This window comes from Gambusia affinis, linkage group LG19, assembly GCF_019740435.1.
Source record: "Gambusia affinis linkage group LG19, SWU_Gaff_1.0, whole genome shotgun sequence".
Taxonomy (NCBI): domain Eukaryota; kingdom Metazoa; phylum Chordata; class Actinopteri; order Cyprinodontiformes; family Poeciliidae; genus Gambusia; species Gambusia affinis.
In genome coordinates this window covers 1,180,474-1,305,644 of record NC_057886.1, presented here as the reverse complement: position 1 = coordinate 1,305,644, position 125,171 = coordinate 1,180,474, and the positions used below count along the sequence as shown (strand labels likewise).

Sequence of the window (125,171 nt, the reverse complement as noted above, 5' to 3'; positions counted from 1 at the left end):
GGGTCCCCACAATGTAGTATGTGTCAGGAAAATGGTCCCCACACACACACACACATGCACATAGTATGTCTTTTTATCTTCACCAGAACTTTGTAGTGACTCCATTTATTTTCCATTCATTTCTACAACCTAATCCTGACCCTAAACCTGACCACTAACCACTAACCCAAAAACTGCTCCTTATGGGGCCCGGGCTTTGGTTCCCACAATGTGCAGTGTGTTAGGAAATTGTTCCTTACAATGTATCAAATAGAAGGCTACACACACACAAACACACACACACACACACACCCACCCACCCACGCACACACACACACAAACACACATTTTCCCCAACATGATGATTAGCAGATTAGCAGGAGTAGAGAGATGTAGAGGATAGAGAGAGACTCATCCAAATAAAAGCGACGATCCAAGTATCAATCAAAAATGAGCAAAAGACAGACAGGAGCTGCACAAACAAGCACACACACACACACACACACGCACACACACACACACACACACACACACACACATCCACACACTCTGTCTCTGTCTTTTTCTGTCATGCACCCATGCAGACATATAATCACTCCCACCACCATCTTATACACAAAACACACATACACTGCCTTCTTCAACTCTCCTTTCTTTCTCACTCTCTTTCACCAGCACACACACTCTCTCTCTCTCTCTCACACACACACGCACACACACATACTCAGAGGCAGCCCGTGTGATTATGAGTGATGGTTGCAGCTTGTGTCTATCCATTACGGCGGTCTGGCTCAGACAGGTGAACAGGCTGATACATGAGCAGGGCTTTATCTGCACTCACCGACTCCCCGCACCGTTTCATTCAGCCGCTCACAACGTTAACTGCCCCAGCCCCCACCATGAGCGCCACACACACACACCCGCGCACACGCACACACGCCAACGCCTACAGACACACACAAACTGCCTCCATCACACCTTCGCTGCCACAAAGAAGGAGATTTTAAAGCCCAGCTACCATTTAAATATAATTTCTTTATCAGGATTTCATACTAATGGCAGAGTAGGGAGAAACATGAGGTGGCTGTTATCAGGGCTGCACAGAGGCCTCATTAGTCACACTTTCCTTTAATTGGTAATCAAACATTCAGGTGGAATGTTTCTTTTTCAAAATATATTTGTGTTTGCATGTTGAGGATAATTAATAAAAAATGTATTGATTATTTAAAAATCCTGATTCAAATTGAAGCTCCATTTGCTTTCTGGCGTAAAGAGAGAGATTAATGCATCATTCTAGGTGGACAGGATCATATTTAACGTGAATGAAAGACACTATACCTGGATTTAAAATGTCACAGGGAGATGCATGTTTTCACATTTATATGTCAGTCATCACAGGAGAATTATGGGTCTTTATGTCATAAGCTCTCATACAACTATAGACATTTTATCTGAAGTGTTTTTCTGGGCAGATAAAATGCTGTCAATTTGTCTTGTAGCCAAACAGCTGCAATCTTTGTCTCTCAAAGTTTGCATTGTACTGCTGTAAGACTGATTCTCTCTTAGTTTTGCACCTGAACAAATTCAGAGTGATGACTTTTTGTCTGTTATGCAAACTTATATCACCCACCAAACCATCAAATCTGTCAGGAGTCTGTTTAATTGACAAACAATCCAATGGAGAAAATGTGACAGAAAAATGTCTGAGCTAATGTGAATAAAGTTTTCTAAGTCAGCAGCAGAAAGGCCAAGGGAGGGACAGAGAGAGAAGTTAATACACCAAGCCAAACGGGGGAGCAAACTGAAACAGTCTGTGCAGCATCTCATTCTAGCACTCTCACTGGTGTTGCAGTGTAATGGATCGTCTTGTCACACAGAACATTGTGCAGCTTCACTTCAGCTACAGCCACTGTTTCTATCATTTGGAGCTTTAAAACTTCTAAACACCTGTGTGTTACGTGTGTGTTAGGCCTTGTTTTTGATACAGTGTAAGGACCATCTTTCCAACAAATGCTATGTCATGAGGACTGGTTTGACCTTCTGGTGTCCAAAGCCCGGGCCCTATGACAAATGCTGCTTTTGGGTTGGGCGACAGACTGACTGATTGCCAGTCTGTCGCAGTCACAATATTTTATTGAAATTTATAAAAATCTAAATAGCCTACAGTATTACTGCATTGTCTTTATATCAAAAATAAATATTTCTCAAGTAAAGTCTATAGTTACAATTAATCATGGATCCCTTTAAGAACCCCCTGGCCCCCCAAAAGACTTGCAACTTGCCCTGTCATCTTCTAAACAGCCCCCAGAGGGCGATACCTCTCCCACTGAGAAACCTTGATCTTCTTTCTTTTTCACCACCAAACCACATATATTACAAATATGTAGTGTTTTACAAAGTATGAACAACAAAACACAAACTCAAATGTGTAAAGATAAAACGTGATTTGTTTGTTTAAAATACTTAGACTGGGTTAAAAACTATGGACAGTCCTAATGGCAGGCGAACGAGATTTCGTAAAAAACGTTTTTTTCCCAGTTCAAACACACATTCACACAAGGGTCCTAAAGTAACACAGACAACCCCCTTGTTTCAAGCCAGATGCCTGCATGTCTTTCTGCTCCAACAACCGCTCTCCTGACTCCTGGGAACTGACCTCTCAAAGGGTCAGAGGTCAGCCTCCAGCCTATTGCTGTTGATGAATGGCATCCTGAAAAGTGTCTGTGAGTGCATATGTGAAACAGAATGAGCATTTATCTGAGTCTGTGTGTATGTGTCTCACAGTGGTTGACACTGCGTAGCTTTAAGAGCAACGAACACAAATAGAAACCCTTTTGTCTGTGTGTGTGTATGTGTGTGTGATTTACCATTGTCTATAATCTGAGATAGACTTTTAATAATTTGATTAGAAAAATGGAAATTAGATTACAGCACAGCAGCAGGTCCTGTGTGTTAATGGGCCACACACAGAGCCAGGACATTGAGAGAACCCACACACACACACACACACATACACCCCCGCACGCGCGGCTCAAAACACACACTTGTTTGGAGTGTCTATATCTGCCTCTCTTTGCAGAGATTTGTTTCAAGCAGAAAGTATGAAATCACTAAGGAGGTCAGAGGTCATGAGGGTTACTTAAAACAGAAGCACAAACATAAGAAAAGTGATAACCTTTAGGAGAAAAACAACAACTCAACTTTACACTAATTCAAACTTACATGATAAGCTCTAAACATGCAGTGTCCCATTTGGCGCAGTAAGAACTTTTGGGATCCGTCCTGTAACCACGGTGAGAAGAGCTGGATGGGCTTCAACAACAGGAGCCTCGGCTCCAGATCTGATTTCAACATCAGACAAGTTCTGCTAGTGAAGGTTACATGGAGAAGCACAGCTTGACTTCCTTTATTAGAAAAAAACACTGGAGCATGAAGAAAGTTTAATAACTCAATGTTATTTATCTTGATATTCAGGTTACAGATTGTATTTTAAACCACAAGCAGTGCTTTTGAACACTGTAGAAAGATAAAGCTTTACTCATTTTGATCCATGATGTGATGTTATTTTATTAAATTCTCTGTATTATTGGACTGACTGTTTTAGTGCCAATTCACAACAAACATCACCAACAAAACAACCGTCACCAGCTTGATGCTCATTGTTGCCATAATTCTGCTTATTGGTTTCACTTCAACTTTAAAGGCATTCCAGTTACAATAATCCTTGAGCACACATAGTTATTGCTACATTATCTCTTGCTGATAAAAATCGACACTACCAACTTTAAACAACTATTTGTTGTATTCTACTACCCTTAACATGTTTCAAAAATAAATGTTTACATTACGCTAAAAATGACTGTGGGAGCAGGAAGGTGATGTTGGTAATCTGTGTGTGCTTGTGCGCGCGCACACCCACACGCACACACACACACACACACACACACACACACACACACACACACACACACACCCACACCCACACGCACACACACACACACACACACACACACACACACACACACACACACACACACACACACACTGCATGTGCAATGAAAAGAAGGTGTAGAAAACAGGATTTGCCACAGCAGACATATCATGTTTTTTTTTCACCAAGAAAATAGATATCATTAGTTAGCTGCTACATGCAAACATCCAATAGATATCATTAGCTAACTGTTTAGTATTCATAGCCATCCACTCGACCACTTCTGCACTCACACACAGAGCCAGAAATTAGCCAGCAGCACCTGACACTCCATCATGATGTCACAGCAGGGTTTGGGTGTGTGGATGTCCGTCTGTGTGTGTTTGCATTCTTTTGAGTGTGTGTCAACGTGGTGCATGTTTTTAGGCATAACACATTAGAGACTGGGAGGAACAAGAGGCCTCCAGCCATTAGCTACCTAACACACCCAATGCTTCCTGAAGAGACAGACACAGCAAGAAAGAAGGATGAAAAACAGGATGAACGGACGTTTATATCACAGCAACGAGACAAAACGACCTGCAGTGATGAACAAAGTCCTGACAATACTCCTGTTTTCAAACTGATATTTTTCCTCTGTTTAAAAGTAAACCTTTTCGGATAAGAAGTTTTATAACATATCATAGCAAAAATGATTTTGGTCATTCATACATATCAGAGCTTTTTCTTTCCAGTAATGAAGTTGTGTGTGGCAGAAAGTTACAAATACTGGAAAATCTAAATGTTGCATGTTGTGAGTGAACAGTATTCAAGACAACTTATCTGAACAAAAACAAACTGTGCAAAGTGTCTTGAATTGAATCATATTCAGTATTATATTAGATTTAGTAAAAATCTTTTAATTATTATTATTATTTTTAATATTTTAAGTCACAATTTGGTTATCTGTAGTATTTAAGTTTTAGTAATTTTGCTGTAGAGTCAATTGTTTAGTCAATAAAAATAAGAAGTTAAAGTTTCTCAGGCCCTCTTATCAGAGGTCAGATAGTTGTGATATGAAAACTGTTTAATTAGACCTTAGTAACAATATTTAACTCATGATGGAATTGAGATAATCTTTTTGAAAAACACAGATACACAGATTAACATTTGTTACTTGAAATATCAAATTTAGATTGTTTTTTTAAAATTAAGTTGAGAATCCCCTAAAACACATTGTTATATGATAAAACATCATTGCAGCATCATATCAGTCTTTTAGTTTGTAGCTTTGCAAAAACAATAAGTCTAATCTACAATCATCTGTTGGAGAAACAGCATCGGAGGTCGTGACCCACAAAAGCTCAACAATCTGGTGAAGAAGGCTGGTTCTGTTCTGGACACTGTTCTGGGTCTTCATAAAACGATTAACATGAGAATGTTAAACAGCAACAGTGTCTTCAGTCAGAGGGTTCTTCACATTTGCTGTAATACAGACTACTATAGGAGAGCTCTCCTCCTCACAACTTGCAAAAATTAATATTTCAAACTAAGCCAGTCTCAAGTCATTCCTGTTGAGAGTACTGATGTTACAATCAGGAGTAATCTAATTCTTTTGAACGGTTCTGTCAAGTCCACATTTTCCCTCTATTTTTCATATTGTTCCGTTATCATGTTTCTACATTACAACACCCTAGAATGGCATTAATACACAGAACATAACAGAATACCCATGTTGTACTACAAAGTACAACATGGGTATTTGATATTTATATTTTTAAATGTTATGTTTAACACTGAGTATCTGATCTGGTTTCCAGAGTGCCGGCATTTCAATTCCCATATCTTCTTCAGTTTATATTTGTATTTTTATTTTCATGTGTTTGACATCATTAGAAAGATTAAAATCCATACTTTCAGAATCTGTAAAAAACCAACAGAACCTCCATGAGAAGATTTGTTCTTGGTTTCATCGTAGCCAGCTACATACAGCATTTTAATAACTTCACACGTGCTTCATACATCATATAGAAGCTTTCACAATTAATATGTATTCATATGTATGGAAACACTTCATGATGCGTAGATACAACCTGAAGGAAAATGTGTATTTAAAATTGGCTCAGCTGCTGATGGGATGGGGGTTTGACAATGTACTGCCTCAGGGTAAAGAGTCTGCTGTGTATCTGGGCGGATTTTCAATGGCTAACGTTGTACTGTGCTTATCTACATCTATACATGTGTCTGTGGGAGTCGGCGTGTGTGTGTGCGTGGGTGGGTGTGTGTGTGTGTGTAAGGGGGGGTCTCGACCCCCATCAGTCTCACTCAGGACTCACTTAGCTGAACCATAGGGGTTCTCCAGCAACATTTGCTCAAAGGATCTGTTTGTGTGGACTAGTGTGTCTTTGTACCCAGATGTTGCCAAGTAAAGAATGAACAGAAGGCAGTTCTAGTTTTATGCCACCTTTCTCTTATTTGTGGTACTGATTATTTTTTATCCAGTTGAGAATGACCAGTACTGGTTCTGTCTGTGATTTCTTCCTGTTCAAAGGGAGATTGTCCTCTCCATTTCTGTTACCTTATCACTGAGAATTGGCATTGAATTGGACTGGGCCTAACTGGAACAGGATATGACTATCCAACCACACTGCACCGGAAAATGTGATTGGAATTGAATCAACTTTATGACTAAACTGGATTTAATGTCACTAAGGGCAGGTTACATTTTTGGTTCTAACTTGAGGTCACAGTTAACTCCTAAATGATTGACACCTTTGGATGAGGCAAGATTCAAAATCATTTTCTGGACCAGCTTGGGTTCAGTCTGTGCCTGGCACTGATGGGCTGATGGGCTGCTGCAGAAGGGTGGACAGTCTGGTTGTCTCCACCCCATGATGACAGGACCACCTCCTGGGTCTGGGGGCTGTTTGACCCTTTGGGTTAATGCTACCTGGACCAGAGTGTATAAAGTGTGTATGAGTGTCTTTCCATTGGATGTGTGGGTGTAAATGTCTGTGTGTGAGGCTGTGAAGTGTCAGGTTGGGCCCTGGGCTCTTCCCTCTGCTGGATCATCACAGGGCCCCCACCAAATGTGAAGAAACTTAGAAGTATGATCATCTGAGAGAAAAGTTGAAAGTGACAAACACTGAACTGCAGCTTCTATGTCTGTGTTCTATCTTCCACCCACAAACATCAAAAAATGATGCAAAAAACATGTCACCTAACTTCAACTATTAGTTTAATGATTAAGGCTTAAGCCTTCAGCTCATTTTCTTTTGTTTAAGCATGAAAAATAATAGGGAATCAAGTTTAAGGGAAGAATTCCACATTGCCAATGTTGCCTACACCACAGAGCAGACAGACAGCTCAGTCTGAGGGAAATCATCTGTGAATAAATAAAAATGCTGAACAGAGCATTGTAAAATTACATCAGGATGAGATAGACTCTCTTTAATTTTGTAATGTGAAAATAGGATTTTTCTGGCCAACAAAATAAAAAAGTGATCTGCACTTCTATGTCTATGTTGAATGTGCTCATGCACAACACAGCCCACTTATGTAAAGCTATAGAACATCACACAGCTCAGGCTATACAAGTTAAATAAGAATATACCTTCAGAAACAAATAATTTAGTAAGAGAGAGAGAGAGAGAGAGAGAGAGAGAGCACCATCTTTCAAGTGTCTATTTCAGACACTTGAAGGTTGTGTGTTTCCTCTGCATATATGCTTTAATGGAAAGAAGTGTGTATAAGACGCACTATGGCTCCTCAAACCCCCCAAGCCCCTCCTCTTCCTTGCATGTCTCCTGATCTGTATCTCAGTAAAATGAGCACCATGTGAAAAACGTGTAGCTCCCTGCATGCATCTTTATACATGCAGGTATAATCTACATGTACACATGCAGGCTGATTGATAATTGATAATTAGTAGTTAGTCACATTGCATAACAGTAGGGACATTAAAGTTTTTCTTTGCTAATATTATTTAGTTATTTAGAAGCCTCAAAATTAATAGATTCATATATTTATATAACACAATTTACAACTGAACCTTTGCTTCATTAACATTCATGAATCCATGAACATGCAGATTATTTCCAACATTTTTTTTACCACCTGATTCACAGCTTTTGAACAACACATTAACCTTAAAACAATTCATGCCACTGAGTTGCATTCAGAAACTCAACCATCTGAAGTAGGAAGAAAAATCATGTATGGTTGCCTAAAATGTCAAAATATCAGTTTCAAACAGCAGATGATTCTTTTTAGCTTGTTAGCAAACAGCAGTTCACTCCATCCTGAAAACTAACTGCTGATTTAGCTTCATAATGTTTTTTGAGCTGACTTGATAACTTGTGACATCTACTGAGAACAAAGATGAGAGCAGGCTGAGGTCATCTGCTATGAAACAGCAACAAACATAGATAATGAGTGTGTGGCTTTTTAGTTTACTGCTATTATATGCAAGTATAGACAGTTTTATAAACTGAAACACTAAAGAAGATTTACTGTTGTTGAATATGTTCAAAAACAAAACTCTTTCATTCGCATTCATTTTCTTTCTCTCCACATCATTTCTTTGTCTTTGTGCATCACTGGGCAATCAAACTCCACCTTCCTACTCTAATCATTGGGTCCTATCTTTGATTGGTGGATCCAGACCTTTTCTGGGTCTGGATTGGTTATGTGAATATCTCTGAACAAGCAAAAAACAAAAGACACAGGGAGAGATAGAGATCAGGAGTAGCCTCTCTCTCTCTCTCTCTCTCTCTCTCTCTCTCTCTCTCTCTCTCTCCACCTTTCTCGCTTTACCCTCCCCTCTCACCACACACCCTGCCTCCACATATATTTCTATCCAATCATTATTACGGCTATCAATCAGCTCTGACATAAGGTTAAACCCTTATGAAAAGACATCCGCATGAGAGAGAGGTACAGAGACAGACAGAGAGAGAGAGAGAGAGAAAAGGAGAGAGAGAATATGATAAAGAAAGAGAGAGGCTGCTCATGATCTCTATCTCTCCTGTGTGTTTTGCTTTTTGCCAGTTCAGAGGAAGGCTGAACAAAACACAGGGTGAGCATTATTCAAACTTACTCCTTGGAACAGCCTAACACCCACACACACATGCACACCACACAGACCCGTGGTACACAAGTAATCAGGTCTTCTTCTCCATGTAGAGCTGACCACCGTGGCACACACACCATGGACAGCTGCTCCCTCGTCCTGCTCCTCGGAGCTCAGCTGGGGGTTGGAGCAGAGTCAATTCCCTTTAGAAGAGGGGCAGCTGGCAGAGGTCTCTCTGTGTGTGTGTGTGTCTGTGTGTGTCAAGGGACAAGGACCCACCGGAATCTAGTCTGGCTATGTACCACCTGACACACTCACACACATGCACACGCACACACACACAGAAGTAATTGTGACACTAATAGGACACATGGAGCTGATCCACAGTGGGGTTGGGTTTGGTATAATTCAGTATGGAGTGGGTCTGTCTGTGTGCATACGCATATGGGTGTGCGTGTGTGTGTGTGTGTGCGTGTGTGTGTGTGTGTGTGTGTGTTTGGGTTAAGGGGCTCAAAGAGACAAAAGAGAATAAGTAAAAATTGTTTGTTTGTTTTATTGTTTATTCGAATGAGGACAACAAGTACTGACCACTGTAACACCTATAGCCTCAATAGTCCCCAAGATGAGCCTTTAACAACCAAAATTTCTTTCTTTTTTTTTTTCTTAAAGAAAATAGTCAATTACCAACTTCAAATAAAACCAACCAGTATATCCATCTTATCTTCAAATCTGAATCAACCAATCAAAATGATTTCATATTAAAGCAATAAGGATTTGGTGACAACTCTTATGTGTGTAATTTCAGCTGTTTCTTTCTGGGGCCTGGAGGTTTTCAGAGTAGGTCCTGTTGGACTCAAAATTAAAAAATAGATTTCAGGAATTTTTAAAGTAAAAATAATCAAGGGTGCTTTTCTAAAGTTGTAAAAGTGTCTGAACTCAGTGTCTTCTTTACCAGGACTGTAATTGTATTAGAAAGAATCAGAACTTCTTCTGTGTTTTCACTGGGTGTTAGGGCTGCACAGTACTAGGAAAACATGTAATATGTATTAATGTTGGAGAATGCGGCAATGATGTTATGATTTGGGATAAATAAATTAAATGCACATTACTTTGTGAATGAAAGGATAGTTTGTGTTCCGATAGATGGGGAAGGAGTGGGAGGGAGCATCTAGGATGTTCTGTTAAAACACAGTAAGGGGCTGACCTTTAGACATGGATGTACTACAACTGTTTGTAATGTGTGACATATTTAAAGAGCATGTCATTATCATAACCATAAATAACAGAGGTAGAGCTCAGCGAGGCCAGGTGGAACAGCTGGCAGAACTGGCAGAACAGCCAGAAGATACTGGCTGAAACTCCAGGCTGGAGTCTTTCTGGATTCTGTTTGAATTTTCTCTCCATGGCTGGATGAGTTTTCTATGATACTCCAGTTTCCTCTGACAGCCCAGAAGCATGCATGTTAACTGTGTTCTCTAAATTGCCCTTAGGAGAGTGTGGGTGTGTGTGTGTGTGTGTGTGTGTGCATTGTTGTGAGTCCTGTGTGCACACAAGGTGCTCTGTCCAAGTTGTATCCTGCCTCTTGGCACCAGCATGACTGTGACCTGCATGAAGAAAAAGGTATAGACAACAGAAGGATGATCCGAACCTCAGGTAAGGTAATTCTATTTATTGAGCACATTTTCAGCAAAAAGGCATTTCAAGCAACAAGGTGAAGGAAAACCTAAGCTTAAGTTTTCCTTCCTTCATGGCTTAGGTAAGAAAAAAACATCTATTTGTATATTTTTTGTAAACCTTTATTTTTTTGTTGTTGCTAAATTCCTTTGTGACAAATGCAACATAGTTTCTATTTGCTGATGTGCATGATCATCATACCTGAAAATGTTATTCACATAAAGCATTTCTTTCTAATGCCTTTAAATCAGGCAGACACTCAACAGTGGGATGAGATACAAGATATAAGATTTACAAACGGTTCTTTTCAAACATGTTCATTTTCAAAATACACTGAAATGATTTAGATGATAACTTTGCTGAATAACACTGAATGGATTCAAACTGGGTTAGAGTGGGGCAGAACTGTCAGCTGATGACCACTTGGCACTGAGTTTGATGTGGGGCAAGCTGAGAGACGTAGCTGTTAAACCTGGAGCAGAGAGGGTCCAATAGAAACCTCTGACCGAAGACAGGAAGGATAGACTGTGAATGCAGATTCCCAGAGCTGTGAGCAGATGGTCATCAGTGCCCAGGAGGATGGCAAATTGGGGACCTGATTGTGGACGCTGATAGTGACCAAAGTGATGAACATGTAGTAAGACAACTTTGAGAGGTGCCTGATGGATTTTCATAGGACTGATCTTCATAAACCTGTAGATTTATGCTTGAGTTATAAGGTAAACCATACTTATCCCCAGCTCCTCTTTCAGAGTTGATCAGTGAGAGAAGCAGTGAACGTGTGAATGAAGCCTCTGGGAAAAGAGACTGTTAACTCAGAGGAAGAGGATCTAGTCTGTCAGCCCCATCTGCAAGAGCTGCCCAGGCATGGAACTTACAGCCAGATAAAAACAGACAGTTAACACATAATGCTTTCATTTAAACATTTGAAAAAAAGAAAAGAAAAAAAAAGACTTGTTGAGTCCTGCACCTGTCAACAATATCTGTTGTGCTGTATTATTTATTCATGTTGTATTGTCTCTGTTTTCTTAGCAGTAATGTTTCATTGCCCTTTTAGTGCTTCAGATTTTGCTTAGTTTAATCACATGTCCTTACTGTGTGTCTTTCTTATATTATTGTCTTGCTTTGACAAGATTATGGCCTCAAACACTCACAGATACAGAGGGTGTAAAGTCATTTATCCATGTACACTGCCACCTACATCCTGACTGTACATCTGCACCACACACAGAGACGACATGTCGCCAGTTTAATTAGAAGTTAATTGTCAAACTGCAGCCGGTTTTGGAAGCATCCTCCCAGGAAGCAGATTTTTCCCTATTTCCTCTGCAGAGTGTTTGGTCTGCATCTGGCTGATTCAGTGCAAGCAAAGATAATTTTTCACTTATTGTCCAAGATGTATTATACCTGAAGCAGCTGGGGCATTTGTATCATATCAGTTGCTTATTAACTTGAGGGCTCTTGTCAGTTTTCACATGTCAAAGTGAAAACTAATTTCTACAGATATTAGTTTTCACTTTGAAATTTCAACAAAATCTTAAATATAGATCAAAAACAAGCCAATGCATGAATATTGACCTCCTTTAAAGTGACTAGTCTATTTTAGCAAAAGTCCCTCCAATTTGTTCTGGTCGTCTCACAATGAGTGGAATGAAAATCACCTGAGTGCAGCAACTGTTTAAGTAGCATAAAGACGTCTGTTTTCTGGAAGATCCAGTCACTGGTTAATCTGCAGCCCTGGCTAGCATTACAGCATGAAGACAAAGGAACGCACCAAGCTAATCAGGTCAAAATTAAAGTGAACATCTCCTGGAAGGAATACGGCCAATATGTAAACATGTTTTTCCACATGCTAAATGGCTCACCCACCTATAGACACACACAGCCCCTCCACACACTGTCTTTCTACTGTCACTAGGACTTTGCATTGACTTCCACTTATTTTTGAGTCATTTCTGCAGACCAGCCCTAACATAAACTCAATTCTCACCTTAATCCTAAACTTGATCCATAACCCCAAGACAGCGTTCTGCTTTTGGGGCCCAGGTTTTCATCCCCTTCAGCACCAGTCGGTCCTCATTATGTGTTAGGAAATGGTCTTCCGATGTATCAAATACAAGACCACACACACACACAAATGTAAACTACTAAGGCATAAACCATGCAGAAATTATCATACACACACATTTACACTGAGTGTCAACAGAAATAGCAGTGACATTGATGGATTGGTGTGGAGCCTATGTCAGTCAGTGGAATGACCTCAGAGCCAATCAAAGACAAGCTGGGTGACCTTTGGACCAATCACAGCACTTCCAGGTCAAATGTGACTGGAGGGTGAGTCAAGAGACAATCTGTCCATCTGGGACTGAATAGAAGGAGGAGACAATAGAGAGGGAGAAACTGAAGAACAGTAAAAGGCTCCTCCTGCTACAGATCAGTAAAAAAAGAATTTGTCAAGTTTACTAGTTTTTCACAATAATATACTTTTTTACATATTGTTTGTGCACAGACAGAGACAACAGAACATGCAGAAACAGGTGAAGGCCTCCAGTAAACAGAATCTTGACATTTTGAGTTGAACTGCTTTGATTATTCATCTTAGAGAAGCATATGTTTAGTCGAGAGAAGAAAGGTCTTCAAAGAGTTGAAATTTTCAAGCCTCAATCTGCAGCTACATGTTAGTATCTAATAAGTTCCCTTTTTGAAGTTTGCAAAAAGTGAGCTAACATAACTGGTAGTATGTTAGCTTATCTTGATGTCATTTAGCCGCGGTCCGTTTCAGCGTGAAGGATAGATTTATACTATATTTTACTCACAAACTTTGCCTGTTGCATAAAAGCGTTTCCCCTCAAGGCCTGCCCTGAGTCTTTGTTGACCGGGAGTGACCATCAGATCAGTTCCCACACTTCAGCTTTGTGAGTATCTATATTGGTCACTTATGGCCAATCACTTTATACTTGACTATACTGTATTTGAATTTGCCTTATATGTAAGGACATTAACTGAAAACTCAAACTACAACTCTTCAATCAATCAGTTACAGTGATTTTTTTTTGTAATCATATATTTTTATTGACAGGAGCTTTGGGATTTTGACCTTTCAATAAGATTTTGAATTAGAAAAAAATCTCTTGGTAAATCTATACAGACTTGATGGTGATAAGCTGCAATAATATTTCAGTTAACAGTTAACTTTTTGTTGATGAGTCTTGTAAAATATGTAACAGAGAAGAGCTGCTTTGGAATTCAGTCATTATAAAATAAAGTTGAATTGAAAAAAGACAGTAGAGAATAAATCAGAAGCTAGGTTGCTATATATATATATATATATATATATATATATATATATATATATATATATATATATATATATATATAAAAATTTTTTTCACAAATTATGATAAATCAACTGTTAAAGTGGGGTTGTGGATTTAGTTCAAAGTATTAAAGTAGCAAACATAAATCAGTTTATTTTAACATGGTTAAGCTGAACTTAGAGTTCTTGTTGACCATCAACTGACGAATCTTGATGGGCCACCTGGACCAAAACTGCCTGGGCCAAAATGTTTGTCCCTGAAAGGTCTACTCAGTCCAGTCCTGCTGGTCAGCAATGGAAAAACCCTTGAAACTCAGTAATATATGACCAGGAGACAGAAGAACTGGCATATGTTGGGAGCAGCAGGGAAAGTTGACACTCGTAATGCGTCTGAGCAATGGTCCTCAACTTTCATACATTGCAATTAAAATTGATTTGTTGTCAATCAACTTAAATGTAAAACTGAGGATTTTGTCCAATAAAACTTGTGTGTGAGCTTGTGTATAGGAAGAAAAATGAATTTCACTGCCTTAGCCATGTGTAAGAGATTACAACCAATCACAGGGGTTAAACCACAAACCTGCACAGAGAGTGGGCAGGCAAATCAAGGCATGTGCACTGCAGCAGAGACACAGTGATGGATAGATGCCGAAGCTACTTTCCTGCTTGGTGTTCCGTACCAGCCAAAAGGAAATCACAGTCACACAAACACACACACACTTCTGTTTATTTACAGCCAATGTCAAGAGTCTGAGATTGATTATAAATGAACACAAGGTAATCATTACCCTAAACATGATGTGTGAATGTGTGTGTGCGCATGTGTGTGTGTGTGTACTTTGGTATTACACTAAAGAGTTCAGAGTTCTCTAACAAGTGTCTCCAATTAGTTTTTGTATGGTCCTGATATAGGCAAGTACATTTGTGAGGCAACACACACACACCCACGCACCCATACACAGCCTGGTCTGACTTGTTCTAGTCCTGAGATGGTCATGAAAGATGAAGAGGATCCACAAAGGATCTCCAAGTGGAGAATATTGCTGGGGCTGAATAGGTCAAAGCCACACCCAAAGAGAAAGGTTTTAATATGTTTGGAACTGTTCCGTCTTGGGCATCAGGTGGCATAGTTTAAGTTTGAGTTTGGTACAGATTGAGTTCATAATTACGCATCACAGCATTTTGTCTGGGACATTAAGACAGGGACAAAGCAATGAACTTCTTCCACTCGAGATTATCATTATCTCCCACATGTGAACTGAAGTCTCCCAATGGCACACCAGTGTTCCCAAACGGCACCACTTCTTTGACATGATTCAGAAACTCCACGAATGTCGAGCATTCAGAACTGATGTTCAGTGCAGACGTGGCAGTTGAGACAGCAGATAGAATGTAGTTTTGTTTTGGTTGTTTTTGGGAGGGGAGTAGGTATACATTTGTTATTCTGCAAAATCAGCGCTCCTCTCCACAGGACACTTCAAAATCTACCTAGAAGCATTGCAGCTCACACACATCCAACCCAGCTGCAACTAAATGTCAGTCAAACCCTTTCCTTAAGCAACCAAAGAGGCTCACCACCTCCCCTTTGGTTGTCTCAGACAAGCAGAACGGACAACTACTCAGAGGGCTTGATGTGTGTTTGCATGTGTGTGTGGATATGCCTTTTGAAAGCCATTGGGAAAATCACTATGAAAAACTGGCTAGAAGTGTTTGTTTGACACATTTTCATTGAAGCAGAACAAGGCACCATCACTCCCTAAATTATGCATAACATCACAGAAAAACCTCAGCATTTTTTCCTCTACATCTTACCTAAAAAGCTTCTTTCCACTTAAATTTAAATTATTGAATTAATTTCAAATTAAACATTGCAGAAGGCCAAGACGTGGTTGTGTTTTCTGTGACTATTTCATCTCTGCTGTCTAGAATAAACTCTGAGGATTTTTTTTTTTGCAGTCATATTTATATCACTTCTGATTAGATTAATTTCTAAAAGTCTTTAATTATAAATGAAGATCTATTTCACTACAGGTTTCCTCAAGCCTGCAGTGTCAGAAGTTCAACATCTTTCAATAAATCAGCAGCAGGAGTTAGTTAGGCCTGAAAAACACACAGTCACATCCATCCATTCATCCATCCATCCATCCATCCATCCATCCATCCATCCATCCATCCATCCATCCATCCATCCATCCATCCATCCATCCATCCATCCATCCATCCATCCATCCATCCAAACAAAGGTGGAATAGAACCTGCACCATTATAAGGCAACACACACGCAGAACAAGCAACCATGCTACACACCTTAGGGCAATGGTAGCCAGTTAAATGTATTATTACTGGTCTGAAGTGTGTGTCAGGAACTGATCTTGGCTTTTGGCACCATCTTGTGGGCCAAATTTGTTGACCATGAAAAACATACTCTGACAATACATGCAATGTAAATAAATTATTTTACAAAGAACAATATGTTTTCAACAAAGATGAAATAATATTAATTTCAGTAAGTCATAGGTGACACACTAAATGTTCAAATCTGATTATTTTAGGAGCAATCTACAACGTTTGAGTCAAAGGAGTGAAAGAGGAATTTAAAATGCAACCAAATGCATGTCTTAAGTAGAAGAAAAGAAGAAAAATTAAACATTTATAGGAAGACAAATAAGTTAACCAAGAACACTCTTATTGTTTTCAGCCTCGCCAGCCTCTCTGTATCCAGCTTCTTTTCTATTTATCACCAGGCTGTCTCTGCTTGTTTACCCTCACACTGGAATAAATGGCTTCTCTGCTGCTAATTGCTTCTGTATGCTTTTCTTTTGGCTGGTTTTGTGTTTTTCCAATCAGAGCGCTGAGATCCTGCATGGAACCAGTTTGTTTTTTCAAGTGCAGAGGCATCATTTATAAAGTGTGTGTGTGTGTGTGTGTGTGTGTGTGTGTGTTAGCATTTCTTCATAATCTTGTAAGGTCCATTTTTCCAACAAATACTACGTTGTGAAGACCCACTGCAGCTCAGTCATATACTAGTAATGGTTAGGTTAGGCTGTGGAAATTAATTAAAAATGAAGGGAAGTCAATGTAAAGTCCTCAAAGTACATGAAAGTTTGTGTGTGTTCAACACACACACAAACACAAGTTTCCTCGATGACTGTTTGTTAGAAGCATTATGTAAGGATAAGGTATAATTACATTTAAATTAAGCAAAGTGAAACAGAATGTCTTTAGAAAACACAAACACTGGTGCCATGTTGAGTCCAATAGACTAAGTATGAAGCTGAGGATCCCAAGAATTATATTATACATCTATTACATGACAATATGTGCTTGAGCCTTTGTTATTTGCTTTGGAACAGAAATGAACTTCAGCCAGATGTTGGCATGAGCAGCTCCTCGGTTTGCTTCGACCAAGACCTGCAATATGTTCCTTCAGTCGGTGTTTGTTTAGAAAGGAGCCACACAGTCCAGCCCTACAGAGGCCATGCTGGGAATGAAGACTGATTGGAGCCGGGGTCTGGGTGGAGCTCCCTGATGGAGCTCGGCGGGTTTAGTTTCTACAGTCAGGGTTCTAGCTGTGTGTGGTGCTGAACTCTGACTGCTGGTCTGAAAGGCTGGTGAAAATCCAGCCTTTCAGACACACGTTCTGTTGTCCCATCCTGAAACATTTTTGCCATTTCTATAAATTCTTGATTTTCCTGCTTACATTAAAAGGTTTCACTGAGTGTCTTAATGTTGTTTCTTTTCTTTTCTTTATTTGACTGTTATCAGACAACAAAGAGGGTTGTGTGAGAGAGAAGACAGGCAGCAAATGTCATCGGACTCAAACTCACGCTGAGGACTAAGCGCTCTAACCCTTCAACACTGCAGCACCCTGTACTTGAACACTTTTGAAGCTGTTAATGTAAAGTATTTTAGGCTGAGCTGTACTTTTAATAATCTCACCACAAAGCAGAACATCAAATATTAATTACAAGAAAACATAGCAGTTCTCCTTCTATCAAAAGACAAGACAATATGCTTACACTCTTTTAGAAGGTTTTCTTTCTGAATAAAGCTTCTGATTCCAGTCAAGAAATAATCCTACTGAAAATTCAGGAAAGTTAATATCAATCTTGAGGGTTCTGGAAACTTCTGGGGGTTCTGTGATGTTCTGGGAGGTTCTGGAGAGTTCTGATTTTTTGGGGGGTTCTGGAGGCTGCAGTGGTCTCCTGGTTTTGGCAGCGACTCTGGTGCCGTCACTGGACTCCTCGTGTTGTCAGGGACTTGGCACATTGAAGATGCTAATTAATTTTTACAGGCAGGATTCCAGCTGGAGCCCGCTGTACAAGAACAATATAATTACATTTCCACATGAAATTAAAGGTGAGACTTTGCAGGCAGATCGTTTGGCTGAGCAAAGAGGAGCTTAATGAAAAGCTGAAACGTCTCTGTGAGGTTACTGTATTGCTTTTGGAAAGAAGTTTATATTACAGCGGTGAAGGCAGGACAATCATTCAAAACAGAGTTTACAAAGCATTTAATCAGCCTTGACACTGTGTTTGCATTGTTAAATAGTGTCTGATGTTATCCTGGGTTGGTTTGGCAGAAAGTTCTGCCAGAACAAGGACAGCAAATTGAGAGTAAGAGGTTAGTTCAATGAAGGGGAGAAATTATTCTAAATAACAGAATCAGACGTTTCATGTTACGAAAAAGATACAAACATGTCTGAACCTGATCCTCTGCACAGTTTTAGTTTATAAAAAGCAAACAACCAAAAAACAGTATGGAACATGGCTAAGTGTAGACTTGAAGGACAACCCATGATAGATACATGAGAGAGAAAGAGAGAGTGAAAGAGAGGGAGAGAGAGAGTTGGCTCCACCCAGTCACTTCTGTTTCCTCTCTCTCCTGTGTGTGTGTAAGGTCTCTTTATCTTTTTTTATCCCTCCTACTTGTTCTGACTCAGTATTCTGCATGAACACACACTGACCGTCTCTTTCTCCTACTGCCAGCCCACAGCAGGTGACATCACAGGGAAATAAACCAATCACTAGTACACCCATCCATCACTGTCACCACACTAGCCAATCAGCTGCTGCATTAAAATCGAGCCAGCGGCCAATGGAACTGAGCCTGACTGCAGCACATATCACAGCAGGGGGCGTGATTGTGACTGTTTGATGAAACCAGAGGACTTCCTGTCCAACTGAATGAAGTGGATGATGGTTGACTGGGAGCTGCTGGGCTCCTCCCTCTGAAGCTTCTGAAAATATTGGTTTGTTTCTGTATATTTATTGCAGCATTAAAAATATTCAGGCATATAGTGCTATTTTACAGCATAATCAAGTAACTATGACTTCAGTTGTTATAAAAACGCTACATATATCAAATATGATTTCAAACTAATTTTACTTGTTTGTTATTTTAGATAGAGTTGTAGATAGAGATGGCTGTTGACAGGACAGAGGAGTTGAATCCTGAAGGCGGTGCTAATTCCACCCAGGCATTTTGAACAGCTGAATGGTTACCATGGAGATTAAGGGATTTCTCAAACATGCCTGAATCAAGGGAACACTCCAGGTTTGTTTTTGATGAGAGAACAACATGACAGGAAGAAGTGCAGCCAGATCCAGATCTGGTGACAACTGGATGATGAAGATGATGCGATGAAGATGAAAGGATGATGAAGATGATGGGAATGACGAACATTTTACCATGGAGTCAACAAAGTATTCTTCTTCAACTTTCAGCTTCATTCTCTGAAGTTTTTCATCTTCATTAGCAGCTCCTAGTGGTATAGCAGAATCACTGACAATTCTTAAACTGGCTCTTTTATGGTCATGATACACAGATCATGACTGGAAGAACAGAATCCCATATTGTGTGGCTGAGAGGAGTATTCTGTAGTGTAGCTGTACAAGTTAGACCTGCCATCTGGGAGGACTTCAGCAGAGAACAGCTGCTTCACTGCATTAGAACGATTCAAGGTTTTCCAGGCACTTCCCTTAGAGAGGAGACCCATACAGATAACAGGTATCACTGTGGACCCAAAAACTCTTGAAATGTTTGGGTTTCCCTTTTGAACCTGTTGTCTCTGAAACCTTACCTTGGAAAAAAAAGATAGATGGAAGGACGGATGGGCCGACGGACGGACGGACGGATGGATGGAAATGTATTGTAAGAGTGAAGAAAAATATGTTTAATCTAAAAATGGTGGTTGTTGTGTTTTAACATGTTCTGAGTTACTTTTTTGTCAGCAAAATAATTGAGTTTTGATGTTGATCTATGGTAAAAAGGCCTTTGCTACCAAGGAAATGTGACTATTTCAAACTATTTTAGTTACTTTAGCGGTTTGGAGGACACAGGTGTGTGTTAGCATATGATCTGTCCAAGAGAAACCAACATTAATCATGAATAATTAACTGGGGTTAAGCACATTTGTTTGGGACAACTCATTCTATTTCACAGTCCTGATTTCAGCCAGATCTTTAGAACAGAGAAATCACACAGAACCTACAGAACCTACAGAACCTGCGACTCCAGGGAGCCATAGTTAGAGCTTGGTGAAGCCTCCTGGGAGGGTAGGGGTAGACTCAGAGACTCTTCCAGGAGGTCACCAAAGAAAAACAGACAAACATTTTCAGCACTGCAGGCCTCACGGGCAATTGTTGGATCTAAATTCTTCAATAATGCCAGCCGGCTCTGTTGGGGCCAGTCTGTTGCCTGTTGCCTATGTATGTTGGGTATGTTGTTGCTAGGGGTACAAAAATCAGTTATTAGGCTTATGGGAAATTACATTTTCATATAAAGCCAGATTTGGAAAGCTTTTTTTTTCTTGAAGCTGCAGTATGCAACTTTTACAAAAATGTTTTGTTTTTACATATTTGTTCACACTGACCATGTGACAGCATAATATGAGACAGATCATCTGTGAAAGCTGAGAGCTTGATAGCAGGTCAGAGAGAAAACCGACTTTGTTCTCCCTGAGCTGCTATCACCAACTCATACCCTGGATTGTCAACAAAGCAAAACAAAACAAAGTGACTTAAACAATTCCAGTCCTTGATAGACAGTGTCTTAGAACTTTTAACTGTGTCCAAAATAAGCTGTCTGAATAATGTTAGTCAGGTTCTCCAGTGTCCTGCATATTGCACTGATTTGATCCCGGTGTGTTAGAGCAGGGACTGGTCCACAGGTCACAGCAGAGCAGCTCTAGGACTGGAGTCTTATTAAACATGTTTAAATAGTAACCTTGATCATTTTCTGATGTTTTTATTGTTTTATGTTTCATCCAGGACTTGGTTATCTTTATTAATTGAAAATACTCAAACTGAGTTTCCAGTCAGCTCTAAAATAGCCATTCTTTAAAGTTCTGAAACCTAATAATAAAATAGGAATTAAAAGAGTATATGATGCAGTGACATGGGTTTGTTGAGGCTAAGCCTGACACTGAGAATATACATATTTCATAGAAGAAAAGCACAACAGTGTAAGCTTATAAAATCTTAAGTTTAAAGGAATGTATAACTTTCTTATGTCTTTAAGGGCTGTTTGTTATTTTATCAGTGTTATTCTTTCCTATTGATGGTATGCTAACACCGTGAAGCTTAAAGTTAAAAGTTTGTCCATGATTATTTTAACTCGGATTTGACTGCTTTTTGATCTTTTTTCTTTGTCATTTTTGTACGACAAAAATTTTTGATCTATAGATCAATAGATACCTACACAAAACCTTTGCCCATGTTTCATCCCATATGTATGATTGGCACTAATGGGAGTACCGACTGTCATTTCTTCTATTTAAGGCAGTGATTGTGACCAGTAAAGCCTGATAGATTAAGGTTGCAATAGATTTGATCTTAGATCAAAGACAGGGCAGTTCTGATTCTGAACAGAATAAACTACTTTGAAACAATGTTATTTACCCTGTTATGTTTTGATCTGTACAAGGTTTTTCTTCCAGTTAACAAGGAATTAATGGTCTGATTATTTCTGCTTGTGGGATCATTTTTGGGAGGGAGACACATCCAGCCAATCAGATCGCTGCGAAGTGGAAGCATGATTATTGGCTAGAGGACCCCTGTCACGTGCTGACTGGCATTACATGACTTTAGCCAATGACATTCATGACCAAACCCCCTGATTTTAATTGGTCCTTACTGCTCATAACTATTCATTTAGTTTCTTAAGATTTGGACTTTGATTGGCTGAGAGGTGTCACATGTTCTGCTCTTGAGTTTGCTTTTTCCAGATTTCCTGAAGTTTCCCCAAACTGTCCTAAAAAAGGCCATAATAATGGGTAATAATCAAAAGAGAAAGTGAGGAGATTAAAACCAGTATAATCATGTTTATTAGCATCACCAACTGCAGATGAAAGCAGTTTTTCAGTAACATCCTGCCCAAAACAATTGTGACATTTTTCCCACTTCCAGCTATGAAAATATTTAGTATCTATGAACATCTTGACTTCTCACTGTAAAGGTAAAACAGACATTCTTTGTAACACTTTGTACACATTTTAGATTTACCTTCTTTATTTACTTCTTGACATCAAAAATCTATTTAAACACCAATAAAAAAAAAGAGACATTTCAGTTTTGCATCTTTTATTCAGTGCATCTGTTGAGTGTCGACTCCCAAACAGCCTATCAGCAGACTTTGTGTTATTAAGTGTTATAGTAGAGAATCCTTCATAAACTGTGTTTTGTGTTTTTATGAAAAGTCACTCCTGTTGAAAGAGGCGACTGGAGCAATGTTCACTACAGTCCAACCTCATCTGGGACAGTTCAGTGTTTTAGTTTTAAACACGTTCAAACAAAACAACGTTGAAGGACAATTCAGAATGTGTGTGTTGCCATTGTGTTTATTAATCCCCAGTATTTTTGTTTATCCATAGAAAGACAAATATACTGACTCTAAAATGATTTACAGCGGACATGCTTATGTGACAGTGGGTAAAACAAACTAAACAGAAACCCTCACTGCATATGTAATATTCTTTAGTTTGTAACTGAAAATTCTCATTAATATTTTGTCTTTCCTGTTTGGAACCCTTATGCTGAACTGCTGGTTCTGTTCCTGCTTGTCCCTTTATAACAAACAGCACCATTTGGCTTGCTACAAATCATGCGCATGTCTACATTACTACCATCACTTGTAAACAGAATACAATAAAGTAAAGCCTTAAATACACTTCACACAAAAAGTAACAAACTGCCATCATACAGAAAGACCAGAAGGAATGCTTTTCTGGCTCCTGATAGGTCAGCTGATGGCCTGTCCAAATAGACCTACAAAAATAGCTTAGAGACAGAAAATATTTACTTTTTTTTTTTTAACCGATCAGTCTTTTTTTTTTTTTTACTGATCAATCATTTTGTCTTTTGTTTGTCTTTTTTTCTTCCCAGGTCATTTTAGTATGGACCATTTTATCTGCTCCTTAGCTGACTGCAAAACCTAAAAAGAAGAACAGAGAGGGAGATGATTAAAATGAGACTGAGTGATGCAGTACCACAACCCCACCATAAGAGGTCAGGCAAACTGTTTGGGACTTCTGTGGTGTCGTGCCTTCATATCAGTACAAACAGGAAGAGGTATTGGATTTAGAGGACAATCATTTCTGGTATTTCTGCTTAACACTTTTCCCCATCTTCAGCTGAGCGGAGGCATTCTGAGGCAGAGACGTGACTAGAGGAGGAAGTCAGCAAGATCCAAAACACCAAACATCCAATTACACTCTGGCACGGGCTGCTGACTAAATAACTGCAAAACTCATTCTTCCATTTAACTGCAGTAAATATTTAAACAATGTTGTTCTATGCTGTTCCAGCAGGGGGCGCAAAATGTTAACACAAAAAGGCAGCAAGCAGTGAAACACAGTCAGACCTGTGTGTTCACCTGTGAGACTGCTGCACGTTGAGACAGAAGAAATGATTGAAAACGTCTTTTTTGCCTTCATTTCCAAAATAACGGATCTCAGGTGGAAAGATCAAAAGTCTTTTCAGCATTTCATTTAAAAGGTTTACTCCTCACCTCCAAGATTATTGTCCTCGAAGGAGATTTCTAATCTCTGCGTAGATTAAGAGGTAAGGAGTGTGTGAGTAGCAGACCAGTGGCCTGCCTGTTGGCTCATGGTCCAAGTCCCTTGGCTTTCATGGCCACCAGGGTCCTCAGAGTCCCCATGACCCTCTGGTTTACCATGGCCCCCAGGGTCCCCAAGACCCTCTAACTCTGGGCCACTACAGTAATTTAACAACTTCACTGTTGCTGCAGTTAGTAAAAGATGCAGAACTACAATGATATTAAACATTACTTGTTACCATGACAAAGAATAATCAATGAGATACCAAAGACTTATTTGCCTTTACATGATAACTACAAATATTTTATGATTAATTTCAATTTGACTCAGTACAGTGGCTGTCAGAAGTGTTTAACCTCGTTAAAGTATCAGGGAATGTGCTGTAAAATAATCCCCTTTACTAATTACTTCTAAACTTTCCACACCCAATCTGCCATGCTGCACACTTCAACAGAATTCAACAGAACTCTATATTCTTCTGCTTTTGGGTCATTTAGACAGAGTTGGAATATTGGTCAAAGTTCCAAATATCAGTCAGTTTTGGCCCAAGACCTTCAGCCGTCTGTTCAACAGCTTAAGATAAAAGGATCTTTTTTCCAGCAGCACAATCAATGATAAATCTCAATCAACAAAAGATTCACTGCCCAGGAGAAAAGCCAGTTTTGGACCTTGCAGAATTAAATTCAACAGAAGGTCTACAGAGTGACCTGCAGAAAGCTGTGCAGATTTCCTCAGCATCAAGTAGAACAGGAGAACCTTTACAGGGCAGAGGAGGAAATACTGTCAAGGAGACTGGATGCTGAAATGAAATCACAAAGGGCTAATATAAAGAGTATTCCCATTTTTTGTTCCTCTAACAGATTGATTTACTTTTCTACTAAACTGCACAGAAATAACACAACATTAGGTTCTGACATGGTTTATTGTGTGTATGTGTGTGTGGGTGTGTGCGTGAGTTATTAAATCACAGAGTGGCATTTTAACAAGGTGTAAGCTTTTTAGAGCCACGGTATTATATGAAACCACTTAAAAAAACCGAAGAGCGTCCAAGCCTGGAGCTCTGACTGAAACAGGACAGTGACAGGAAACACTGGGCTGGTGTAAAGACATCACACTTACGTTAGTGGTCAGTGCCAGCTTCTCTGTTAGGTGCTGTTAAAGTTAAAGCAGGAAATAGAAACTTAGAAAGCAAGTACACACACATTGTACAAATACACAGATCATCACAAGTAAAAACAAACATCATGCTAAAGTGAATTTAAACATAAGAAATCAGGAGAGAATATTAGTTTTTCTGAGAGCTGCAGTTATTAAGCAAGAACAGAAAATATTTTTCTATATCATGCATTCACAGTGAAGCCTGCTTGTGCTGTTAAAGAGTTAGCATGATGCTATGGTAATGTGTCGTCTGTTGGAGCAAGAAATGCAAAGACACAGATTGTGAGTGTAATCCATGACTGATGAATATGGTTGTGTTTCATGCTGCTGATGGCATCAAAGAAAAAGATTTTATAAGGGCAGCATTTCTCTGACTAGAGGTGAGGTTGTTAGTCTGTGTACATGTTGAAACATCAAGGAAGAGTTTAATGGTAACCTAAATATAGAACTTGTTCATAAATACAGTAAATATTATACTAGGGAGTAATTAATCTTCTTAGGGTTACAATAGGTAACTTTTAGAAAAATGTGTTTTTTGCATATTTGTTTAAACTGTCATTATGTCCTGACAGTGTAAAATGATGTTATGTTATGATAGTTTGGTGATATTCAGGTATTCAAAGATTATTGGTACATTTCTGGAATCTATTCCTAAATTGTCATCAGTGTATGATGACATAACCCTCCTCATCATTTCCTTTGAAGCTGACATGGACTGTAAGTGGGCGGGATCTTGTATTTTTCCTATAATAATTTATTTGACTAAAGACATTTAACTCGGAGGCAGAATCGTCTCAGTTTCTTTATTCTATCAGTAAACAAAGTGGACTTTCTGTCCTCAAGTCACTGATTGAAATTTCCTCAAAATAAACAGAATGACAAATCCTTCAAACCTCTGGTCTGTTTTAGAGTTTAACCAAAGACAGTTAGTGACACTCATGGGAAGGAAAGAGACTCCAGTGAGATGATATAAAAAACAAAAAGACTTTCAAATATTTAGATAAGAATTTTAAAGGAGAAACGCTTAACATGATCAAGGTGCTTTAACATAAAACAGAGCAGCAGCAACAATCCTTAATGCTAAAACATCATAACTTATTTATAGATAATTGAAGTTCTAACTGTTCTCCATACCATACCACTTATTATTTTGGTATGGACTTCAGCAAAAGTTTAATAAACATTCCTATATTTAGTAGAGATTTTCAAATAAAATGTATTTTTTTAGAATATTTGCCATTTTTGCTGCTTTCCTCTGCATAGAATAATTCTGGGAGTCAAGCTGACAAAAGCTGCTCTGTCTGTCTGTCTGTCTGTCTGTCTGTCTGTCTGTCTGTCTGTCTGTCTGTCTGTCTGTCTGTCTGTCTGTCTGTCTGTCTGTCTGTCTGTCTGTCTGTCTGTCTGTCTGTCTGTCTGTCCACTGCTTAGCAGGTGTCGCATTAAATTGTAGCTTAAACTGATCTTTCATTATGAGTGTGTGTGGAAGGTTATTAATCCTGTGTGTCTCTAAGAAGTAGTGGACCTGTTCATGATGTTACCCAAACTCTCACCTAATGGCTGCTGGGGATGGGCACAGTTACATTGACACCTACTGCATATGTGATACAATAACAACGTGAAACAATTTCAGATATTATATTCTCCTTTATATTGTCTGATCTGAGGTGGAGCTGCAGTAATGCTGCCTGACGGTCGGTGTGAGTTACCTGAGCCACACTTTGTTCACTTAGTGGGTTGTCATCAGCCTGGAAAAGAAAACATTCACATGTCAATGAAGGAAAGTGCAGAAGCAACTCTTCAGGCACACAGCGCCGACACAAATCAGCACAGGCACCATTCCATGTGCAGCTGCGTTTCCATTACAAGTGTGTGCAAATGTTTGTCTCTTCTGCTAATATTGAAAAACCACAATTTCACAATTGCAGCATTTCCATTAAATAAGAAATTAAATTAAAATAACCCCAATAAGCTTGTTCATGGGATAAGTCATTAAAGACTTTGGTAGCAGCTGATGTCAACAGTTACATGAGACATATTTAGAATGGAGCCATTGTGCTAACACTCGTCATCTATCAGCCAAATAGAGTAGAGGTCTGCACTTTATTCAGGTGTTGGAGCAACAGGCCTGCTTGGTAGTGGCTACATATGCAGCGTTTATGGGAATTGTAGTCTACGATTTTACATAGTGGTTATGGATTCAACCCGTTGGGATGACACACAGCTTTTTATGAACTGTGATGCTGAGGAGCTCTGGTGGAGCCAGCTGCACTATGTCCAAAATACAAACACCACTTCCTGTTGTCTTCTTTGTCGTTTCTCCAGTAGTAACATTTGGCTGTTGATCATATGACTTGTGTGATGTGAATAAAGTGTTTCCATTGCAGTTTGGCAAAATACGTCTATTTTGATACAACTGAAAAACCACCTTATGGCAGAGCAACAACTTTTTAAAGGAAAAATGTGAGTCTTTTCAAAATAAATGTATTTTTTGTCATTTCAATTTGCACAATTTTATGGTTAATGGAAACACAACTAGTAACAGCAGTTTCCAATACTGGAAACCAATAACATTTTAGTCTAGTTTTTAGCATGTTAATGATTTGCCTGTGGGGTAAGAAAACTCTCTCTCCCATTCAGTCAGTCAGTCCAGAAGCATCATTATTAGATGGATGGTTGACTGTGCCAGTTATTAATTAACAAAACTTAAAAACTTTGACCAAGGTCAATCAGAGGGTCACTCTGCATGCTCTCAACATGCATTCACAGAATCTTGTTATTGCTAAAGCCCTTCCATCCCCAAACTGTCTTCCTCTCACTCTCAGTCCGTCAGTCTCTCTCACCCCGGGTCTGTCTGTCTGTCTACAGCAGCTGGCTCCTGTCTGTCTGTGCCTCTAGGTTACCGGTGATGTAATCAAACAGGACGAAGCCATAGGCTGGCTCAGACATAAGCTGACACCAATCACAACAGGAGAGACAGGGAGAAGGAGAGACACAAAGGTAAACAAGATGCCACCAAAAACAATGTAGCAAACTTCAGCTAATCATAGAAAAGTTCTTTGAAACAAGCTAAACAGCTGCTGGGATTTTAGACGGTTGATGTGCTTCCTGTTCCATTTGATCACCTAATAGTGAAAAACATTGAAATTAATATGATATTAAATTACAATGACTTATAGCCTTCCTACCCTGTAGTTGACCTTCTGTAAGACCTGTTGAGAATCACTCTCCAAAATCACCCTGGCAACAGAAGATAAACAACCAATCAGGAGAGGGTTTGAGCCAAACAGAATGACTGTTCATCATTCAACAGAGTAAAGCTAATAGGAATACAGAGTTTTGAGAAACAACATCTACCTACTATTAAGACTTTCTCAAAAGCTAAAGTGACGATTGAGTGAACGTTTCCTTACCCCCCATCAATGATCTCGTCCACAACGAGGAAGACTCCCTCCATGTTGTCCAGTAAACACCTCCGCTCCACGTTCTTTCTGCAGCACAGAAGCAACTGTTAGAACTTGATGCTTGCTAGTTTGTAATGAAGACCACCAAAACAGAGACGGAGTCAACACTAAGACCACAGAAGAGACGACCAAGACATGAATACTGTTCAAGAATATTACATTTTATAAATTCTATTGTCTGAGCTATAACTATTTAGTCTAATTGTACAACTCTGGTGCCTTAAAATGGCCCCTCGGGAACAGATAAAGTTATATGAATTGAATAATCCTAACATTGCTGTTGCTGCAAAAGTCTGTTCATGTAGGTCATGCAGGCCTCGTCAGGTTTTAATGCATAGTACACATAGGACTCAGCAGTAAATACATAAAACAAATAATAAATAATAATACATGTTATTTGAAAGCACCTTTCAAGTCACTCAAGGTCACTGAACAAGTGAAAGAGGAACAATAAAAGAGCAGAAATCGATAAACTCCATTACAAATAACAACTGTTCTTCTGGGTCATTTTAGGACACTTTCTACACTCACTGCTAGCTTTTCATCTACGAAAGATTTGTTCCTGCTGACAGACATCATTTATATACTAAAACTGTCCTCATTTTCAAAAAGAATTTGAGAAAGATTTAAAAAAAAATCACCTCAGAATGTGGCTGACGGAGTCAAACAGACAGTTCAACACGGACATCAGCATCAGCTACCAACAGAAAAGGGAAATATTAAATAACATACCAGTCATTGATTTTTCACACAAAACTGTTTTCTTTTAAAAGCCCAAAGGCTAAAATGTAGCAAGAGAAAATTCCAAAACTCATCGTCTCATCTTGTGATGAGATGGTATTCTGACAGTTCTGCTCATCATGGTACTTTTTTATGCCTTTTGGTGATTTATTTGAATTGTTACCTTTCTAGAAAGAAATAATAAAACAATAAATATAATTTTTTTCAAAGAAGAAAAAAACTGCAAATATTAATGGGCAATGACTACAATTATACCCGCTCAGCAAGTTCAGAAATGTTCATACAGTTCAGTGTCCTTCTGCCAGACCTTGGCAGAGTGACGACTCGTCCAAACAGCTAAATAAATAACCTACGTTTGATTGTTTGAAACAAAGATTTTAGTTTCTACAGAAATGAAGAAATATTTTCACAATACTTAAAGCTTGAGTATCTACAGTTCTCAGATCTTCACAGAGTTCTTTGGTTTTTCCTGTAGTTCTGTGTATTGGTCCATCTAATCAGTGATCTCAAACATATCTTTTACATTTTGGTGAAGAAAAAATATCACCTCCCTTTTCTTAAGGTCTCTAACCAGGTGTTAACAAATATTTTAAAGATTAAAGATGCTGTAGATTTTATTACTTAGGGAAGATGACCTAAGATTTTGGTGAATTTCTGAATATATCTGAGCATGTAGGTAAAATATTGACACTTATACTCATTAGAAATCATTGATGTTGTATTTTGTCCAATCATTCCACCCAGGAAAAAAAAAGGATTTAAAAAACAGTTATATAGCATGTTCTTATAAAAGCTAAAATCACTGTACCTCATTTTCCTGAGCACTTCCCACCACGTAGAAAAAAAGATCTATACTGCTCTTATACACGATGGTCATCCCCTCCAGGAACGCTATCTCATCTACAAATACACAGAAAGGGATGAGTCGGCGTGATTCATGACTTATTCTTTAAATCAAAACTTTGATACAAGGAAGGAGACGTGATAGGAGAATGAAATGAAAGCAGGAGAGAAACTAGGAGAAAAGGGATGAATGGATGGGTGGAGCTACCGGAAGGAGGAGAGAGCAGGAGGTAAAGGTGAAAACGGGCCTGCAGAAAGGAGGACAGGAGGAGTTTGGAACAACGGGTGGCATGCTGGGTGGGGGACAGGGGAGCGAGTGGAGATCAGGTAACAACGCTGTGAATTCTCTAAAACCTACTGCAGAGGGAGATCCGGTTTCTCTGAACATCTACTCAACCTGCTTACACACTCCCAAAGCCAAACAGCTTCACTTCCTTAGTGCCATTCAACAGCTCAGAGTCACAAACACGACCCAGCTGGCAGGTACCAGCAAACTGCTTCAGGCTACCAGCAGCAGAACACTCGACAGCCGACACTGGAGATGTGTGTGAATCCTCTGTACAGCAGGACTGAAGGCTACGAAGGTGTGAGGTGTAAAGTTACAACAGAAGATGCAAAAATAAAGAAACATACTGTCTGCTTTGTGTGTTTTGCTGAAGACGTTGTTCTCAAAGTTCTTCTGCTCCTTCATGGTGGGGTAAAGCTCGGGGTCGTAGTACTACAACAGAGAGACACACATCACAGGATAAAACGGTGCTGGCACCAAATCAATCAGTTCTTAGCTTTTCAATAAATCTATTTTGACAATAAAATGTATTAGTGATTTACAATGAGAGATCTCCATCAAAGTTCTAACTATTCAGTATGAATCAGAGCTCAGTGGAGTCTTTTTTTATTTCACTGCAGGTGGGGAACATGGCAACCATGTTGTTGATCGATTATTGGCTGTACAGCTCTTCAACAGCAGAACTTGTTTGGGTCAAAAAGGTTTCTTCTGTTGTCTCAATTTTTCTTCTTTTTAAATCAACCACTTAAGGTTCGGATTTCTATCAAAAGTTTACAATTTTTCCCACTTCATTTTTACAATTCATTTATAATTATGATAATCAAAAGCATGTTGGTGCCGTTTTATGAAATCTCAGTTTTATAACATAATAGATGTATTTTCTATAGTAATGAAAGCGAAATTTGGGTTGAACATGAGGACTATTTAAAGTGCATTAAATAATATTGGAAACACCAAATATGAAAATGTATTAATCTAAAATTGTCAAAAATCTCATGGTGCTGCAAAATGAATTAAGCACTGGGTTACAACTTCTCATTAGAGGAACAATAACTACTCGACAGCAGTTTTTCAAACACTGACACACATTCACCCGGTCCTGATTCCATCTGCAGGTTTTGGGTTTGTTCTGCGTTCAAACTCTGATAGGTCAGAAAATCAGCTCAGTGTTCATCCACACCCCATTATCAGACACAAACAACTTTATCAATCAGCTCAAAGTGATCTTTTTTTTATCTTTTGGAGGTAGAATGGTTGTGAATGGATAAACTAACAATATTTTTTACTAAATAATGTAAAATTTAATGCAATATTTGAACCCTTACCTTGGACAGAAGTCTGTTGCCATCATTATCAAGAATAAAAACAGCTTTCACTGTATAAAGAGAGGGTTCCTGCAACGACATACAAGAAAAGGTTTGACTTAGAGGTGCTCATTTTTTCTGATGCTACATTATATTATTATATTTTTCAGTTTTTCTGATGCTACATTATATTATTATATTTTTCAGTTTTTCTGATGCTACATTATATTATTATATTATTATATTTTTCAGTTTTTCTGATGCTACATTATATTAGCTCTCTAGCTAAGTTCATTTCACACCTGGTCATGTTGTGAATTAGACCTTTCCTAACCAGGTAACGCTTGTCTTTTTCATTAGAGATGAAACTATTTTTATTTGTTAGCTGGTTCTACAACCACCAGCCTCCTCTGAGGTCTCAGGTTCTGCCTCTGTTATCCATCTGGAGGAAGTTAATACTCGGCTCTGAATGGTCTGTTATTCATCTACAGGCTAACGCTACTGACAGACATCTGTCATCTCATTTAGGCTCTTGATGCAGTCGGATCCATTCCAGCTTGAGCTTCTAACTCAGTTTTTTTTATTCGTTTCTGGTCGAGGAAAAGTAACATTCCATAATAAATCATTTAGAGGGCTGTCCTACTGAAGAGTCTTCAGGAACGGGACAAAGTTCTGTTATGCACTGACTAGCAGAGATTCACAGTCAGAGTGTATCACAGAACTTAGACCAGAAACTCAACCACAGTGTCAAAGCAGCAGAGAGAGATGACGGATCCGTTGAGCCTCAACTCCATCATATTCAGGGGCTCACATTAGAAAAGCACTAAATATGACGTACATTAGTAAAAGATGTTGAGTGAACCAAAATGAAGTTATATTTACAACTTGGAGCAGGTGGGATGTTCTGACATTGATAATAAAGCAAGAGTGAAATTATGGCAAGAAAGAGGAATTATTTCTTTCCCTAAAAGTCACAGGAAATGCTAAAAAAAGAAAAGAAAAATGCATGATTATCAAAAGAGCAGTTTTATGGCATTTACAGATGAGTGCAAGAACAAAGTCTGACCTGCAGACAGAGCAGAAAGAATCACGCAGACAGGATTTTACAAGGTGTAGACATTGTGAAAGTGCCTCTCTTCCAGTCGTACTGAACGGTGAGCAGCATTATCAGCTAAACGCCACATCACTGCACTCAGCTCAAACACTGAAGTGTTCAAATGCTGCTGTGCTTCTTACATCCAAACTGCACAGCAGAGAACAGCCACACTGGGTGACTCTCCACCCAAAGTGACTCGAGTTCAGAAGGACAGCACTTCCTCTGAAGGCCATGGTCACAGTGTTCAACTGGAATACTCATTTACAATTTCCTTTTTCTGTCTTGAATCATGAACTCGAGCATTAACTGAAGCAAGTGAGGTGTGCAGAGCATAGATGTTGTTCTGGTTTGCTGTCCAACCTGCTGGTTGAATCGTTGATGGCTTCTTGGAGTTACTCCGTTTGGCCAGACTGTCTGGAAGGTTCATCACTGCTGCATGTTTTCTCCCATTGTGAATAACGGCTCTAAAATGGTTCTCCAAAATAGAAATGACTTTGGAATACTCTCTATACTAAGAGATGTCACTGACTTGTTTCCCTACTTTTGCCTTTAGACAGGTTCTACTTCAAATGATCCATCAGTGAGGTAGTAATAGAACCTGGGGATTTGGAAATGAGCCTGGCTTTCTCAAAAATGGAGTTTAATCACAGTAAGTGAGGGTTTTCTTTGTCACAAAGGGTCAGGTTGGCTTGCACAGCTATTTTCCGTTAATGAATGAAATCATGACTGAAAACTGCTTTTTGAATTTACTCTGGTTGTTTTTATCCAAAATAAAATCAGTTTGAAGATGTTCAAGTGTGACAGAAAAGCAAAAAAAGAAGAAAATTGTGACCATGCTAACAAGCAACAACAACCCACTCTTTAATCCAAGATCCAGCAAGCAACATGCAGCACTCTGCGTGTCCTCACTCAGTCAGCTGGCTTCATCCTCAGCAGCTGAAGGAGCAGTTTCTTCTTTACGTTGAGAAGGCTGTTATCTTCCATAAAACACTGAAGCTTTTCTTTACCTTCAAAATGCTTCTGATTTGTAGCAGCAAGGAGTCAAAAGTAAATCTTTTCTGTTGCTTACATCGGCCTCCAGAGCAGATTTATTTCATAACAAGTACTCTAAAGAGATGTTTGACAAAATAGAGTGACATATGAACACTAATTTTCAACATACTGCCAACATTAATATAGTATGACTAATATGACCTGGACTTTTTCCTTTAACAATCAGGCCTGGCAATAAAATCCATTCTGCTGAAGTTTCCAACCACTTAGCCAATGTTTTAATTTCTTTTTGGTAATTAAAACATTATTTAATTTTAAAATTCTGTGTCAGTAGTCTGATGCCAGGCTGTAGTAGTGAGTTTTACGCTAAAACAAAGAGTTCAGGCTAAAGTGATGGAACCAGACCTGGGAGAGGGCAGAAGATAGATGACTTCCAGCAGCACCTGTTTGAGCTTTACTCAAATCAGTGGTGACCACAAACAAATCACAGACCAACAGCGGCACAGTAAGAAGAGCACACTGGGATATCGCAGTTGGGACATCAGTATATCAGAGACAGTGTTCTAAGGAAACACAATCTGACACTTTGTGTGGAAACAGAGTGGAATGTTGGGAGAATAACGTATAGCGCACAACAGAACCTGAAAGAACAGATGTGATTCATAAAACTAACTGATGAGCCCAAGCTCCATCACAACTGGCCCAAATGAACAAGCGTCCACACACTGGAGCAGATTCAATCCAGGGAGCTGAAATAGGGACACACCCAGCAAAAATGGGATCATTCCTTTCCACTGTCTCCACGTGCTTGTTCAGGATGAGGGACTGCCGCCAAGTCAGTGACTCGATACAGTCGCCACCGCTTTATTTGAGTCTGTGTGTGTGTGAATGCAAGAATAAGATTCATTCATTCCAGGAAATGAATACGGTGAACACGTATGCATTAATTAAAGGAACATTATTATGTGTTTTTCAGCCACATAGTGGCATTTTGTCACACAATCTAGTAAGTATGTAACCTTCTGTTATAAACAGAACATGACTTGACTTCACTATTTAACGCATTGAAACTGGGTCCCCGTCTCCTTGATGTGATGATGTGCTGAAGGCACAGTTAACACCATAAATTATTTTTGAATTTGAATTGAATTTCCAAAGCATTTTATACTGTTGGACAGTCTGGTTATTTTTGGTTATTATTACTGTAAGGAAATACATTTATGTTTTAGGTTGCAGAGTTGAGCATGTGAGATGAAAACCTTGCTAAATTCTCTCTGCTGATCATTTCCGGTGGAGACAGTGTGAGGTGGCACACCACCCGTCCTCACTAGAAAAACACGGCTGGAGGAAGTTTTCATGTTGAGATACGATTCTGAAACCTCTCTTTACTTGTACAGATCAAACTATCCCCTAAATACTGATATGCAAATTTATTTGTAGATAAGCGTAAGTGGACTACCAAAATAAAAGCTGGAATTTGCAAACGAACACGTTTCTCATGACCACTTCATCAGTGTTCCTTATAACATCACTTCATCAGTGTTCCTTCTCCTCTCGACATGTACAACAGTTCAGTTTAAGCAGGACGAGGCCTTTTAAAGGCCATGAAGATGCTACAATAGATTTACAGCAACAACGCCAGCTCACCATCATGACTTTATATAGAGATTACCCAGCTTTTATTTTGACAGTGTATTTCCGGTTATCGGCAGGTGAATTTGCAATGTATATTTCGCCCTGAGCTAAATATTAAGTTTTGAATCGAATATTTAGCTTCAACATAAATATTTAAAACTAAATATCTAGTTATATGATTAAATATTCAGTTTGAAACTGTTACATTCATTTTATTTGGTGGAATATTAATAACTTATTTTCTCTTATGACAGACTAGATAACCAAATTGTTGCTGTTAATTTTTGACTAACTCTACAAACGGTGCCACATATCTAGCAAGCACCGCAAATAAATAATTGACCAAACATAATTTTATTAAATGAACAGTACTTATGCGTATAGTTTGCAGCTCAAAGGCAAAAATGTAAATATACACAAATTTCTTTTTACAGCGTTGTCATTTCGTTGAAGAAATGTAGGTAAATCCGGATTAAAAAACAATAAAATTACATCTACAGGTTTTTTTTATTTTTTGTTTTTTTTATTTATTTGTTTTATATACTATTAGTATAGGTTTAACCCGAAGTTGTGAGAAGCCACTGGAAAGCCTGACGAGCCACATTGGGGCAGAAATCTGACTTAATGTACGTTTTCTATCATATTAAGCGGTTTGCGATTTAAGGTCTTTTTCTCTGATTAGCGTTAAATGGGAAACGTTATGTGAGGAATGAAAATTCGATTTCCTAGAATCTTTCCTGGCGTTGAACTTTTCTTACCAACTGTTCCACATAATGCAGCTCTGCACTCTGAAGGACGGAGCGTTTGGACAGTAAATGAAGACATGAGCTCCAGAAACCTGGGTGAAGCTGAAGAAATGGTGCGCGAGGCAGAACGGTGGACGTGGCACCTACCCTGGAATACACGTCACTACATTCACGCTCCACACACGCACTGAAACACGCAGAGCCGCTGGAAATACAGTTGCCAGATTAAATGCACAGCGCTGTGTGTGTGCGTGTGTCTGGAGCCACTGTTTTCTAAAAGTGCTCCGTGGAGACATCGACCCATGACTTCCACTGCCTGTCCTGTTGCGCTCAGATAAAACAAAACAGCTGTGGATCAACTAGTCCATTCTAATGGTGTTAACACCCGGAGAAGTTCTCAACCAGCAAGGGATACTATTTTTAGACCAATATAGGATTAAAAATAAATCGAACGACACTGCGGTTTTATGGAGAAAGCCCTGATTAAATCGGCCTTGGTGAATAGCGTGAGATCCCGTCAGAACTGAGGAAGAAATAAAATCTTATGGACAATATGCAACCAAGCTTCGTCCACTCCCCCGCTTGGCTTATTCAAGACTGTCTTCTGTAATGTCCACCACCGACAGCCAGCAGATTAATACAACACATGCCCGGGACACTGACTGCAGCCTGCAGTGCTGCTGTCCGTGTCCACTAACGCAGATGATTTAACAGCGAAGAAGCTCACCAGGGACGAGGAGTCCATCTCTGTCGCCGCCGCTGCGCTCACTCTGTGTTGACGTGGACTGCCCTGAGCTGTCACACGGCGCGCGCTCCCGACCTGGAGCCACGAGCACACAACCACCAGTGGAACAGAGAAAAGCTCCAGGGCCACGCCTCTTCCGCCTCTCTTCCGGCCTTTCATAATAAAAGAATCTCCTGATTCTTTTTGCTCTTGAGTTGGAAGGCCTAAATGAATATATTTTCATTCATTAGTGTATATCCGCTTTTAAAAAATATTTTTATGTTTATTCAATTATTGTATTTAAAGAATTCATTTCAGATTAATTAGAATTTCTGTATTTAATGCCAATTCTATTCTGCAGTTGTTGACACTGTTGCCTCACAGAATGGAGGTTCTGGGTTTGAATCCCAGCCTGGGGTCTTCCTGCATGGGATTTGCTTGCTCTGGATTCTTTCCAGCTACTCCGACTTCCTCTCCATAGTCCAAAAACATAATGGTAAATTTTCCCTTAGGTTGGGGTGCTGCGGTGGCGCAGGGTTAAGCACAACCCACACATAGAGCGGAATTGAACCTGTGACGATTCCCGGCCTGGTGACCTTTGTCTTCCCTCTTCTCTCATTATCCCTTTCCTGTCAATTCACTATCAAAAGATAAAGGGCATTAGAGCCAATAAAAGCTTTTTTTTGTTGTACTTTCCCTTAGGAGTGAATGTGTGCTGGACCATGACCTGTGTGGGTTCAACCCTGAACAAAAACAAAAACAAACAACAACAACAAAAACAGTTCATGCAGCTTTAATTTTCATGCAATTTTCAAGAACTATTTTCTGTCTTTGAGAAAGTGATGACAATGAATTTCATATATCAAGAGATTTTTCTAAAAACTTTCATCAGATTTGATCATGTGCATCAGAAACTCTGCTAAATAAAGCGAAATCATATTTCTCCAATCTGGTTTCTCTTACTTAACTCCCTGTTAGATCCATCCATCCATTTTGTCCCTTGGTGGGGTCAAGAGGGGTGCTGGTGTCTATCTCAAGCTAACGTTCCAGGCAAGAGGCAGGTTACACCCTGGACAGGTCACCAGTCTGTTGCCTGTTAGATCTAGAGTAGAATTTTAGATGCACACATTTCCACTTACAGATTGGAATGAGTGAGCCTCACTTTATCTAAACCCTAACAGAATTCTACCAGAATATTTATCCTTTTAAAAGAAAAAGCTAACTAAGGTAAATAAAATAACTTTACGGGTAAACACAAATAAATAGACTAATGATAAAAAAAAAACATTGAATACATCAGAAGAACATTACGATATTGAGTTGTTTCTCCCCACTTTCTCCCTGTGCTTGCTCGAAGTCGAGTTTGCGGTTTCCTATTTGTTCAGTGTTATTTGTGTTGGATTGATTCTATATTATCTGATTGAACAGAGCTAATGAGTGAAGCATAAGGTTGTGTTAGAATGAATTAGGTTGAGCTAACTGAATATGGACTGACGATAAACTGCAGTTATTGTTAACGCTTGCTGCATATTAGCGTGATAAAAACAAACAAATGAACCGAGTTGGTAGCTGATAAGCGTGTTAAAAAGCCCTTAGTTCTCCAACATGAGCTTCTTTTTATTTTTTGATATATTTTTGCTTTCCTTTAGCCTCGTTGTTTTTGATGCTGTGAGTCTAATCAAGCAGACATGATGAAACGTCAGGAAAAAGCTCACTTCCGTTACACGGAGACGCGCCTCTCCGCCTCTCCTTTTCACCGCGCTGTATTCTGGGAAACCCAGTTTATTCCTGGTTTGGGAACGATGGCAGGCGTGCAGCCGCCTCCCCTCCGCAGCCTGGATGATTTTCTGCTGAGCTCGGCTCGTTTTGCGGTGCCAGATGTGCGGGACCTGGACCGCTGGAACAACCGCATGATCAACAACCTTTTGTATTATCAAAGCAATTACTTTCTGTCCGCGCTGAGCTTCCTGCTCCTTGTGGGGTAAGTTTCATTATCCTGACGTCCTCCCTGAGATCATTCCTTTCTCTCCTTCTCACAATTTTTACTTTACTGAACTCTGTAATATTCTCGGTGCAAATGGACATTTCATTTGGGATTCTCCGCTCGCGCTGAGCAGCCAGTGTTTCATGCAGCTGCTTTGGTTGATTAGTTCCCCCACATTGGCTAACAGCTGTAGAAGATGCAGGGGGTTCGGACCAGGTCTCACCCTGCTCGGCTCTGCTCCGTCTTTGTCCAGGAAAGGGCGCTGTTCGTGGACTGGAACCTTTCTTTGATGAAGTCAAAAATGACAGTCAGTTATATACTGCTGTCACCGTCAGGTGTAAAATGTCCACGTTTACATACAGGGCTGCATCCTTTTCCTCTTGCCACTCACATGATTTAAACTGAGTCTCTAAAATGTTTAAATAGTAAAATTGCTTTTTGAAATAAGAATTCTGAATAGAATTGTGATACTAAATATCGGAATCGAATCCAATTACTAGACACTGAAAGGTTCACATCTCTAGTTAGCTGTAGAGGTGGAGGTTGACTTGAGGTGGAGTAGAAAAAGCTAAAGCTGTAAACTGTGAGAGGCTCAATAACTGGACATATTTCAGAATGAAAAGTCCTTCCTTGTCAAACTCGAGTCCCAGGGGCCAAATCTGGCCCGCCATAGCTTTTTATGTGGATCTTTAGACTCCAAATTACATCAGTTAATCCCTCCAGTTTTACACAAATCTGCAAGATTCATACGGAATCCACAGATCCCCACAATTCTTCTGATGTGTACTGCAACTTTTTTCTTAAAATTGTCCAAAAACATTGAGTTTAAGTTACTGCTGCCTCAGCCTGACTTGATATCAAGTGACTATAGTATAGATTCTTTTATTTTTTTAATACATTTTATATCGATGTGGCAAATAATAAAAAGTTATGTTTAACATTGTACATTAGCGCAAATATCATAAGAATTCCTTACAAATATTTATAAATTAACACCACAAAAACTGTGATTTTGACTGCAAAAAAACAAACAAAAAACATATGGCTCAAAAATATTCACAAAACCGTGGATGGACTGACCAGTGTGAAAAGATGTTCAATATTATTTAATTTTAAGAAAAGCTTATTGAATAGTGAAACAAACAGCTATTTATTGATATTTTAACAGTTTGGTGGGTTTTATCAATACCTACAACTGACCCTTTAAGAACATTCCGATTTTTAATATGGCCCACAATGAAAATGAGTTCGATGCCTCTGATTCTAATGAGTGGCAGATGAAAACTAAAACCTGACTTGAGGAGAACAAAGGGGCCTTTGTTCTAAAACAGGCCTGCACCGATAAATCAACAGGGAGTTCCTTAATTTTGTGAGATCGGTGATCGGCCCATGCTTACATGTGAAGCTGATCTTTTCGTCCTCAGCTAAGGTCTAAAAATCAGCCGCTGTCCTCTGTAGCTCTGTTGGCGCCGCCCACAAGGTCATGTCTGCATGTTTACAGTTAATAATAGTGACCCCACTGTTACCAACTCAGTGACTTTCTTGCTACATTTAGCAACTTGGAGGAAAACAAATGTGTAGGCAAGTATTAAAATGGGCAGGTGAGGTTTTTCAAAGCTGGGTGATCGGTGCAGCCTGTCTCTGAATCTTTGTGACGTTATTTTCAGGCTCAGCCTCTGGATGTGAAGTGAGGATGTTTGTCTTCCCTCAGGTATTTCCAGCCCATCCAGATGTTTGTTGGGATGATGGTGGTCACCGCGTTGTTCCTGGGTTTCGTCTGGGCTGCGGAGAACAAAGCTCCCATCCGGCGTTTCCGTAGAAACCACCCATTATTGGCTGTGCTCGCCATTCTCTTGGCCAGTTACCTCTTCATATTGGTGTTGGGAGGAGTGGTCGTGTTCCTGTTTGGAATAGCAAGCCCAGTACTGAGTAAGACTGTGGACACACACACTGCTCTGTATTCATCGGTTCAGATCTTCACTTTGTTTTCTGCCTGGTAGTTTGACGTTTTTCTTTCAACAACTGAACATGTTTTGAGTTCTTTACATAGATGCATCCCAGCAAATAAGAATATCATCTATGTGAGTAATTCATTTTGAAAAGTTAATCCTATATATTATAAAATAATAATAAAGAAAGGGGCATGTTTGTCATTTATGATGATTATAAAAAGTGAATAAAAAGCCAAAATATTTTTTCTCAGAACATGTGAATCATTAGAATAGTGAAATGATTTTCAGTCCAAGGTAGCATTGAGCGACCAGCCTGTAGTTCAGGCAGAGGTCGCGTTGATGGAATATTATCCATATTTGACCGGTTATTTTTTTTAAATGACCGAACAATTTGAAGCCTGTCGATCAGATTATAATTAACACCTCTGATTGGTGCACATGGGCAGACATTATAGACTTTAAGCAAAGATTTAATCGCAGAGGCAACTAAAATCAATCAATAAAAAATCCTTTCTGAATATCAGATCATGGACTCTGAACTAAATGCGTCTTTCTGACCGGGAACTGGCAACGTGTTGGAAGAGTTATGGACCGGACGCTTTGGAGCATCTGGTTAGGAAGCTCATTCCAAACCTTTGGTAGAAATGACGCATTTAATTCCAGTCTCCATTACATACAGAACAGAGAAAACTAAAGAGAATGCAATGTTGCGTTGACCATTTATAGTCTAAACAGAGGAGCCAGGAGTTTATCTTGAGGAAATAAATAAAGGTGCAGAAATTAATTAGACCGTAACATGCACAGTACGCTTCACAACCAATGCAGACGAGGCTGTGCCACTGTGAAGAACGTAACTTAACTGATTCTGCGGTTTTAACAAAGGGAGCTGGAAGACATTACCCTCCGACAGAAAGAGAGCGGCAGACATAACATCTGTCTGTTTCGGGGAGGCGAAACCACGCAAAAAAATCCTCATAAAAGCGCACGGCTGGAGCGCAGAGAGTAAAAAAAAAAGTTCAATTGATCGGTTTGGATCAGACAGATCCAACTGACCGATGAAGCACAGATTTCTCTGCAGATGCGACCAGGAGGAATTTGTGAGGCTGTGTGTTCAGACCGCATTAGGTGAAGGGCTGGTAATTTAAGTGGAGTCATTTAATTTAATTTAATTTAATTTATTGTAAGTTATTGGGGCCACAGTCAGTGGTTTTTGTCACGGAGAAAAAGTTACTGTAGACGTGTTCATCTGCTTTATGTGTGATCTGGATTCACGGTTCAACTAGGTGAATATTAACTAAACCGCACAAAAATGCAGCTAAATTGCTGATGTTAATATGATTGTAATTTGACGGATAAAAATAGCACATGACAGATTTTTTTAATGCTGTCTGTCAAAAACGTCTAGCGCGACCTCTGAGTTCAGAGTCATCTCATCTTCTTTTTGACAATCCTCCAGAGATTCTCCAGTGTTTGCTGGTCAATCCAGGACCGTAATCTCCAGGTCATTAAAGAAGGTGCTGATGCTCCTGTGGTGTGCTCAGAACGCAAGTCCTGCTGGGAAATGACCTCACCATGTCAGGGACTGCTAACGCTTTCATCTGGTCTGATGTCATTTTGATTTGGGATGTTGATTAAATTTAAGTTGACAGAAATAAACACTTTAGAAATACAAATATACATAATGAATCAAGTGCAAAGGTGCTTCATTATCTGAAATTAATTACTAAAAAGAAATGTTTTATTTATTTATTGAAATGTGCCTGTACATGTGTTTACTGCCCCATATCCATTGAGATGAGTGAAAATCCTTCCTGTTTTGATAAAGAATCTGATCATCTGTTTTTTGGATTTATATATTGTCTAATAGCAGAAGTCGGCTCAGGATATTTTCCCCATAATGGTTGTAAAATAAGAAAAAGAACGAAAAACAGAAGCTTTTATTCTTTACTTTGTACATTAAAGGTTGATTAGCTGGTCCCTGTGTGTTTCCAGTGGTTCTGGTCCATTCGTCGATGAGGCTGCGGAACCTAAAGAACAAGCTGGAGAACAAACTGGAGAGCATCGGCCTGAAGCGGACCCCCATGGGGCTCCTGCTGGAGGCCCTGGGGCAGGAGCAGGAGGCCGGCTCCTAAACCCCCAGCAGGGGTACAGGTTCACCTCTTCTTTATTTTCTGATCAGAAACCAGAAGAAAATTGACCAAATTGGACAAGTTTTATAGTTTGACAATTTTTGCACATGTGGTTATGGTTATGGAGTAAAGGACTGAAGGTGTTTCCCTTTTTATTGTGGAACCATTTGTAGTTTCATCTGTCATTCTACCCAGCTGGTCTAAACCGCCTTATGTTAATGTTTACAGGATTTACCATTGGAACAAAAAATCATTTTACATGAATACATCATGTTGTAACGATGAAGGAGCAAACAGGATAGACAAGTGATTTCCAACCTGGAACTTGAACTAGACCTCCAAACACCCTGAGTGTTTACAGCCGTTTCACAGCTGTTGCACCACACACACATGCGCACACAACAGCTAAGAACACTATGTGGAGCAGTGGCTGGCTGCTTATTAATGTAGTTTTAGATAATGAAGAAGATTCCAGATCAGCCAGTATGATCACCGATCAATGATCAATGACCTTCTTAATCACTGATCATTTTTTTTGACAAAGACATTTTCTCCTCCCATCTGTGATACTCTGTGATGGAAGCAGGAAATGGTGATCCTCTGATAAACCCTCAGCTTGTTGAAGGTTATTGCAAATAGATTAGTCAAGATAGACTAAGGACTGTTTCCTCTGCAGAGCAAATGATTTTAACTTGACATTTTCTTACCCAGTTCTGACGGGTTTAAATGTACAGTTTATGTGATCAGTTGAGGTGTTGCACTTTAATTGAAATTTTCAACATTTTCCTTCAGTTCCACAACAACTGGCCGGAAGCTGCTCTGTGTGTAGCCGCAGTGTTTGGTGCCTTTAATCTTATAATTCAGTAAGTTTTAATTAATTTCCTTGAAAACATATTTTTCACACACTGCAGCACAATAGTGCCCTCCTTTGGGTGATGGAGCAGCAGGCTGGGGGTCACTGTCCCCCACCCCCTTTAGCCTCCATGGATTAGCTGGCTGTGTGATGCAATAAAGGGGCGGGGCCAAGTGTCATAAAAGGAGCCTTTTATGACACTAAAACACATCAGTTGATGATTTTGTTGCATTACGTGTTTGTACATTGTAGTATTCAACTTTTAAAGGGCCAGTAATTATGCATTATCCAGGCACATAGAACCTTTTAATAGTTTAATTAAACAACTATGTCACCTTTACTAGCTATAAAATGCAATAAAAGTGAAATATGACTTAAAAGAAATTTAACCTTGTAATTTAATGAATTGAAGTTGGGGCTTTGTCTCTTTAAATTCTCCTTTTTTTCTGAAAAAGCCATAACATTGCTTCTCTATTAATTGTTTAAGAACATTTTTACCAGCTTTTCACTGAAAAATCATTTGTAAGGAGCTCAGCAGTTGCACAGTTCCACCAGATGTTTGCTAATTGCTGCTGGCTAGTCTGAAGGAGCTGAATGGGAAAGTTGTGGGGGAAAGCAGCTCTGTGAGGCAGAAACTTGGAAACTACAGATCTGAGGATGAGCTTCATCTCAAAGGTGGGGCTAGCTCCACCCATGGGTGAATGGTTGCCATGGGGATTAAAGGATTTCTCAAACATCCATAAAAAATTGAGACAACCCTCCAGGTATGCTTTTGATGAGGTAATAACATTATAACATGATGTACAGCTCTAAAAGTTGATTTTATGTGATACTGTCCCTTTAAAGAAGTAAAACCATAACCAGTGAAAAGGCCACCAGATCATTATCGAGTCTGTTGTTAAGGACAGGGAACCAGGAGAACAGGTAAAAGTAACCAAGTAGTTACTGAGGTTTACAAAATAGGAAATGTTTTTTTTGATGAAAGTTTCATTTATCATACACTTTTCTTCAGGTTCGGGGGTCTGATAGATATTTTTTCTTCTTCTTTTAAATGATAAAGTATAACATTATTAGGTGACTACCATTGTTTGCCATAATGCTTTTAAATATCCATGGTTGTGTTTGGATGAGAAGGATTGTCTGGGAGTCCTTGTTGTCGGGTAAACCAGGTGTTTCTGAAACTGATATTTATTTACAAAGTTACTGTTTTCCAGATTATGATAGTTTTTAAATTGATTACATAGGAACATGCTGATTATCAGTTGCATTATTTTCAATACAGATAATGTATAAAATCAGTTCTATATGGCTGCAGATGAAGAATCTGTTTCTTGATCTGATACTTGAGAAACGCATTAAAGATTTTTGCTAAATGTCTAAATTTATTGTAAAGCTTCTGGAGAAGAAAATCTACAGAATCCACAAACGGATCAGTCTGATCCAACTCAATGGGCATGCTTCATTTGATTGGTGGATCTCTGAGTGATCTGATTTTCCTCCATCTGTGCTGAAAGGTGCAGAGCGGCGTCTGCTGCGTGGAAACATTTAACCCGGGAGCTGAGCACTCAGCAGTGTTTGGGTTTTTACTGGAAGCACACTCTCCCGTATTTAGCTGAAATCTTGATTAGAAACAAAACAACTTACCGACTCAGGAAAACAGGTTCTACTGAAGTTTCAGTAATACACAAGGTTTTGGTTTTGCTCTTTTTAATTCAGTTATAGCATTTGATTTGCTTTTTGCTCACAGGTCCGATTTGTCAAGTTCCCACTCAGAAAACTACTCGTGATATTCACTCTGTCTTTTTGGGAAACGTCCTGATTGGGAAGTTTAAGTTCAAACCTTTTATGAAGAAGCTGAAAGTGTTTAATGTTCTTATAGTGAAAATGAGGATAAATATTAAGTTATGGTAGTTTATTGGATCAGAGTGAGTCACCTGTGGCTCTGAAGCTGCAAATGGCTTTTTGGACCGTCAATTATGGATTTTAATAACTTTAGCAAAAAATAAATAAATACAAAACCAACTAAAATTTTAAAATATGGACATAACATGACATAAAGGTATCATGTTATGATACCTTTAAATATATATATATATATATATATATATATATATATATATATATATATATATATATATATATATATATATATATATATATATATATATTTTAATGAAGAGAACGGATTGAATTTCCACAACAGAAGGGCATTAAGTACAAGTAACATTTTTTACTCTAAACATTTTTTCTTGTCATTAAGTTGAAACTTTAATGACTTTTCCCAAGACGAAAATGTATCTATTTTCTTTTTGCAAATGTTTGATCTTCATTTTAAAACCTAGAAGTCAAAATAAAATTTTAAGCTGACAAATCAAATTTCCTTTAGCTCAGACATTTTCTAGGTTGTCTGTTTTTCTTCTGTAGCATCAGGGGCTCTAAATGAGTTGATGTAGTTGGACGAAACGGCTCTTTGAGACGTAAAGGTTGCAGACTCCTGGTCTGAATATTACAATGTGTGTGCATTTGATTTTCTCAGTTTGGCATTCCAATGTGTTGGTGTGTATTCATTCTTTAATATGACTGTATTACCTTGAGCTGCCAGAACAATACTTTTATTATGAGAAAGATCCAAGCTGGTTTATCTACAAGTAAATGAAGTTGTTAAAGATTTGTATTTGTATGTAAACAGTGGCTAACATTTCCAGCTCAAAGTGCCCTTTAATATTTTACATGTGTATGTTTCTGGTTTTTGTTGTTGTTTTTTTTTTCTTTGTATAGTTATACTGTTTCTCTGTTTTATTAAATGTCTTTGCCTAACTGTCCCAGTATGGATTATGTATATTTGTCTTAATAAAAACGATGCTTTTTTTCCTGGAATGTGTCGTCTAATTTGGGGGTGGGCTGTCTTTGGGCTGCAAACCTGTAGAAGTGTAAACAGTTTGTGTCCAGGATGTGTGGGTTCTGCAGAGATATCAGTTGCCCTTTTCCCAACCCTAGACCTGGTTTAAAACTGAAAATGTACCTTTTCTACATGTTTTTAACATATTTGTTAAAACTGTCACCGTGTTGTGACTGAACGGTATGAGACAGATAATTTGTGAAAAGATTGAGCTTGTCTCCCTTCTACTTGAAACACTAGAAACAACCAATCAGAACCTGGAGGTGGGTCTTAGCGCTGTCAATCACCCTCTGTGTGGTGCTCCTCATCCCACCTCTCCCTACCTGCCCTTGTTCTCTGCTGCGGTGCAAAGTCTGTCATGAATGCTAGCACTAGTTAGCGTTTCCACTGATGACAGATAAATGGTTTTTCTGGAATGATGAGGTGTTTCTCTGCCATTAGTACATTTAGCAGCAAATACACGAGTATGATTGATGGCACTAAGCTCCTCCTCTTGACTCCAATTGGTTGTTTTTGGTCAGTGCATTTATTCAGACAACTACAGAGAAGTGATCGATCTTTTCACAAGTTATGTCTCATACCAAACTGTCATGACATGGTGACAGTTTTAACAAATTTGTAATAACTAAATTTTTTATTAAAGGTTCTGCAGCTATTAGGGCCCCATGGAGACTATGTCTCAGCTCCTCTCACTGTCCTCTGCAGGTCCCTCCTGTCTCCTGAGTTGCAGAATGTGAACGTGAGGAGAAGCTGTAGAATCACTGTTCACTACTGATTATGAAGATGGATTTTAAGGAATAAAAAAACTTTCTGGGAAGACGTGAATGGGCCAAACTGTCAGCCACATTTAGACAACTCTCCTCACATGTGTGTTTCCTCCGCTGTTCTCAACGCTCAGCAGGAACTCAGACTCGGTGGATCTGCCTGTGTTTGGAGGACGAAACACTGAAATGTGCATCCATGTTATTTCTTAACACTGTTGAGTTCCCAACACAAAGAAAACCCTGAAACCAGACAGCAGGCAGGAGGATGATGCAAGTTTACGCTGTTAACGGCAGAGCTGCCACACACCAGCAGAGCAACATACACCAACAGAGTGACACCCTCCTCTGGTAACGGTGTGAGTCACCAGGAGGAGGAGCCTAGCTCTGGCCAGCTGCTTTAAAAAGACTCGGCTTCTAACTTTGTCAGAACAGAAAGAGAACGGTGGAAGTGAGTGAGGGCGACTGGATCTGAGCTGCTGACCAGTGAACTGTCTGCCCGGTAAGAAACACTTCAACTAGATCCAGATTTCTACTGACTGTCAGTTTATCTCTGCTGTGAGCTGATACTGATCTCACACTTCATCAGAAAGTTGTGTCATATAATCACAAGCTGCTTGTTTTCTTAGCTGTTTTGGACCTCGGAGTGACTTCTCTGATTAACTAGATTATTTTGTAGGGATTTGTTTATGATGGCTGGAAACATTGTGTAACATGTTGTACTGACAGACTGTTAGGGAGCATCATGTAACAATGAACTTTGACTTCTCCACATCCTCCCTAATCTTACAAATTTAGGATTCACTGCAAAAATCTATGTTTTCCAATCATTTTAAACTCCTCAGTGGTTAGGTCAAATGAAGAGTTCTTTATTGAATTAAGCTGTGAAATGTTACAGTGTACAAGTTCAAAATATAGATTTTTTTTTTTTATGATTATTTTGCCTAAAGGATGTAGCTTATTTTTCAGACATTTTTTTAACAGGACAAATTAGTAACCATATAAGGAATGATGACATAATGTGTCAATAATTAACAGTGAATAAAGTACTAAATACCTTTATCTGAGCTTCATATCTGAAGTCAAAAGGCAGAAGAGCCTGAAGCAATACAGAGATTAAAAGGGATTTAACCACAAAGACGTGTGACTTTGTCTGGAACAAATATTGGCTTATTAAGTTTAAAGCAAGGGATCTTTTTAACAACAAGTCAATACGTCTTATGAAGAATGTAAAACTAAATATATGATATAGATTAAACAACAGGCTGTTTCAGACGGCATATTTTTTCCCTCCATAATAAAACCCATCCAATCAGAAAAATCTTCTGTTTTTTTTTAGATAAATTATTTTGTTTTTCACTTTCCATGTTTCAATCAGCTTCAGCCATTATAACCAGGACATTTAACATTTTAAATTTTGACCTTTATATATCTTCCATGCTGTTTTTGTCATAGCAACCCAGAGGATGGGGTTCATAAGGTATCAACAGACTGTGTTGCTCCGGTATGGAAAATGAAACCAGGAGGAAGTGTGTTTATTAAGCAAGGCAAATATGGCTGGTTACATCATGTGGCAACAGTGGAGAGGAAAAACTCCCCCTTAGAGGAAGAAACCTCCAGCAGAACCAGAACCAGAACCAGAACCAGAACCTGCCTCAGTTCGAGTGACAAGACAAACAGGCAAAAACAAACAGATGAACTGATGACTTTCTCTGGCTATGAAAAACAAAAAGTTAATAACAGAAGAGGGAGATGTCCAAAAGAATACATTGTGGATGCACTGTACATGACATACCTACAAAAGAGCAACAAATCATTAAAGTTTATCCAGAAAGATGAGCATTAATTCCAAGAGAAGGTTTATTTATTTCATTAGTTTGTGTGTTTGTCAGAGAAAATAATGAGTGTTTCCCTTTCCTGTTTTTTTTTCCTTTGCGGTTTGAAGACACACCTCTACTCTGAAGAAGACCCACCCTGATCACCGGCCAGAAACTCATCATAGATCTTTCTCTTGTTAGAGTGAAGCAGCATGGCATCTTAGCTATCTGCAGTAATCTATGAAAACAATGAAGCCAAAATATAATTTAACAATTTAACATAAAATCCAAACTACAGTTACACACGTCCTCCCACAGAGACCCATGTTATAGCAGTACTTGTTCTGGACGGATCTTCCAGGAAGAGAAACAGCACAAACCAAAGGACCATGTTACACATAAAGGAATACTTCACAGAGGGACTGATTCAGATGGCCATCCTGTTGAGTCTCTGTGGAGTCAGGGTGGATGTGGGACCGGAGGCGTTCATGCCTCCATCCTGGTCTGAGCTGATTCTGGGTCCGACCTCTGCGCTGACACACACACAGATCCTGAACCTCCGCAACCGGCAGAGCCTGCACCCCAAGACGGTGGATCTGGATCAGTTCTTCACAGCACGCAGGCTGTTGGGCTGGGTCCGCTCTCTGGACCGGATACAGGTAAGGAAACACACCCTCATAAGGACCAGCTTTTCTTCAGCCACTCACACCATGAGCCTGTATATACAAAAAATTGACCAAAAATGTCAAAGTGTGCTCCCAAATTTGTTTGTTGTATCATCACTTCCTTCTGAACAGGAATATTTAATCACCTCCTTTAGAAAAAGCATTTAGAATTTAATTTAAAGAATTAAACTGAATAAATCATCTATAAGGCATTTATGTTGCAAAGATTTCATACAATATGAACAATGAAGAACCAAAGCAGTCAAATAACAAGAACAAGTTCCCTTTGAACTGGGGAAAACCACCTAAATGAGACTGAAAATTAAAAGAGGATCATCATAAAAGGAGGAAGCATTATCTACTTTATTACTACAACAATCTGTTTCCAATTAAACGTTCACATAGCCTATGTTTGTAAAAAGTCTTTTTCTGACGCTTTTCTTCACAGGTTCCTCAGGCAGAGCTGGAGACATGGCTGGTCCAGCAGGAAGCAGGTCCTCTCTCTGGACGATTTCCTGACCAGAACTTTCTGATGGACAGAACACCGGGTCAGGTAGAGAGAGTCCAAAGTGAGCCAACTATGGAACAAGAAGTTCTGGATAGTCTGGAGGACGAAGAGCAGGTATGCCAGATGATCACACATCATGATGGGCAGCATGATGCATCTCTGTTGTATTATTTACTCAGAAAATTATCCTCCCGCTTCCCAGGATTTGTGTATTATGTAGGGTTTAATGTAGCTTAAGGTCCGACTCTGAACAACTCTGCTCTAGTCTCCTCTAACCGTCCAATAAATGTTGGACTAACATTCAGTTAAAACTATCCAACTTTGATCTCAATAGAAATCCAACATGTTTGGCTAAAGAAATAACCCAGTAGTATTTTGAGTGTGAACCAGTGGTCTCACACTACATTGCTTGAGAGCCAGAGTCCTGTACCGTTTCACTGTGTCTCCTCACCAGCATGCAGCCCAGCTGAACAGAGAGACTTCTAAAAGCTGCTGGAGACCAGCAGACCAGTTACAGACACCTAGATTATATACTGGGTCCTTCTAAGTATTTTTCTAATAACTTGATGTAAACATATTGCTTTCACTCAATGAGAGGTGAGATTGAATGTAGAACCAACCAGCTGTAGAACTAATGTTCTAGAGTGGCTCTCCACACTAATGGCTGCAACCGGAGATTCAAGGATTCCTCAAACATGCATGAAAGAATCAAAGCAATGTCCCATGTATGTTTTCCATGAGGTAATAACATTATAACATAATGTTACAATAACATCAAAAATGTACATTTTAAATAATACCATCACTTTAAGAAAACAAGATATCTGTGTTCTGTTGAACAGTGGAAGGTCAGAGATATTTTGCTGTGTAAAATGAAACAATTTGGTTTACTGTGACTTCTTTTGAAAATATGAAACCATTTATCTGTAATGAGTAATAATAATAGATAATATTCATAGTGTTATTTTTTTAAAAAAAGACTCTTCTGGAACCAACATTATTTAGTTCTTAACTTTAGTTCAAGATAAACTTTAGTAGTGACCCTCTGAAAACACAACTGTTGTTGCCGGGTTACCAATAACTCTCCATAACCCGGGGTGTGAACCAATGTGGTGGCTTTGTTTTGGGAAAAGATAAAAGCTGAGCTTGGTGGCATGTGAGACACTGAGTCAGAAACTGATGAGTCATCAGCAAACCTGATGTCACCAGAAAAATGAAGCAATGAACTCAGTTATGCTGCAACTCCTTGTAAATGGGACATTTCTGCTTCTGTTGCTGTGCCACACACTCTGACTTCATTCCACAAAGTAAAGTGAAAATCAAAGATGTTTGTTTGGCTACACTGACATGTTCTGCTCCCATTCAGAGGTGTGAGGATATGAAGCGGCCTGTTTTTTTCTGAGCATATCTCCAAGCTTTTCTGTGTGGCTGGGCCGGCTCTGAATGTTTCTGTTTGAACTTTGTAATGTTTTCCTGCCACATCATGCTCAGTTGTCTGTTTTGTAAAAATGCTAAAAAGACACGAGTCCTCTAGAGTTACTTCCAAGAGAAAACAGTACTTAGGCTGCATCCTCTGAGTTTCATCTACAGTGTTTACAACAAACACTGTAGTAAAACTGACTAAACAGCCATGCTTATAAATGATAAATGAAGGCCACGATCAACGTTATCTATACAGTTCAACCAACACACATTCCTTTAAAAATAAGGAATCCTTAAAAAAGAGTCCGTCCTTTTAGAGCTTTGGGTTCAATCTGCAGCTCCGAAAGTCTCTCTGGAGAGACTGACTGTTTCTGTAGCTGCATGTTTCAGCCAGAAAATCTATTAATGTGGCCTTGACCGCTGACCTCTGGCTTCATATTTCTGCTTCGCATGGCCTTCCTAACCTAGAAATCCTTCAGACATGTTCATCCACGAAGCACTGCAGCATTCTGGTCCTCGGTTCCAACCTCAGCCTGGCTTCTTTCTGCTTCAGGTGTGGATTCTCTCTAGGAACATAGAGACAGATAAATGTCTAAAAGCAAATTATTATTGTGCAAACAAATGAACAATCTGCCAAAACAATAGACTTTTAACTCAGAAAGATTTGGTAAACATACTGGGACAAATAGGGCAGTAAGAAGGTAGATACAGTTCACATCACTAAAAGCTGCTCTGCTGTTCAGGGCAACTCCTGATCATCCAAACTGTGGAAAGCAAACAGGACTTCAAACTTCAGATCGTCAATGTTAGAACACAAAAACCAAGACCAGTGATGGAGAGCCAGGAACATCCTAGAAGGCAACAACCTCTTCTGATGGACAAAACATCAGAAGAGGTTCTGATGGGATTAAAAGCTGCAGCTGACTCTCAGTGTCAGATTACTTTGTGAAAGTCAGCTGCAGCACACAGATCTATGAGTGTGCTGCTCCTTTAAATGAAAGTGTGTACAGCAGTGTTTTGAAATCCCCCTCCTGTATTAAATATCAGGCGCTGTACAGTCAACCTCGTGACTGTCTGTCTTGTTTTGAAACCTGATCATCTCATCCTGACTTCTACTTATATGTCCCAGTTTTGCAATCCGCCTTGTTTATTGCTCCCACACATGATCACAAACAAACAGCCAACCGAACAGGACGACCTCCGTCACATTCCACCGTAATCTACCAGAACTGTTCATCAGAAAAATAGTTTTTAAACTTCAATCATTTTTTTCAGACTGGATATGTGAAATAAAAAAATCTTTATTATTGAATCTTTAATATTTTAGCTTGAAAATTAGTTTAAACTTGAACTGTTTGCCTTTTATTTGTTTCTGTTTTTTTTATTTTAAACGTGTTCTGTCTGGCAGTGTGTCACAGTGAGGCCCAACACATTTACTTTCACAAGTAGAGGATTAAGGCCTTTAATGCATATATATAAATAAAGTGTTACTACATTACTTTGGTAACACTTTGTTGAAAGGGTGTGCATGACTGACATGACATCGTTATAAACATGACATGAAACCTGTCATGAACATGAAGGAACCTTCATAAATATTTATGACTATTGTCATGAAGAGTTATTTGGTTAAAAACAACACTTTTAACACAAAGTTGACACTTTCAATGGACGTTTCATGCAAGTTTTAATGGAACTTTGCATTAAAAGAGTCATTATTTACTAAATAATGCCAAGTTGACAATTTTAATGGACTTTAATGAAACGTTTAGTACAACTTTGCATTATTTGCAGAATTTCACTTCATGATAATAGTTATAAACATTTATAAAGACTCCTTCGTGTTCATAACAGGTGTTATATCATGTTTATGACAGTGTTATGTCAGAGGTGTCCGCTGCCCCCGTCCTCCTCTAGCCCCACCCCTGATGTCTGGACACTCATCACTCCTCTGCTGTTCTTTAGAGAACTGATGTTGACAGAAGTGATGAATCCTCCAACATGCTCCCTGAAAATCAGCCACTTGGCCTCGACCTGGAACTCCAGTGGCAGGATCTAATGGACATCCTGGAGCCTGAGGTAACAAACAGAGTTAGAAGGGATGCAAATACATGTGATGTACAACAAAAGAGAGATTCAAATATACAGGGCATGAAACCTCTGAAAAGATCACAGATACAGATGAAATAAGATGAAACTGTATTCTTTTATCTGCAGAACACAGATGTTGAAATGATGACCTGTTCAAACTGCAGCCCTGACTCAAGAACACCTGCAACTGCATCAGGTGATGAGTCTGAAGCTCCGCCCCCATGTTCCAGCACCCGTCCTGGGACAGAGCCTCTCACAGGGACCTTCTGGCAGCAGGGTGAGCTACACAGGGCAAAAGAAAACTCAACCTTGGATTGAGCTTTGATTGTTTTAGATGAAAGTGGACCAAATTGTTCATTAGCTGAAAACTAAGAAATACAAAAGGAACAGAGATTTAGAATATATCATGAATTCAAAGAGAGCCTTTTATTATTATTCAAAGATAACTTTTTTCTCCCCCAATACTTCCTGTTTGTTTTTAGATCTGTTTGGGACTGCTAACCAGCTGGAGCAGGAGCCAGTTCTGCTTCCGCTGACTCCCACTGATGAGCTGGACGAGGACGGTTCAGTGATCAACACAGGCTTCACTTTGGAGAACTCCAGGTTGGACCCCTGGACAATTCCTTCAAACTACACTGACCTGCTGGACAAAAATCCTACAGAAGACACTGACGAAGGAATGAATGGCGGAGATAACTTGGCAGCCTTCAGCCTGAACCTGCTGACTCAAGACATTTCTCCATTCAGCCCAGACTCTCCTTCATACGACCTGAAAACTCCTAGTGTCAACCAAGCGTCCGGAGGGAATGATCTGGACCAGGACTTTGGACGAACATCATCCAGTTCCTTTGTGTTGGCTGAGGAAGATGCAGACGGTTTTCCCGGCCACATCAGTGACCTGTTGGAGGATTTGAACATCTTGGAAGACATTCAGTTGTTGGCTGGAGAACTGGAGGAGGGATTCAGTCCTGAGCTGGAAGAGCAGCTACACAGTGATGGAGTCCATCAGGGTGCTGACAGAAGAGGCAACTGGATGGAAAACCAGGAGCAGCGCAGCAGACTGGGAGGTATTCCACTATAGAGAGTCCACTGGCTAAAGCAGCAGAATTATTAATAAATCATTTAAAATAATAATGTCACATTTGTTTTTTTGCCATCCAGCTAAAAATAAATAATTCTGTCAGAGGGAAAAGTGCAATAACCAAAGACATCAAGGACACCAATACTTTTTTCTAGCAACTGATTCTTTAATTGAGCAATATTTGCCTTTTTTACTTCGCAAAAGTTCCTAACATGTATCAGATTGTGAGAAACTTTCTTCTCCATGTGACCCCACAGATCACATGTCAGCTTTACTTTTACTAGGCCATTCCAAACACTTATATTTTATCATGATGTGAATGTTTTTTCCTGATTTGGATGAACACTTGGCTCAATCAAGCTAAAACCTCACTAAACCTCACCTAAAGGTCATTATTCAAACCTTTCAGATTTCACCTGGACTAAAACCTCAACTTCCTGCCGTTGGCTGTCTCCCTGATCATTTTCTGTTGTTTTTACATTTCCACATAGTTACATAAATTTTAGAGACACACCCAGTTACATGTAAAGTAGAGTAAACTTTTACTTTGACTAACCCCTTAGCCCCACGCTGAGGCTGTTTGTCGTGAACGTGGCTCCTCTACCAGACACCTGGGAGTTTGAGCCCAGGTGTCTCAAAACTCAAAAAGACTAAGTTCCCCCCCAGATGAATCAAAAAGGTGTGTCAAAACAAACTAATGTTGTTTTGAAATGCTGCTGGGTTATTGCAGCATTTATTCATTTATTAATGCTCTGAGCAGGTTGATTTGGCAGGACAACACATGTAGTATTTAGAGGAAAAAGGGTTTTAATGGCTTCTAATGTGCAAATTTTCTTTTAAAGCTGACTTTAGATCTGGGTGGGTAGACTCTAAAGATCTGCTCTAGATTATTTTTTAACAACTTTCATAAAATCAGAGGCAACGTCACAAATATTCAGACTTTGAAGAAACAAGCTGTGAAGCTGTTTTGATCTTTCCTGTTGCGTCCTCCCAGGTGTCCGGGCGGAGGCGGAGGTGGAGACGGACTCAGACTCTGGCCTGTCTCTGGACTTCATCCACAGCCCTTCTTCCTCCTCTTCTTCTATTGTTTCTGAAGGCTCAGCGGACGATTCTTCTTCATTCTGTGCGTCGGCTGTGGGGAACGTGTTTTTTGACAAGGTGGACAGCAGCGATGAGGACAGTTCAGCTGGATCTCATTTAGAAGTGGAGGTGACTATTAAGCAGGAGGAGGTGGAGGAGGACATAGGAGCGGTCGGAGGACATGGCGTGCCACGGTTCCCTGCTAACCATGAAGATTCCAAACTGTTTCCAGGCTTTTCCTGGCTGGATCACATCAGACATGATCACACCTACAACAACCCGCCCCTCTCCTCGCTGTCCTCTCCAGCTCCTGGGACGACGTCCCCCATCCAGAGTGAATCATCAGTGAGGGCCGGCAGAGCCAGGCCGTGGCGCCGCTCCTCCTCCAGCCTGGCTAAAGAAACTAAAACATGGAGCCGAGATGAGGAGCGAGCCCGGGCCCTCAGGATCCCGTTCTCCTACCAGCTGATTATTAACCTGCCAGTAGAGGAGTTTAACCACCTGCTGAGTAGCAGCCAGCTCAGCCAGCAGCAGGTGACCCTCATCAGGGACATCCGGCGGCGTGGGAAGAACAAGATAGCTGCTCAGAACTGCAGGAAGAGGAAACTAGACGTTCTGCTAGTTTTGGAGGAAGACTTGAAGGCCCTGAGACTCCAGCGCTCAGAGCTGCTGCGGGAGAAGCGGAACAGCCTCAGGCGCCTGCAGGACATGAAGAGCAGATTTGGGAAGTTGTACCAGGAAATCTTCTCCCAGCTGGCGGATGACAACGGCAGGCCGCTGGACGCCACAGAGTACACGCTTCAATTTGGACCTGATGGTACAGTAACTGTGGCGTCGGTCAGAGGCAGTCAAAGCAGCAAAAAACACAGAGGTGTGAAGAAGAGGAGGAGCTGAATAAGAACTGATCAGGTTGGAACCAGCAGGATGATCTTCCAACAAGGACCCGGCAAAGCCTGAAACACTGACCCTCCTGACCTCTAGATGACCTCAACTGGAAGGTTCTGTACACAACAGATGTAAATCAGGGCTGCTAAAATTTGCTTTTCCAGACTCAGTTTCTTGTATTTTTTGTTGTTGTTTTTAACAACTTTGTAGAAACTTGAGGGTAAAACATGTCGGTTTTCTCCTCCTGAAGGAACGGAGCTAAATCTTCTGCTCATTAAGAAGTCTTTTAACTGTTTTTGGTATCTGGACAATCTAAGATCAATTCAAATCTGTGGTACTTAGAAAATCTGTGAACTGGATTATGCTTGAATAGACACAAATCTGATACATCAGTTTGTAGCAAATGATATCTCAATGACTTGGGGTTAAAACTAAATTATTCAGACTGAAGAATGATGATTCGGATGTTCTGCATGTGCATCTTCGCTTCTAAGTGTAACAATTTCATACTCAAGAAGAAGACATGCTGCCTTACGGAGAACAGAGAATCCCAGTCCAGCACCGGTCATCTTCTGTTGAACAGAAGGGGGCGCTGGTCAGCAGGCAGGTGGACATTACAGCGAAACAAAGAGAAGCTTTTCACCGGCACCATCTTGTAGAGACACTAAAGGTGTAAAGTTCCCGGCGCAGCCTGGCGCCGCCCTGCTGCCTCACCTTCAGCACTAAGACTGAAACTATTGAAGATGGAAAAGGACTTGAAATTTTGTAACTTTTGTTGTAATATACTTTTATCCAGGATGTTGATTTTACCTGTATTAGTTTTATGTAAAGAACAATAATGCATTAATGTATTCAGAAGTAATGGTTGGGTCTTTTCTGCAGTGATCTGCAAGAAAATCCTGACAAGAAAAGAAATGTGTTCAAAGTCTGAAGTCATTTGTGGTAAACAGAAAATCCAAATATACTTTATTATGTATGATGCTCCAGTTTGACTGTCTGTTCCTTTAACCTGGGCTTGTAGATGCAGACTCTAAATTCTGATTAGAATACTATAGTATAATATTTTACCAGAACAAATGAATATCCAGATGACCAGAATTAGAAAAATTAGTCATAAAATATAACTTTGCACTGATATACTTCACTCTCCTGTTAAATTTCCCTCAGAGCTCCTTGTTGGATCAGCTGCTCTCAGGTGTCTTGAAGTCTCCCCCACAAGAGAACGTCTCGAAGTTATTAGTGACATAAAAACTTCAAACTTCAGCAGTTTCTCTTAATGTGGGATATTTGTGATGCAAACCAGTAATGTCTGGTTGTTATCGGGGCAAGGGTTGCTTCTTACACTGATCTCAAGCCCATCTCCCTCTTTCATAGCAGCCAGTGTTCATTTGTACAGTGAATGATCCCATTATCATCAATGAACCAAGTGGCAGATGCAGAAAACAGGTAAGGACTCAAACAGCAGCCTGCAGAAAACTCAGTTCTACAGTCATTCCACTGAGGGAAGAGACTTCAAGATGCTGTTTATAAATCACTGAACAGTTTAGCGCCACAATACATTCTGCTGTTGTCATAGCAACCTTCCAGACCTCTGGAAGGTCTGTTCTGCATCCAGAACATGGAGACATGAGGAAGCAGCACTCAGCCTCTATGCACCACAAATTTGGATAAAATTTCCAGAAAACTGCAAAACAGCCGAAACACAGAATTCCTTTAAATCTAGACTAAAACCTAAATCTGTTTAGTTCCACCAGAATAAATATTCCAGAAATGAAGCAAAGGGAATCAAATACAGAACCGGTCAAAGACACAGCAATACTTGAACTGACCTCAAATGGAAATGACTGAAGGCCAGTCCAATCATTTTGATGATTCATTTTTCAACTCTACTCATCTACTTAACATTTGTGTTTAGTCATCAAGTAACCAGAGGTCACAGACATGTTACATTCACTTAGTGCAACAGCTATTAATGTCACCAATGGTTGGTCAGATTTATGTGGTCCATGTTTCATTATAAAACTAAAGAATTAAAAAAAAAAATCATGGGTCCCAAATCATTTATTGTTTAAATCAGCATTTAAAAGTAGATCAACAGACATGCAACAGATCAACAAGCAAATCCACTAGGAACAAAAAAAATAAAATAAAAAAATACATAGCACAGATGAATAGAGGTTTGTTACATCAGCAGAGAGAGCATTTGGTTAAAATGTAGGAAATTATATTTAAATGCTGATTGATGTGGTGCAGAAATATAACTAAATCACCAACAACTGAACAAGTAAAATTTGTGAAATGCTTTAAAACAGTTTTCAGTTGAGCCAGGATGGATAGCTGTTGTATAGCAAATCTTTAAAATGGAAGAAGGTGCAATACATGCGTCACTATTTCATGTATTAAAACGGCATGGCTCCTAACAAATGACAAGCAGGAAGAAACCAGATGAAACAAAATGAAAAAAAGAAAGAAAGAAATCAATCCAATACAAATGTGCCAATAAAGAAACCTACAACACTATTACAGTTTACATAGAAATGCACAGCTGGGCTACAGTTAACACATAATTGGAAAGCTTTGACAGAAAACAACAAAGAAATGAGGCGGTTTTTTCCTCTCTGTATGCTCAGCGTCTTAAAAAAAACCCGCCTGGCAACTGAGAACAGATGAAGAATAGTTGAGTTGCCCAGCAGAGCATGCTAAGATTTTATAACCTAGTAAACAGATGTGAGACGCAGTACAAGTGAACATGAACCATTTTCTAAAGGAAGAGTTTTCAGCATAGTGCGAGCCATACCCTAATTCTAGTGAAGTCCACTTTGTTACAGAGCACTTTACCTAAGACAGGAAAACATAAGGCAAAAAAAGAAAAAAAAAAAAAAAAGATTTCACTGAAACTGTTCACTTTAGAGTAGAATATTGGTGGGATCAGATCAGCAATGTTTCTGAATGAATCACAGAAAGGGAAAAATTGCTTTCTGTCTATGTTGGAAAATTCACTGCTTTCCTATTGTTTAAAAGAAGTTCCCACCCATCTCAGATTCTTTCTGCTGCGGCTGCAGCGCCATCAGCTCAACACTTTGGGGAGAGAGGAACTTCATCCGAAACCAAACACTGACCTTAATGTTTAACCAGGTTTGTTTTTCTTTCCCATCGGATACTCGGCGGTCTGGAAGAATACTTGTTGAAGGCACAACACATTCATGGTAAGGGGACAGAACAGAACGCAGACGTCAAACACACCTGCTGGAAACGAACCGCTGCAACCGCTAACGGGTGGGAACATCTTTTCAGGACTCGAATCCTTACAGGGCAGGAAAACAGATTTTCTGTCACTTCCACTGACAGCTGCTGATCCTCACACTGTAGGATGTCAGAGACACTGAAAGTTAACAGTCAACTGGTGGGGAGCTGATTTCCTGCCCTGCATCGCCACACTTCCTCTTCACCCCGTTTGTACCTCCTCTCATCCACTAGTCCTTTTTTTCCTCCTCCTTCTTTTCTTCTTCTTCTGTGGGGTAAGAGTGCCATGTGAGGCGTTCCTCGTAAAAAGAGATCACTACCTGCGGACATTTGACGTTGGCTTCTTTGGCCGGTACGAGGTCCGCCTCGTCAGAGTTCTTCCTGTTCAGTTTGAGAAGAAGAAAAATTGTCAGGTTCTGGGGGAAAGAGACTGTGAAACACTGATACTTTCTTTCAGGTGAACTTGAATGGATGCAGCTGTTGAATAGAAGAGACATCATGACCAGAGCTCCAGAATACAAAAAAAACCTCCAAACAAACAAAAAGCACATTAAAGAGTTCTATAAAATATTTCACATCTGAACTTTTAAATCTGGATGACAGTCTAGCTTTTATTATTATTAATTGGTAATATTGTTAACATTGTTAACACTGCTTTTCCATTTGTTTTTGTATACAAATATTCCCTATTCATCAGCAGACAGGGACAAAGATTGTTTTTGGTGAAATTCAAATAAAAGCTTGCAGGTTCAGGCTACAGTGGTGATATTGGGAGAGTTGAGTGTTTCAGTGAGTGGAAGGATTAGTCATTTCTTCATCAAAGATGTGGTGAAACAAAGGTTAGCAGAGCAGGGAACAGTAGAAGAGAAAATGTCTGAATGGTTCATGTATCATTAAACCTCCATCACAGCTTGCAGGTTCAGGCTACAGTAGTGTTTCAGTGAGTGGAAGGATTAGTCATTTCTTCATCAAAGATGTGGTGAAACAAAGGTTAGCAGAGCAGGGAACAGTAGAAGAGAAAATGTCTGAATGGTTCATGTATCATTAAACCTCCATCACAGCTGGTCTGCTGTCTCCCTCTGGAGCTACTATTTTTTTACTTTTTATTAACTTAAAGAATTCTTCCGTTTCAGCAGAAGAAGACCATTCTGTTGGTAGGGCAGACGGCTGCTGGTACTGAGCCAGGTTCTGGTTCTGCTGGAGGTTTCAACTTGTTAAAGGGGAGTATTTCCGCAGTGAGTTGGGAATACTGTGTTGCTCATACAGGCACCAACTAGAGCAGGGGTGTCAAGCTCCAGTCCTCAAGGGCCGGTGTCCTGCAGTTTTTAGATGTGCCACAGGTACAAAACACTGGAATGAAATGGCTTAATTACCTCCTCCTTGTGTAGATCAGTTCTCCAGAGCCTTGCTAATGACCTAATTATCCTATTCAGGTGTGGTGCAGCGGAGGCATATCTAAAAGTTGCAGGACAGCGGCCCTTGAGGACTGCAGTTTGACACCCCTGGACTAGAGGGACTAGATCTAATCTAGTAAAACCAGCAGCTCCTACGACTCCTCCTGCCTCTTTGTTGTTGGTGTGTTATAAATAGTGTCTTGTCTTTTTAAAGGGGCGGTATTATGCGTTTTCCAGCCACACAGTGCCACTTTATAGCACAATCAAGTAACTATGTAACCTTCAGTTGTTCTAAAAATATCAAATATAAAATAAAAGAAATTCCATTTAATTATTTAACACATTGAAATTGCGGCCTGTCTCTTTCTGAAGTTCTCTCTTTAGAAAGTCATCACAACATGGCTCCTCCATTAACCCTTTAACAAAGGATTCATCAGTGTAGCTCCTATAATGACCTCAGCAGATGGGCAGGTGTTTGCTAATTGCTGCTGGCTAGTCTGAAGGAGCTGATTGGGGGGAGTCATGGAGGAAGACTGCTTTGTGAGGCAGAAGCCTCGAAGCTGCAGCTCAGAGGAGGAGCTGCATACCGAAGGCGGAGCCAGGTCCACCCAGGATTTATGAACAGAATGGTTACCATGGAGATGACAGAATTTCTCAAACCTTCATATAAGAATCAATTTAACACCCCAGGCATGCTTTTTATGAGGGAATAGAAGTATAACATATTGTGAAGCTTGGGGAAAAAAACTAAAAAATCTGTTTTACATGATTCTGTCCCTTTAATGTTCAACATACACTATGAAAATTAGAAAAGAAAAATCACTTAGTTGTACATCCATTGGCTCATAATTATTTCTCTAATAAGTCCACAGTATTTTTATTATAGGTGAAATGTGACTTTATCAGAAAGCCTAGAATCTCTGAGTATTTATGAGTAGGAGGAAAGCAGACATGAGAACCCACCACTTCATTAGAAACATCAGCTCTCCACTGGAGTCGGTGGCTCCGATAATCCTCTCAGGCTGCAGGCCTCTGCCAAAACCTCTGGCCTTGTCCCCCTGACAGCAGAACACACACTTGGCATGACTCATAGACAGCAACTCAGAAGGAGAAATAGACCCACAACAATTATATGACAAAAATGTTAGTTTGTCAGAGACAAGCAAATGTTCTTCGATGGAGTGATTTTGATAAAATACAGTCACAGTAGGGCTAGGGGATATGAGGAAAATCTAATATCTTGATATAGTTTTGCTATATCACGATACACAATATATCTCACGATATTCTTAAACGAGCTCCAATGTTATTTTAAACTATAGGCCCCTTGCAGCTTGCTCCCGCCCCATTTCACTGCTAGACATAAATGTTAGCTCATATAAAAAGGGACGCAGTGTTTTACTATGAACTGTCTACACCACGACTAGATAACAAGGTGAGAAATAAGTTTTAGGCAAGAATAAAAAATAGAAAGGGAGAGGGAAGTAGGCCAGTTATCCTTGACTTTGACAAACTTAACATATAGATGTGCTGTGGAATAAGGTGTGTTTTGGTTCAGCTTAGAAATAAAAAGAGCGACCTACACACAAACTGACAGATCATCAGTAGAGCAGGTGTTCAAATAAGCCAATCAGCCACCGCTAATACAGCAGATTTGCAGGAAAATTAGAAAAATGTGGGACTCTGTTGATTTTGTAGATGTGTGAAAAACTGGAGAGACTTATTGATGTAATTTAGAGTCTAAAGGGCCACATAAAAAGCCACGGTGGGCCAGATTTGGCCCCCGAGCGACGGTCTCTGAGGTAAAAATCCTGGGAAACTGTCAAAGGACCGACATGCTGGATTAAAATGTACAACAGAGACAAGGAGAACAAAAGTATAAGATGTAGAATAAAATGATGAAATGGCAACTTACAGAACCTAAACAGCAGGTGCTATCTGGCTGTGGAACCGTTAAATAAATTACCTCCTCCTTTTTCTTCTTGCTGGCCCGCTCCTCTGCGTCTCCAGACGCCTCGCTGGAAGCTTTCCTCTTACTCTCCTTCTTCTTCTCCTCCCTCTCTTTGTGTTTCTGCATGTACTCTGCAATCAGGTCGGGACAGTCCAAGTTTTCTTCTGGCTCCCATGTGTTGTCCTCGCTAAATAGACGAATACAAAAATAATAACTTTAGACATGGATGTCTCTGAAACAACATTCCAAAATTCCCCAAGTTAGCCTCTCAGAAAACTTGTAAATCTGTAAATAACTTTATGATGACTATAGAAAGTTTGTGGCAGACACCAATAACCCAGCCAATAGTAGCTTTATATAATTGTGTTTATCTATAAATAGCAACATTTTAAAAATAGAACATTTCATCTAAGAGACTTTGCCGAAACTACCAAGCAGAAATTGATACTTTTTGCTCATGTTAACATGAAAATATGCTGAAGAAAATGTTGAAGTCAATCCTTCAACACTTTCAATAATAATAAAGATTCTTGGTCACTTTAACTCAACAGGTTAATGCATATGATGGTAGAAGTTCAGCAGAATAATGTGAACTTTGAGGAAGCTCTACCAGGGCAGTGTGACATCACACATGTAACAGAAACAGTGAGCTGACTGGAAGCTTCTGTTAAACAGCTTCATGGACAGAAGGCATTATAAAAGATGAACGATCATCAGTGTGGCTCGCTTCAGATCCTTGACTGTTTTTTAGGTGATTTTCATATGATATCACAACAAACTGGACCTCTGTCTCTTTAAGAAACTCCTGCGCTTTCTGTAGCTCCACCTTGAGCTTTAGAAAGAGTTCAACATGGCTCCTCTATTTACTCTTTATTAATGTTTTTATCAGCATTTCACAAAGAAGTAGCTGCTATAATGAACTCAGCAGCTCCAAAAGGTGTTTGCTAATTGCTGCTGGCTAGTCTTAAGGAGCTGAGAGGAGGAGTTCTGGAGGAGGGCTACTCTGTGAGGTGGCACCTCAGAGTTGGAGCTTCATCTCAAAGGTGGTGCCAGGTCCACCCGGGACAAAAAGCAGCATCCAGTATTTGAGCAGGTTATACTCACTCTGAAAAGCCTTTCCATTTCAGCAGAAACTCGACTTTGCCCCGCACCACACGGCGGTCCAGAACCTTTTCCACCACATACTCTTCCTCTTCCTCCTCCTCTGCAGGAGCTGCTGCTGCTGCGGCTGGAGCCGCTGCTGCCGGAGCCGCCGCCGCTTCTAACGGAGGTGCTTCCTCTGTTTCCGCGGCGGCCGTTGCTGCCGCAGCTGCTGGGGCCGCTGGCTGCTCCTCATCCTCAGCCTTCTTGCTCTTCTTTGCTACGGCCGCCAGTTTGACGTCTGAAGAGGACTCTTTGTAGACAACAGAAAACATGCAATTCTGTGATGTAGAACAGTGATCTACTGTTGACCTGCTAAAGGTGTTGTGGGAATTGCCTCGGTTCACAATGATGAAATGCATAACAAGGAACTGCTGATCAAGAAAATGCTATTCTAACGATTTAAAACAGTCTTAATTATTTTTCCTGACGGTAAAGGAAAGTGTTTTTCTGTTTCTGGTGATGCCATTTACTTAGATCCCAGCTTGAAAAATGCAGATGTTCATGATAAAACTGTTGCAAGGTCCTTGCTGTACTTCTCTGCTTTTGTGTGACTGTTGCAAGTTTGGCTCCACCCTCAGACTGGACGTTTCAGCACTGAATATTGAACATACAACCTAGACTTATGTGAGGGGACCAATTAGATCTGCAGCAGACCTGATGATTATATTTGCATCAGAGGGGCTTGCAGTGGGAGGGCCTGCAACAGTACATGCTCAAAGAGAATCAGAGGCAAAGATAACCACGGAAGAATACAAAGTCAGTGTGCTGGATCAGAGAACCAGCAGCCGGAACATCTTAAACTCAGATGGTTTGAAGAAGAAAAATTTACGCAGGCGAACGCAAAAGCCCAAACAGTTCAGCTTTTTACATATAAAGACTTTTTGAAAGTGAAGCCGTGTGAGGTACAACTACCGAACTTTGGGTAGCTCAACCAGGCCCGGATTGCAGCTGTGCTACAGTACGGCATACATTTTTAATAGAAGTTTTATAGACAAAAAAATAATATGCTCCATAAACACTGTCCAGCGCGAAATTAATGTCACAAGCGTTTAGAGACGCGTCTTTTCCATAAAGTGCCCTCCATGTTTCAGACTGGAGGAGCGTGATTTACACAGCTGGAAGTCACCGAGAAAGTGAATGCACACTCACTGCAGCAACCAACAATGCAAACATATGATGCAAGTTCTACATTTTTAAACATGCATCTTCCCTCGGTCACAGAGCCAACAACCAACGTGTTGCACGTCGTTTTCCATTCCTTTTGCACCACGTTGAAAGCCCCGTGCCCTCACCAGCTCAGCCCAACAGGCTGCGTACAGGAGAAATGAGCTAACAGTGGGCGAAACTGCTCAACGTCATACGGAACGAAGTAGACTGCGGCTCACAACGTGCATTTAAACGAGCCAGACGGCCTGCTAACAGCATCTTGAGAGAAACATGGCTGGCGTGCTTTGCTCGCTCCAGCTTAGCTAACAAACACGAGCCTTACCTTTCTGCAGAAAGCTTCGTAGCGCTTGTCCGGCTAGCAGCAGGCCGAAGTGAAAAGACTGATATTTATTCGTGTCCTGAAGACGATTAACAGGGCAACGAGCTAAGCAGAGAAAAAAACAAAGTATCCAACCGCTTACAAACTAGTTTTAGAGCAGACTGTATTTGCTTTCGCAACTCAGTCACACAATAGCCTGAACCGCGTTGCTAACATACACAACCAACCCCTTTCTGCCCGCCAACAGCTCCACCGGATATTGCGTTGTTTGCCGTCGCTCGCCCCCTGCCCCATCCTCTTCCGAGAGATAGTTAAGTGGGATTCTTTTAAACACTGTTCTGGTCACATCCACTGTGACAGGAGGAACAGCACGTTATTGTGAGATGTTTGTGGAAGGATTAAATATGCAAAATATGATCTACCTGTAACAGCACTTTTTGAAATATTTTTTAGTCACATCTCTTGCGGTAGTGTATATTTGAGTGTTACAGTTGAAAAATAAACACTGCCAAGAATAATAGAAATGTATTCAAACTTCTGAAATTGAGGAAACCTAAAATAATTCAGGGAAAATCCCCCAAGCTTTCATTACTCTGGCATGTATAGCTAAACAAAACAGTTTTGGTAATCCTAACAATCTTGACCAGAAATAGAAAACCAGTCTGATTTAGAAATCAGTCAGTTTGAAAATAAAAATATATAGATAGGTATAGATAGATAAGCACAAATAAACTTACTATATAGCCCCCCTCTCCTAGCATGTATCACACACCTACCAGAACGGACTGGGTCCAATCTCTCATCTTTAACAGGCCTCTACAGAACATTATGACACGCAGAGGAAGTAACTGGACTATTTTAATCTGCTGTGCTGGAGCAGAGACAACATTAAAGTGTCCATAAGGACTGGACACCACTGATCTAAACAGAACAGTAGGAACACAATTCAAAAACTTGCACAGCGCTGCCATCTAGTGGTAAAAAAATACCAGCGCAAACTTTGGATTTAACACCTTCATGTGATTTTACGCTAATTCCAAATTAGTACATAAAAAAATGAGGACACAACACAACGTACAGTAGTTGGTGTTCTCGAGTGTGGTCCTCTGCCGATTTTCTGTTCCACTTCTATATACTTCTTTTTGGTGAAGACATTCATAATTTAGGATTTAAACCATCCATCCAGTTGAGTGTGGCTGAAAGATTGGTGGTTGGAGTAAACCTTGGACAGGTCTCCAGTCCACCAAAGTTAAATAACTCAGTCAAAGCTATTTTAATGCTATGGCCAAAGTATTATGTTTATATTACAGACAATACAATTCTACAATTTCAATTGTAGAATTGCAATTACAACATTAATTAAACAATCTACAAACAATGGACATGCAATTACAAACTGTCTGAAATTGGTTGATTAAGTTAACATTCAGTTTAATCAGACTGAATGGTACTGCTGCCTGGTTTGTCTAGATGACAGTGGCTTCAACCCCAACTCCACTGCGATTAATATGAGTCACAACAACATTTAATTTCCCTTTGGGATCAATAAAATATCTTTGAATTGAATCTTAATTACAAATAATATGAAAAAGTCTTTCAGTGCTGGTGGTGGCCAGAGGCCCAACAGGTGGTGCCAGTGCAGGGAGCCTGATTTTTGTCAAACTGTCCCAGGGCAGCTGTACAATGCAGCTCACCATGACTCATGAATGACTCAATGTAGTGTAAAACGCTTTGGAGAGCTCTGAATTGATAAAGACCATTTATTGCTGTGGACTTCCTAGAGTCCTGCTGTACTTACAGAAATTTTCATGAATTCCAGGTAATTCCTCAGCTGATTTAATGTTGTGTGTTTTTCTAGTTTTAGCAGTTACATTCAACGTCATAAAGCTTTTATTTTCAGTTTTTACTTGTTTATTAGTTTGGGAACTCTCTGTTACTGTAAACACATGAAATAATTTTATGTCAAACTTTGTGATTTTTTAAAATTGGCATTCATTGGGAAATGCAACTACAAGATATAAAGCAAGTCCTGCCTCCTGTCTCTGGGCGTTATGTTGCTGCTTCGCCTGCTGTTGATCACTGTATACTTGTTGCTGGACATGATTCCATCATGAAGGATTTCTCAAGATCTTTCTGAAAAGCTGAGAAACTGTTTCTAAATCTGACTGAAAGAAAACACATTTGCATTCATGCAAGTTACAGCTTTTACTTTAATAAACAAATTGAAATAGTTTCTGAAAACATGTAAACTATAGAACTATGATACTGTTGTATTGGTTGTGCATATTAAATTCAGCTTGTTTATTTAGCACTATCTCACAATCTTTTTCATTCAATCCAATCCAATCGTACAATCCAATGTATTCTAGTTCTCAAACAGTGCAGTCAACTTTAATTTATTCGTCAGATTCATTAAAAAGTTGTTATTTAAAGAAACCCAGCACGTTGCATGAAGTTGTTGACTTGCAGCATATTGAATTTAGTTCTCAGCTGAGCAGCACAACTAAATAATTAATGCTGCAAAAACACTGTAAAGAGCACAACATTTTCAAAGTTTGTCAAAACATCTTTTATTGTGTTTTAACATATCAGAGATACATAACAAGCAGCTTTTTAGAAAAAAACATTTAAATTAGTAAAGTAAGGTAATAAAACTAGTAGTTATCATTTATGAAGACAGGATATCAGTTAACCACAGAGACATTTAATCCCTCTGACGGGAGTGTTATTGTTGTCTTTACTTGATGAACAACAGTATTCCCCTGTTACTCCTCAGTAGTGAACTGTCAGTGATCCTGTGTGTAAAAGGTTAAATGTAAGAAAGCGTTTAGATCCTGTTAAAGAAACAAGTTCACAAACATGTTTTCAGTTAGTCACGTCAAAGCCGCAGTTGCATGTGTTAATCACCAGAGGGCGCTTGAATACCAGGTCAGCCTTTATTTAGTGAAGATCAACGGCCTTAGCTTGGCTGTGTGTCTAACATGGATAATCTGTTTTATGTAGTTACTATTGTGTCAATGCAAGCTGCTCCTATCGAATAAAAATAAAGAAAAATACGTATTTTATAAAGTAAAATAACAACACATTTTTAAATCTACTCAAAGCTTTGCTGGAATTGTCATATTTGAACTCAGCCATTCTAGATTTTTAAAAACAGAGACCCAGCTAAAGAAATCAACAACTGCATGTTTGAGAAGGACAAAGGAACATAGGCAGTGATGTCCAAAGTCAGTTCTCACTTCTTTCTCTGGTTCAGTACATCTGCAGAACATTCTGACATGATGAGGAGGTGTTTGCACCATTTCAGTCAGGTGGACTGAAGCTGGACGGCAAAAAACCACAGCTCCTTCCTTCACCCTTCAGTTTGAACATGCATTAATATGGAGGGTGTTTTCTGTTTCAATCAAACCTTAGCAGGAGACTTAGATCTATATACAAAGTAAGATGAAATACAAAACCATAATCAAATTCAAAAAATATATTTAAAACAATAAAATCAGAATATAAATATTATAGCACAATTAAAATAAATCAGCTTACAGACGCAAAATTTAAGCAGTGCTTGCTCAGAGTGGATGAGCGACGGGAACAACTCACAGTTGGATTTGTGGCGCTGTAATTATAGTGCTTACAAAGGCATTTATTTGATCCATAAAAGTGAACATTAACATTCTTAAATGTGCTTCAAAAGTGCTAACACCTACAGTTACAAACATCCGACCGGAAATCTCCCCTCTGAGTAGGTTAGAAAGAATTCTCATTTCATTATTATATGCGACCTGAAACTTCTGCATGTTATATTTCTTATAGGACATATAGCATGCTTCTATATGCTTTATAGACCAGTGAGCAATATGAGCTTTAAAATTAAATTCAACTGTATTTGCCTGAGCATAGAGTTTACAACATTGTCTGCATATCATCATCATCATCATCATCATGCTCCAGTTAATCTGTGATAAAATGATCAAGATGTTTCACTTTTCTATAAACCTCAAGGACCTCGGTGATATACGGTAACCATTTATCCTGCTTGGTCCTAAATATCAAAATAGCACTTTTAACAACACTTCACATCGCTGTAATTTCTGTCGGTATAAATGAGTAAAACCGCGTAACATAATCTCATTCATTTTGTTTAAAAATAATGATTCTAAAACACTGGCACATCCTTTGAAGATCCCAAACTTTACAAAGGATTTCTAAAGAACCTCATGGACAACTTAACAGAGAGATAATCATTCTGGACTTGCCCATCACGGGTTTGATAAAGCAAAACAAAAGTACAATGCAACAAAATTCAAATGAACTAATCACACTGTCATATATAAACAGATTGATGAGCCAGCATTATTAGTGCCTGGATGTGCAGTAAAATGTTAATTGTGATAACTAGGGTAACCAGCAGGCGGCAATATAAGATGAAGGAGCTGGTAAATGGCAGCAGGGAATCAAAATGACTGTCTGTGGTGATGAATAATAAAGTTCTGAGTGCAAACTCCTGGTTCAGAAGGTGATTCTTTGTCATTTTTAACAAGTACAACAAGAACAACAGAGTTAGAGCTTTTCAGGACACAGGAGCCAGAAACAACCCTGACAACCCAGAAACTGCAAGGTCATCTGAAATGGATTGTCAGTACACTAAAAGTACAAAATAATATAAACACCTGTTAGTGGCAAGATCATTGATTTAAAAACCTTTATCACCTGCAAAACTATAAAGGAGGTAATTAATACTTTAATACTCCACTTGTGAAAGTAAATCTGTTTACTTTCATAAATTAACAGATTCACTTATAAAAGTACATCTGTAAATTGTTGCTCTCTCAGTCTGGAATAAAAATTAAAAATTCTGAGTGCCACGCTGCCAGACAGGACACACACACACACACACACACACACACACACGCACACACACACACACACACACACACACACAAGAAGTCCAGCCAATCAAAAGGGACAAATACGCTCACTAAGCACTGAGAGGTGGTGCAATTTTCTGGCAAGAGTGTACAGATGGGTGGACATGGTGTGTTTTAGCACTCACTGTGCAGCTATTATGGGCCTGTGAGTAAATGGAAAGCCTTGCAATCAGAGCTATGTGCTACATCAGTTAATAAATGTGCTGTTGTTATTGCTTAATGTGTGTGACATGAATTTTGTGGCACCAAGTTGAGCATGCAGTGACCAATCTATGTCTGATCTGAGGCTACATATCAATGTAGTCAGGCCATGGACTTTCAAAAAAATTCTGCTTGATTCTCATCTCAGTCCAGTGCTCCGTCTGGGCTTTCTCCCTTTGAGTTGTATTTCTCTGGTAGAATTTCAATCAGAAACAAGTTCTGAAAGATGATGTTGATTTTCTGCATTGTTTTAGAATTGTAGTCTGCCTAGTTTTAGCAATGGCAGCGTAGGAAGTGAAGGAAGCCGTTCAATCTGTGTTGATCACGCTTCCGATTATTGAAATAACAGATAGACATATGATGATAATTTATCAGAGTGAGGAAAAGTGGTCATTACGTCCTTCAGCAGCTTCAGCAGCTCTTTAGACAAGTTGCCACTTTTGGTTATTTTCATGATGACAACATTACCTGGATTGAATGTTATATTTCCCATTTTGAAGAGTGGCTAAGAGAGATAATACTTTTTATTTAAGCATCTAATGTTTAATGAGTTAAAGAACTAATCAGAAATTTCTATAGAGTATATAAAAACAGCCTCAGTCGCATTTAATTTACAACTGTAAGAAATTCCCATTCGTGTGAAACTGGGAATTTTGTAAAAAAAAAAAAAAGTATTTAAGGTCACGTTTAGCCTATTTTACAATATTAACAACTGGAAATGAGCAGCCTCTTCTGTAAGCTGTGCTCCATATTATTTGGAACTGGCTTACAAAGATTTTGAACTGACAGTTTTTTGTTGTAGTTGTGCTGTTGTAATCCCTTCAGGATCTATCTGGGGGATTTAAAGTTTGTTTTTATGGTTTCACACTCTCGAGGGATGTCTCTGTTAAACAGTAGTTGGGTTTTGTTCCTCTGGTGTTACTGCCAATTTCTTTTTGGGCCTTGCTGGTGCATTGAGCCTAATGATGTTCCAATTAATGCAGTCAAGGAACTAATTAAATGATTCAATATCTAGTCTTTAATTAGGTGGACAAAAAAAAGTACGAAGATGAAGACAAGGATAATACACTATCTATTAATGGTCTGTTGTTAAGCACTGGGTGAGATTTTCTTTCAGGATATTTTTTTATTATTGTTTCTCTGGTAAATAATAACCTTTTCTTATAAATATGAAAGAATACTTATGATTGATATATAGTAATCTGTGATTAAGCCTCCAAGATGGGGCAGGAACCAAACACTTTCATAGGTCTGTGTAGGTTACAGTCAGTCTGAGGTTTGGTGTTATAGATCAATGAATGAAGGAGTGAATCTGAGCTAGAACGATGCACAAAGAACAATAAACAAAGACAATGTCTTCACATCACACCAGAATTTGCCAGTCACAGGTTCGAGTCCCTGCTTTACTGCATGTCTTCCCTCTCTCTCATTAACCACCTTCCTGTCTGATCTCTCAAATAAAGGCTACTAGAGCTAATTAAGCCTTACAAAATGGCTAAATGCAGTTACCATACAATGCAAACATTTTAACAGAACTGAATGTGTTCAGGCCTTTCTCTGAACCAGTCAGAGTGAGGTTCTTCATGAGTTTGGAAATTTGGTCATAGTCTGTGGAATCAGGAGCTCACAGTGAGCCAGAGAATCAGCAGAATTATGTCCTCAATGCTGCCATGAGGGTGTTCAACAATTAGATGATACAGTTCTTTAGAATCACACAAAAAACTGTCTTCTTTTGTTTAAGTTATGCAAATTAAATATGGTAGACTCAGAAGAGTTTAAGTCATGCATGCAAAGCTGCTTTAAAAAAATGAGATTTCAGGCCTCTATTTTTGTTCATTTAATAAACTTGTTGTGTAGCTCACATTTTACCAAAAAACCCCCCAAAAACAGGAAATATTCAATTTTTTTTAGTTTGTAAATGTTTTATTAGCTATTGCAGTTACCCCTAATGTATCTTCATATAATAATCGATATGTAAAAACATACAATAACATATAATAAGAGGTCTTTCCATTACCTTCTACAATAACTGTTTGAAGAATTTGAATTAACGAGTTACAACATTTAATTTCCCTTTGGGATCAATAAAGTATTTTTGAATTTGAATAACACTCCTGTCACCTCAGCTCCATAACCTCACAAAGACTTTACATTCAGTATTTCATTCATTTCTACAGCCTAACCCAGACTCAACATACCCATTACCAAGTACATGCGGACTATTTACACTTTAGTCCTAAACCAAACCCTTAACCCAAAAACAGGACTTCTTTTTATGGGGTCCAGACTTTGGGCCCCTTGAAGAAGACTGGGTCCTCACAACATAGTATTTGTTGGAAGAAATGAGCCTCACAAGGTGAGAAATGATAAGACACACACACAGAAACGGACAGATTTAAGCATAGTGGCATTCTGTGTTGCCTGCCCCCAGGGTATAGGTGATGGAGAATAGGAAGAGGGCCGTTGCCCTGCTGGTGAACCCGCAATGTTTCTGCTCTCCTCCTCCATCTGTCTTTTCCTCTGATATATGGACTACTACAGTAGTTGTGGCTCTCAATATCTTTCTTTCTTTCTTTTTTACTTCAAAAAGAATTTATTAGAAGAACAGATGCACGTCTGGGAGGTGTGCAGGTGTCTTTTTGACAGCTGTGTGACACATCACTCACCAAACAACCAGCATTTTCTCCACAGTGTGAGGTGGTGTATATCTAACAACCTCATGGTGTGGATTATTTCTAGCTACATCACATTCTGAAACATGGATACACACTCATATTATAGTTTCCAACAAGAGAGTCAAGGAGTTTTCAGTTCTTCATCATCTTTATCTCCACACCTGTTGGTGATACAACAGATTTTCAAATATAGCTAATATCAGGAAGGATGAAACTAATTGTTGTTCTGTTTGATAACGTTGATTTGTAGATTCGAATGGAGACACTCTGCCTGCTCATAGGGCCTCGTGGATAGAAGCGTGCACAGCTTTCACACTAAATGTTTGCAGTAAGAAGACATTCTGAAACAATGTCCAGATTTGCTTTGAATTGGGTGCAGCTGCACGCAATATGTCTGCTCCATATATATATTCAAATTAGTATGTATACCTGGAAGGCAACAAAAACAAATACAGTCTTACAATTTACATCTGATTGAGATTTTCCAATCATCTTTTGATGTGAATGAAGGTATTTCATGAGACTAAATGTGATTCAGTTTCTACATTAAAATTTAAAAGATTTCAATCATGAGAAACCATTGGGTTTGGAATGAATGAAGTCAGATTTTAGTGTATTTAGGTGTTTATTATTGTCACCTGGTAACATTTGCATCACAGACACACATTTTCACAGCAGATCAAAGGTTTGCATGGATGACCTCACACGTTCATGCAATGTTCATTTTTGCCGAGTTGTGCATAAAACATTGTGCTGGAGGATTGTTGTGTGTATGCAACATGTGTTCGTTAGGACCATGATGTGGAGGCAATTTCTGTTTAGGAAAGACAGTCGAATGTAGATGTAGAATATATATTTGTTTTCATATTCTTTGATGAAGTGTAGTTATTTACAATACGATATAAAATGATGTCCTCAATGCTGGTATGGACGAAGTCTTTGTCCTCTCTTTTCATCAGGAGATCAACTGATCTGCTTGTTTGTGTCATTAATGGCTGACGGCTCAAAAACAGAACTTCTGTTTGAATGAAATTATTCTCGCTTTGCTTCGCTGTCTGATGATGGTGACACCTGTCCTAATGTAAATCATTTTATCTTACATAACATCTGCAACATAAAACAAAACTGACTGCAGAGAAAAGGATGTTACTTGCTTCTGTAAAATGTTTAAAAATTGTCCAAAAAAAGCTGGAGGACATCTTCCCAGTTAAAGTTGACAATAGGTTTCTAAACAGTGAGACAATGAGAACATGTCTCATTGTAATCCAATGGGAAAAGCAATACATCAGTTTGCATTGAAAATAAAATGATCTTTTTCTTATGGTGGGACATATTCAGTGTGTCTTTTCAATGTGGATCAAAAAATTTGATTTGGAAAAGAGTATTTCTTTATACTGATTTATTAGATTGGGTGAAAAGACCTCTCTCTCTGAATACAAGCTTTATGTTCCACAAGAGTCAGCAGACAACTATAAAACCGACTCAAATGGTGCTTTAACCTTTTCTCTACAACGGGCAATGAGATGACCCTTGACTTCATACTGCACTGACCTGTATGTGACTCCAGACTGACCGCCCCATGACATCTGTGTAGGAAGTGACAATATTGTTCAGAGGTCATTTTCGAATGAATTTCTCTGGAAGCATTATTTGGAAATGAGCTAAATAACAATAAACATCAAGGAACAAGGCATACCCCACCTAAGATGACTGCTGCTGTGTATATTTTTAGGATGTTAATACAGCTACCATAAAAACATGTGAAGGGTAATATGGCAATAGTCCTCTGAACGTAACCACTGTGCCTTACTCAGTATGCCGTATCCAGAAAAAATGCATGGGAGAAAATCCATAAATGGAAAACAATGGTATTCTTTTAGATGCTGGTTCTGGTTGTCACATGTTATTCCAATCAGAAGTGCAAAAACTGTATATTATTTTAATTGTATTTTGTGGAGTTTGCCTTTTAAAAGCTGGTGTTTATGTATTGTTAATATTGTCTTCCAATGTCACATAAATATCTAGTTATATTTTCCAATTTTCTCTTAACATTTTTTAAACAGGTTAAACTGGTGGACCTCTCTAGCAGCTCTGCCACTGGACTTAACAAGTTTTCAGAGGGAAACCCTGAAAATACAAACTTTGTTCTGCAGGTAATCTGATCATTTGATCCACAGACACATTCAAAACAAAATAGTACTGAAAAGGAAAATTTTTTCAGAAACTTCAACACTTAGCATAACATTACATATATTAATTACACACAGATGACAGTTTGAAAGTCTTCACTTCTATTTACTATGATCAGATTCCACTTATAGATAATAAAAACATCAGAATATTAACATCTGACCATAAAAAAATAAATACATATTTTTAAGAATATAAATGTTGGCTTTATGAAAAGGTTTTACTTTTAATATGACTTACCTGGACATATATTATAATTTATTGAATATGACTGTATGAAATATTACATTATACAAATAACCCTGAATTGGCAAAAAATTGGCATGATTTAATCTTCAAGGTAACTGATGTCACTGAAAGTGGACAGAAAGTGTAGAAGAAGCTGCTATGATGAGCAAAGTGTTGGAGTCCTAAGCGGAGCCTTCATGTCCCTTCTTTGAACCCGAGCTCTGTTCTGCCTGTGAAAGCTGACCTCTAACTGAACTCAGCTGAAGGTTAAAGGTCAGGGTTGAAGTCCAGGTTGCTGCCCTCTATGAATTTTCTCTGTGGGCACAGAGCCACCTGCTGAACAACACTGATTCATGTTAATGTAATTTTACTGTTTAAATGTGATTATCCAAAACACATCACTAATTAGAGATTTCAGCAAATTGAATGTTTTATATTTTTTTATAAGCTTGAAAAAAGGAAGTACTTTGAAAATACTTTGTCTTTTTTTTTCTGTGTCTGGTATTTTACATTTAAATATGTGTAGATATTTAATATTGTGTGCAGAATATATAGTATTTTGACCTTTTCACCTGGGACAAAGTTTGATTAACTCTTGCCTACATTTCCACAGCGATGAGATTATTGCCATATTTTCTTAACTCAGTTTGTTTATGCGGACAGCGGCTTTCACATGTGTATCATTGGTAGGTGTTCTTTTCACACCATTTTTCATCTTCACAACACTGGGAGAATAAGACGTTTTTCTGTATTAGCATTACAAATGCTGCCACGTTTTCTGGTAAACAACATCCTCTGATCAGAGGATTTGTTCTCAGTGTATCAAAGGCTTTTACTTTGTGCAATCCAACCCTAACCTTTTAAGGTTTCTTCTTTGTTGTCGATTGTTCTCAGAACAGCCAACATACTACACGTCTACAGTACAAACAGACTGTTTTATACATGTGTGATCAGAAAGGCCACAGTCCAACATTCTAAGAAAGGTGCACAATTTGTCTGCTGGGTATTTTCCAGGTTATTTGGAGTAACTTCATAAAAATAAAGTAAAGTAATTTTAATTATAAAGCACATTCTCAGCAATGCAGTTCACAGTACTTAAAGGTAGTAATTAACACATTAATAATGTCTTGATCTTATGAATAGACAATTAAAAAGATAATATGAATACATATTTTTAGAATCTGGCCATTTATGTAATTTGTACATTAAAACTTTCCTTTAATGGGGCGTTGTGCTGCTCCCCTGGGGGACTGTCTCATGAAGGTCACTAGAGACTAAACAATCTTTTTTTTTTTTTTTATTAAAAAAAAAAAACAACAAAAAAAACTCTCCCTCTACTGTGGCTGTATTCACCAGACACACAATGAGTTTTTAACTGAAAATATCAAAAATATCAAATAATAGTTCCATTAAAATACTAGCTTGTGATTTTACAAATATAAAGTATCTATTTATGGAATGTATTAAAGATTGGTTGTAGTTTGATTTAAACCCTTAATTCTTATGACCCCATTGATTAACTTGGGTTGAGGTTAGGTTTTACAAAGTTTGTTTAAAAAAGAGTATCTGTGCACAGTTTTAAAACTCTCTGTAACCAGATTTAAAAGACAGAAAATAGCAGCAGATTAAGTCAAATGGTTGGTCAGTCATTATGGAAGGAAAGATAAACTTTTGCACTTTATCACTTCATCAAACCAAACAAAAATAAACAAACAAAAAACTGGAACAAAGCCTAGAGAGGAAAAGCTGTTTGCTCTTCATTTAACAAAGGTTTACCAGACACACATTACCTTGGTGAAAATGTGATTTATTTTGAGAAAGGAATTAAATCATGAGAGGAAGAGGAGGGAGCAATGATGAAGAAAATACAGAGATATAACACAGGAATGGGGAAACAAAGCTTTAAGAAAAGCAGATGATTGTGCTGGATAGTATTTCATGTCCAACTGTGCTGGTTGCCACTTGGGTCACAGCAGGGTGTGTAGCCCTGTGTGTGTGTGCGTGTGTGTGTGTGTGCACATGCTTACTCATTTGTGTTACAAATGTTAAATGTGTGTGCTCAAGAGAAGACATAAATATTGTTGGGTTTTAAAACAAGTAAGCATTTATCCTTTCATGTTATAAGAACATAACTGAGTTTGACAAACCAAAGATTCAAAAACACCATAAAATGTAAAAAATTCACTTGAATTTAGGACAACAAAGAAATACTAATCAAGAAAGTAGAACTTATGGCTAATATTAGTTACCATGTCAGTTAGTGTAACGTCTTATCATATAAAAAAATTTAACTGCTGGATCAACATGCGCATGTTGATGTATTTATTTTTGTCATTTAAAGAACTACAGTAAACCATCTAATGCATGTCACTTTTAGATATTTTATATCAACCATTTTTCTTGATAACAAAAAATGTAAAAAAATTGTTCTTTAGTGTGTAATCTATAATGTCACTGAACATGTTGAGTGTGGTGAGCTCACTGAACAACTACTTTGATTGTATGCAGGCTGAAGCAGATGGAAAGCATCTCCAAACAAAGAGCCTGCCCGGGAGAGAGCAAACACAGCTGATCCAGAACCCTGCTGCTGGCGTTCTGACTAAAACCAGGAAGGTAGAGCGCATCACCCAGTTCTAATGTCCTTCCACTGAGAGAACAGACTTTACGATACTGTTGTTCAGCACCACAATACATTAAAGATCTGCTGTTGTATCAACCTTCATGTCTTCTGGTTCACATCCACTCTGCCTCCACTGAACCAATCATAGAGCAGCAGCCTTCATGTATTTTTCTCCAGTAACCAGGATTAGAGTTCCAGAAGACTGTAAAATGTTGAAACACAGTTCTTTCAAAACAACGTTAGAACCCCATTTGTTTAGGTCTGCCTTTGATTAAAAACTGGAACATTGTTTGATTCTAGTCTTCATTCCAGTTTTTTATAACTAGTTTTTTTTTTACATTTGAGAAAATATAATGTTTGTTGCTTGTTGTTTTATGCTCTCATCATGTTTGTCAATCACGTTTTCATCAGGCAATGCACTTTACTGCACAGACGAATAAAAATATTTGTATTTGTTGCTGAAATGTGCTATAGAATTAGCACATTTCAGCTATATAACATATAACACTCTCTTGGAGTTCCAGTGTCTTTTACTTTTTTTCCTACTACACATTTCAATGACCTGGCCAACATCATTTAATTCCAGTTCCATGGTATTATTTTTAATCCACCTCTGATGCTGGGCAGCAGCACATCTGGATTTGTTACTTCCACAACCTAATATTGCATAAGGGAACAACAGTAAATTGACAAGTTTTAAGGTAGCTTTGTTTCAAAATTGGTGACTTGCTGTTAAGCCATTAAAACACGTGGTCGACAAAGATCCCAGATAAATCAAAAGACACCTTTCACAGGATAACATGAATTTTCCCTGTGGCTTACTTACAAGCTCTCATCGAGCTCTGATTCCATTAGATAACCAGTGCCCATTACTCTTGAGTTGTAAAGAAAAAAAAAAGTCAATGCAGCTTCAAGACCTGGATAGACAGGGTGGAAAATGTTATAATATCTCTGGATAAGAGAAGAAAAGACGGTGAAATAATACAGAACAAAGAATGAGAAACAAGAGGCTGAGTAGAGGGTGCAGAGAACAGACTGTCTGAGAAAAACAATTTGATTCAATTTTCCACTCAATAAAATACAACCATCAGCTCTGCATACACATCGACGCTCACACACACAGTGTCTGTCTCCAGAGTGGTCTTTTAATTGAATCAGGTTACGGTTGTGTCTCAATGAAATTGGAAAACTTAATCAACTGGAAAACAGTGTTTTCTTCCCTCTGGCATTTTAGCAATCATTTCCTCTCTCCGTCAGTCTGATATAAGATGGCTGCCATGCTAATTTGTGGTTTTATATGGTGTCTGTTCACACGCGTGCGTGCGTGTGTGTGTGCATGTGCATGTTTAGGCAAAGTGAGCATTCATGCAGAATGCGTATTATGTTGTACTAGATATATATTTTTTACATATTCTGCATCCATGTGTCCATTCCCAGGGATCACTCCAGTCAAATTATTGTGACTGGAAAAAAAACTACAAGCATTTACATTTTGTGCTTGTGGCTTGTTCACCTGGTGTATGACAAAATCCAGACACGAGATGATCCCCAGCCCAAATTAACCTTGACACTGATGACAATTGCAGTTCTATAACCATCAGACAGCATCTGGGAACAAAAAATGCTTTGAAAAGCCTCATCTCCTTCACTGGCACAAAGTTACCCATTTGGAATTTAAGCTAGAGCATCAAATAAAGGGCACTGAAAAGTGGAAAAAAAAATTATCTCTGATGAGAAAAAAAATGTAACCTTTAATCACTCGGATGGTTTCCAAGGTTACTGGCATGACAACCTGAGATCTGGGGGTTCGGTGGAGGGGGTGCCATCATGATCTGGGGGGATTTTTCCTTCAGTGGAACATTCAAACATCAGGTTGTGCAGATGTGTCAAACAGCAGCTGTATGAAGATGTTGTGGTGGGGAACCCTCAAGACTGAAGTCCATCTGTGTGGTAATGGTTGGGTTCTTCATCAGGACAATGCTGCAGTTCATAATGTCCTCCTGACAAAAGTCTTCTTCCAGAGAAATGACGTCACTCTTTTGGACCATCCTGCATGTTCCCCTGAACTAAATCATATATCATAACCAGGTTGTTTGTTTAAATGTTGGCTGTATATTCATGTTTTTAGAACTTTGCATTTTTCAGTTTTCATTATGTAAAGCACCTTGAACTGCTTTGCTGCTGACATGTGCTCAACAAACTTGATTGATTGATTGATTGATAGCTTTGGGGTTGCATGAAAAGGTATGTTTACAAAAATGGACACCCAGTCCAGACAGTACATGTCATCTGTGAAGTCAAGTCATCTTCACCTCTTGGAGCAACATTCCATTCAAGTATGAGGTGATTAACAAGCTACTCAAGTTCTTTTTTGAAACTTTTATTTCTATTTTATTTTATTTTTTTAGATAGATTCTTAAACTTTTGACCAGTTGATGAACATCCTAATTCAGTTTAGTGGTTGTTTGCTTACTCAAATTTTTTCCCCTCTCATTCACATTTCTTCTTTTTCCATTTTGATGCGCAACTTAAGACCTTGCTAAGATCCAACAGCATTGTTTCCATTTTTAAACTGGTCTTAAAATTTTGATCAGGAGTACGTAATCCTCTTTCCTCATGTGTGAGGGAAAAGACAGACTCACAGCCGCAGGCCTGGAAGTCGATGAGTAATCATCCAATCATACGGCGTGTTGGTGCCTCTGCAACATTACTTCAGCCAATTGAGCGTTACTTTTTAAGAATATGGTCATCAGTCTCCCTGGTTACAAATAACCCAGAGGAACAAAACAAAAAGCGAGAATCTGGTCCAACTTCTGCAAGGACATCCAGAAGTACAAACCATTATGTAAAACAGCAGTAAAGAACCTCAAACAGTAACTTCCAAATAACATAAAAAGTGTACTTCTTTGTAGATAATCTTTAAACCTAAGCAAATATTTCAAGATAATGTAATTAGAATGTTGAACTTTCTGAAATTTAGAACTGCCTGCTGGTCCACCAGATGACTGAGGTGTTTAGGCGTCACATTCACAATGCTGGCAATCTATTAATCCATGTCCCAAAACGATTTTATTATTCTGGTCATATTTCACCTCAACATTGTACCCTTGGAGCTCTCCACAAAATTAGACACCATTTCTTTCCTAAACTGTTTGCAGTGTAGGAAATGGTGGCATGTCTCAACCTTCTGCCCCCTGAAATAACTGCAAAAGTGTTCAAGGCTTGGAAAGGCAAGGGAGAGCATTTTTACAGTCTGGAAAACTAACCTCCACTTTACTGACGAGCCTGCTAGCATACATCTCCAATCCTATCATTAACACTAGAATTTGGTAATGCTTCTGTTTCAAACTGGCAAGACCAAGATTTGGTTTCAAAAGAAGGAAAGAATGATCTTCAGGTTTTTTCCCCATTTGAAAGGTCCATCTTTGCTCCATCTCTGCATTGTCCAGAATAATCAGGCAGGACTATTTGCACACTGTTGAGTTCAGACACATTTCCCGGAGCGCTACATTTTGAAGGCCTTGGATCCTGCTTGCTTAGGGTTTGGCATCATTCATGTCCACTATATATCGGTGTCCCAATATACTCCCCCTTTGTCTGGTACAACTAACCTTTGAAGGACACCAGTTAGGCCCCGTTAGCAACAAGTTGGCCAAGAATGTGATGAAGTTCAGTCAGATGTTCCTTCAAGATCAGCTCAGAAGATAAGGGAAAAGAAAGGTGATTAGAAGCAGCAGAGAAGAAGAGTCATACTGATGGTGAACAAAAAAAAGACTGAAAAGACCTCAAGATAAAAACATCTGTCGTGTATAAGCTACTTCCCTCAACACTTCATCTTGACACTGAGGTCTTCTAAATGTTTGAGACAAAAAGCAAGTTATTGGTTTTCTTTCTTTGATTTAACAGAAACAGCAAAGTGTATGTGTGTATTAAGGGCTGTGTTAACAGAGGAATGACCTCTCTTGTGAACACTGTGCTGAGACTGCATGTAGGTGGTCAGGAAATGGAACACACACTCTCAAGCCCCTCATTGTCTTTACTGACAGAGATTTCTTCTTTCTTTACTCTGTCTGCTCTGTTGCTCCATATTTTCCACCACTGACAGATTGATACACCTCAGTAGAGATTAAGTAAGAGATTAGAGAGCCAGTCTTGTGTTCTCTGAACAGCATATCCTTTAGAATGTTTGCATTTGTGGAGCCATACAACATCCTAAGTTTAACATTAAGACCCCTCTTGGCTCTTCATTGTACCATTTTTGGTCTTATAAAAACCAATCCAATATTTGGAAACAGCTCTACATACCTCAATTCCATTGTTTCTATGTCTGTTAAACTACTTTGCTACACTGTAACCACTCAGAGGGCAATAATGCATCAGTCAAAAGAGAAGATGAGGAAAACTCAACAAAAATGAAAGAAGAAACTGATTTCTCTCCCAGAATCAATATCTGTGCATGATGTGTTGGATGATGTGCCAGAGAAATTAATCACCTAAATGGGGAGACCACATTTCTTCATGCCATTTTATTTGTAAAATAAGTATTATTGTTTTAGGTAATCTGGTCAGTATGAGTGGGCACTCTTGAAATGGAAGCATACATGTTACTATCAGCACAGACAGAGAGTGCTTCCATAGAAATCTGGACTGCAGGGAATCCACATGAACTCTAGAAGGCAGGTACAGATGATTACATTTAATCTGACCAGTCCTGGCAGTGGTGCATTAATTCTGGAATCTATGAGTATACCATTAAACATAGAACCTGAGACTGCATTGGTTTCTTCAGGGAACGCTTAGGACACAAGAGTAAGGAGTGTTTCACATCAATGCCTTTTCCTCTACTGTAAAAACCAAGTTTGTATCCTTGCACAGTCCGCTTCACATATGCTTGCTAAACTATCTGACCGACCAAGTCAACTAAGAAGAACCTGTCTGGTAAAAGACAGAATTCAGTAAACTTGAACTCATGACTGTTCTGTGAACAGATTGAAGTTTTAATTTTTGTAAAGATATAACCCAAAACCACTTTGGAGGACAACAGGGAGAATTACAAAGTTAAGTATATATATTATTTTCTGTTGGGCCTCTAATGTTGAAGAGTGTTCTGATGAGCTTTTATTTAAATCTTATACGAACAGACTGACCCACAAGATCAGCAACAGTGTTGGATTGGAACTGGACTGGACAGTGGTGTCAGAGAGAAGGATCCTGTTAGGGTTCAGGTCATCTTGGACAACGGGTCTCATCCACTTCATGACGTTCTGATTAGATACAGGAGCACTTTCAGCCACAGACTGATAATGCCAACCTGCACCACAGGACATCATTCCTGCCTGTGGCCATCAGACTTTACACAATACCCAACTCTGAGTGTTAGTTTTCTCTGGACTCATTTATAGATTAACATATTTCCATGTAATGCTTATTAATTTAATTATTTATATAACATTTAGTCATATTTAAATTACTTACAATATCACACGCATGAGCACACACACAACACACACACACACACACACAGAGTTGCAACTTTACGACCACCATGACACTTTTATAGTGACACAGCATTGGAAACAAAAGAAAGGATGCCATTAGGTGTAACAATACCGTGAAAAGGTGGGTCTTGTTCAATATAGATACTATCTGCTCCAGACTTTGCTTTTCACTAACATGGACAAGAAATGGATGAGAATGACAACAACAGGGAAACTACAAAGATGGAAATAAAGAAAAACAACAAAAAAGTGACAGAAAAAAAAGCAAAAATCAAGATAAGTCAATATTATGAACATTTGTTCCATATGAACGAAGGCAATTGAAAAAATGTTATTTGAAATGAGAACTTAAAAGAAAAACTCAAAGAAAATATGCAGCAGAAAAACTAAAGGAAGAACAATGAATGAGACTAAAGAAGTGGAAACTAAGTTAAAGAGGTCACTGTCAACAGGAATCAAAAGAATGGAGAAATAAATGAGAACATTGAACACATGATGAAGTACTGAGTTAACAGTGATGATGTTGCAAATGGATTCACAGAAAAAGAACAGAAAAGTGAAACAGAACTTTTCTAATATGATCATCTAAATCAGGGGTCCCAAACTCCAGGCCTCGAGGGCCGCAGTCCTGCAGTTTTTAGATGTGCCACAGGTACAAAACACTGGAATGAAATGGCTTAATTACCTCCACCTATATATATATATATATATATATAGATATATATATATTATTATAATATATATAATGTTGATGGTAGCATTACGCTGCCATCAACCCCCAAAGTTCCTGTTTACTAATTAAAAAATCCAGGGTGGCACCCAGGATCTCAGCGTCACTGATTCGTACATGTTTATAAAAGTTCTCCCGACTCGCTGAAATATATTAGGTTTTGGCGTCTCTTTTTCTGGGCTTTCTTCTGACTGTTGGACTTCCTTAGTTTTTTCCGCCACCCTGGATTTTAATCTGTCATGCTTTATTTTAAGAGCTACAATTTCCTGATTTAGCTCTTCGTTTTCTCTTTCCAACCACAGTAGTTTTTCTGACGTGTCTTTCAAATTGTGTTCTCCATTTTGTTTTGTGGTCGTCAGTGTCCGTTCGAGTTTTGCCTTTACTTTCATCAAGGTTCCATAATCACATCTCAGATCAATAATTGTTGACTTTTCTTCTTCCAATCTCAAACTAAGGCTCGTAAATTGTTTTTTATAATACTCATTTGAATTAATGAGGAGATTGTTTTCTGCTTGCCAGCTAACCGCGTCATTGTCTCTTCTGTTACTCAGCCGCTCAAGTTTTATCTTCAGTGTTTCCACCGTCTTCTGAAGCTGCTCGTTGTCTTCCTCCAGCTTCCTGTGACTGCTCTGTAAAACCGCTAGTTTGTTTATCAAGAAATCTTTTGCTGCCATGTTTGAGTTTGATCCTTAAACTGCAAATGATTTTCTCTGTGGAATCTGGGAATATAAAGACAGTCACCAGTGATGTCACAGATGAGTGATGAGTGACATCACTGCTTGACATCAAAGCCTCAAGGAGTCTGTTGGCTGAGAGGGTGTGGGGGGATGTTTTTATTTAAACTTTATTCACAGACACACTGTATAATGACAGAGTGAAATATTTGTTCTGCCTCAAGAAAAAAACAAATACAGATAAATACAGTACAGATAAACATATTCAAGATACAGAAAAAGCTAAGGGGCTTCGGTTCCCAACTGTACATTGAAAGCAGTTCAGATTTCAATTGTTTTAATATCTATTTTTTGTCTTTGATAGTCTGGATATAAAACTTAACTCCATTGTAAAAGGCAGCAAGGCATGGCTTTCCCCACCTGGAACAATGAATATTATATTTAGTGACAATAAAGGATTTATGAGAAACTCTGAACTGTTGAGGTTTTAGTGAGGCCAAGTAAGAATATCTCCAAAAATAGAAGATCTAGGATGGAGTAGGACCATACTAAGAAAAAAAATTATGAGGAGAAAATCAATAATTCAAGAATAAAGTTGAAATAAAATGAGTAAAGTCATAATGTTTTGATATCAAAGTCACATTATTACAAGAATAAAGTCATAATATTTAAATAAAGTTAAAATAATATGAGAATAAAGTTATAATATTACCAGAATAAAGTTGAAACATTATTTTATCCTCACATTATCTTAACCTTTTTTCCTTATGAGTTTATTCTCGTAATATGATTTTATTCTTGATGTATTTTCTATATTTTATTAGCGTCACCTAGGCCTGTCATGATAAACGATAAACAGTCAGCTTGAACTCCTTTCAGAATGGACAGCTTTAGATGTCCTGTCACTTTAAATCCAAATAAGCTGCTGCTGGCCTTACCCCCCCCAATTCAATGTTTACACTTACATGTGGAAATGGCAACAAACAGATGCGCAATTATACAACTGTACATCTTTGAAAAGCAGAAGTGGAGCTTCCTGCACAACCAACAAGAATGCAGCAAGTGGTTTCTGGATGGTAAGCTAACAACAAAACACTTGTCTTCTACAGCAGTCATTGTTACAGAGTCACATTATGAGATTAAAGTCATAATATTACCAGAATAAAGTCAAAGTATTACACATATATATCCAAGAGAGACGAGATAGTTTAATATGACTAAATATAAATAAACATGCACATGCAAATAATTAATAAAAATAATCATAAATGAGTGTAGAAAAATTTGAATTAATTAGCTCAGAGTTGGGCAAATTAAATTTAGATTTAATTTAAATTTTGGGCTTTTAATTTAAATTAAATTTAAGGCCCAAAATCATATTACTTCAACTTGTTTCTCCCATTATTAGAGCTTTACTTTTGTATGTCTTTATTTTTGAAATATTATAACTTTACTCCTGTATTTTTATTTTCTTATGTTTTATTCTTTCTCAATATTGCCCTAAAACTCCATCATACATTAAAATGAGCTGACCAAATGTCCTGGAACTCAGTTTGGGTTGCTAGGTTACGGGTGGAATGCCACATGTTGGCTAATTTTAGCTCACACTCTCATTTTAACACGCTGAATCGCGCAAGTCCGTGTCAGTCCACGTTCTCGCGATTCTCCTCATGCCGTTGATTGTGCTGCAGCTTTGTATGGCGTCAACACTAACTTTCAGCATCAGAACGCCTGGTCCAGACCGACAGGCGCACTTTGGCAGGCCCCATTTAAATTTCTTCCGAAATTTTCTAGTTTCTGTTTGTTATTCTGTGCTGTTAGCATTATAGGAACAGTTTAGTGAGTGGATGTCCGGGGTGAGAAATGTCCATTATGATGTTTTTTGCCTCCTTCAGGCATCAAGAACTATGTGGTTCCTTCAGTGTGAGGAGAAGGCACACACTATTTCAGAGTAGTTTAGTCAGTCTAATATGTGGGTTACCCCAAGGCTCTGTTTTGGACCCAATTCTTTTCTCTTCGTATATTCACCCTGCTGGACAGATACATTTCATATCAATACTATCACTTAAGTGTAGATGGTATTCAGGGGTGCTACATCTTCAAGTATCTTGAGCTCCTCAAACTGTCTGCATTATTTTAGCAGCAGAAAGAAATGACACACTGGTTAAAAAATAACTCCTTTCAACTGAACTCTGAAAAACAAAGTGTTTGCTCATTTGCTCCATAGAGCATGGCCATTCTGATCAAGTAAGAGATTAGGCTTTTGAAGTTAGCTCTCAAAACAAACTAAAAGAATTTAAGTTTTAGTTTTTGACCGATGTCTTTTGAAGGTCACTCAAAACATTTTGCCTGAAACTGTTAATCATTTGAGAAATTTTTTCAGACTTAGCAGTTCGGCCTTAAGACATAAATCTGTTATTTGACTTCCTGTCTAGATTAAAGGTGCAGTATGCAACTTTTAGAAGAATGTTTTTACTTATTCGTTAAAACAGTCTACATGTCATGAAAATGTAATATGAGACAGATATTTTGTGGAAAAATTGAGCTTCTCTGCCTTTTCCTAGTGCTCCTAAAGCCACCTGCAGAAAAAACAGAAACAGCCAATCAGAGTCACATGGAAACAGATAGACAGATAAAAAATCTGGAATCTTACTGTTCTGCATTACAGCCTGCAGTATCTTCTGCCTGAGGGTAGGAGAGGGCTGAGAGGGGCCCTGGGTGATTTTGTTGCCCTCAACAGGTAACGTTGTTTTGCCGGGTTAGGGATGGGGTTAGGGTTAGGATAGGATACCCTGAGGATATTTAACTAAAATAAATTAAACAATGGGACATGAGAGCCTCACTATTTTAGAGCAAACAAATATCACACTAATGTCAAACCTTGCCTGGAGGAAGAGGAAGAGGAGTATGGTAACTCCAACTTGAGAGTCTGCAGGCTGTTCAACAGGTAAACAGTAACCAGCCAGCCTGAGGCTGTGAGACTTTGTGAGATTGGAATGATTAATGGCAAATGTCCTTTCTCTTTTCAGACATACAGTATGATCATTTCTGAAATATAGTGGAACTAGAGCTTCACTTGCTTAAGATTAATGTATTTGATAACTATTTTGAACACTTGATCATTTTTGTGGTGCTCCATTCACTGAAAACTCAAATACAGAACCTGGTGTGTGTTGTCAGTGTACATTTTTCATATACAAAACAATAAAACTTAAATCCAAATGATTATAATCAAATCTGGTAAAATCTTATAAAATATACAGAAAATATCAATAACTGCAAGCAATAACATTGCTTCTGGCTTTGTCTAAGTCTTGCACACTTATTTTTCAGTAGTAGGTTTTTAATGGGAAACAACAAGGTGAATCTGTTGAAATGTGTCATAAAAATATATTGAATATTTGATAACTGAATGTTAGATTCAGTTAGTTCCAAGTGTGTGTAAAGCCAATATATTGGGTAGGTCTTGTCAATAGACTGACCAGAAAAATACCTGATCTTCATCTAGGTCCTATAAAGATCCTGGAACTGTTTTAGTCAAGGCAGATTGAACTTTACATTAAATCAGAATCTGCTTTATTTGCCAAGTTTCTTTGCCAAATTTAACTATTGTTCAACCAGTGCTTTCTGACCTCAATTAATATAGAAAAAAAAGTTCATATTCATTTAGAAACAACAATATCAATGTTTGAACTTAGGAGGAGTTTAGAAATCAATGTTTGGTAAAATAAACACAAGGTTTTCAATTTGGTGTCTTCATTTTATCCGGAGTCTGCCTGCCTATCTATAAGAACCTGTCTCTATATTTGGAAAACACCAGATTTCATTTGATTTCATCAGGATACTTTTTGTTTTTCTGTGTATAATTCTGCAATACTGTCAATATTTTGTCAACTGTCTGTAGTTTCTAGGGATTTGGTAAATATCCAGGCTGTAGTTTGGACTTTGAGAAAGGCAATGTATGGTCACTGGCACTACAGAAAACTAGAAAACATAAGAAAAAAAATCTGTTTACACACACCATCACACAGTGCTGTTCTACAGCCTGCCATCAGTTTGATTTGGCCAAACAGCAGGTTGTGTTTTGGACGGCTTGCTCTCTAGCTGGAGGGAGACAAATGATCCCCCACAAACGTGAACACACATCGAGTAGTTCATCAATGCCTGTGGGATGGGAGCTGCAATTGACATCTGCTAGGCCTGCATGTGTGTGTGTAATTGTCTTCATGTAATTTGCTTTTCTACCCTCCATAAATGCTCGCTTCTGTTTTTTGTGTGGAGCTTTCTGGTTTAGAAATTCAGTACATCTATTCAGTGCTGAGATGTGTCTCAGGGTAAACACTGACCTGAGAAATAGAATAGAATACATATATTTATATATATAAATGAAGCTTTAGTTCAACATAAACCCAAGGGATGTCAGTTTCATGTCTTCAGTTTCCATTGATGTAGTTAAAGGCGCAGTAGAGTTCACCCTTCACCCTACAGATCTTAATGGTTTGATCTTAATTCAAAGCAGAGAAACATAAAATCTGCAGGAGACCATCTGTTGAGGACTGCAGTTTGAGATCTTTGGTCAAGGTAAAAATTTACAATACAGAGTTTACTTGATATTCCACCAAATGACTGTATTTAATGTGGTGTTTCCAAAGTCTTAAAGGCATTGGACCTCTAATAAATTGGTTGAAAGAACTTGAAATTAAAACTGTAGTGGTTTTAACTAACAACCTTGTTTTTATCAGTCACGCTTTGCTTCATTTAAAGTGTCTGGACTCTCAGCTACTGGGAAACGATTCCTTCCTGGAGGCGTAGACTCTGTAGATGCTTTTAATTTTACCCAAACACCAACATTTGTCCGTGACCTGTGTAACACTGCAGTTTGAAGCCATAAAGCTTATTGGAAATGTCCTGCGCTGTAACAACCATCCTCAGCTACAAAGAGAGAAGTGCTGAGCTGAAGGAGGCGGCTGTTGATTTAATTCAATATTTGGAAGCGTGACCAAGAAGGATGAACGGCTTCCTTCACTTCCTCTGCTGCCACTACTAAAACTACAGGCAAACTACAATTCTAAAACAGAGCAGAAAACCAACATCTTAATTCACAACTTCACCTTCTGCTCACTGATTGGTCCATTTGAAATTCTACTGGAGGAATCCAAGGAAATGTCTTGAAGTGATGTTTGAATAGAGCAGAATTGAACGAGGAGTTGGCTGAACAATGGCACAGTTGGTTGCTCTGTTGCCTTGCAGCCAGAAGGTCCTGAGTTTGATTCCCGGCCTGGGGTCTTTGTGCAAGGAGTTTGCATGTTCTCCCTGTGCATGGTGGGTTCTAAAATCATGACTGTTGATTGGTTTGATTGGTCTCTCTAAATTCTCCTAAGGTGTGAGTGTGTGTGTGCATGGATGCTTGTCCTTTCTGTCTCTGTGTTGCCCTGGATGGTCTGGTGACCTGTCCAGGGTGACCCTGCGTCTCGCCTGTTGATTCCTGGCACCAGCAGCCCTCCTGACCCCAATGGGACAACAGTGGTCTTAATTCTGTCTAGTGTGTGGGGACATGTTTTTGTAGCAGTTAATGTTTTTGTTCTCATGTATGAACTGAACTTTTCGCCTGTGTATATTATCGGTCATCTGAGTCATGCCTACTATCACACATTTAAATTAAAGGCAGCCAGACTTTCCCCCAGTGTCTCCTGATGTTTCCTCACCCATCCAGGAGTTTTGTCAGGTCTGGATTTTGGAGGTGAGCAGCTTGACATTCTGAGCTGCTGGTCTTTAAGGACATTGAGACCCATCCTCCTCGAATCATCAGTCACCTGGTGTCAGTGAGTTTGGAGTGACAAGTGACAATCCAATACATGACAATCTTAGACTAAGTCTAAGAGTGTAGACCAGTAAACTACACTGTTAGTTTACTGGTCTAAGAACGTAGACCAGTAAACTACACTGCTAGTTTACTGGTCTAAGAACGTAGACCAGTAAACTACACTGTTAGTTTACTGGTCTAAGAATGTAGACCAGTAAACTACACTGTTAGTTTACTGGTCTAAGAAAGTAGACCAGTAAACTACACTGTTAGTTTACTGGTCTAAGAACGTAGACCAGTAAACTACACTGTTAGTTTACTGGTCTAAGAACGTAGACCAGTAAACTACACTGTTAGTTTACTGGTCTAAGAACGTAGACCAGTAAACTACACTGTTAGTTTACTGGTCTAAGAACGTAGACCAGTAAACTACACTGTTAGTTTACTGGCCTAAGAACGTAGACCAGTAAACTACACTGTTAGTTTACTGGTCTAAGAACGTAGACCAGTAAACTACACTGTTAGTTTACTGGTCTACACTAAGAGAGCTTAGTGTAGACCAAATAACCCATTGAAAGCCACTTGAAAGAAATGTTTCAGCAGTTCTATGTTGATCAATAAGGCAGTCTGTTCTGTAGGATCTGGTGGTGTCCAGTGGACCAACAAGGCTTGGTTGGATTTTTAAAGCAGAGCAGATCAGATGGAGAAAGCAGTGAGATTTCAACCTGTAGTGAACGGCAAGCTGGTATGAAAGCATTCAACAGCCAAAGACTGGAAATAAATTCAGGATCAGTTTCTTGTTGAAATGAGAAACCTCTTTTATCATAATGAGATCCAAACTTGTTAAAATGAGAAAATGTTCTCTTTTTAATGATTGTAGATTAAAGAATTTGTTATAACAAGATCTATACCTCATTAAAAATAAAATATCTTCTCTTTTGAATAACAAAGGTCATAACAGGAAAACAGCAACATCTCTTTTTTAGGTTTTTAGATCTCATCTATTAGTAACAGAGGGAGAAGGAATGTCTCAGCAAGCTCCTTTATGCCTTAAAGGGTCTTAATCTGTCAGAGGAGTGTATCTTCATATCTCATCACAAAAAGACAGTTTTTCTTTGTAACAAGAACGGCAAATTTTCTTTGACAAGTTTTGCATCTTGTTAAAATGAGAAATTCTTGTTTTAGCAGAATTTATATTTCAATTAGATGTGAATGTTTCTTGTTCTAATGAAATTCTGCTCCTGAATTTATTTCTAAGCTCTGACAGTTACGGTAAATGCATCGGTGAGCCAGTGCAAGAATACCAATACAACAGTGATGCAATTTCATCTTTTGTTCCTCCCAGTCACAAAGTGGTCAACACTTTCACAATGTGTCAACACCAACATGGAAGGAGTTGCAGTAAACCAAGTGAGATGCAATGAATGCTTTAGTTATCTCAAACACAACTGCTTTTTACATCATTTCTAATCATTCCTAATCTGCTTTTCATATTTAAATAAGTTGTCAAAAACAAGGCCAAGGTCCCTTGCAGCTGGATGACAGTAAGAATCCCCACCCAGGCATCTCCCTTGAGTAGAGCAGGGTGTTCAAATCACACACCACATGTGTTCTTTCTCTAACAATACCTTATATTTTTCAGTGTTTTACCAAAGTCATATTAACAGCTAAGACTCATGAGTGAGGCCCGACTCACTCATTGTATTTAGAATGTGGCTCATTTAGATTTGGAAAACAAGCACAGGCTCTGCTGTATTTAGGCGGGAAGTTAAAGATGTTAGATCCTGGTCTTTATTCATGGATGACAATGTTTAGGAGCAGAAAAGGCAAATGAATATTGCTACAGAATAGCAATATACATTTTGAAAGGATTTTATTCATTATTCATGCAACATGAAAAAACTGATGTTGCTTTTTCATTTATTGGCCACATAGGTTTAAGTTACCACATGGCCTGTACGTGTTTAAATAGTGAAAATGATCATTTTAGTGTGCAAATAAAGGTTCATTATCATGGCTCAAGCTTTACATTCTTATTTATATTTTATCTTTAATTTTTTCCCCCAAAAGAATTAAGGCAACAGCGACAAAGGCAGCTGTGACCTAAAGATGTCTTTGAGGTCTTTCTAATTTTCACAGATTACTCTTAAGGTTTATGTAGAACTGCTTTGTAGATCTCGATGCTTGAGATCTACAAAGATATCAGGGATCTGCTGCCTGTTTTCTGCTGGAAATTTCATTCAGGCATGTTGGTTACAGAAAAGACATTTCAAAAAAAGTTTTTATTTAACATCAAATAAAAGAGTCTGATGGATCATTTGATCATTAAAAAATATTAGTTTGCATTTAAAAGTCATTTCAGTTATATTTTTGTCACAGTATTATATATAGGAGGCTTTTAGTGAAAGCAGAGACAACACAGAGCTAACTGCTAATGTCAAATTAAACAAACCAAAAATATTCAGGTAGAAAGAAAATTATTTCAGTAAGAACTCCTGACATGCTGGCTGATTAAATGAAATCCTTTCTCTATATATTCTCTACATATTTATATATATAAATGTACATTTTTCTTTTGTTCAGCTGAGCTCTCTTTACGTAAAATTGATGGGTCAAATTATTGACAAATTTGATAAATTCAAGCCATTGCTATGAAGACCTACTTCGAAATAAATCAGCATGAAGTGAAAATGAATGGATGAACACAAATTCTAATCAACAAATTCATGGGACCAGGAAACTTCAAAATCATTCATTTAAATAGTATTTTTTTCTCTTTCTGTTAATCAGGGTGTTAAAACCCAAAACGTAGAAATGAAAATATAGATGCTGGATCTGAATCCACATATGAGACTAATTTGAAAGACTGACGGTTTGGTAAAGGCCTTAAAAAAAAGTTGTAAAAGATAAATTTAACAGAATCCTTAACAGAAATATAAATTAAACATAGTCATTATCTTGACATGTATCTTTCTAAGTTAAATTCTATAAACTTTAATAAATATATAGAATGTTGTAAAACCACAGAAAATTTGTAGCCATACATTTATGCTTTTTTATGCTTTTGAATGCTACTGTTTTAAGAAAACAGCTCTTTAATCTAGTACTCAAATATCTAAACTACAAATCTAGTTGCACTTGTGTGTAAGTTACAAAATAACTGTTCAAAATGCCTAACAGCCTGTTGATGAAAGGAATACAGCAATAATTTGAATAAGAAATAAAAAATGAGATTATAATAAATTAATAATAACAATACTTCTTTTTCATAATTTTTCATATTAAACAGGTCTTTCACTACTGCTGGTTTTTGAAATCATAAGAATACAACTGAAACAACCTTTATTGCTCCACAATGGGGAAATTTCCTCGGAACAGTAGCAACGTCACGGGCAATCACAGCAAACAGACTCACACAAAGATAAAATATGAAATATACATATAAAAAATCAAGAATAAAAATACTGTACAAGAAAGACAGCATTCCAATATAAATATGATCTAGTTATATAAAAAAATAATAATATCTAGTCCTAATGAGAGAAGAATGAACATGGAGAATAAGAAGAACTGGAACCAAAAAGCACTTGGCCACTTGGAGGTGCTCTGACATCACACATCACTCAGTGAGCCATGTGCATTCCTGAGTCTCAGCCCTGGACACACATGGGGTCTAATCCAATCCTGGCTTTTGTCTTGTTTCATGTTGTCATGTCTTCAGTTTGACTCTACATCTGATCTCCATCCTCTGTTTTCTCAGCCAAACTGAGAGGATGTTTTTGTTTTGTTCCATTTTATTTCAAGTGCCGTTATCACCACAATACAGGATATAAGTTTACACTACCATCTAAATCTGTGTGATGTGAACAGCAAGTTTTTTCATCCATATCTTTGACTCACATTGTAGTTTGATGCTTGATGTCCCATAATATAATTTCTGTGTATTTTTATTAAAACAATTTGGGCTCTTTTTCAGAATTACATTCGGTACCTGAGTACCTAACACTTATGTGTGTCACGATAAATACAAAATAATTAAAATGTAGTCAAATTAAATTCAAATTACTTTTTGTCCCAAAGTAGACTGAAGGTGAACTGGCTACCTTCTGGTATTTTTGTAACTGATAAAATAACAAATAGAAAAAGGTAGTCCTGTTTCTAAAGGATTTTTAAAGGACCAATAAAAAAATGAACAGATTCAGACGTGTGAACCAAAGTAGAGGAAAAATTCTAAAAATTGGTTCACTTTGAACCTAACTGAAACTTCAGCTTCACTCAGGAATATCAAAATGTTTGATTTGGAATGTGACAACACATAATGTCATAGGAAGGAATGTCTGATCTTCTCATTCTTATTTTTTTGTTTTCTCCCCTCCAGGGGGTCTTTTTGTGGGCTCTAGTGTCCCTTATATGAAAGTAGGTTGACAGGAAAGGGGGAGGAAGAGGGGGAAGGCATACGGCAAATATCGTTGTGTCCGGCAATCAAAGCCACGTCGAGGACTCAAGGCCTCAAAATATGGGTCGCGCTATCACTACTCCACCACAGCACGCACCGATCTTCTCATTCTGCTCCACTTTTTAGATTGGCCAAAAAATATCCAAACTAAATGAAAAGCTCCTTTTTAAAACTGTAGGAGGTAAACAGTGCAGACATTTGTAGTAAAATACAAAAGACAGAAGAAGAAAACAGGTATGGCCATATGAATGTATGCATTTAGATAGTTAAAGTACTTACACTAATTAACTTGTATTGTCTGAATTTAAATAAAGTGACATGTTTCAGAAGGAATAAGATGTCATAGTAGTTTTAGTTAACTCTAACATTGTTTGCATTTATGAGTATCTGTATGCGTGTGTGTGCTGATTTATGTCTCTGGTGGCAGACCCTGAAAGCAGCAGCATCTCCAAAACAATTTACAACAGACACATTTATAGTCTTCCATCGTAAAATCTCCACGCTGATCCCATATCTCTCCCTGCGTCATATTCACTGCTGTACACTCTATTATAAACTCTGGTTCAATAGTTTAGCGGGTTTAAGCGGACATATTTCTAGTTGTCCACGGAAGCCTGACTTTTGACGCACAGGTGGTAAAAATGTACAGATTCATAATCTAAACAAAAATAATATTCCACAATGAATACAAAATGTGAAGACATTCATATAACCATAACGATTATAACATATTTTTATTTATCTAATAATTATCACATAGGCTTATGGCAGACAATGCCCATGTTGATAATTAAGGCTGTTGACAATTGTAAGATCTTTTTGTGCTTTCGTTCTTCTCCCTGTATAGCTTTGTCAATCACAACAAAATATTATCAAGCAACTGTTTTGTCAGCAGTTTTAACTCATTGCACACAGCAGCAACTGGTACTTTGTAAAGTCTCATAACAGAACTGGTGAACACAAAGGGACGATGGTATTGTGGAGATGGCTTCTTACATACACAGTGCATCCAGATAGTGTTCACAGAATTTCACTCTTTGCAAATTTTGCTATTACAGCATTATTGTAAATTATATTAAATCAATCTCTTTCTTTGAAATTCTACACACAAATATGCTGCATATTACAATGTAATTTTTTCGAGACTTTCTAATTTATTCAAACTAGATAACGGTGAAATCACATTTACATAAATATTTACAATTTTGCCCATTACTTGATGCCACAAGGTTGCAACAGCCACCTTAGCCAGATTCATTCATTCATCTTTGCAGTTCTTGTAGATCTGCATCAGGCTGGATGGGAGACGTCTGTGTAACCAGGATGGTCTCAAGAACATCCAGAAGAACACTGGACCGAGAGACTGACTGAAAAACGATTTTTTTTTCCCCAGATCATTCTTCTGCTCACTCTTATGTATTTGACTGTTTATAAAGCCCAAAGCAGAGTCGTACTATTACTGTCATTGCACTGCTTACTGTGTAATGATAGTAAATCTAATCTAATCTAATCTAATCTAATCTAATCTAATCTAATCTAATCTAATCTAATCTAATCTAATCTAATCTAATCTAATCTAATCTAATCTAATCTAATCTAATCTAATCTAATCTAATCTAATCTAATCTAATCTAATCTAAAACTCAATAAAGCAACAGTCTGAAGATCGTCCTCTATAGTTACCAGGAGAGGGTCCAAATTTGGGACTAGGAGCCACCCCTTGATCCAAGGGGTACTTTGTAAAGTCTCACTCTATGTGTTTCCCCAGAAATCATTGTTCTGTCTACAGCATGCTCCTTCTCCACTGGCACACACCTGATCTCCTGATGCAGTGGAACACCTCCACTCCTTACCCCGAATGTCCACTGCACATGGCTCTGCTTCACTCTTCCCCACTGCGCACTTCACAGACAACCCACAGTTGTTCCAGAGAACCACATTTCCACTGCTTGCTTCCCTTCTCTGCTCCGCTGTTATACACAGTGACCACAGAGGTGCAATAAATTGCTTACTCTAATTTTTTTGGTCTCACTCTCATTTTGTATTTTTGCATTTTGAAAATCTTCTTAGAACCTTTGTAAGATCCATCAGTTCAAAGTATAAATTCTTACAATTTTTTTGTCTGGTCTTAAAATACCAGCAAAAATTCTCACATCAGAGGTTCAGGTATGTTTAGCTGAAATGTAGAGAGAGGGCATTTTCAAGGAGGCTAACTGTAGCAAAAATGTGTAATTTTGGCTGATAAGGGAAAGGATGTCTACACCTAAAAGTTATGTTGTTTTTTTTTCTCAGAAGAGACATAATACAATGAATAGATATTTGGTGAATTTTTTTCAGATACAGAGGAGCTCCAGCATGGCCATCCTTCCTAGATCTCTTGCACTCCTTTGCCCTCATCGGGTCTCCAGCTGAAATCTTCTAGGTCTGCCACGGGGTATTTGTTTGTGAGGAAACAAGTTAATTTAGAACAATTTGGAATAAGTTTGTACATAACAAAATGTGGAACTAGTGGAGCACTTTGAATACCTTCTGGATTCTACACAGTAGAACACAAGGCTTTCTGGTTGTCACATTTATTTACACTTTATTGTAATATGCATTAGGTGCAAGTTTTTAAAAATCCTAATTGATTGCTTTAGAGACTAAGTTATGACTTTTCTACTTTGTACATTATTATTGTGTGCAGGCATCCATTATTCTGTCCACAAAGAAAATAACAAAACATAGACTACTGAGAGACAGAACACCTGATGGAAAGAGGAAGGAGACGAGCAATTGTGGGTTTAATTAATGTTATGAGTTTAATGTAACCGAATACAGCCTGGCGTCACCAGCACTCTGCTCATGTGAATGTCTGGCGTCACTCAGACAAGCCGATTGTCCAAAAGGCTATATGTGTCTGGGTGTGTGTGTGGTGTGTGTGTTTGTGATTGACTTAGGTGGAGCCGTGGAGGTATAGACACATTATTTTTCAGCCAAATTGCAAAATCAATATGGCGTAGATCTGAATAAAAGGGATACACTCTTTAATTTGTTTGTGTATGCATATGCAAATGTGTGTGTTACTTGCAATATGATTACAAGCACAAAACGCAAATAATTGGCATTTATTTCCGTGCCTTTACATTTTTATTAGATGTGTTAAGGCCCAGAAAAAGCAATCTTCAATAATTGGAGAAAATGTGGGACAACAACAACAACAACAATATGAAAGCTGCTTTTTTCTCCTAAATCTCAGCACAGTCTCAGAAAGTGATCAAACAGGCTGCCAAGAATCTGGCCGAGCCCTGAAGGAGCTGTAAGAATTTAATATAGGTTGTGTTATATACTTGACAACAATTTCCTGTATTTATTGCATACTTGGACTAATCATCATATATCAAGTTTATAGTATATTTCAGCAACAAGGCAGTTCTACGTACTGTACACCATATAAAAATATAAAGCAGTAACTAATTATGAAACAAGCAATAAACATTACATTTTGTCAAATGCCATCATCAAAATCATCAAGCAAATATACGTCAAATATGTTGATTAATGTTCCAGGGGACATAAGCGTTGATTAAAAAGAACTCATGGTCCAGAAAGCTTCTTGTTGATAAATCATGAATGCATAAATAAATGCATTAATTCATCTCACTCACCTGTTGTATAAAACAGTGCAGCATAACATAACTTGGTACAGAAACCGGTGTGACTATAACAGTTGTGGAAAGCTTGTCCAAGCTTCCATACACATTAGTAACACTGTTGACTCAATATATATGTGCTCTTGGTCATATCATACCAAGACATTATTAATAACTCCTCAGGCATTTTTAAAGAACTGTCAATAGTTCTTTAAAAGGTCGTAAGCTGGCAAACCAAGGAAAAGATCTTACAGTTCTGCCTAACTTGTTTCAGTTTTTCTTTAGTGTGATCGTGACTGTCAAAAGTTCTTTGAGTCATGAGAAAAATCGACCATGTCAAAGTCTTTTTTTTTTTTTACTTTTTTTTTTTATCAAACTATCTACTACAAGCTTGTATTACCACCTTTTCTCAAGTTCACATTTTACTTTCTCATTATTCCTATACTATCCCATACACTACTCTATACTATTTTCCTTTTTAATCATTAGACTTAGTAATTGAACATTATGTAGTCACACCTTCTAGTTCTGAATCTGGCACAGGTGTTCTGGAAACTACCAATGAAGAAGAAAACCAAACATCTAGAAAACCCTTGTTAAAGTTTTTAGTCAACTTATCATCACCAAACAATTTTGCCCTTTTCATTGCAAACTTCTTCAGAATCTTGCCATGTGGCAGCAATTCTTGTTTTACCAAAGTGTGGAGATAATTGTGGAGCAAATTGCACTCTAGGTATGTATTACAGGTTTTAATTACTTTGACTTCACAATAATAATTTCACATCATAATAATAGATTACAAAGTGCTTTTTAAAAAACAAAAAACAAAACAAACAAACAAACAAAAAAAAAACTTACTTTGAAGAGATTCACACATTTGTGCTGGTGATTTGCGTGAGATTGTGTACAATATGACACTTTTTTCTCAAGCATCATATTGGAGTACAACCAAATCTTTACAACTCTTTATTAAAGCCTTCTTTTTTAAATTTTTGATACACATTATTTTCTTTATACTTTAAGTAATGTTTTGTATTTTTTTAAAGAGTACAGTGTGTTGCTAATTGTACATTCTGTTGAGCTCATGAAGTCAATTTTTAAAAAAAGTCATCAACTTTGGATGCAAATTCAGTTTTAATAAAAAATAAAAATCATATAAGAAGAATCTCATCTCAAAACTTAGTGTTTTCCTCCTGAAGTCTGAGCATGGCTACACATCAAGGCCTTTGACTTCAAATAGGCTCCAGGAGAAAACATCTGGACAACAGCTCCACACACTTTCAGTTTGGACTACAGCATCAAGCAATCATCATTTTCTCTGAGCTGTTTCTGTTTTTTGGACTTAACATATAGTAGTTGTTATTTTTATTAAATGTTTGGGTGACAGACAGCGAAGGTGCAAAGGTGTATTGTTAGCTTTAAATCATGTTTTGCATTAACGTTAGCAACATTAGACTGAAAACAGCCTGCAGCCAGTGGTGCATGTTTAGAGACGTGTTTTGGAGGTGGGTCTATTAATGGAGACCGTCTTATAGTTTAGCTACATTTTTATACTTTGGCTAAAGTCTAGATTACTACTTCATCACCTTCAGGAATCTGTAGACTGTTAAGACAAAACTGGGTAGAAAGATTTAATATATCATCTCAGAGGCTCTCTGCAGAGCTGATACAAAACTCAGAAAGACAGAAAAGACCAAGTGAAAGACAAAAATGTGAAATAGTAAGAATCTTTGTCTTTGAAATAATGAATATTTTAAGAATCCAACCAACTGCAAGAATACAAAGATAGCAAAAAGAATGGTGACCAGGTACCCAAAGTTTCTTCAAGATGTGATTAATGTTTATCTCATTGGACCTGGATGTCTCCTAAAGTTACTTCAGGCAAGAGCCTGAAAATGTCAAGTAATCCAACACACCAAAAATTCTAAGAAGCATCAGATAGCAAAGAAGACACAGATGAAATGTCTGCTGAGCAAAAAGCATCATTCATTAATTTCTAGCCGTTAACTTACCCAAAAACAACACTTCCTCTCATGGGGCCCGGGCTTCAGGCCACATAAGCAGTAGTGGGTCCTCACAATATAGCACGTGTTGGTAAAATGGACCTTCAAAGGTGAGAAAGGAATCAGCATGTCAACACTCTGCATGTAGTAAACTGAAAAACATTAACTTTTTTATTGTTTATGGAAAACAGAGAGATAAAATACTTAACATAAAAATAACAATAAAAAAAAACTAACATAAAATGTGTTGAATCTTGTTTTGATTTAAAAAATCTAATGTATCAGTGTAGTAACTGGGACTCTGATGTCAGAAACTGTTAAGTTGAAAAACAAAATCTCAAAAGAATAAAGCAAGATCTTTGAATTAGAGCAGATCTGTAAGATGGTGAACATGGAAAAGGTTAAAACTTTAAGTAGATAAACAAAACAAACAAAACAAAAAAAAAACTGGGCAGGAAGAAAAAATACTTTTATCCACTGCTAAAAAATGATTTAAAGTTCATATCTCAAATTGTTATTGGAAGCCCTTGTATGCTATATTACTCCCTTGGGAGTATTATAGAGATGCTATCATATAAAAAAAGCAAAAATCAAATGTCAAAAGAAACAGGAAGAAGATAGTGACTGGAAAAAGGAGTAAACATAAGAGAAAGGATGAGAAACATACATGGGGAAGGACAAATGGAACAAGGGAGGGAGTTTACTGTAGTAGGTGACTGAGGGCTAAACAAAGGGGAGGAATGGGAGAGAGAAGAACAGGGTCAAAGTTCACACTCATTTTTTATCCATTACTTTTCAGGGTCACATTTTGGGTCATGGCTGTGTGTATGAATGTGCTTGAAACACACACTACTCAACCATGTCCGCAGATTGGATCACTTTAAACAAATATGTCTTTCTGGCCTTTTCCTCTTGAGCCTGAAGAAAGAAGAAGAGGAAGAGTAGAAATAGCGTAGACCTCCATGAAGAGCATAATCACAAACAGTGGCTTCTCTTCACACTCGTGTTGCTCCAGTTTCCAGACAGGAGGAGGAGGCATTTGTATTTGACCGCAGGCCGACCTTCTCTCTGTTACCCTCTCACCTCTCCTTCACCTCTCTCCCATCATCCTTCATCTTGGACAGAGGAGGCCCCATGTACACCCACACATACACCCGCACACACGCAAGCTTGTCCTGGGAGTGACCTCTGCTCTGCTCACTTGAAATGCTGAAGGAATGGCTGCTTACACGCTCACACAAACAACATAATATGAGCAGGAACAGTGGACTTATGACAGAAAGAAATTGGAAAGCAAAACACGATCAAAGAAGAGCAGCTCGGATATTCCTTTCATCACCCTGTGTGTATCTCCAAAAGGATGGAGGTATGGAAAGCAGAGTGAGCTGTTCAGTCGTCATAGAAAGAGAAGTATTCACACAGTAACACAGGAAGACATATGGAGAGTAAACCACAGTGAGATCAGTGTATTACACACTCTCACAATCAAAGGCTTTAGACAGACACACACTCACATGTCAAGGTGTTTATGTGATGCAGATGTTGGGCAGGAAGCAAGTCGCTTTTAGAGACACTCATATTTGATTTATGACACATATGGCTGTGTCAGTGGAGCTGAAAACAGTTTAATTCAAAAATACTTTACCAAATATCTGTTAAAAAAAAATTTGTGTTATGCAAAATCACTAAGCTGGGCTTTGAGAAGACTTACAAAGAGGTCAGAGGTCAACTTCAAGCCACTTTACTGATTTGTAATTGCACAGAGGATAAAGGTCACTGCATGGACTCTGGTGCTCACATGGTCACTCACGCACACACACGCACACACACGCACACGCACGCACACACACACCCACCCACACGCCCACACTCACACACAATTTATAGTTTAGACTGAATGAACAAAAATGTACAGGTGCATCTCACTATAAAATGTATCTTTAAATCAATGGCAAAGACAGATCTCTTCTGAAAATAAAAATAGATTTTGTCTATGAGATTAAAAATAAAAATCTATAAAAATATAGAGTGAAATAAACCAATTAAAACTATATGATCATTCCTACTGGTATTTTCACAGTGCTACTCATTCTTAAAAACAAATCTCTGCTCGTGTTTGTACATCTCTGATGAATGCACAATTAGTTGCACAAATGCACGTGCAATTTTGTACATTTATCCTACTCAGTTTCACATTTCTTTAAGTCGGAGTACACTCTTTCTAAGTGCTACACATTATTTGGCACTGTAACATTTCCCCTTTTTTACAGTAAGTTATTCTTAAGTATGTTTTTATGAATTCCATATTTCTATCTTTGTGTGAATCTAGATGGTTTGATTGCTTGACAGTTTGGTGCGGTAACAGAATTTCCCCACAGTATCTATTCTATTCTATTCTATTCTATTCTATTCTATTCTATTCTATTCTATTCTATTCTATTCTATTCTATTCTATTCTATTCTATTCTATTCTATTCTATTCTATTCTATTCTATTCTATTCTATTCTAGGCCAGAATATTTTCCTCTCTTTAACCAGGTAAAACCCCCATTAAAATCCAGTTCTCATGTATCAAACTGACAATGTTTGCAACCAAACATCCCATGTTACTGCAATCCACAACCCAATTCCCAGAGATTTCTGACAATTTAAAAAATTTGGTCACTTATTGTCATGAGGTTGTGAGAACGATCAACGTAGTCAATAATAATCACTTTCAACTGGCTGTATTACTGCTTACATGCAAAAGGTATATATAATGAGGGCTGTTTTAAACTGAAATTATGCAGCTTTGCCAAAATCCAGAAGATTACCTTTATCCACACACTTTGAAAAAAGGAATGAAGTAAAACTGCAGCTCAAAAACTTTGAAGTTTCCTTTTTTTTCTGGTTGTCTGTTAGTGGTAAAGGACGAATACTTGCTTGTGATGGTGCTGTGACAGTAGGATGCTTACTTCTATGATGCTGTCTCATCAGATCTCCCTGGTGAATCTTTTCGTTGGTTGGCAGTGGGTTCAGAGGCGGTCCTAGTCTGTTTGCTTTCCTGGGCAAACAAGCCCATTGGTGTAATCCCATTTTTCTGTGCCCAGTGTGATGGTGCCACGGGGCCCCTCAACTTGAGGAGGCTTCTCACTTCCCCCTCAAGTTGAGTAATGCAATAGGCACTGACTTCTACTGCCACTACTTCAGCATCATGTATTTCCCTACAAAAGCAACAAGAATTCCCAAACGTTATTCATCCTTCTGAAGATGGTGTGTGTGTGTGTGTCTGTCCTCCTGATGAACCACCCTCTGACAGCTATGCCATCAGCTCTCTGCACATAAATACAGTCACATGTGCACTAAAACATACAGTGTGTATGAACATGATGAGATAGCTGCACAGCAGCAGTGTGGATGTGATGTGTGTATAATGTCATCCAGCTCCTTTAATCTGCTGCCTGCTGCACAGATGGAAGGAACAGATGTTGATTCTGCCGCAGAGCGACAAGAAAAAAAAATCACAATAAGCTAAAACTAGGTTCACATAAAACTAAGTTTAATAATAATATCAGTCAATGAACAATAAATATGTCTGTGTATATTCTCCACCATTCAGGTCATGTGACCAGACATTTGGTTTCGGTTTCCTGAAGAGTCTTTAGCTGTTTCCCCTGTAGAGCAGCTTTAACTGGTTCCATCCCAGTCCGCTCCAGCCAGATCCATCCCCATTAGCAGAACCTGCATGGCTCTTCCTTGTTTTTAGTTTCCTTTTCAGGGTTAGTACAAGCCACGCCAAGCTAGAGAGCTGACTTCATTGGTTAATCAGCCTGTGATTTATGACACTGCAAACTCCAAACAACATGTCTCATATTATAGCAGTGTACCGGCAGACAAACCGTTTTGTCTCCTTCACTCCAAATGTCTGGTTTTGCTCTCATAGGGCTTTTATGATGCATTCTGGTTATCATGGAAATCAGTACTTGGAGCTCAGTTTGACGTCACATCTGAGGTAACAGCTGTCCAGTTACTGTACCGTACTTGGAGTAGACAGGATTTTAATAAGGACATTTTTTGCAGTACTTCTTACAGACTTCATTTTAAGTTTTACTTTCCATAAATGATGATCCTTTTTTAATTTGTTAATTTTAAGAGCGGCTGCATGTGGCATTGATTTTAGACTCACAATAAATGAACATGTTTCCAACACATCCAGCTGATTTTCCATCTGAGAAGTTGTGTCTCTAACTACAACTGGAATTGAGAATTATCTCCAGTTGTGGGAAAAAAAATAATTACTAAGCACTGTTAGATGAAATCACTCAATCAGGTTTATTTGTACATTGCACAATACAAACAGGTTTATCCTTATACCTTATATTCTTATCCATTCCAATGGGAGAGACAGTCTGGTTTCCATGCAGCTGCAGGGAAACAACTTCCAACTTTTTGTGTGTAACCCAAACAGGTTCTTTTGTGAAAGTTCACATGTATTTTAATATAACATGACCAGCAGATCATTTTCCTACCACATCCTCGTAGTGCAGTTAGCTTAAAGTTGCAGAGGTGGCAGACATTCTCCCCTCCAGGCAGGTATGGCTCTTAATGCCGTATGCTGCCACAGAGATGGAGCTTGGCAAGATTCCATGTAATGTGTTGGTTATCATTTCTGTGTCTCAGTAACATAAATACCTGCTCTCCTCCATACATGAAAAGTCCAACTTCATGAACATTTCAGCTGCTTCAGGGTGACAGTGGCTAATCTGACCGGCCCACTGTTGTTTGTGTTATGTCCATTCTGTTACTGCTGTGTCGAGCCTGTTGCCCCGGCATCAGCAACATTCCTCTTGTAAACTCTAAGCCAGTTTTACTTCCACCTTTATATTCTTATTCATCTCTGACCATCTGTTAACCTCCACCTTCTCTTCCTCAGTTGTTCTGTCACACAAAACCCTTTCCTAAAGACAGAGCAGAAAAGACACTTAAAACAATCAAACTTTATTTCGTGAAATGAATTTGGGTCAAAAACCTTAGAGCTAACACTACAGCTATGTCAATGATATATAAGTTATTCTATTAGTTAGATTGTTGTTTTTTTTTGACTGTTTAGACTTTTTATTTAGCACCAATCCTCTGAGCTGGTTGAGAGCAGTCTTAGAAGGAAAAAGGGTCTGGGGTGAGTCAACATGTTTGACATAATTTTTTTATTTTCCTCTTTCTTAGAGCATTATTTAGTGCTTTATTTTATACAGCTTTAATGTAACTTTCAGGATGTAGTAAGAGAGTCGCCTCAACACACAGAGCAGCAAAAATCTACCCTCCAAAGATCAGTAAAAGAGAAGGATAAAGGATGAATGAAGTAGAGGAAAGTGACACCATACTATTCTGAGGATGGAGAGCAGTGTAGACAGAAGGTAAACGATCCTGAGGGTGATGTCGGAGGCGGTTTGGTGGAGATCTGGGAGACAGTTTTATGGTCAGTCTAAAGGTGGAACACCTGACCTGAAACTGAGACAAAATTATTTGGTTGAAGGTGGGGTTGGGCTACTGCGGTGCACTTTTAATAAGCTTCCAATATATAATAATATACTAATGTTTAAGACCTTGGAGGGGGTAGCTTGTCAGAATTCTCCCCTTTGGGATCAATAAATTCTATTCTATTCTATTCTATTCTATTCTATTCTATTCTATTCTATTCTATTCTATTCTATTCTATTCTATTCTATTCTATTCTATTCTATTCTAATACATACAGCACATATAAATCTAAACAAGAAGTGTTACTCTACTTCTTCTAGTCTGACTAGAGGAGCAATTAGTTTACCACAATGAGGTGAGAAAGAAAATAAGGTGCAAACATTAATTACACTGTAATAAGCTCAGCACACTATATGAATGTGGTCTGCCCTTTTCCACTCCTATCAACCACACATCAAAGAAGATTTGATCTTGACTCATCCTGTGGATCCAACAAGTAACAAAATGGAGCTTGAAGCCAAAAAAACTTTTAGAAGTTCCATTTCAGAGCCAGTAGAGAGGAAAGTCAGACTGGAGTTCAGCAACTGTCCAATATTGGGCTTACTTCAGCATCAGGCCTTTATCTAGACTTCATTTATTTTGTGGAATTGGTCCCAGATACACAATGTCTCTGGGCTTGGTTTGGAGGTTGGAGGCCTGATGTGAACTCTAACAAAGACATTCTCACACTTCAGGTTCATAACAGACACAGGCTGTGCTTAGCACTGTCAACCCTAATCAAAAGTATCCTGTCAGAGAAATCTAAGCTTTTTGTTTTCAATAAAGACAGAAGAAACTATGTTGTTAATAGTGTAATAGTCAACAGATGGTCGTTCATACTGATCCAGGTTCTGCTGGGCACTTCTTGTTAAAAGGGAGTTTGTTTTTTGCTGTTGCTACATTCATGCTGACTATGAGGGATTGCTGAAAATGACACAATGCAAGTAACTGTTCACTGTCACTGTGTACTCCAAGAAGACTGAATGCTGCCAGTGATTGATTCGATGCTCTCTAATGGGTTTTCTTAGAAAACATTTTTTTAACCAACTTGAATAATACAGTGAACTTGATAGCATTGTTAGATAATTATCATCACTAGAATTTTATGCATGACTTTATTGCTGTGGATCTGCTGTTGCTTTGCTAATATTTTATAATTCTGTAATATTATTTCCTGTTAAAGTGTTAAATGTCATCATATAAATTGTGCTGTACTGGAGATTCATAACACTGAACAATAAACAGTTTTTTTTTTTTTTAAGAAATATTTATTTACCTGTAAATGGAACAAAAAATGACTGGTGGAGAGATTTCTAGCATCATTTTATTTTCCTACCAATATTTGTATTTTTAGTAAACGCTATTTTTTTGTCATTTATTTATGTAGCTCTGTTACTTTGGAATGTTGATTGGGTTTATCAGATCAACTAACTTGGATAAACTGCTTCATTAACACACCTTTCTAAATATGAGTAAATGAGAAATCTGATGTTTTAGGTTATTACAAATAAAGACAAACTATAACAGTCTAATATACGACACACCCCTTTGACATTAGCAATCCTATAACAGGTGGTTAAATCTGTCTTTCAGGGCAGGGCGGCAGGGTTTTGCATGAATTACAATTCCAATGAAGAATCCATAAAATTAAATTGATCTTTGAATTAGCAGACAGAGTGAGGCAATAGTGATTAGTGTGTTCAGCATGGCAGAGCTAATTAGTGCACCAGCCGTTCTGTGTGTGTGTGTGTGTGTGTGTGTTTGTGTGCATGTGTATGTGTGTCCTTGTGCAGATTTATAGTCCTTGGTCTTACACTTTAATTTCCTTCTCCTCCTGACATGTCAGAGGTTGTAAATCAGAAAGACACAAGCATGCAAACACACTCACAAACGCACATGTAGACAAACCATCTGTGCATAGGGAAACATAATTTACAGCCCACTGTGTATGTGTTCTGATTCACTGTAATCATTTTCTCATTTGACTTTACAACAACCTTTGCAGTAATAGGTGAGATAAACACTGGATTCATACAACAATATCAGTGCAAAGGTTTGACAGATACGTTTGGACCAATAATTTTACATAAACTTTATTTGGATTAATTTTGTTTAATAAAACGGCTTGTCATCTACTATAAATTTAAAATGTTCTTCCTTCTGTTTCTGGTTAATTATTCAGTGCGAACAGAAAGTATTCACACCTCACTTTTTCCCACCATTTTATGTTTCACCGTTTACTTCTGTTTCAGTAGTAAATATACTGCGGTTTTCAAAATTCTGCACATAAATGCTCCATAATGACAATGTGAAAACATTTTTGAGAGTTTTCCAGATGTGATAAAAATAGAAAACACATTCACATAAATAATCACAGCCAGTGGTCAGCTCTCAACTACCTCTTCAATTTCAGGACAATTAACAACAACTGATCTGCTGACCTGAGAGAAAGTGACGGAGCGAACGGCTGCAGCAGGTCAGCCTCACAGGAGTTAACAACATGAAAACGTGGTGCAGTGGCATGAGGTTTAACCATGGAGGATTGGCATGACAAAAATAACAGACATTTGGTCTGAAAACACCACATCACCTTCAAGGTTACAATCAGTTAAACCATTGGCTAAAACAAGATCAAGAGTGTGCCTGCAAAATATGATGAACAAAACACAACAAAAACCTCGGACTCCTGAGCAACTGAAGTTTTACATTAAGTAAGAACTGGAAAGAATTCCACCCACAAAACCTCTAGATGTTCCCAAACAATTAATTAAAAGATAAGGTGATGTAACACAGTGGTTAACAAGCCCTTCTTCCATCTTTATTGGAACATTTTACAAACATCAAAATCCAAATTATTGAATATTTGCAAAAAACTGTAACATTCAGTTTTATTTATTTATTTATTTGTTTTTTTTACCTTAAATATATTTGCAGTAAATTTAAATAAATATTTGTTGAAAATGATTTGCAAATCATTGCATTCTGTACTTATTGGTCTTTTATATTACTGCTCCAACTTCATTGGAATTATGGTTGTAGGTGAAGAAGGAGGAAGCGATAGATTAGATAAGGAGATGGAGGTAAAGAAGGAAAATGCTCATTAACACCAGACCCATCAGAATGTGCAGAGAAAGGCAGGAAAAGGAAAACTGTGTGAGAGGGCACATCCTGGGTAACATGAGGTGATGGTGAGGCAGCAGAGGAAGAGTTTTTACTCCTAAATGTTGAGCAAAGCCAAAGAGGTGAGATCAGATACAATCTATCGGATGGATCAACTTATTATTAACTGCTAAATATGGAGATGTAACCAATACAATCTAAATATCTAGCAATCAAATGGAAATCTTGAAATGTGTTGTATTCTGTTGATTGAATGTGTTTCTGGCAACATTTTTATTTCTGAAGACAAATAACTCTACTATCCTTATATCAGTCACATGACATGAAACTGCCAGCTCACCCTGACTGACCTGCCACTGAAAATGACATCATGCAGATCCAGAGACTGGAGTAAAAATTTAAAAACGTTCCTCTTATTTCTTGCAGTAATAGAATTAATTATTACTTTGAGCAAACAAATGACTTTGTTTGCTCAAAGTCTTTTTTGCAAACATCAGATGAAAGAAATATACAATAAAAACAGTTATACAAATCTTTTTAAGCTGAATATTGAAAAAAATACAGGGGTGTGTTTTGCATTGTCCACGAGTCACCCTCGTGGACAATGCAAGTTCTGCTGGCGCCAGAAACTACAAGCATTCAGCATTACATGCTTCTATGTGCTGCAATTATTTTTTTTGAACCAGCCAAAAAAATCCTACAAGAGTTTTGAATTTCAGCTTCACTAAAGAAGAAGAAAAACTTAATGAGATTTACATAAGTAGTAGAAGACTTTATTTTCATGTCATACATCCTTTTATAGGTGGCCTGCCCATATGGGCTTACAAGACAACACTCAGAGGTAAAAATTTTGATCTGAACTTATAACAATAAAGGCATATGGAGAGGAGGACATCACCACAGACTGTGACAAAATGAGGAGCTTATCCCAAGTGAGAATTTACTTATGTCTTTATGTGCTACCATAATAGAAACTTGTATTAATGCAGTACATATTCAAACTGTACGTTACAAATGGAAATTGGTTCTCACTGTTCCACATTCCCATATCAGTTGTTCGTTGCGTCATCTTGTTGGTCATGATGGTCCTGATCATCAGAATCTCAGTCTGAATGGAACCAGCTGTCAGTTCAGGTTCAGTCTGATTCTGAAGTCTTCTTTATATGCAAAGGTTTATTCTTCCAACTCCACTAATAAACACCCAGACAGTAGAATGGTTTCAACAGGAACTGAGGACAGTACTGGACGGTAATTCCAATCCCAGCCAAGAAAACCAAAAGGATCCCACTTTGGCATTTATTGATAAAATTTCTAAAAACAAATTATTTTAGTTTTAGGTTGGAGACATGAATCCCTGGAATGTGTTGTGGAAGTGTTTTGCTATGCGGTGCTCATAAAATATCAATATTTTGAGATTTGATTTCAGTTCTCCTTTAAATTTGAATCTATCTTTTAATTTTAATCTGTCATGGTTGGTTAAAGCCTGACTGCTGCAGACAATGATTAAACAGGAGGTGGGTAGAGCACCCAAGAACTGTACTAAAGTAACAGTAAAACTACTTCAACATGTTTTTACTCAAGTAAAAGTAAAACGTATCTGTCCAGGAAATTACTCAAGTAAGAGTAGAAAAGTATTTGGTAAAAAGTCTACTGAACTACAGAGAAAGTGATGAAATTATCAATCTTTTAATATTTATAAATTAGATCATCAGAGGGACAAAATACAAAATTTTGGCATTTTAAGGTCCAAAATGCCAATAATTCATATTAGTAACAAAAAATAACAAAATCAGGTATATTTTTTTTGGGGGTTTTCCAAATCAGTTTCTTTCAATAAAAAATTATGAAACTTTAATATAAACTCTAGATGTGTGTCTTTGAATTTTGGTTAAAACATGTTTGTTCTTCATTCTGTGAGTAGAAATTCCAGAAATATTACTCAAGTAAGAGTAGAGATACTTCATAATACAATTACTCAAATAAAAGTAAAAAGTACAGTAAAAATACTCCTAAAAGTATTTTAGGAGTATTACAGTTTTTTCAAAAAGAGTTACTAAAGTTACTCATTTCAATTGAGTAAATGTTGTTAGTTACTCTCCAGCTCTGGTGAAAAGGCAGGAGAGCACAGATGGAAGAGACAAGCATAAATATTAGTAGAGGTTGAATGCAGTGCAGGATGATTCAGGTGAACAAGCTCCTATTCAGACAACTGGCAATTCAGATGGCAAGCCAAAACCTGGCTTCTGAGGGATGACACAGCCGGTTTTCCAATAAATAAGAATGATGATCCAGGATCTGTCAGAGGGAGCCCAGATCCGTTGCTCTATAAGTATCTTCTTAATTAGGCTGCAAGTGTTCCAGCAGCGAGTGGCACACCTGGAGAGAGGAAAAGGAGAAGCACAGACAATCTTCACATAGATAAATGAATTTGACAGTATCATTCACCAACGGATGCCCCCTGGTGACTGATCACAAGTACTTGGAGTGGAAGCCCAATAAGGAATCGTAGAACCCAGGAAAGTTCTTCAGGAACGTATCCTTCCCAGTCAACGAGGTACTGGAACCCATGCCCCCAACGACTGGTAAAAACAGTCACCCAGAGAGTGAGGGGGCTCAGTAGAAGGGCACAATGGCCTGGAAAAGACTGGTTTAACCAGGGAGATGCTGAAGGTATGGTGGACTTGAAAGTGAGGAGGGAAATGAAAGGCAAACATTGATGGGGCCGATGACATACTCTACAGTAGATGGACCCAGATAGCGGAGAGAGTTTACCAGTACAGGATTTAATGGGGAAAGTTTGACAGAAAGCCAAACCTTCTGACCAAGAGAGTATGATGAAGCTGAAATGCGCTTACCTGCCCGTCCTTTATTATAAAAGTTCCTTGGAGAGGTCTGCTGAGCATGGTTGCAAATTCTTCTTAATGTCTGAGGTGAATTTGAATGGATGGTAGGAGGGGATCTGGAAAGTTGGATGGGAGGAGAGTGGGTTGATGACCCAGAGATGTCTCAAACGGAGATAATCCTGAAGATTCAGGAGGAGGTAAGTCACTACTAGATCTGATGTTGATGCTGGATGGAGGGTGAGCTGAGCTCTATTCCTCTCTCCTCAGAGTTCAACATAACAGGATTTGTTGGAGGGATGACAGGCAGGTGGGCTCTGATGGAACAGGTAAACATGAATGTTATTCGAGTTTGAATGCAGCACAGGAGGATTAAAATGAACCAGATCCATTTCAGGAGAGGAAACAGGCGGTCTGTCTAAATCCAATAAAACTGTAATTTGGGTTTAAAGAAATGAATAAGCATTTACCTAGAGCTCATTATAAAAATGTTAAGTTGAAGTTTAGTCATTCACTTTTACTTGTACAAAAACACATGTATTAGGGTACACACAATTACAAATACTTCTTTACAAATCCTAAACACAAGACGCTTGCTTGTTCTAGATTTTGCAATACGTTTCAAATTCAAATTAAATAGATACATAAATAAGTAGGTTTAAAAAAAGAATAATAATAATAAATAATCCTTTAATAAATAATTCAATTGACCTTACAAATGATTTTCCCAATAAAATCATGAATTGACACCGAAGGTCAAATACTAACTTAAAATCTGCATCATCCTGTGTGTCAGTTGGATGGTATGACTGTGACCAGACTGCAGCCAGTAGTCCACATTTCTTATCTTATTTGTATTTTTGCATAACACGTTTTTAATTTAGCATTGTTAAATACATACAACAGAACAAAGTCAGTGAAATACCGTAAATCCAATTTCAGAAACACTTAAGACTATTGACTGGATCAGTGTCACCATGGAAACAGAGGTTAAGTTTCACCTCAGACTGAGATGTACTTTCTCTGAAGGTTTAAATATCAAACATATTTAGAATATTTTGGATTTTGTTTTGATTGAAAAAAAAAAAAGGAATTAATTGGACAGGGATGAGATTGCTTTCTATCCAAACATTGTTGTAATTTAAGCCACAACCCAGAATGAGGAAGAACTGACATGAGGAGAGAGAGGAGGTGATGAAGATGAAAGAGAGGAGAGCGAGAAGTGAAGCGGAGTACACGGTCAGGTCAAATACTTCGTTTTTAGGTGAAACAAAGTTCACATTACCATACAGATCAGTGTGTGTGTACGGCTGTGTGTGTCTAGTATCCATTGGGCTGGGTGAGACCAAATTTGTAACCAAGTGACGCCGACAGATAGAGCTTCTATTGTGCGGTTGTATATACACCCACACCCACCCACTAACATACCCACACACACACACACGCATCCACCCACGCATACACACACTCGCATTTGCACACTTGTCTCATTATGAGAATAAAGTTCACTATCACAGAGACAGCAGCCTCCTGAGGTTAAAGAGTGCACACAGTGGACACACACACACACACACACACACACACACACACACACACACACACACACACACACACACACACACACACACACACACACACACACACACACACAGATTGGTTTGCATCAGTTACCTGATAAACTGGAGAACATGTGAGTGTGCGCATGCACATCTGTGAGCAGAAATTGAACCCTTGAACTGTATATAACCCCCTCTCTCTCTCTCTCTCTCCTTGTTGTTCTGTACATCCTTCATCTGGCCTGTATTGTTGCTTTTCTCCTTCCTCTCTCTCTTCCTGTTTTTGACACCTACATTTTTTTTCATCCAAGTCTTTTTGCCGCCCTCTCTCTCTCTCTCTCTTTCTCTCTCTCTGTGTGTGTTTGTCTGTGTGTTTGTATGTCAGCAGCAAATTAACTGGATTCAGGCGCTTTGAACTCAGGGCAACATTTACTCAGTGATCTTCTGAATGACTGACAAAAGATGTTGGTGTATGAACACATACACACATTTTCACACACATAAGTGATTATTTATAAGTCATCTGCGTAAATGACGAACAATAACTTGATGTTAAAATGATCTCCTTATGAAAAGCTTCGTTGTAACAAAATTAAATTTGCTTTAATTATTGATTATTTACTGGTGATTTGGTTTGTATGCATGTAAGCTGCTGAAATGCATAAAATATAAAATGTAGGCATATTTTAAACACACACACACATACACCCAGAACACACACACACACACACACACACACAAATCAGTTTAACATTGTGTTGTATGAATTGTTTTCTATTCTTTGATGTTTTATTTAAAAATATTGATTTTGTAAATTGGATTTACTCTGCTATAAGTAAAACAAGATTCAAACAAAAATACGCTGTTGCAGCAAAATTAATTTGTAGAAAAAAAAAAGATATTTGTTTCTGAAAACAAATAATACAGACTATCCCAACATTACAATTGTTTGCAGGTCTTTTAAAATTGAATTAAATCATTGAATTAAAATACATTTTAAATCAATTTCTTTGTTGTGATTATTAATTTTAATTTCCCATCCGGATTGATTAGATAATATTAGAGAATTCCTTTTAATTGTTCTGTCAGTTTTTTTCATATGTGTAGATGATTATATCATACGACAAAAACAAATAAAATGTATATCATCTAAAAAATCTACATCCAGCATGTGTTGGTAGTTTATGAACAGAAATGATTTCAGTTCAAATTATAAATATGAAAAATGACAGACATGTAACAACTCTTTTACTTTGGTGTTGTTTCTCTAAATTTTATATATGTCTATCAATTAAATAAATCCCTTAATGTATTGTGCAGTTTTTTTAATGCGTATTTTAATTTAGTCCAACACATTTGACAATTCAAGGAAATTTTGTTTTTAAATCTAATGTCTGATTAAAATGCAAATGGCTTTTCCTGTTTTGTTTTATCCCCTTAGTGTCCAGTTCCGTTTGTAACTCAGTATTAAATTGGAAAACAACTTATTTCGGAAATCAAGCATCACAAACTATATATTATCTTACTGAGTCATGTCCCACCATAATTTCAGCAGCATTATTTGAGAATATCGCACTAATTGGAGGCTGTGAGAACTTGTCAGCAGAAGAACAGTCTTTCATCCTTTCACACACGAACAAGTGTGTGTGATCACCATGTGAACATGCAATGAACTGAACTGAACTTGAACCAACAGCTAGGTCATGAGAAGGGCAAGAAGGTTTTTTAATGTCCCCCCTGGTACAAGCATACATTTTCTGTTCATATTGCTTCAACTTACAATTAATACTTTATCACACCTGCCCCATTCATGGCCAGTACACTTTGTTTCAATGTTGACCAACAGCTGGACGGTAGCTAAGAGATTTAGGATTTAAAACAAAAGAAACAGCTGGCTACTTGTTATACTCTTGCTTTGTGTCATGAGATTAACTGTTTTTACAATGCTAAGCAGGAAAACTACAAAGAGTACAACAATTAGCAAAGATAAAAAGTTTGCTGAATACATAAATTTTGAAAAAAAAATGCAAGTATTTTTGTAATAAATTGAAATTAACATTAGATTAACACAAAATGACGGCAATGGATATAAATAAACTTTTGTAGTAAAAATTTAATTTAAATGATAAGTATGATTGGTAGAATTTTACATTTTCTATTTTCTTCTTTAGATGTAGGTTTAATTTGGAAAATTCTTTTGTGTATACTTTGTGTAGCATCTATTTTGTCCTCCTCATTTTGTAATTTGTTTTTCATATAAGATGAATATTTCACCTGCTAAGCGCACTTTTGTTACTTTTTAAAATTGAATTTGACAGCCAAAACTAGTCCAACATTTCTGTTGTAAACCCAGGCTCATTCCTGACAACAAGCAAATTCCATGTCATCCAACTAAATGCTCTTTTGTAAATCCTGCATCACAAAAGCTATTTTATAGAACATACCACTGTCATTTCAGCATCACTGCATATGGATCCCATATTGATAATTGATAAGGTGTTGGTTGTCAGCAGCAGAACATTTCACTGAATGGTAAAAATATCAATAAAAAAGATAATGTGATAAGCACTGAAAACCAGTTACTTGAATTTTGTGATAGAAATCTGTGACAATTCAACTTTATAAAATTCTATTCTATTCTATTCTTTTTTGAATTCTTCTATTTTATTCTGTTTCTCAGTAAAGTATATAATTTTTTAATAAAATAAATAAATACCATTTCATTGCTAAGATGACAGCTACATTTTACTAATGGGTTTATATTGCTTTATTTTCTACTTTAAAATGAGAAATTTATTCTCTTTATTTTGAATTATTTATTGGTTCTGTATTCAATTTTTAACAGTTGTCGCCATCATGTGATTACAGTTTTGTTTAGTGTACACTCTAACATAGAAAAGCAAATACATGCACACACAAACATGCACAAAATCACATCATGATATGTCAACCAACGCATGTATATAGACGTCTCTCTCTGTTGTGAATAGGAAGTGATAAGTCACTGGCTGAAGGGAGGAGACAGTGAACTCTTACTGAACTCTCACCTCCCTAAGACCTTTTCCAGAAGTGGGCGATGTGTGAGAGCAGAATTAAAAACTCAAGATTGATTCAATGTCCAGGAAAAGAGTTTTTTGGAATCTCCTGAGAAAGAATTAGCAAACAAAAGAAAAATTAAAACCTATTCTTGAAACAATGGCAGAACGGAAGATTTAGGAGAAAAGAACAGCTCAAAAAGGAAAACAAAACAAAACAAAATTTCTGCAGTCATTCAAAGAAAAACAGATGATCAAAAGTAGGAACAATAAAGAAAAAGGCAAAGAGTGGAACACAGACTAAATTGGCACAAGGGGGCAGTATTTGGCCAGACTAGAATCCAACCAAAGGCATGGAAGGGCGGGGCAATGAATGGGAGGAGCCTTGTGTGCCTTGACCTTCAAATGGCGGAAAGATTGCAAAAACCGACAACGTCTGGTGATCCCATTGGTTGACATGATTAACGTTATCATGCAGTGTCAGGTTGGCATAGCGAGTTAGGGCGTATAGCGGTGGGTAGGGCATCTTGTGATGATGTCGGTGTGACACTCACACAGCCGTACACAGTGATACTATGGAAACACATAATCCTTCTAACAGACAACACCCTGTTGGCTAATACATATACGCAATCATGTCGCATTTATGTAAATACAGCTATACAAACACACTGAACCGTGGCAACACACAGACAACACAATACATTCATGGACATAAACACCTATGGGCGTGCATATCTCTGCCCTTGTGTGTGTGTGTGTGTGTGTGTAGGTGTGGGTGTGTGTGTGCGCCGTGTAGATATGTGTGTGTAAGTGGAAGATTCAGAGAGAGAAAGAAAAAGGATTTTTTGTTGTGTGTTTCTTAATCTTAAAAAACATAGAAATTGTCAATATATTATCGGACATACAGTTCTACTTCATTTGCATCGACCTTTACGTCCTCCTTTTCAGACCAATACTGAAAATAAAATTGTTGTAAAAAAGAAACTCTGCTAATTCCAACTCAGCATTGTCACCTCTTCGGTGTAAAAACCTCAAAGTGATAATGACTGTCACAAACCTACTCCAGTGTTTCCGTACCATTACTCGGGAAGCTGCCCCACCCGTTAACAAAACCGCCCTCCAAAGGCCGCCGGCAAAACTCCCGTCGCAACAAGAATATCGCGATATCTAGTAATTGTCGGTTTTTACAGTGGTTGCTATTGATTTTAATCAGCCATTCAATTAACAGCCAGATCACATCATGAGCAATTTCTCTCCCTAAATGGTGACCCGCCTACTTGATGGAGTCATTGAACTGAGCGCCATGCCATGCGCACCAAGCTACATCCCTCCACTTGCTCGGTTTGCGCACTCATTGCACCAACGCCTGCGTTGACAAAAAATTGGCAAAAACATGTGCTTTTACTCTGTCTCCCGCACGTGAGATCGCACAGAAAAGAAGCAGGTAAAAAACAGTCAAAAACCTGTAAAGAAGGCAAAAATATCAACCTTTTACCATGAATCGGTCTTAGCGCGACCCTCAGAAGAAGCGCGCTGACTCTTCCTGTGGGTGGTGTCCCATCAGTTTCCGGAATCTCACACAAAAAAATGAAAATAAAGCACCCATTCTGTGTGACCCCGTTGGGCCGCTCACAGAGTAAAAATGTCATCGTGGGAGAGCTTAACGGGCTAAATTTTTGTTTTATTAGCAGAAGCGTGCTCCCCTGCAAGTATCAGCTGGTGTCACTTTTATTTCTGTTATTAAAAGAAAGGAGGGGGGCACCGATAGCAGTTTTCTGGCTGATCAGCTATATTGAAAAAGCCAGATTGATTTTGGCCACACCAATTTGTTTTTGTACTAAATATAGCAAAAAATAAATAAATAAATTGCAAAGTTGTTAGACCAACTATTGTGAAAATGCAGACCACCCTCAGATCCCTTGTGGTAGAAAAGATTGTTAGATAATATTGATTTCACATGCTAGTATGGACCAATAATCAATCACCCAAAATTAAAGAAATCAGGGCCGACAATCTGTGCACCCCTAAAAATTACTCCGCTCACCCCTCTCTCCTTCCCTTGGATCCCTAAAGCCAACTCCCAACAGGGAAAACACCATGCCCCTTTTCTGATCCATCAAATCAATACAACACACTCTTCTACACCGTGTAGCTGGATCTGTTCACTGGCCACCTGGCTACCAACCTCCCAACCTGAAAGGTGAAAGTGTCAAATGACTTTGATCCAAATTGTAAGAAGACAGTCATGAAACCATGCAGGTACAAGGAAGATCAGATGTCAATGGAGGTGGAGGAAGGAAATACAGAGTTCAAGGACTTAGATCAAAGAATGCCACTTACACACACACACACATGCAGACACGCACACGGGCTAATTACACTGCTCTTTGATCAGTCTGCCCCCCCAGGCTGGAAAACAAGACTCCTAATTTGACTGTAGGAAGCATTGATATAGTAATTCAGTCTGGTTGTGTTGTCATTATGTGGTCAGTCGTGGGCCACAGTGAGGTTATCCTGAGGTAACATTAACATTCCACTTATTAGTAAGGGCTTCACAGGCTTTTCTTTCAGACCTATAATGCATCTTTGCGCTTCTTTGTGAAGGTTGAGAGTTTTCCACCAATGGTGGTACAAGCTTTCTCCTGGTACTTTTGTCCACACAGTCTAAAATGTTTAAAAAGTTAATTGGATAAATAATTAGTAGATTGGAAACCACTGTTCATTTATTCATGAGAGAGAAACTTGAACTCAAAATGTCGTTATTTAAAAAATCATAAAAAACACAATTTTTATGATGTTTAATATTTTTCCTAAACTTCAATGGAGGGGATGTGAGAAGAATTCACAGAAATTTTTAGGACAAGGCATCCACATTGTAACAAGAATCTGAAAGTGTTTGTATTGTACTTGTAAGAATATATTCTTTGATAATATTATACATCAAATAAAAAGTCTTTCTAATGTATAAATGCTTTGTAATCATTATAGTATGACCTGTGTATAATCCTGGGAAGTTCTCTTTTCAGATGAAAGGTTTCCATTTTATTTGGATATTAAGACTGACTGAAGCCCAGACAGCCACCAAATCAACTTTGCTGATGTCCAGTGGGAAATTTGCACTCAGTGATATTGTCTGTTGGTCAACTGTCTACAGTCAATGCAGCCAACTACCAGTAAAGTTTTGAACACTTACAAGAAGAAAGAAGAGATAGAAATGCTAATTTTAGGACACTGCCAAAAATACCAATAGCTCTTTGTTTAATTATCAACAAAGTGGACTAACCTAAATTCCATAGAAATCCTGTGGAGTTTTGTCAAGAGAAAGATGAGAGTTAACAACAATGCAGATGACCTGAAGGCTGCAAAGAAACCTTGGCTTCAACTACACCCAGCTGTGCCACAGGATGTAACGTATGAGTTCACTTCCTGAAATGAGTTGCAAAGAAATGTTCCACATTTTCCATCCATCTGTCCATCCGTCCATCCATCCGTCCGTCCGACCGTCCATCCTTCTGTCCGTCCTTCCATCCATCGATCCATCCATCGATCCATCCATCCATCCATTTTCTTCTGCTTATCCGGAGTCGGGTCATGGGGGTAGCAGCTTCAGAAGGGAGGCCCAGACTTCCCTCTCCCAGCCACTTGTTCCAGCTCCTCCTGGGGAATCCCAAGGCGTTCCCAGGCCAGCTGAGGAACATAGTCCCTCCAGCATGTCCTGGGTCTTCCCCGGGGCCTCCTCCAGGTGGGGCGTGCCAGCCCGGAACAACTGAGCAGGGAGGCAAACAGGAGGCATCCTGCCACCTCAACTGGTCCCTCTTGATGTGAAGGAGCAGAGGCTCTACTCTGAGTCCCTCCCGGATGACTGAGCTTCTCACCCTATCTCTAAGGGAGAGCCCAGACACCCTACGGAGAAAACCAATTTCTGCCGCTTGTATCCGTGATCTCGTTCTTTCGGTCATGACCCAAAGCTCATGACCATAGATGAGGGTGGGAACGTAGATCGACTGGTAAATCGAGAACTTCGCTTTTTGACTCAGCTCTCTCTTCACCACAACAGACCGGTACAGCGTCCGCTTCACTGCAGACTCTTCACCAATCCGCCTGTCGATCTCCTGCTTCCTTCTTCCCTCATACATGAACAAGATCCTGAGATCTTGTTCATGTCCTTTTCAGGACCCACACCCTCCCGACACGGAGAAGGCACTCTACCCTTTTGCAGCTCAAGACCATGGCCTCGGATTTGGAGGCAGTGATCCTCATCCCGGCTGCTTCACAAGACGCTAAAGAATCTGCAAACAACTACATAAAAATCTTTTTCTAATTTTGTGATTTTAAATTAGGTAAATACAACATCAGTTGTGAATAGTCCAGGGTTGGAGCACAAGTGTAGAAGTCCATTGGAATAAAAATCACTACCTTAAACAATTCTGGTAGGTGATTAAAAACACTTGAGTAAACGAACACAAACTTGTGAACATAGAAATGCAGAAGCTTTGACTGTCAACACAGTTTGTTGCTCTCTGATCTTTCGTGCATCCAGAAAAGGAATAGCAAAGTAACCTAACACTATGTACATGCAAGTATTCAAATAAATATCTTTTGATTAAGTCTAACTTGCAGACCTGAACTGTTATTCATTTTTACATTAAATCCTATTCTTCAATTTACTTGAAGGGGAGATTGCACCTGCTTGCTGTTAGAATGTTGGGAGCAAGTTTGTAGGTTAATGGGTAATCAGTCAAACATTAAAAAGCAGCACATCTTGAATTCTTAAGTTCACAGTGTCCCACCCAATTCCAAAGCTGTGAGTAATGAACCAAGTCTACTTTGAAGTAACTAGTCGACACTTCATTCAAAAAGCTCAGCAACAACCTTAAATAATAGAATCTGAAAATGAATCATAGAAGAAAATATTGAGAATCACTGGTTCTCAGCCAGTTGCTCTGAATATTTCTCACGGGAAAAAAAGCTTTGTGATAAATCTGAAGACTCTTCAAGTGTCCGTGTCCATGTCCGTGTGTGTGTGTGTGTGTGTGTGCGTGTGCGTGGGCGTGTGTGTGTGTGTGTGTGTGATGGAGATTGTGGTCCTTGCTTAGGTTAAACTCTAGAGGGCAGTGCAGTGTGAAAGGTGTTAGAATAGAGTTTAAGTGCGTATTAAGAGGATCATCTGTCTCATTTTGTAAAATTAGAGGTAACACACTGGGGTCCAATTTATGATACTCCTTTATCCACACCCCTTTCTTTTTACCCCTCTGCCCCACTGCTGTCTCTCTTTCATGCACACAGACTGAGAGGGAGGGAAAGAGAGAGAGAGAGAGAGAGAGAGAGAGAGAGAAATACAACCACTTGGGGCAGTGTGGTTCAAGAGTTATCTACAATCTAGGCGTAGATGGGAAGCCTCTGGCAGTTGTAAGATGATATATGAAACAAGAAAGAGTCATATGTCTACTCTACAAAAGTATTTCTATGTCACTGATTTGGAGAAGCAAGTTTCTGTGAAATACTGTATAATTTCCAGCCTTTAGGCCAGAACATTAAATCAAATATAAACCTGAACAGAATATAAAACTCCTAACTGAAGGAGGACTCTTTGCTCTGTGGATTTTATGCAAGTCTGGGGGCTAAAATTGTTGTCCTCTTTGATTTAATGTTTATTTATTGTTTGTTAATATTGATAATTTAATGACTCAACAGGAAAACCCATTGATAATGGCATACAGTGAAGTAATGTATTGCTCAGTTCTGTTATTAAATCAAAAGCCAAACTCAGAGTTTCAAAAAGCACAACACTGAATACAACAAAATGTGGGTTTTAAGAAGCAGAGCTGTAACTCAGACATCTTAAAATAAAACATTTAATCTTAAATCTGCAGCAAAACCAGACAACAAACCAAGATGTATTCATGAGAACACACAGAGTTTAAACTAAAACAAAATGCATACGCAGTTACTGGGCTTCTTGTACACAATTTACAAAGACGGCATGTGGAATTGTAATCAACTGGAAGTCTGCAGTCTGCTCAGGCAGACACACTCTGGCAGATCATCAGGACAAAATATTGTGGTGCCATAAAGTGATGATGCACTGGAATTATTCAATAACCCTCCAGCTTAAAATGTTCATCTGTGGAGAGTATTTTCATTTAGTTCTCAATACTTTATTTTATTTTCTTAAATATTCAAAATGTTTGACAAGGAATGTCTTCTGTCATTGTATCTGTGCTGCCCACTCTCCACAGTGACTGCAGACATTTTTGCGTCCCAGTTTGTATCTGCTTTTTAAAAAATCACCAAAATCTGGTTCTGCTTTAATAAATCACATTGTGAGTGGTAAGTCATTACATTTGCATTTCTTCTTCTAACTGTAATCGTTGTCTCTGCTCTGAACACTCACTTGCCTTTCCTCCTCTCTGTTCTTTCCCCTGTATGAATTTCTGTGTATTTAGTCACCTTTACTTTGGCCTTTCACACCTTTCCCTGCTTTGCTTCTTCTCCAGCTGTAACGTATTCCACTAATCAATCATTCCAGTAATTAAAACCCTGTCGGTTCCTTTCGTCACCATGTTCTGTGTTCTGTAAGGAATGTGCTGCTTTTCTTGAGTCACCCGTTGCTTTGTGCTTATTTTGCCATTCTAGCTTGTCAGCTTTTATTTAGACAGATCTTCACCATAAACTTGAGGCTGCCGTTTTCCTGTCTGAGCCTGGATCTGACCCCACAACAATACAGGAGCAACACCCATAGCATCTGTTCATGCCATATGTAATTCCTTGGTTAAAGTCTTTCCACTAGCCCATGGTTAAACTCACAGTTACAGCATCAGCTCATCATTTGTGCAGCAGGTTGATTACTTTGTCCCTCACACAGAATGTGTGCTTGCTGCCCGAATATTATTAGACCCAGGAGAGTTAAGCAATGTTGCTAGGGGGCCATTCTGTATCTTCAAAATACCATGTTACTGAGGGAGCAATAAGTTCTTACAGAAGGTAACTTACTAGAAATATGTCTATGGCAGCCTGAAAAGGCAGCATGCTCAAAGAGGACAGGCCAGGGAAATTTTGCAGGCGAAACCCTTTTGCTCCTGATTGAATGGTTCTATTGTCTCCAGGAGGAGCCACTTTTCCATTTTCTCAGGAAAAAAAATTAT

General features: G+C 38.5%; 4 protein-coding genes across 7 annotated transcripts; 2 read left to right on the top strand and 2 right to left on the bottom strand.

Moving 5' to 3' along the window:
• Positions 1-22,256: 22,256 nt before the first annotated feature.
• Positions 22,257-37,146, bottom strand: copz2 (COPI coat complex subunit zeta 2). 4 transcript variants are annotated; one of them, XR_006368989.1, is made up of 11 exons: positions 37,001-37,100; positions 31,825-31,893; positions 30,847-30,931; positions 30,179-30,270; positions 29,271-29,326; positions 28,579-28,656; positions 28,354-28,405; positions 28,009-28,117; positions 26,875-26,913; positions 25,130-25,162; positions 23,268-23,385 (listed from the first exon to the last, which is right to left on the bottom strand). XR_006368989.1 is itself a non-coding variant. In XM_044099050.1 (10 exons), the coding sequence occupies exons 1-10, from the start codon at positions 37,016-37,018 to the stop codon at positions 23,338-23,340; spliced, it is 570 nt and encodes a 189-aa protein (XP_043954985.1). In that variant the 5' UTR covers positions 37,019-37,146; the 3' UTR covers positions 22,257-23,337. The 4 variants fall into 4 exon arrangements, 2 of the variants coding, with proteins under 2 accessions (XP_043954985.1, XP_043954987.1); XR_006368988.1 differs by lacking the exon at positions 25,130-25,162 and having other exon boundaries at positions 22,257-23,385; positions 37,001-37,099; XM_044099050.1 differs by lacking the exon at positions 28,009-28,117 and having other exon boundaries at positions 22,257-23,385; positions 37,001-37,146.
• A 1,604-nt stretch (positions 37,147-38,750) lies between these two features.
• praf2 (PRA1 domain family, member 2) lies at positions 38,751-46,785 on the top strand. Its single transcript, XM_044099049.1, has 3 exons — positions 38,751-38,978; positions 40,693-40,910; positions 42,926-46,785. Exons 1-3 carry the CDS (start codon positions 38,800-38,802, stop codon positions 43,063-43,065), a joined length of 537 nt encoding a protein of 178 aa, XP_043954984.1. The 5' UTR covers positions 38,751-38,799; the 3' UTR covers positions 43,066-46,785.
• Positions 46,786-48,011: 1,226 nt separating this feature from the next.
• On the top strand, positions 48,012-58,103 carry nfe2l1a (nuclear factor, erythroid 2-like 1a). The gene is made up of 7 exons (XM_044099048.1): positions 48,012-48,077; positions 49,521-50,051; positions 50,506-50,679; positions 53,953-54,066; positions 54,205-54,355; positions 54,561-55,145; positions 56,154-58,103. Exons 2-7 carry the CDS (start codon positions 49,782-49,784, stop codon positions 57,131-57,133), a joined length of 2,274 nt encoding a protein of 757 aa, XP_043954983.1. The 5' UTR covers positions 48,012-48,077; positions 49,521-49,781; the 3' UTR covers positions 57,134-58,103.
• Positions 58,104-59,169: 1,066 nt separating this feature from the next.
• cbx1a (chromobox homolog 1a (HP1 beta homolog Drosophila)) lies at positions 59,170-65,142 on the bottom strand. The gene is made up of 4 exons (XM_044099047.1): positions 64,817-65,142; positions 63,728-63,899; positions 62,725-62,819; positions 59,170-60,748 (listed from the first exon to the last, which is right to left on the bottom strand). Exons 1-4 carry the CDS (start codon positions 65,125-65,127, stop codon positions 60,598-60,600), a joined length of 729 nt encoding a protein of 242 aa, XP_043954982.1. The 5' UTR covers positions 65,128-65,142; the 3' UTR covers positions 59,170-60,597.
• Positions 65,143-125,171: the final 60,029 nt, after the last annotated feature.

Coding starts and splice junctions, on each gene's coding strand:
- copz2 (XM_044099050.1), bottom strand. Junction 28,406..28,578: donor GACGAGATCATTGATGGGGG/GTAAGGAAACGT, acceptor TTCTGTTGCCAG/GGTGATTTTGGAGAGTGATT. Junction 25,163..26,874: donor GTGAACAAAGTGTGGCTCAG/GTAACTCACACC, acceptor TAACTTTAACAG/CACCTAACAGAGAAGCTGGC.
- cbx1a (XM_044099047.1), bottom strand. CDS start 65,127: ATGTTTTCTGTTGTCTACAAAGAGTCCTCTTCAGACGTCAAACTGGCG. Junction 63,900..64,816: donor AAATGGAAAGGCTTTTCAGA/GTGAGTATAACC, acceptor TCGTCTATTTAG/CGAGGACAACACATGGGAGC. Junction 62,820..63,727: donor GCAAGAAGAAAAAGGAGGAG/GTAATTTATTTA, acceptor TTCTGCTGTCAG/GGGGACAAGGCCAGAGGTTT.
- nfe2l1a (XM_044099048.1), top strand. CDS start 49,782: ATGTTACACATAAAGGAATACTTCACAGAGGGACTGATTCAGATGGCC. Junction 50,680..53,952: donor GTCTGGAGGACGAAGAGCAG/GTATGCCAGATG, acceptor GCTGTTCTTTAG/AGAACTGATGTTGACAGAAG. Junction 54,356..54,560: donor AGGGACCTTCTGGCAGCAGG/GTGAGCTACACA, acceptor GTTTGTTTTTAG/ATCTGTTTGGGACTGCTAAC.
- praf2 (XM_044099049.1), top strand. CDS start 38,800: ATGGCAGGCGTGCAGCCGCCTCCCCTCCGCAGCCTGGATGATTTTCTG. Junction 38,979..40,692: donor AGCTTCCTGCTCCTTGTGGG/GTAAGTTTCATT, acceptor GTCTTCCCTCAG/GTATTTCCAGCCCATCCAGA. Junction 40,911..42,925: donor AATAGCAAGCCCAGTACTGA/GTAAGACTGTGG, acceptor GTGTGTTTCCAG/TGGTTCTGGTCCATTCGTCG.